At 34.6% G+C, this 144,179-nt stretch overlaps 1 long non-coding RNA gene across 1 annotated transcript; it reads left to right on the top strand.

The window, feature by feature from the left end:
* Positions 1–77,956: 77,956 nt before the first annotated feature.
* LOC126886657 (uncharacterized) lies at positions 77,957–80,340 on the top strand. Its single transcript, XR_007698736.1, has 3 exons — positions 77,957–78,430; positions 79,066–79,224; positions 80,160–80,340. It is a non-coding gene; the product is annotated as an uncharacterized LOC126886657 (long non-coding RNA).
* The last annotated feature ends 63,839 nt before the right edge of the window (positions 80,341–144,179 follow it).

Genomic DNA, 144,179 nt, shown 5'->3' on the forward strand with positions numbered 1-144,179 from the left:
CTTTCACTCTTACACCTCATTTGTCCTTCTGTCTGATCTTATGACGGAAAAGTTGTGTTTACAAAGTCTCTGGGACAGAAAAACTTGCATAATTAAAGTAGAAAATATATTATATTAATTTTTGTTAACAAATAGTGTAGGTACTAACCAAATTATTTAAAAGAAAAAGCTAATAAAAAAATAAACGTTGAAATATAATTCAACGTTTTCACATTTTTTAAAATTGGCGAAAACACTATTTTTTTACTTAAGTTTTTTTCTTTTAAATAATTTGTTTATTATATCTGTTTACAAAAAGTTAAATATATTATTTTTTCTATTTTAATATTTTCTTTTGATAATTTCCAACTTTGGCAACACTGTCTGACAAAGCCATTACCTACGACCCAAAATTTTTTGGTAACCATTCCTAGTTCCGCCACGTTCGGCCGTCCCACATCTTCTAACCCGTTTTAATGTATAATAAATACATGTCTCTTTGTTGCTCTTATTAAAGGCGCATACCATCGATAAGAATATACCGACTCTGTAGAGGGTGTTGAAATTTTTCTTACAAATTCACAATTTATTTATTGCTTTAAAACCGGTTGAGATATGCAAATAATATTTAGTGAGTTTTAAGACGTAGTTATTCCACATTTTTTGACATACAATTAAGAATTTAATATTTACCATTGGCGCGCATACGGGTAATAAGAGCCGTCATATTAGCCGTATGCGCGCCAATGGTGAATATTAAATTATTGATTGTATGTCAAAAATGTGCAATAACCACGTCTTAAAACCCACCAAATTTTATTTGCATATCTTAACCGGTTTTAAAGCAATAAATAAATCTTGAGTTTGTAAGAAAAATTTCAACATCCTCTATATCGGAAACGAAGCATTTTCAGACATACGTTTATAAAGAAAACTGTCTTTATTTTATCATGCAGAATTACCCCTTAAAGTTTGCCGTACTTATTTAAAAACACTCTGTATTGATGAAAGCATGGCTGGTTGTTAAAGTACCTAACTTTTTTAATATCCTACATAAATGAATGAATCAAAAAACGAAATGTTGAGAAAACATGATGCTATAGTTGGGTTTTAATTTCAGTATTTTACAAATGCTAGAATATTCCACAGGCTGATGTGAACTTTGAGAAAAAAACACAGTTTAATTCGTACACCCGGTATACAATGAAAATTTACCTGTTTAGCAACAATGTTATTACAGCGATATTGCTAAAGAATAATGCTATAACATACTAAAAAATCACTTAAATCGGACAACAGGTTTAGGAAATATGAGACATCAAAATTTACCCATTTTTAAGGTGGGCGGTTAATTTTGGCTCAGAGTGTATGTTTCAATATGCAATTACATCCTTCTAATTGAAAATAAAGGTTCTTTACTATTGAGCGAAATTCATATTTTTTGACATACCTCGTATACTGTTGATAAAATTTGATATCTGATGATTGAATCTTAGGTTGTAGACCACGCAGAGCACTTTATGAAGAATACCTTTTTTTCGTAAAATTGATAATAAAAAGTTTCCCATATGGTTCCAAGTTACGCAGACGCACTGTATATTATGTGTATGTATATATAAATAATGATAGGGCCGGCGTAGCTTAGGCGGTAGTATGCTTGACTCGCGTGCTGGTAGGCCGGGGTTCAAATTCCACCGCCGGCAAGAACAACTAGACATTTTTAAAATGTCTATAGGCCCCAGGTCGACACAGCCTGAATAAAATGAGTACCTTGGGTAACACCAGGGGTAATAATAGGCGGTTGAAGCGCAGCACTGGCCCTGTTACATTCCTTATATACCGTAGGCCCTAGATATATTTTTTTTTTTTTATTTATTATTTATACATATGACCTGGCCTCTAGTGACTAATCCAGGTCGTTTTTTCCTGATGGGATTACAGATATTTTTTTTTTATATTTTTACATTTTTTACTCAACTATTAAATCTATTTTTACAATAACAATTTGCCATAATCTCTTAATTACGTATAACAAACAAATTTAAATAAACAATTTAAAATATTTTTGGTACTATCAACTCCCTTCTAAGTTATAAAGACAGTCCCTCTATTTTCAGAAGAGAGTTGGTAGTTTTTTTTTTTTTTTATTTTTTTTTATTTTTATGAATTATGTATTGAATTATTATTTTTATTTATTTATTTTATATTGAATTATTATTATTATAATTGTAAATATCTATTTTTGAATTTATATTTTATTTTATTTATTTTAACTTTATCTTACTCAACTTCATCAGGGTTGGATTATTGGTTGTCTTCTTCTATTATTATAGATTTCTTGTTGTTTTTTAGATATTATTTGTGCGAGATTGTTTAATATTTCAAAATATTCTTCATTTTGTAATATATCTCTTATTTCAATTCTTTCTAATCTTCTTCTCATTTCTCTGTGTTCTTCATTTTCTATAGTATTTTCACAATGTAACACTATATGTTCTGGTGTACCTAGTTCTCCACATTCACAATATGCATCATCTTTTAAGTTAAATCTTTCCAAATATGTTGGGTACGGTCCATGTCCTGTTAAAAAGTGTATTAAACCTTGTTTTGGATTAAAATAATTTGGAATGTTTTCTAATATTGGTATAAAATTGTATAAACGTCTAGATTTTGTTGAATTTTCCCATTCATTTTGTCTTTTTCTATTTATTATTTCTTTTAATTCTCTTTTATTTCTTATATCTAATCCTATTATTTGTATTATTTTTTCATGTTTTTCGTTTTTTAGCCAATAATTACATGCTCTTTTTTGTGTTTCTAAATGCATTGGCATTACTCCAGTTAAAACTGTGAGTGCCTGTGTTGCAGTTGTTCCAAATGCTCCCGTCATTCTTACAAGAAATCCTCTCTGAGCTCTATTTAATTTTTCTGCGTTTTTTTTATTTATTAATCTATGTGCCCATACACTTGAACCGTACCCTACAATTGATGCAAGTATTGTACTTAGGTATATTCTCATCTGTCGGAACGAAATTCTATATTCCTTCTGTGCTAGACTAGCAATGCTATGCATGATCTTTGTTGCCTTTTCACAGACACAATTCATGTGTTTTGTAAATAATTTTTGTTCGTCTATTATAATACCTAAATATCTTGTTTCCATTTTTCTTTTTATTGTTTTCCCTCTAATTTTTATAATTGGATCTCTTTCTAAATTTCCTTTTATTAAACTATATGTTGTTTTTGAATCTGATATTGTTAATTTTACTTTATTCATCCAATCATTTACTCTTATTAATACTTCATTTGATTTATTTTCTAATTCTCTTCTTGAGTTTGCATCTATGATCAACAACAAATCATCTGCATATGCTATGCTTCCAAGCACTTCAGGATCTATAGTCAATTGTTCCAGCAGTTCCTCTAGCATTACATCCCAGAACATAGGTCCACAAACTGATCCTTGTGGACATCCTTTTGTGATATGTTTTGTCTTTTTTCCTGTTGGACAGCTTAGGCTTGCATATCGGTCTTGACAGTAGTTTCTGAGACTTCCGTACAGATTCTTTGGACATCTCATTCTTCGAAGTCTTTCAAAGAATGACGGCCACCAAAGATTGTCAAAAGCCCCAGACACGTCTATAAAGATCATTAAAACATACTTTTTTATGCTTTCGTTTACTATTTCAAATACTTTATTTATTGCATCTTCTGTTGATCTACCTTTCCTAAAACCATACTGACCAGGATGTAATCCAATTTCTGTTCTTATTTGATTTAATTTTTTACATAGTAATTTTTCTTGTAATTTTCCCATTGTATTCAATAAACATACCGGTCTATATGATTTCGGTAAGGCAGGATCTTTATCTTCCCCTTTATGTATTATTATAACTTCTGCTTGTTTAAAATTATTGGGAAACCTTCTTTGTCTAAGACATTCATTATATAATGATGTTAGTACTGGAATTATTTGTTCCGACAATGCTTGAAGTATTTCAACATGAATATTATCCGGTCCAGGTGCCTTCTTTCTTTTCATTTCTCTCATACTTTCATATACTTCTTCTTCTGTGAATTCCTCTATTTCTCTTTCTTCTTCTATTTGGTATTCTTGTATCATTTCTTCTCTTATATTTCTTTGTTCTACTGTTTCTCCTTCTAATTTATCTGGAGGTAATAATACATTAAGTAATGTTTCGGCCGATTCTTCCCAACTTTCTGTAAATGTTCCATCTTCTTTTTTTAAAGTAGAAAGCATTGTCGGACATCTAATTTTTTTAGAAACTATTTTATATGGTATTCCCCACATATCTAATTCTAAGTGTCTTGATACGAAGGTTTCCCAACTTTTAGCTTTTGTTATTTTTATTTCTTGTTTATATTCTTGTTTTAGTCTTCTATATTCACCTAGAAGGATTTGCCTCTCAAGATAGATACCACATCGTTGATATCGCTTTCGCGCATATCTAACTCTGCTTCTCATTCTTGTGAGGTTTTCCTTCCAGGCTGAGTTTTTTACTTTACTATTTTCTTTTATTTTTGGTATTGCTATATCCATTGCTTTTTTAATTTGTTTGGTTAATTCTTTTGTTGCAATATTTATATTAGATCCCCTTTGTACCAGACAAGGTGGTCGAAACTCAGACTTTAATAGTTCATAATTTGCTTTACCTATATTGTATCTTACCGAAGATATTTCCGTATTACGTGGATTTAGGTTATTAAGATTGAAAGTTATAAGGTTGTGATCACTTATTGTTGCATGTTCCATCACTTTCCAATCCTTAACTAGGTGTGCTACTGCAACATTTGATATTGTTATATCTATATTGCTAGCCGCACCAGCTCTGTTTTGAAAAGTTGGTGGGTTTCCTGGTTTATTGTGTACTATCAACTCTAGTTCATTAATCATAGGCCCTAGATATAGCAGACTACCCTGCTATAATCCCAGAGCCTCGTCAGCGGTATAAAACGGGAGACTATTATTATATATAAATAGTGTAGGACGCACGCGACGCGTATATCATATAGGTAAAACACTTCTTTTTGGATTGGGAAAAAGCAATAAATTCGCGACCGTCATCGCTACGGAGAGATATTAGTAATTTATATACTATAGGTTGAATTGCGTATAAGTTCGACTGGTTATAATGACAGGAGGCGGGATAGAGTGTGTACCCGAAGGAGCTTGCAAAACAAGCGCATGGGGGCCACACTATCCCTTCTACAATCATTATAACTGATTAGTATTTAAACTATTTTTGAAGTGAAAACTTCTTTAGCGACGTTGTGCACTTTCTGGATGGGGAAAAAGCATTGAATTTGCGACCGTCATCGCTACGGCAAGATATTAGTAATATATATACTACAGGTTAAATTGCGTATAAGTTCGACTGGTTACAATGGTTGGAGGAGGGATCGAGTGTGTACCAAAGGGATCTTGCGAAGCATGCGCATGAGGGATTATGTATTATGCGTATGTACATATATATGGGCCATTCCATGAACATACGCCTGTTTTGGATTACTTCGACAACGAATATTTTACTGTGCAAAATAAGAAGAACAAAAGTAAATTGCAAATTACATTGTTGTTTATTGGAATAATTATTAGCGCCATTTACTTTCGTACTTCTTATGTTGCACAGTAAAATATTCGTTGTCGAAATAATCAAAAACAGGCGTATGTTCGTGGAATGGCCCATAAATAGTATAGGACGCACCCAATCCGTATATAATATAAGTATAGCACTTCTCTTTGGATGGGGGAAAAAGCATTGATCTCGCTATCGTCATTGACATGGCGAGATATTAGTAATTTATATACGTACTATAGGTTGAATTGCGTATAAGTTCGACCGAAGTTATAATGGTTGGAGGAGAGATAGAGTGTTTACCCGAAGAAGCTTGCTTCGCAAGAAGTTTGCGTTTCTATCGGCACTCCTCAGAGTGCTTTAAATTTTTTTTAATTCTTTAGCAGAATGGAAAGCGATAGCGGAGAGGAGTTCAATACTGAACATTCTGAACATATTCAGCTCTGAGTTCTCTTTCCGACTAGAAGTACTAGCACTATATGGTATCTTCGTTGCTGTATGAAATACAAACGGGCGAGAAGGTATCGCTCCAGATAAAAATATAAACTTAACATATATAGTAGTAGTGAAAGTTAGGTACTCGGTATAGCGCAAATCGGAACACATTTTATGCGCGAAAGGGTCTCCTTCGTGATGCTTAAGTGGTTAAATCTATTTTTCTGGAAAACGGTGTATCCTACCGACTTAGAGCAAATGTGCCTTTTAGTATATATATATTCGGTTTCATAACGTCCTACGACGTTGTCCGACTCCCAAACGCCACTGTATTCCGTCTTGAGTTAGGTCTTCATTCAGATTTCGAGCGCTAATCGCTTTCCTAACTCCCAGATTCCAGCTCTGTGGTGGTCTTCCTCGTTTTTTCTTCTCTGGGGGTTGCCACATCATAGTTTTTTTAGGCAATCTTTCGTCCCCCATTCGGCTCACATGCCCATACCATATGAGCTGTTTTCTCTCAATATCCTCAACTATAGTGCCCTATAGACCCATTTGTTGTTTTATTACTTCATTTCTTATTCTTTAGGCTCTTGATATTCTCATCGATCTTCTTATGGCATCCATTTATGTGGCTTCGACCTTTTTCTTATATTTCTCGGTTATTCTCCATGTCTCGGCTCCATAAAGTAGGCTAGTTTTAACCATTGTCTCATATATGTTCCATTTTCTTTTCTTTGATATTTCTTTACTCCATAGAACTCCGTTTAGACATGCTATAGCTCTTCGTGCTTGTATGATTCGATGTTCTATTTCTCGTTCGTCTTTTCCACTACGGTCGAAGATGACGCCCAGGTATTTATATTCGTCACATGGATTTATTTTTTGATTGTCTTCGATATCGAGTTGTTCTGCTTCAGCGCCAATTGAGAGGTATTTTGTCTTTTCTAAATTGATATTTAATCCCCATTTCTGGTATTTTCAATTAGTTTTCTAAGCATATATTCCATGTCGTCTTTGTCATTTGAGATCACCACCTGATCATCTGCAAACTGTAAAGTATATGTGCAATCCTGATCGTTCAATTGTATACCCATTCCTTTGACTTTCCTTTTCCATTGTTTCAGAGCTGCAGAGATATAAATCTTAAACAGAGTCGGAGAGATACAACATCCCTGTTTGAGACCCTTAGTAACTGCAAATTTTTCAGCTAAGAGGTTTCCGAACTTCATTTGGGAGTTTGAACCGTAATATAGATCTTTGAGAGCACTAACCAATGTTTGATGTATGTTTGATGTGTCCAGGACTTCCCATAGTTTATTTAGCGGGACTGTGTCATATGCCTTCTCAAGATCTACAAAAGTCATATGTAACTCTCTATTTGTCACAACTTTCTTTTCTATGATTTGTTTAAGACAAAAGATGTTATCTGTACATGAACGACCTATTCTAAATCCTCCTTGTTCTTCGTCTTCGGACGATTGATAATCTTCCTCTATCAGGTCCCGTAGTATTCGACCATATTATAGAGTCGACTCATTGAACTTGTGACCGATATCCCTCTATAGTTTTTACAATTTCTCCTGTCACCTTTTTTATCTATTGGAGTCATATATGCTGTTTTCCATTCATCTGGTGTTGGATGGCCATTAAAACATTCGTTAATACCCCAGTGATCATTCTGTGTAATTTCTCCGAGACATTCTTTATTAGTTCCGTAGTTACTCCCTCTGGTCCGCTTGATTTCCCATTCTTCATCCCTGCTATAGCTTTTTGAACTCTGTTGATATCTATGGTAATATGCTCTCCCAGAATTTCGATTCTTGATGAATTCATATCTTCTTTAAATTCGTTTTTGTTCTCATTTAATAGATGTTAGTAATAATGTGTCCAATCCTCGGGATTTATGGGATTTAGAATCACTTTCTCGTTAGTCGGCTTCTTAACAGAGTTTATTAACTTCCACGCCTCAGTGCATTGTCGTCCTCCAATATGTATAAGATTCTATCTCTCTGTATTTTCTGTCCCATGTCTCATTTTTGGAGGTCATAATTATCTTTCTAGTTTTCTTCTTCATTTCATTATATCGGTCTTTGTCTGCATCACATTTTGTACTTAACCATTTATGGTACATTCTTTTCTTTTCTGTTACCGCATTTTCAATGTCTTCATTCCACCAAAGCTTGTTACTAATTTTATTTTGTTTGATTCCTAAAACCGCCTGTGCTGTTTGATGAATACTTGATATTATGTTCTCACATATGTATTTGGTATTTGTTAGTGTTTCGTCAAGTTTGGAGTCCATTCGAGTCTTATATAGTGTACGGGTGCTCTCATGAATTAAACTGGACAGATTGTATTGAGGAAGTTTAATTCTTTCTAAAAGCTGTTCGTCTTGGCTTGGTGAGACACTTTCGTTTAATCTATATGGAAAAACAATTTTCGCCCTGACCATGTGGTGATCTGATCCGCATACTGCTCCTCTCATAGCTCTAATATCACTAATGAGTATTTGTGAATTTTGTTTAACTATCACGTAATCTATTATAGACTTAAGATTCCTTGTAGGTTGAAACCATGTATATTTGTGTATGTTTTTGTGACAGTAATATCCATTAGTTATTTTGTGTCTATTACTTTCACACAGATTAATAAGTCTTTCTCCGTTATCATTTACGACGTCTTCTCGATAAGGTCCAATTACATTGTTGTGGCGCTTGTTTCCTGTTCTTCCATTAAAATCGCCTAATAAAAATATTTCTCGGTTATTTCCAATTCTCGTGATAGCTTCGTTTAATTTTGCAAAGAATTCGTCTTTTGTGGTTACATTCTCATCCTCTGAGGGAGCATATATTGCTAGTATTGTTGTCTTTTTATGGTGTAGGGTCATATTTACTTGCAGGATATTTTCATCTATTGCACTCCAGCTGGTTATTTTCCTTTTAAACTTTTTGTTAATAATTACGGATACCCCTCTCTTAGGATACCGCCTTTTAGTACCTACTAGAATATGTTAGCAATAAAATAACCGTTGCCCTAACCAAAACGGACGATTATGACCGGTACTAGAAATTCACAATTGGTGGGATCGATTTATCTGTGGAAGGTTAATAGGTGTACCAGTTTTCGTTTTTTTTTAACATAAGCTTTCTGGAGGTATTTAAAAAAAACTAATGATACGGCGCCATCTTCAAAGAGCTCAAGCTCCCTTAGAAAACATTTTCGGACTAGGTGAGTTAGGTTAAATTATATTAAAATTATCTAAGCATATCCAGTCTTGTTTGTCAGGAGAGCTTCTGGATACCCTATATATAATACTGAGGTTGAAAGTAAGAAATTTGATTGCAGTCGTGTTTTTCTACGAGCTTGTTATGAGCAGAAAAGCAAAATCTAATTAAATGTTCTAAATATGCATGATCTAAATGTGTCACATTGTTAACGTTTAGTAATAATCTCAAAACTATAAGATTGTATTATGCATTATGGCAAAATGTTAAGAACCAAAACTGATTTCTACATTTGCAGCGCAAATTGAATAAGCGTGTAGGCTCCCTTGAGTAGCTAAAACAAAATAATATTTTATTAACATAAAGTTCAGGTCAATACAAAACAAATCTTAAATCATATTGTTAAAATAAAAACTTGATTAAGATCAAGTTCTGGGCAGTGCCGTGGTCGAAAAATTGTTTAATCAATTTTTTTAAACAAATTCATAAAAATAATTTTTTAATTTCGAACAATTTTTTTAGATAATTTGGGTCATTCTGAGCAAAAAAGGTCTCTTGTTATTTTTCTCTAAAATTTATTGTTGTCATTGTTGTCATTTCTCTAAAATTGATTGAGTTATATGCGTTTAAAAATTTGAAAAATGCGAAAATGGCCATATTCAATGCTTAATAACTCGATTAAAAATTATTATTAGGGAATTCAAAAAGTGACCAAATCAAGTTTTAAACCGCTTCTTCAAGGTCGTGAAGAGATTTTTGTCATTATTTTATTACAAAGCTGCTATTTTTAATTATTAACAATTAGCGCTATAGTCCAACTGTATCGTCGCCCCCGTTAGCGAAACTATTTCGATTAGATTTTTTTGCACAAAATTACTCAAAAAGAGGTCCTTATAACACATCCACAGGGTGCCGGGCGCACAGTGTTTAAAATTGAAGGAAACGTGATCGTAAGTACAAAAAAAAATCTGAGAATGCCGAAATTAAGCGGATTGTTTGTACTACTCATGATGCAACTTCTCAGCAAAAATTGATTTTTTATGTTTGTTAGGGCCAGATGTATTAATGACCAAAAGTACATAATTCAATATAATTTTATACATCAAATTTAAATCCTCAGAGGCTGCCTTTTACTTTGATTATTACTTCACTTATGTGGATACCTAAAATAGCATAGTTAGCTTCACGGAAAGGTGATTTTTATTTTGATATAATCAGATGTCTCAAAACCTATACAATTTTTGATAAAATTAATGTTTGACCGCGTATTACGTTTATTGTGCCATCTTGTGCCACACTAAATCCTTCACTACATGAAAGATTATAATGTACGGAATAAAAAAATATATAAGACAAACTGCGTAAAGGTGCGCAACTGAGTACATTGCGCATAAGTTTGCATCGAGCGCCGCATGCATTTGGTCTGAATTAATAATTGCACTCGTACGTATTGTTTACATGTATGTCAAACACATGTTATTTGTTAGGGTTACGTAAAGAGATTTTAGTTTTGATGAAGTAGTGTTATTCCTCAATAGAGAATATTAATACTCTCTATGTAAATAACATAGTCCTCACTCCTAACGATAAAATCATTAGTTTTCGAGATATTTGAACTTAAACAAGTAACGGCACAAATATTTTGATTAATGCATTGTGCTGCTGAATTTTTAATTTTAAATATCTCGAAAACTTATGATTTTATCATTATGAATGAATAATATACTCTTCAGTCTTAACGATAAAATCATTGATTTTAGAGATATTTGTAGTTTAAAATTAAGCGGCACAATACATTAATCAAATATCTGTGCCGTTACATGTTTAACTTCAAATAACTCGAAAACTAATGACTTTATCGTTGCAAATGAAGTGTACTTTATTTACATAGAGAGAATTGGAGAATCGAAAAATTGCGCTAAAATGGCATTTCCGGCAGTGGCGTAGAATTTGGGAAGGGTCGACCATTCACTGTCCCCTGTCGTACGCCTCTGGTAATAGCCAGAAACGTTTGTTTAACATAATTTTATAGGGTTTACAGTACCGACACTTTGTGCAAAGTATGAAAAGGATACGTCGAAAAGCTTTAAACCACTGAGCAAAAATAGTTTTTAAATTTTTAAATAAAACACCCTGTAACTCTGTAAGCAGCCACATTTTATTTAAGTAATTTGGGTTAAATCCTAATATTTTGAGGTCTAGAATCCACAACTCAAAGATTGGACATTCTTAATGAAACACCCTGTATAACGATATTTTTTAAGTAATTCACCCCCTAATGAAGGTATGAAAACTAAAAAAACGACCCCTATTATATATATATATATATATATATATATATATATATATATATATATATATATATATATATATATATATACTCATTATGTGGTATAATACCTCAAATATTCCAAGTTTTCAGCGAGATAACTTTTACAGTTTAAACAAATTTAGTTTCGATCACGTTTTGATCAATTTTGAACATTGTGGGGCGGTGCCGTGGTCAAAAAATTGTTTAAACAATTTTATCTACTCTATGTCATATTATGTATAAGTTTTTAGTTTGTGAAAACTGTCATTATAGATAGCAGTGCGTGAAGGGTTTAAAGTGTGCGTGAAGTAACAATGTATTTTTTCTACAACCGTGTTAAAAATGCAATTTTTAGCACTCCATACGAGCGTTAAAAATGCTACTTTAAGGCACTAGTGCTTTAAAATATTTTTAAGGCACTGCAGTTCGTATTGACCGTATAGACAATTTTGATGTAATGTCAAAAAAATATAAAAATGGAAGGTCAGTCAAGTTAAAGTAAAAGTTTTTGTAGATATTGTCCTGTAATTACGTTTGTAGAAAAAATATTGTATGATATGCGTGTTAAAAAGTACATTTTTAAGGCACTCATATGAATTGCAGAACTCGCTATCGCTCATTCTGCAAACTTTCACATGCGTGCCTTAAACGTGTACTTTTAACACTTATATCATAAATAACTATTAAATGGGATTTACTTTTTCGCACTGTTTTTTGGCACACTTTCATATAATCAAATATCTTTAACTTTCGCTCTGTCATGGTGATGACATATAAGCAATAAATTACAACAAAAGTTTTGACAGTTTTGTGGTTTGAAAGAAGTTAAAATTTTTAAATGTCAAAGTTCTAAAAATTGTAGAATAGAAATGAATTCCAGTGACGAAGAGTTACAGTATTTTATTTGTTTATCGTAGATAAAATATTGTATGAAACTGTGCGTGAAGTATTTTTTGCGAACTTACGCGATTTATAGCACTCGCTCCGCTGTCCCTCGTGTTTTAAACATTTCGTGCATTCGCAAATGGCATACTTCACGAACTGTTTCATAAATAACTATTTTTTAAACAAATTCACAAAAATAATTTTTTCATTGCGAACGATTTTTTTTAGATAATTTGGGACATTCTCAGAATGTCCCAAATTATCTAAAAAAAGTTTGTTCGAAGTGAAAAATTATTTTTGTGAATTTGTTTAAAAAAATTGTTTAAACAATTTTTCGACCACTGCACCGCCCGGCACCCTGTGGATATGTTATAAGGACCTCTTTTTGAGTAAGTTTGTGCAAAAAAATAGAATCGGAATAATTTCACTAACGGGGGCGACGCACAGTGTTCAAAATTGGTCAAAACGTGATCGAAACTAAATTTGTTAAACTGTAAAAGTTATCTCGCTGAAAACTTGGAATATTTGAGGTATTATACCATATAACGAGTATATATATATATATATATATATATATATATATATATATATATATATATATATATATATATATATATATATATATATATATATATATATATATATATATAATAGGGGTCGTTTTTTAGTTTTCATCCCTTCATTAGGGGGTGAATTACTTAAAAAATATCGTTACACAGGGTGTTTCATTAAGAATGTCCAATCTTTGAGTTGTAGATTCTAGACCTCAAAATATTAGGATTTAACCCAAATCACTTAAGGCTATGGGTACATAATTCGCAAATATTTTACGTGTATCCCTACTTTTTCTGTCTTTACACGGCAAATTATGTGTAGTAAAATTCACACTGTTATGGATATGTAAACATTACTAGAATGTCATTCTACTTGAAAATGTCATCATTAATTTAAAGAGATGGGTTTTGAATGTTCTTGGATAACTGTTATTTTTATAATTGCAAATTATTAATTCAGTTAATAAATGTGATAATTTTTTCACTAACTATGTATTCAGTGATTGTAATAATTTATTTGTACAACAAAGACTAATACTCAATCAAAAAAAGAGAAAAAGTGTTAAAGTGATTTTTTAATAATATATTGTTATGGAACGCTTACAATTTTGAACATCTTTAACAACAAAATACTTGGATCACGGAATATATTATCCTGATGTATTCTCTGCTTGGATCTTCCACAAATAATACACAATAAATAACTTTTTATTAAATTCACGTCTTAAATCAATTATTTATCAAATACATTATATATCAATAATATTTAATCAATAACTCAACATATTCCCGATGCAATGTCAAATATTTAAAATTGTCACTGATTGTCAGTGTCTGACTGACAATATATGCTGACAATATTATATTCGGCTGAGTGCGTTGTAAGACAAAGATAGATTTGGAAAATATTACCACGGCATTGTGTTTATTTTTTTCGAATCCTGAAAAAACCAATAAATATTTTTGAAAAATTTAAACGCAGAATGAAAGACTAAATTATTACCGAGGGCCGAAAGTCCCTTAGAATAAATAAAAAGTTTATTTTGAATGATATATTTGAAATTAAAAATCACACTAAATTTTCTCTTAGTTTTTCACCCCTGTAACTTATTAAAATAAACATTATAGAAGTTCTCAGGGACTTTCGGCCCTCGCTAATAACGTGATCTTTCATTCTGCGTTTACATTTTTCAAAAATACTTATTAGTTTTCTCAGGATTCGAAAAAAATGAATCCCCATTTGAATAGCATTGCAGCCGAAAATACGTACCGATCCAATGTGGTTCCTTACAGAGTTACAGGGTGTTTTATTTAAAAATTTAAAAACTATTTTTGCTCAGTGGTTTAAAACTTTTCGACGTATTCTTTTCATACTTTGCACAAAGTGTAGGTACTGTAAACCCTATAAAATTATGTTAAACAAACGTTTCGGGCTATTACCAGAGGCGTACGACAGGGGACAGTGAATGGTTGACCCTTCCCAAATTCTACGCCACTGACGGAAATGTCATTTTAGTGCAATTTTTCGATTCTCCAATACTCTCTATGTAAATAACATACACTTCATTTGCAACGATAAAGTCATTAGTTTTCGAGATATTTGAAGTTAAACATGTAACGGCACAGATATTTGATTAATTTATTGTGCAGCTTAATTTTAAACTACAAATATCTCTAAAATAAATGATTTTATCGTTAATACTGAAGAGTATATTATTCATTCATAATGATAAAATCATAAGTTTTCGAGATATTTGAAATTAAAAATTCAGCAGCGCAATGCATTAATAAAAATATTTGTGCCGTTACTTGTTCAAATATCTCGAAAACTAATTATTTTATCGTTAGGGATGAGGATGATGTTATTTACATAGAGAGTATATTCTCTATTGAGGAATAACACTACTCTATCAAAACTAAAATCTCTTTTCGTAACCCTAACAAATAACATGTGTTTGACATACATGTAAACAATACGTACGAATGCAATTATTAATTATTATGTACGCAATACGTACGAGTGCAACTTATGCGCAATCTACTCAGTTGCGCACCTTTGCGCAGTTTGTCTTATATATTTGTTTATTCCTTACATTATGATCCTTCATTTAGTGGAGGATTTAATGTGGCACAAGATGGCACAATAAACGTAATACGCTGTCAAACATTAATTTTATCAAAAATTGTATAGGTTTTGAGACAACCGATTATATCAAAATCAAAATCACCTTTTTCTACGGCCGTGCTTAAACAGCCACTTTCTAGCACGCATTTCCTTTCCGAAAGTTGCACTTTCCCGCACGGCGTGCGTAAAAGTAAATTTTCCCGCACGCCGTGCGGGAAAGTAGAATACCTTCTAATATGGCATTATAATATAACATAATACGTACAATAAACTAATATTTAGATATTATTTACTAAGTTATTTCAAATGTATCTTATTGTGTTCATGTTTTAATGAAATTAACGCAATAATTCGATGAAATAAAATTATTTTGACATAATATTTAAAAGTCAAATCAGTAGACAATTACAATGGTTTTAAATCGTCGTCATGGAAACCAATATCGTGGTCGTGGTAACCCATTATATTGAAAGTTTGATTTTGACAACCTTGTCAAAGAATTAATTTGTGTATTTTCACTCCTAAATAAAAATTGATATGACTCTATTTTTTGTGACTTTTTTCCAAACGTACGGCCCTAGAAAAAATATTGTTCCTAACTCATGCGGAAAGTATCTTCCCCGCACTCGACTGCTTGCCCGAACTCCGCTATCGCGTCGTTCGGGTCAACGGCAGTCTCGTGCGTGAAAGTATCACTTTCCGCACTAGTTAGGAAAATAACTATTCCGTGAAGCTAACTATGCTATTTTAATCTTTAAAGTATGTACTTTTATCTTAAATAATTACTTTTATATAAGCTATCCACATAAATGAAGTAATAATCAAAGTAAAAGGCAGCCTCTGAGGATTTAAATTTGATGTATAAAATTATATTGAATATTGTACTTTTGATCATTAATACATCTGGCCCTAACAAACATAAAAAATCAATTTTTGCTGAGAAGTTGCATCATGAGTAGTACAAACAAACCCCTTAATTTCGGGATTCTCAGATTTATTTTTTTTTGTACTTACGATCACGTTTCCTTCAATTTCGAACACTGTGCGACGATACATCCTGGACTATAGCGCTAATTGTTAATAATTAAAAATAAGAGATTTGTAATAAAATAATGACAAAAATCTCTTCAGGACATTGAAGAAGGGATTTGAAAGTTGATTTGGTCACTTTTTGAATTTCATAATAATAATTTTTAATCGAGTTATTAAGCCTTGAAAATGGCCATTTTCGAATTTTTCAAATTTTTAATCGCATATAACTCGACAACAATCTATTTTAGAGAAAAATGACAAGAGATATTTTTTGCTCAGAGTGACCCAAATTATCTAAAAAAATTGTTCGAAATGAAAAAATTATTTGTGTGAATTTGTTTAAAAAATTGTTTAAACAATTTTTCGATCATGGCACCGCCCGGCACCCTGTGGATATGTTATAAAGACCTCTTTTTGAATAAGTTTGTGCAAAAAAATCGAATCGGAATAATTTCTCTAGCGGGGGCGACGATATAGCCCGGTCTATATGGAAAAGTGGCCCGGGTCTCTATCAAAAGTTCGGTCAATGATAGTTCTCACAAGTTTCGATGTTATACTTGTCGTATATCTGCATAACTGTTTGCTTCATCCTGTAGCTCTGACTTTACATAATCTTTTTCATAAAATTTACCTTTCTTTCGGAACCATTCTTGAATTTGATGTTTGTTCCAGGAGCTTCTTTTGCCCAGGAAATGACCAGGAGGAAATTTTGCTTGCATGAATGATATGGAGCATTATCCATTACTTACTACCACATATTTTTCTCTACGTTCGGGAGGTTTGAGATTAGTTTACTTTTAAACCAATCTTCGAAAGACCAATCATTTTGTCATAGTAGTTGCCTGAATCTTTTGCTAAAAATACACATTCTGAACTTGGTATAAAACCTCTATCAGATCCAACATTTAACAAGACAAATCTCGGACCTCTTTGTTTTGGATTTTTTAGACCTGCGGTTAAGCCTTCTAGAAATGTTACCGAATAACTGGTTATGGTTGAATATATCCATACCTCATTTACTGTATGTCCGATATTTACCCAACTTTCATCCAAAAATGGAAAATATTGCATCCTTGCGATCGGAAATTCTGTATTTTTCTAAGAAATTTATGCATCTAACTTATTATGTTAGGACGCTCCATCGTTACTGATTTCTTTCCTTTTTTTTTTTCACAAACAAAGCCTATCTCTCGCAATAGTCGATAGAGAGTACTTTTGGAAAATTTAGGCAATGTTCGTGTAAACTAAGGTATTCAGGATAGCTTTGATCATGGGAGGTAATGTTCTTAAAAAAAAATTCCACATGGACAAGTCTTCTTCCCGATTGGTTTTCTTCTTGGCCCATTTACATGAGTTTTTGGGAATTTTGGGTAAGTCTCCATTATGATCCAATTCTTTCTAATCATTTTTAAAGACTGTCCTATCGCTAGCACCCAGCGCTGTACTTGTAGAAAAAATTTGTGTCAGCGTCAGATCGAAATTTGTTTTTATTGTCCTTGTTTGAAACTTTTCACCTCTAAATACTCCATGTTTGTGACATGGAGCTATACAGTGGACCTCGACCTGTGACCAAAGAGAAGAAAAATGATATGAAAGGCCTTTTCCCTTTTATTCCACCCATTCATCATCCATATTTTGAAAATCTGTTTACTTCAGAAGATGCTAAAGACATAGGGCCACTGCAGTTAGATGTCAATATTAAAGATGATTAAAAAACTATGTAGATAAAGCGATGTTAACTACAATATTAATATATGTTAAATAAAATGGTTTCATTTTTAACTCATATTTTTATCAATAGTAATTAGAACAAACCTATCTTAATATATTTTCGGAAAAAGAAATTAAATATTATATTGCTGAATTTTTTATAACAATTCCAGTAGAACATTAGATAACTCAAAACAAGGTTAATGTGAATTACACCACTTGTGCTTTAAGGGGCTCAAATAGTACATCACTATAATATATCCACTATTGTTTTACTTATACTCTGAAGCTGGCTCTGCCACGTTAAACCGACAATGAACTCACAACAGCGCAGTGTTTTTTTTTCTATTTGATTTACATTGTCCGTAAGAGCCAACGCTGAGATCTACAAGTGAATTTGTCTTTAGTGGATGTAACTCCAGTGTACTCGGCTAAAGGATTCTAAAGAGGAACAGACCTACGACTTAAATATTTCGTGTTGGTATCATGTGACGTCATGTGCTATGATGCGGATGACGTGCAGCGGTATTTATATTGGACGGACCGTAGGTCTGAAAAACTGCTATTGTTCTGAAGCTACAGCCTTCTGAAATTATTGGACTCAGGTGCTCAGTGTACGTCAAGTACACTAACTCATATTCAAGTTAACGAAAATATTTATTATTGAAAGAACAGATGCCTTTATGCATATACAGTTTTATGTATGGAAACCGTTAATGGAAATTATCTCGGAAACGGCTTGCACGATTTTTATAGATTTTGATTTCTAAGGGTTTCTAATGCGGCCGATATTATATTAATAGGGGACCATGGGTTACAGTGAACCACTTTTATTTGGAGTGGTGTACCTCAGGAAAAAATATGCATATATGTCTGAAATTTGGATATGAATGCTATAAGGTACAAACTTCTGCTCTCATAAGTGAGACATGATAAAAACCAGATGTTTGGTACTCGTTAAAATATATTTTTTTCAAAGCGTCACTTGGTTAAGTGTGCCCCTGTCCTTGTGAACATTGAACCAAGCTATGGGTAATAATGAACCAAATGGGGGTACAGGGAATCAGCAGGTTTCTTGAAGAAAAGCAAACGCATGATATAGCAAAACATTTAATAACTCACTACTACTACAAACTAGCGTAAATCGATTTGAGTAAAATTTAATTTAAATTAATAGAATGACTGTTGTCCTTTAGTATTCCCACAGATAGTTGGTTTTGGTAATATTAATTTTACGTCTGACAGTGCAACCGGAGATACGTCTAAAACGTCTGGCAAACGGAAGGTGTTTTTCATTTTATAATTCCTCCTTAAAAAACTTACTTGTACTTCTTGTTCCTTCTTCTTCTTCTTCATGTGCCATCTCCTCTAAGAAGGTTGGCAACCATCACGGCAATTCGCACTTTCGATACCGCTGCTCTAAAGAGATCAGCAGAAGTGCAATTAAACCAAGCTCTCAAATTGTTTAACCAGGAGATGCGTCTTCTTCCGCGACTCCTTCTACCCTGTATTCTTCCTTGCATTATCAATTGTAACAAGTTATAACGCTCGCCCCTCATAATATGTCCCAGATATTGCAGTTTTCTGACTTTAATTGTATTTAAAACCTCTTTATCTTTTCCCATTCTTCTCAACACCTCGATATTCGGGACTCTATCCACCCAACTTATTCTTAATATTCTTCTGTAGGCCCATAACTTGAAGGCTTCTAATCTGTCCGAAACATCCTTCTTTAATGTCCAAGCCTCCAACCCATAGAATAATACGGAGAACACGTAGCATCTCAGAAGTCTTATCTTTAAAGAAATTGTAATGTCCCTGCTACAGAGTACTTTTTTTTAGTTTGTTGAAAGCATTTCTTGCCTGTCCTATTCTTGCTTTAATCTCTTCTTGTGTAGTCATTAGTTTCATTAATTATTGTACCCAAATATTTATATTTTTCAACCTTTTTAATTTGTTCTCCATGTATTGTTATGCTTTCTTGGCGCTGTTGAATTTTTGTGATTACCATAAATTGTGACTTTTTTGTGTTTAGGGACGGGCCGTTTTCTTGGCTGACTTCTACCACTCTGTCAACCATTTGTTGTAAATCCTCAAGACATTCGGCTAATAAAATAGTGTCGTCGGCAAACCGTATATTATTGATTGGTCGACCATTTACTTTTATTCCCGTGGTTAGGTCTTCTAGTGCTTCCTGGATTATTTCCTCTGAATACAAATTGAACAAAGTAGGAGACAGGACACAGCCCTGTCTGACGCCCCTCTCAATCCGTATTTCATTTGAAAAGGCGTTGTTCTCTTTTACCACAGCGATCTGATTAAAATAGATAGCACTAATGATCCTGATGTCCCTCATATCTAAGTTTTTCTTTTCAAGTAATTCGATAAGGCGGGTATGTCTGACCTTATCGAAGGCTTTGTTGTAATCCAAGAAACACATATATACTGGCTGATTAATATCCATGCACCTTTGCACAAGTACATTTACAGCGAACAGGGCTTCCCTCGTTCCCATTGCATTTCTTAATCCAAATTGCGTGTCGCTTATGTCCTGCTCAAGTTTGTTATGTCTCCGGTGTATAATTTTTAAAAATATTTTGAGTGTATGACTCATTAAACTTATTATCCGGTGGTCTTGGAATTCTTTTGCATTTGGTTTTTTGGCAGTGTTATGAACGTTGACAGCAGCCAATCTCTGGGAATGATTCCTGTACTGTATATTGTATTAAATAAGTCGACCAATATTCCAATTTGCTGGTCCTCTATTAACCGTATTATGTCTACAGGTATTTGGTCAGGACCTGTTGCCTTGTTGTTCTTTGTTCGCTTTATCGCCTCTAGTACCTCATCTTCTGTTATGTCTGGGCCGTTGTCGAACTTTTCCTGCTCTAGTACTATTTCAGTCCGTTCGTCTTTAAATAGCTCTTGAATATATTCCTGCCATCTTTTAAGCCTTTCACCGACGTCTATAATTATTTTGCCGTTTTTATCCAGCAGTATGTTTGATTTTTTCTTAATATTAGTGCCTGTTATTTCTCTAATTTTCTTATGAAAGTTTAAGTTATCATGTTTCTCTACCAACTGTTCAATCTCTGCGCATATGTCACTATACCATCTTTGCTTTGACCCTCTGATCTTTCTCCTTATTTCTGTGTGTATAATATTATACATGTTTTTGTCTTTGGTTTTATAAGATCGCCTTGCTTCCATGAGATCTAGAATCTCCTCGGTCATCCATTCATTTTTATTCTTAATTAGTTTAGGTGTAAGTGTTGTCTCACATGTGCGGATAAGAGCATCTTTTAACATGTGCCATTTCCTGTTCGCATCTTCAGTAGGAATAATTTCTATTTTGGTGAGCTCTTCTTTAATTTTTAGTGTGACTTGCTCTTTTGTTAATGGATCTCTCAAACGAGATACTTGTATCGTCTCTACTTTAGTTTTAACCACAGGCTTCTTTAGATTAATTCTAAACCTTCCTACAACTGGGTTGTGATCTGATCTCACATCAGCTCCAGGGTATGATTTTACTGATTTTATGGAATTTCGGTATCGTTTGCAGATGAGAAGGTAGTCAATTTGGTTTCTGATGACGTTATGTTGGTTGTCTGCTGGTGATTTCCATGTATAGAGTCTCCTGGTCGGCAGATCATAATAAGTATTCGTGACAATAAAATCGGTCTCTTGGCAGAATTGAGCCAATCCTTCTCCTCTCTCGTTACAAGTGCCCAGTCCAAAGTTTCCAATAAAATCACCTTGACTTCCTCTACCGATTTTTGCATTTATATCTCCCATTACTATTGTAACGTCTCTAGACTTGGTTACTTCTAAAGCTTGTTGTAATTCGTTATAAAACTGTTCGAGCTCTTCATCCGATTTATCTGCTGTGGGAGCATATACTTGAATTATATTGACTCTAGACTGGGCTGTTTTGAGTGTTACCATCATAACTCTATCCGAGATGGGTAAGAAGCCAGTTACAAATTTCTGGGTGGTTTTATCAACTAATATCGCTACTCCGTTCCAGTGATTTGGGTCATTGTCATTACCAGAGTAGTATATCTTTGTTTGGCCTACTAATATGTCACCTGAATTGGGCCATCTGGTCTCACTTAGTCCTAATATTTTTATGTTAAGTCTTTCCATTTCCTGAATGACATTATGGACTTTACCTGCTTGGTATATTGACTTAACATTCCACGTGCCTATCTTCATGCACTTTTTGTCGATTTTAGTCTTCTTTTTGGACGATGTGTTACTGATGGGTATTTCACAGGGATTTCGTTTGATATCGACCTGAGAGGCCCTGTGGTCTATCTGTGATTTACCTCCCCTGCCGGATCTTGGTCTCCGATATCCATGATCAGTAACAGAGTTACTTTTTTGTACAGCCATGACAATTGTACTAGTATTGTACCGTAATTTGGGGTAACTTGAGACACTTTTTAACTTAAACCTGAAGTTTATTACATACCGAGAAAAAATTAATGTTCAAAAACTATTTGAAAACATTAGTGGCATAGGTAACTATGATATGTTTATAGAATATTTCTGTTTATTTTGTCGTAAGTAGTTTTTTCAATTTTTTTTATGTCTGTCTCAAGTTACACACTACAATGGGGTAACTTGAGACAGCCGTATAAATTCAACAAGTGACTCAAATTACGCCTTGATAGAGTAACTTGGGACACCGAAAATATAATTATAAAGTGTTATGTTAAATTGAGACATTCAGAATATTTTTTTGGGTTAATAAAAAAGACAGAGAGCTCAAAACTTTTATTTAAAAACAATTAATTACAGCAATTTTAGTTCGGGTACTGAAAAAATACCTCTATTATTTAGGGCTTTAGGCGGTTTAATACCACCTACAATGTCCTGCCAGCAATAATACAGTTCATCCTTAGGTTTAGGCCATTTCCAGTTTTCCCGTGAAGTCTTTGTCATTGCACTTATTATTGCGCCTTTACTGTCAATCTTTTCAATTACCCCAGGATAAAAATTTGAGTCGTAACTAACTATGACAAAGCATCCAACTTGTTTAGTTATTGCCGTTATTGGCTGCAGAGGATGTTTTTCTTGATGAGAGTAAATATTATCCTGGTCATTAGTCTCTTCAGTAATATTGTCTTCAATAATGTCAACCTGTTTTGCTTGAAATGAATCCCAGTCATCATCTGAACTGTCGTCAAATACAACCTCATTGCAACTGTCTTCGTCACTTTCACTAGACATAATTACTTTACTTGTTTTTTGCCTTTTCTTACTGGATGATGGTTTTTCTTTATTTTTTTCCATTAATTGGCTTCTTTTCTTTTTTTCTGGCTTTGGTTTGTCTTCCAAAATTACTATATCCTCTTCACAGATTCCTCTACCAGCAGGAACATTCAATTTCTTTTTCTTTTGTTTTCTTAAACCATCTGTCTCTTTCCTTCTACATTCTTCTAAATATTCTTGAAATGTAGTTACCCAGGCAACGGTATTCTCACTTTCTTTGCCATCCTCTACTGCCTGTTTACTTGGAAGCCTCTTCAAGACCTCTCCTCGATTTAGTGGAATTAATCCTGCTCCTTTAAATCCACTTATTACGTTTTGTGAAAGATTTTTCTCTCCCATTGCCTCCAGACATTTTTTTAATAAACGAGGAAATGTATCTCTTGGCACAGTTCCACGATTTTTTGTTTTCCAAGAATCTAAAGTTTCACGCCACTTAATTTTAAGTGGGCGGAAAAATGCGACATCTAACGGCTGAGTAAGTCCAGTGCTATTTGGGGGAAGTAGGATGAAGATTATGTTGTTTTTTTTACATTCCTCTATTATATATGGGGATATATGGCTCGCCAAATTATCCCCAATCATTACTTTTTTCTCTTCTTTATCTTGCTTCGAGAAATAAGGCAAGGCAATTTTTCGAAACCAATCTTCGAATATCTCCAAAGTGAACCACCCACTCTTACTTCTATTATAAACTGTCCCCTTAGGGCCATGTTCGGTCCAGGTATTATAAAGATTCTCAGCTTTGTATGTTACATATGGAGGGAGAAGTGTCCCATCTCCGGCAGCGGCAAACATTACAGACGTACTTGACTTAGAAAAATCAATAATCCTTTCAGGATGTCGACACCCTCTTCTAACAACAACTTTTTTACGACCAGGATCGTCTGTCATATTTGTTTCATCATAATTAATGACAGAATGAGAAAGAACTCCCTCCATTGACTGATTTAACTCATCAAAGTAAATATTTATGGCGTTATGGTCGACTTTGGCTCGAGATCTCTTTATGTTTTGGCACATTTTATTACTCAAAGTGTTCTGGTGACGCTTCAAAAAAGACATGACAAAATCTCTACCTGGCATGTTGTTTTTAAATCTATGTTCATTTCTTCCAGAACGGTCGAGAAATGCTTTGACAATGAGTCTAATATCGTATAGTGTGAGAGGAAAGCCCCAGTCCCCAGCTGAACATAGACACATTACTAAAGCATTTTGGTCAACTTCATTTAAAACAAATGGTCTACCGACCTTTCCTGTGTTCTTTCCATTTATTGCTCTATTTATAGAACATCGTGGTATTCCAAATTTTTCTTCGGCTTTCCTCAAAGAAATCCCGGACCTAACAGCTTCCACTGCTTTATGAAGTTGCTCCTCCGAGAAATTTCGGTATTTTCTAGATCCCAAAATTCTTTTTTGGGTTCGAACCATACCTGAGCCTGAAACAATAATGAAAAAATGGTAAGTAGATAGGTAAGTAGGTAGGTAGGTAAGTAGGTAGGCTAGAAACTAGTTTTTACAGTATCTAATTTGTGGTGGGGTAACTTGAGACAGTTGTCTCAAGTTGACCAACCAAGGTCAGGCTGAGAATTAATATTTTATAGCAGCCATAAACTTCGCAACGTCGCAATGAAATTTACGGCACACCAATATTAATATTAGAGGTTATGTTTTCTATAACAATTGCTTGTTTTCGGATATTAGTCATAGACTTATTATATAAGTTATGTACTATATGAAATTTGGCAGTTTTAAAGTTGACGTTTATTAAAAAATTATCAACTTACCTTAGATAAGACAAAAGAATTGAATTACTAACGGTCAACAACCACACGTTTGCTACCTTTTGCTATCAAAACAACACTAACAATGTTAACCGGGATGCCAAATCGACGAAAAATAATAGTGTCTCCAAATTGTCTCAAGTAACCCCATCGTCTCAAGTTACCCCGAATTACGGTACAGCCGTATATGATCTTTAATGTAGTAGTTTCCCCTTGCCCTCTACATCCTTATGCCGTTGACCGGTTTTTTTTGTTCATCCGCCTTCGAGGCCGATTTCTCAACCCCAGGACAAAAGAGTGCCCTACCACTTATTAACTCATCCTCCCGAAGCCGTTGGTCAGAGTGGAGCCAAACCTCAGTTGGCGTGCCTAGGCATGCCGGTCGAGGGGCAAATTCATCATCAGCCCCCCTCGTCATCGATCTAGCACTCTTTCACTGGTTGGTCGCACCCGCGCTCCGAATCGCTGATCCGATCAACCAGTGACGTTCGGCTCTTTTTGCTGTGATGTCTCAGCAGAAAATATCGGCGTGTTAGTTTAATCGCTCGCACCCGTTGCGTAGCTACGCCACTCCCAAGAGAAATGCTCTGACATTAAAAATTAGCGAGGTAAAAATAATAGATAATGGACCCCTTACGAGAACCGGTCAAAAAATGGCGTGAAGCGCCGACATTCACATTAACATAAAGACATGCACATAACAATAATTAGTCTTAGTGGGTAAAGTTTAAAAATATGACCCTGACGAAACGTATATCCCCTCTTAGGAAAAGCCGGGGGGATTACTGGAAGTAAGTTTCATAAGTGCACTCATTAGGATTTCATGAAGTGACTATGAATGAACAGGCTGCCTTGAATGGTCTTAAGAATGAGATTCCTAATGTCTAGCCGTGATAGACTAAGAATTCGCTGAATCTTCGAATTCGATTGACACCAAGTACCTCTTGCCCCTATTATGAGAGGTGCCATGCAGATGATTTTCCCAGGATACCGGGCTTGCATGGTCTGAAGGAATAAAGGCTCCGTATATTTCGCCGTCTTATGTGCGGCGGCGACACTTAACGGATCTGGGCCTTCCCAGTGAACGCCAACGTCTGCAACCAGTACTCTGTCACCCAGCACAGCGACAAAGTCAGGTATTTTTAACTCGCCACTCGGCATTGTAATCCGAGGCTCAACCTCACATAACCACCCTTTCTTTTCGGTTGTCTTTCGTAGATAAGAAACGAGCTGGTCGTGTCTCTTACATCTTTGCCAATGTGCCCGAGAGCACTTTTGCAAGACGTGACTAAGAGACTCGTTTCTGTCACATCCCATTCTACATCGCCGTAGGTGTGGTGGATTTGATGGGATGCCCTTCGTTGGTAGAAGGTTTCCTCGCAGCTGTATTGCTTTAACATAATCTCGCCCCGACCAGTAGGGAGGTGGATTATGTATCCAGGCTGAGCTCTCACTGTGGCTGGACCCTTGAGCAAGACCGTTACCGCAATAGCCAGTGCCTAGTTTCTCGCTCAACTCACGTGCGATCAACGCTGAACTGCCTCCGTTGTTCTGTGTCCACTTCAAAACTTTTTCCCAGAGGTGACTAACGTAGTTTGTGGACATGATAGCGGCATTCATGCCTTGTGCTGAGATGATCAGTTTAGTCATCCTCCTTCTCATGATGGCTGGGACGTGTAAGGCCATAGCCATCACGCCCAGACCACCTTCTTTGATCGGCGTGTGAATATAAGCGTCGGCGCACGTTCGATTGAGACGACAGATCTTACGCACGGCTATACGCACAGTCCTGTCAAAACCCTTCAGAGCTTTCATTGTAATCGTCGGTGATTGGAGCATATCGATGTATCGCGGCAGCAAGTATGTTTTAACCACGGTCAATTTTTGAGCGGGTTTTAAACCTGATCGTTGAATTCGATCGAGCTGGGTCTGCAGATCTTGGAAGGCCACCTTGGTCTGACCGAGTGCGTTATATTTCCTACCTAGGTACCCAAACAACTCGCTCGGTTTCAACTGCCTAATTCTGTCGTTGCCGACAGAGAAGAGCGAACGCGTTACGCAATAAGAGTGCTTATTACCACGGTTTACGCTAACCGTAATAGCGGCACTCTTACCAGCGTTCAGCGACATTCCTCTCTTCTCAAAGAAATCGACAGCTGTCCGGAGTTGCTTGTTCCCGTCACGGGCTGATTCCGATAACAGAACCAAGTCATCAGCGTAACCCAACACTGAGACATTTGCTCTGCCATCCGCAATCGACAAACCAAGCACACCTTCTTCGAGCCTGCATATCAGCTCATCGACCACCATGTTAAATAAGTAGGGTGACAGCGGGTCGCCCTGCTTAACACCTCTACTCATTGTCATGTTATTTGTCGACTCGCTGCCGGCGGTGATATACGTACGACAGTTCGTGTACGAGTCCATCACATAACGTTTGAAAGTAGCATCGAGCCCGAACCGTGTCATTGCTCGTTCAATGGATCGTTGAGAGACCGTGTCAAATGCTTTACGTAGATCGATCGCTAATATGTTGTATGGACGAAGGGCTTTACGTCTTTCTTTGATAACCGTCTGAAGTGTCAGGTTGTTCAACAGAACGCCATCTAACTGTCTAAACCCTCTCTGGTTATCATGGTAGCCCAACACGGCAAGGCGCTTACCTAGGATCCGATGAAACACCCGGATCAAGATAGATGATATTGTGATAGGTCTCCAATTACCTACCACCAGCGGATCACCACCCTTTGGTATCAAAGTGGTCCTGCACTCCTTCAACACCTCTGGGGTAGTACCAAACTGGAGCATGGTATTATAGATGAGAACCAATTTCTGCACTGGAACCCTACGCAGCTGTTTGATCTTAAATAGGTCAGGACCGGCTGCTTGAGATTTCGTGGTTCGTAAGGCTCCAAGGATTTCCGCTTCCGTGACCGCGTAACTCACGGTCGTGGGATCCTTTTGATCAGAAATCGGTTCATCATCTTCTGGTGACCTAGCGGAGAAGATTGTGCGGTATTTTTTCTCTATCATCTTGATCTTAGGGTGAACATCTTTCTCCCAGAGCGGCTTGTCGTCAAGGACAGCATGAGCCAGAGCTGATCTATCAGTATGATATCGTCTTTGTGTCAGACGGTATTCAAGAGCACGTTTGTGACGTCTGTTCTCTATTTCTATAGCAGGGGCGTTAACAGCATTTGACTGGTTAGATCTAGTCGGACGACGCTTCCCTGCTTTTACCGATATTATTTCAGATGATATATATTCTGATAGCAGTTCCCTGACACTCTCACGTTGCCTCTCAGCATGTGCTAGCTGCGAAATTCTAAATATTTCTTTGGCGGTATTACTCCAATTGCCTTTAGAGCGAAAGTATTGATCTACATATGAGGCTATCGCCTCACGGTCTCCCACCGGAACGAGCTCCTCGGCATCGAGGTCTAGCACTTCCAACGAATGCGAAGATGACGCATCACCGTGCTGACTGGCTGAAAGCTCCGAGGTCTGCGAGAGGTGCTCCGATTCACCCTCCACTGTCGCTCTTTCAGGCGAGGAATCCGTCTCCGATGAGTAGTTTGCGAAAGTCTCGTTGTTTGAAGGTCCAGGAACTGGACTCCCTGGCGGGGTCCGCTCACTTTCCCTCCTGAGACTTTCGAGGAATTCCTGATATTCGGGTTTAGCCCGTGCACGTCGAATCTGATCCAACGTAAACTGGGGGAATTGCTCCCTCAAGTATAGTCGGATCGTGCGACCGTCGTACTTGAATTCCAACTGACCCATGCGGATCAGGTCCTCATCTTCGAGTCTCGACAGTCTACCGGGATCCTCGTACTTCCGCTCGAGATCCTCGTTGTACTGGTCTGGGTGCGCCAAGCGCATGTGCTGGCGAACCCCCATGTAAGACTTGAAGGTGCCAGCACAAAGGTTGCAGACATTGTCGTTACCTGTTTTCGGCCCTCGACATCGCAGCCTGCGCAGGTGAGTATCCAACCCGGCTTGCGTAGCGAAGTTCGTGCCACAGATGCAAACGACCATCCTATCAGTTCGATGGTTTGGGAGTAAACTGGACCTGTGGGAAACGTTCTCACAGGCCTCTGAACAAACTTTGGGGTATACGTTTACTCTAAAACCGAAGCTCCCAGGAGTCTGGGAGGGTGTATAGCCTTGAGGAGTTCGAGAAACCCGAAAGGCAAGTAGCTATACGGTGTGCGATTCAAGGTCCCAGCTAGAAAACTGATTGTTTGAAAACAAGCACACACTACCAATCGGGCACACCCTACCGCAATCAGCAATTCCTCCGCAGTAAATAAATGATCGTGCTCTGAGAAGAGCTCAGGTCCTTTATCCGCTGCAAAGGTATTCCCAGCTTCACGAACGCGGACGTTCACGGTTCGGATGATTTATGTGGTAAAGGTGAACACGTTGTCCACCCAAAAGCGTATTCAAGCCAGAGACCAAGCGTCACAGAAATTTGGGAAACTCTGTAGTCGCGAATAGGAAACCCACTATACGCCAAGTGAACAACGAGCCCGCTTCGACACCACACTTACGAAGCCACGTAAGTGGGAGATTGCTTATACCGGCAATCACTCGGTGAAATTATCGCCATATCTGGCTACCCTCACTTAGTTTAGCCTGCAGACCAATACAACCCCAGTCTTGTTCCTTGGCCTCTTGTAATACCTTAGCAACGTTATAGACTTTACCATTCTTTCCATTGAATTCAACCAACACATAGTCTCCTTCACTGGGTAATTTTTCTAATGGATTAAAAGAGTCGGGGTTATAAGATTGTCCTCATCACCGCTTTCATAATAGTCTTCTTCCTCAGAATGAACACTGAACGTATCCTCTTTATCTGTTGTATCTTCTGGTTCTTGAAACACTTTTTTCTTTACGGGTTGCGCTTTCTTCTTTCTCTGTTTTTCTGCTTCGCGCTCCTCAATTTCCATTTTTTCTGGGGTGTCCGTGGCTATCATAGATTTACCCTTTCGTTTTGGTTGTCTGTTATTTTTCCTCGGCCCAGCCTTTGGCAGCCCTCGGAATTGATCCAGAGTTACAAATTATAAAGATATTTCAGCCTCAGAGTCAGGAGTTCTACTTCTACTATGTTCGGATTCATCTGCCAGTGGATTTTCTGGATTGAAGATTTGCCCATCTGGAGTATTCCCATAATTTTCAGTAATGGGCCTGTTAGTAACTTCACTTGGCAAGAAGTCTATGTCGGTAAAAACATTTCTATCGTACGGGAAGATGCCGGTCTTCTTAAAGGCACTACAAATATTTGACGCAGTCATTGCCTTCATATGTGCATCCCCAACGCAAGCAGCTACCTCATAAATGGTTAGAGGTTTTCCTGGATTCCGCATCATCCAACTGTCTACAGCTGCATTGTAAGCAGTTTTGAAAGATTTATAAATGCAAACGTCTAAGGGTTGCATCTTTCCGGTGGAATGAGGAGGAACTGTTAATATTGTCACACCATTTTCCTTTGCCAATTCAATGGCTTTTATGCAAATATGAGCTTCAAAGTTGTCCATTATCAGTAAGCTGGTGTTTTCTTTGCTAGTGTTTGAGAATTTAATAAAGTGTTCCATCGTGTCTACAAATAGTGTGCTATTCATCCACCCAGACTGTGTCGCCAATCCTAACGTGCCGGTGGGAACCCCATTTGTTATGTGATGCTTAAAATGGACACGAGGAAAAATCATGACTGGTGGTAAAAAATTGCCGGATGCATTGATGATACAATAGGTAGTTACTAATGTTCCCTTTTCACCACTAGTGACTTTGCTGACCTGTTTTTTTCCTTTCGCTGCGAGCACCTTTTAAGATTTTTGCACGGTCAGGAAACTAGTTTCGTCAAGATTATATATCCTAGTCCCATCAGCAAATTCGGGTCTACGTAACATAACTTCTTGTAACTTATCATAAAATATGTTCAAATTATGTCGGTTAAATGACGTAGCTCGGGACAGGCTACATCCCTCAGGTGTCCTAAGGCTTAACCGGGGATGTCGCTTTCTAAAATTGTATAGCCATTCCATGCCAGCAAGCTTTCGATCATTCCATTTTTCAGGAATTTTGACGTTGTTGACTATTGCCATTTCGTAGGCCAGCTGACGATATTCCAGCAGTGTTAAACCGTAAAACATTTGGCTACATTTTACAATATAATTGGCCAGTGCTTCTTCCTGGATGGCTGTGAAAATTGTATGCACTTCATAATTAGGAGTTAGCCGTATTGGTTCATCTGTATTTTTAAATTTTTGCCAATATCTTCTAACAGTCGGATAGGGAATCCCTTTAAGTTTTGCCACACTTCTTATGCTTTGATTTTCTCTCGATATGAGGTCTAAAGCACTTCGCATCTGCTCTTCACTGTGCATGCCAATGTTTGTTTTTCTAACTCGGTTGCGTGGCATTTTGAATCTAAAAACAATAAATAAACGTAATCAGATACCAAACTATGATTAATGAAATTAAATGCATACATTCTTAGTATAACATTTGTACAGTAAACCATTATGGGTTACAGTGAACCAGGTTCAGTGTAACCCATTCGTCAATGGTTCGCTGTTACCCACCGCCACCTATTCAACTAAAAAATTTATTTAAACAAAAATAAATGACATTGATTTGAAAGACAACATAAACAGTATGTACAAAGACCTATTAAGTAGTTTGAAATTATAATTGATCTGAATTTACCGCCAGGCTTGGAACAAAACTAATAAATAGAACAATGTGAAAAAAGCATTCGACTTACCGTTCAGCAGATATCGAAATACACATCCACACACTATGTTAGCTTGATGCGAACTAAAAGTAGTAGAGTGTTGCGTAAAACCGGCAGAGATTTGAAGAATAGAGTTGGGCGATATAGTGCATAGGCAAAGAGTGGGGGGTGCTGGTTCACTGTGTAACATGGTTCACTGTGACCCAAGTTCCCCTATTGTTTTCCGGAAATCTAATAAACTTTCATATTTTAAATGGGACACCCTGTATATTTTTTACGTTTTGAAGTCCTTAAGAAGTACTGATTATTTTTCATGTTACATTCCCTATACCTAAATGCCATAATTTCGGAGTTATCGCTAAATTTATTTAAAAAAAAATTAAGCAAATTATAAAAATGAATATTTTCGGCCTGGGTAGATATTATTTTAGGTTTTTTGGATCATTGGGAACAAAAAGGCCTTTCGTAATTTTTCTCTAAAGTTAATCGTTTCCGAGTTAAAAACAATTTAAAACTTAAAAAAAACAACGAAATATGACGATTTTAAAAGTTTAAAGACAAAAGTAAAAAATATAATTTTTTAATTACAATATACCTAAATTCAAGCTCAAACCTTTTACCAGCTCCATATAATAATTTTTGGCAAGTTTTATTCTAAAGCATTATGTTTTAATTGTTAATGAAGCGAATATGAGAGGACGGGCGATCGGGCTGCATTAACAACTAAAGAACAATGTTTTAAAATAAAATAAGCCAAAATTATTTATCGGTAACTGATAAAATAAGGTTTGAACTTGAATTTAGGTACTTCGTAGTTTCAAAAATAATATTTTCTATTTATATTTTTGAACATTGAAAATCGTCATTTTTCGATTTTTTTCAGTTTTAAATTGTTTATAACTCGGAAACGATTAACTTTAGAGAAAAATTACGAAAGGCCTTTTTTGTTCCTATGCCATATAATATCTATATATATATATATATATATATATATATATATATATATATATATATATTATATATATATATATATATATAAGAGGTAAATAATTGCTTACCTTTCTTAGATTTCTTAATTCACCGAGATTCTAATAATATGCTACGAACTCAATGGTACAAGAAACCTTTTTGCAGTAATAGGTATATTCATTATCTTTCTCAACATCCCTTCAAAATGAAAATTAACTTAGTTTTAGGACTAAAGAACAGAATATGTAAACTGTCACATAGGGATTTTGTAAATAATGACCTCAACAAATTAAGAGAAATTTTATTAGAAAATGGTTATCCCAGGGGTTTATTAAATAAATTAATTTTTAGCACTAATGATAATAGAACACTTCATGAAGAAAATATTGACCAACAGGAAAGGGAATTAGAAAGTTTACCTACCATTTCTTATTGTTCTCTACCATATATACCAACTTTAACACCCAAATTGGTTAAGTTATTTAGGCAAAATCCAAAAATTAAGATTGCCACTAGAAATATTAAAACTTTAAACAGTCTTTACACCAAAACGAAGACTCCACTACAAGTTATGGAGAGTTCTAATCTTATTTACTCTATACCTTGTAACACTTGTGGTAAATGTTACGTTGGTCAAACCTCACAGAATTTATCCCTTAGATTAACTTCACACAAAAGTGATATTAAGAGAAATGTCCCATCTTGTGCCTTGGCAGAACATGTGATTAATGATGATCATGTTTTCATGTTTCAAGAAACCACAATTTTAGAAAGGGAAATTAATTTACGCAAAAGAGAATTTAAAGAAATGGTTTGGATAAAAAAATCAAATTGCATTAATAAGAGATCTGACATTGATAAATTAAGTATCATTTATAATAACATTTTGTCTTATTAAAATTTGTTGAAATATTACTAATAATTCTACCTAAAATATATTTTTTTTTATTTCTTCTATCATAAATTACAACAAATTATGTCATTAATTTCTTTCCCAACCCATCGAATTATTATAGTAGTCCAACGACATTTTTTTGAGTGATGTCGAATTGACATACTATCAAAACTTTTACGTTTACATATTACTTTTAAGAAATTTTCATGTTTTTATATAAGTTGTATAATTATTAATTTGTAACCACGAGCAGTAAGTTAAGTTTTATATTTTGAGTTTTATCTAAATTTAAACATTTTTATTTGTAGATAGTCTTGATAAAGAAAATAAAATTTTCGAAAGCTCGACTAATAAGTTCAAAGTGTTTCACTGAATAGCCCAAAAATTTATTGACTGCATTCCCCAAAAAAAAAAAAAAATTTATATATATATATATATATACATAAAATATATATATACATATATACATATATATATATATATATATATATATATATATATATATATATATATATATATATATATATATATATATTTATATATATGAGTTAGTTAGAAGCAACCTACCTTGTTCGTTTCGGTACGAAACCGATCTGTGCCTCTACTTTGAGGCCACGAGATGTCACCTGGTATTTATTGAAAAATACCTACGGCGTCAAACAAGCAGGAAATAATCGCAACTTTCTACTTTTTAAAAAGTATGAAAATAATATGTAAAATATTATACGGGAAATAAATATTCTACCTTCGTCTGTGCTGCCATCTTGGGAACGTTTTCGCTGTCTACAGCTCATCAGCCAAGCTCTCAGAACAGACGAGGATGTAGAATATTTCCTCCGTATACCCGAGGCCGTAAGACAGCCATGCAGTCCTTATGGGACTAGCGCAATCTGAGTTAGTTAGAAGCAACCTACCTTGCTCGTTTCGGTACGAAACCGATCTGTGCCTCTACTTTGAGGCCACGAGATGTCACCTGGTATTTATTGAAAAATACCTACGGCGTCAAACAAGCAGGAAATAATCGCAACTTTCTACTTTTTAAAAAGTATGAAAATAATATGTAAAATATTATACGGGAAATAAATATTCTACCTTCGTCTGTGCTGCCATCTTGGGAACGTTTTCGCTGTCTACAGCTCATCAGCCAAGCTCTCAGAACAGACGAAGATGTAGAATATTTCCTCCGTATACCCGAGGCCGTAAGACAGCCATGCAGTCCTTATGGGACTAGCGCAATCTGAGTTAGTTAGAAGCAACCTACCTTGCTCGTTTCGGTACGAAACCGATCTGTGCCTCTACTTACTTATTTCCCGTATAATATTTTACATATTATTTTCATACTTTTTAAAAAGTAGAAAGTTGCGATTATTTCCTGCTTGTTTGACGCCGTAGGTATTTTTCAATAAATACCAGGTGACATCTCGTGGCCTCAAAGTAGAGGCACAGATCGGTTTCGTACCAAAACGAGCAAGGTAGGTTGCTTCTAACTAACTCAGATTGCGCTAGTTCCATAAGGACTGCATGGCTGTCTTACGGCCTCGGGTATACGGAGGAAATATTCTACATCTTCGTCTGTTCTGAGAGCTTGGCTGATGAGCTGTAGACAGCGAAAACGTTCCCAAGATGGCAGCACAGACGAAGGTAGAATATTTATTTCCCGTATAATATTTTACATATTATTTTCATACTTTTTAAAAAGTAGAAAGTTGCGATTATTTCCTGCTTGTTTGACGCCGTAGGTATTTTTCAATAAATACCAGGTGACATCTCGTGGCCTCAAAGTAGAGGCACAGATCGGTTTCGTACCGAAACGAGCAAGGTAGGTTGCTTCTAACTAACTCAGATTGCGCTAGTCCCATAAGGACTGCATGGCTGTCTTACGGCCTCGGGTATACGGAGGAAATATTCTACATCTTCGTCTGTTCTGAGAGCTTGGCTGATGAGCTGTAGACAGCGAAAACGTTCCCAAGATGGCAGCACAGACGAAGGTAGAATATTTATTTCCCGTATAATATTTTACATATATATATATATATATATATATATATATATATATATATATATATATATATATATATATATAAAACTCACTCTGTGTTGAGTCCAGGGTTCTTTACCCGTGCGTTATCATTTAAAGCATACGAAATAAGTGAGAAATTTACTAAACGCAACAGCAAGTGACAGAAAGTGGGTACTACTCCGATCACGACTTATAGTATTAGTCGGAGAGATAGAAGATGATTTTGTGCGTGATAAGTAATATGAAAAAACTATACGGGGATATTATGTTGAATTAGTTGTATACATGACTTTCCTCAACGGACGGAAACCAGAGTGTTGTGACGCTCATGATCGAGATAGTTCACCAAAATTTGGGAATAAGCAGGCCATGACATAACTAAGTAAAATCCCCAAAGGCGGAAACCAAAGTAGGGGACGAGGGTAGTTATAAAGAGTCAAAGTCTCGGCTTTTAATATTTTTTTGTGTGCTTATGATCGAAATAGTGCACCAAAATTTGGGAATAAGTAGGCCATGAGGTAACTAAATAAAATTTTCAGGGGCGGAACGCTGCGTGGCCGACAAAATAGTGGGGGCAGGGGTGAATATAAAAATTATAAGGGGTTTTTTGTAACGTTCGTGATTGAGATATTGCACCAAAATTTGGGAATATGTAGACCATGACATAACTAAGTAAAATCTACTGAGGCGAAAACCAGAGTGGGGGACGAATGTAGTTATAAGGGGTTCAAAATCGCGGTTTTTATTATTTTTTTGTGACGCTCATGATCGAGATAATGCACCAAAATTTGGGAATAAATAGGTCATGACGTAACTAAGGAAAATCTCCAGGGGCGGAACGCTGCGTGACCGACAAAGGGGTGGGGCAGGGGTGAAAAAAAATTAGAAGGGGTTTTTTGAACGTTCGTGATTGAGATAGTGCACCAAAATTTGTGAATAAGTAGACCATGACATAACTAAATAAAATCCCCAGAGGCGGAAACCAGAGTGGGGGACGAGGATAGTTATAAAGGGTCAAAATCGCGGTTTTTATTATCTTTTTTTGGGATAGTGCTCATGGGATGCTCATGATCGAGATAGTGCACCAAAATTTGGGAATAAGTAGGCCATGCCGTAACTAAGTAAAATCTCCAGGAGCGGAACGCTGCGTGGCCGACAAAGAGGTGGGACCAGAGCTGAACATAAAAATTTGAAGGGATTTTTTGTGACGTTGGTGATTATAATAGTGAACCAAAATGTGGGAGTAAGTAGATCATGACGTAACTAGGCAAAATCTCCAGGAGCGGAAACCAGAGTCAGCGATCCGCCCCTGGATATTTTACTTAGTTACGTCATGACCTAGTTATTCCCAAATTTTGGTGAGCTATCTCGATCACGAGCGTCAAAAAAAATAATAAAAATCGAGGATTTGACCCCTTATAACTACCCTCGTCCCCCACTCTGGTTTCCACCTCTGGGGATTTTATTTAGTTATGTCATGGTCTACTTATTCACAAATTTTGGTGCACTATCTCGATCAGGAACGTCACAAAAACCCCTTATAATTTTTGTATTCACCCCTGCTCCCACCCCTTTGTCGACCGCGCAGCGTTGCGCCCCTGGATATTTTACTTAGTTACGTCATGACCTACTTATTCCCAAATTTTGGTGCACTATCTCGATCATGAGCGCCACAAAAAAATAATAAAAACCGCGACTTTGACCCCTTATAACTACCCTCGTCCCCCACTCTGGCTTCCGCCCGTTGGGGAAAGTCATGTACACAACTACACTGCACGTCATAGAAAAGGGGCACCCTAAAAAATGGGTCATTTTTTATGTCGCGTATCTCCTTAACCTGTTGTCCGATTTAAGTGATTTTTTGAGTATGTTATAGCCTTATTCTTTGTCAATATCCTTGTAATAATATTTTTGCTCAACAGGTAAATTTTCATTGTATACCGGGTGTACGAATCAAACTGTGTTTTTTTCTCAAAGTTCGCAACACCCTGTGGAATATTCTAGCCTGTATAAAATACTGAAATGAAATCCTGACTATAGCCTCAGGTTTTCTGAATATTCTCTTTTTTGATTCATTCTCTTATGTTGGATAATACAAAAGTTATGTACTTTAACAACTAGTCATGTTCTTCATCAGTATAGGTTGTTTGTAAATAAGTGCGACAAACTTTAAGGGGCAATTCTGCATGAAAAAATAATGACCGTTTGCTTTATAAACTTATGTCCGCAAATGCTTCGTTTACGAGATACGGGATGTTAAATTTGTTTTACAAACTGACGATTTATTTTATTGCCCTAAAACCGGTTGAGATATGCAAATGAAATTTGGTAGGTTTTAAGAAATAGTTATTGTGAATTTTTTGACTTGCAATCAAGAATTTTATATTCACTATTGGCGTGCATATAGGTAATATGACCGATCATATTACCCGTATGCACGCCAATGGTGAATATGACATTCTTAGTTGTAAGTCAAAAAATGTGCAATAACTACGTCTTAAAACCCACCAAATTTCATTTGCATATCTCAACCGGTTTTAAAGCAATAAATAAATCGTCAGTTTGTAAGAAAAAATTCAACATCCCGTATCTCGCAAACGAAGCATTTGAGGACATATGATTATAAAGCAAACTGTCATTATTTTTAATGCAGAATTACCCCTTAAAGTATGTCGCACTTGTTTAGAAACACCCTGTACTGAAAAAGAACATGGCTAATTGTTAAAGTACCTAACTTTTGTATTATCCAGCATAAGCGGATGAATCAAAAAGCAAAATGTTGAGAAAACCTGAGGCTATAGTTGAGTTTTAATTTCAGTATTTTATAAATGCTAGGATATTCTACAGGGTGTTGCGAGCTTTGAGAAAAAAACACAGTTTGATTGGTACACCCAGTATACAATGAAAATTTACCTGTTCAGCAAAAATATTATTACAGGGATATTGACAAAGAACAAGGCTATAAGCTATAACATATTCAAAAAATCGTTTAAATCGGACAACAGGTTAAGGAGATACGCAACCTCAAAAATTACCCATTTTTTAGGGTGCCCGTTTTCTATGACCCGCAGTTTATATTAAACATATTATATTATATGTCTGGATCCCGCGTATGAAAAAAAAGTTGAATAATAGCAAGCTGAAAATTTGTTAATAGCTTAAGGGTGTCTAGTCGGACAAACTTTGATATATGGGAACACTGGAACAGGGGAAGTTTTAATTGTGGAACAGGTTAAAAATTTGGAACGGTCAGACCACGAAAACGGCACATGTATTTTGTCCGATAGAACAGACTTAAACTGTTCGAACAGAGATTAAACTCTCATGCTAAAATCAGACTGCTATTTATCACCAAATGGGCGTTTTAATGAGTGGAACATGTAGAATATGTCAAATGACAGGAATTATGACAGGTGATAAATAGCAGTCTGATTTTTGCATCATGAGAGTTTAATCTCTGTTCGGAGAGTTTAAGTCTGTTCTGTCGGATAAAATAAATATGCCGTTTTCGTGGTGTGACCGTTCCAAATTTTTAAACTGTTCCACAATTAAAACTGCCCCTGTTCCAGTGTTCCCATATATCAAAGTTTTTCCGACTAGACACCCTTAAACTATTAACAAATTTTCAACTTGCTATTAATCAACTTTTTTTTCATACGCGGGATCCAAACCTATTATAGGTTTATATTTATTATATTTATATTTATATTTATTAGACTATATAAAATTTGACGTTATAAAAATAAATAGAATGTCAAATGTAAGTTTTGCTTTAAAATTTTGGTGCATAATTACAGCTACATTTAAAGTAGCTTAATAAATTATTTTAATATCATTGATTAATAAATAAATAAACAATTTATAAAAAAAACAATAACATATTTTCTTTTTATTTTATTCACTTTGGCGGAAGCACAACCATTCCTTAACTGTGTAATGAGGTTAGCTTTGTACGTTGTAAAAATTAGTCCCAAAATAAAATACACTTTCCATAAAATTTCAAACTCTAATATAAAATTAGTTGTGAAAACAACTGTTTGTTTACTATAAAAAATCTTCAAAATTCAAAATTCTACAAAATAATAGCAAAAAATTCAACAGACTGATAGCCACAAAAGTAAACAAAGCAAACGTCACAAATTGTACTTAAAATGTTAAAACATCTCCAATCGTCTTTTTTGTACCTATCTCTTTTCAATGTACTGATTTTAGAGCGTTCATAAAAATAACATGTATTTTTACTTAATAACAGCCGGTAGCTGGTTTGTCATTAGTTTCATGCGTGGAAGAGAATGATGCTATTAGATAAAAAGTATGTGTTTTATCTCGCCAGGTATTAATGACGCACGGGTAAAGAATCCTGGACTCAAGATAGAATTATCATGTTTTCACGAATGCTACACACTTTTCCAACACCGGCATAGCTGCAGTTTCGCCACTTCTTCAGAAAAGTAATGAACAGAGGGAAATCTATGAGAACACAGGAGAATTACTGAGTACTTTTTGCGTTTATTATGAAACATATTTAGCAGTAAAAGTAATTATATTTATTCAACTAAATTAGAACTTACCCCAACACAAATACTGCAAGACATTATTGTTAAGCCTCCAATCTCAATTCCAACCTCTTTGTGACATCTTATTAATATAATGAGTAACATTTTTTTAAATTGCTTTGATTTGTTGTACCATTTGATATTATAAAGATCATCTGCTAAATTGTAGCTCTTGAAAAATAATTACTAAGTTATTTCGATAATTAATACGAGAAAGAAGTATGGTAGCTAATAAATTCACATGTTGGGTTTCTTTTTTTACTTATAACAAATTAGTGAAATGAATGTCGACAACGAGTCAAGTAATCTGTTAACTCAGATACTTAAGTGCCAAACGGGCGACGCTAGGAAAATATTAAAACAATGCATCGCAGATTACCCATATGAAACTCTCTCATTTTGTAATCTAATAAACACAGAGTATGGTATAAAACAAAAACGAAAATAATCGGTTTCGTTTTGATTCAAATCGAGTTTCTTGCCGTCCTCTGACACCGTGTTTCGGGGTCTACCATTTATCAAAGACGATTTGCAAGAAGTTCAAGAGTCTTTCTGCAAAGTCTCTTTGATAAAGGGTAGACCCCGAAACACGGTGTCAGAGGGCGGCAAGAGACTCGATTTGAATCAAAACGAAACCGATTATTTTCATTTTTGTTATAAGAAATTATTAGCTTTAAGACAACACAAGTTACTTGAAAAGAAATAAAAAAGATCGGTAATGACGACCTATATACTGCTTTAACTGCTCATCCCATCAAATATTGTTACCATACGAGCACCCATATTTGGTGGACAACCAGCCTATATTCAATATTTATATTTAACCACTGGCATGCCAGACATGCGGTATGTCATACCTTGCCGAAAATATACTTTGTTGTAAAACGTGTTTTATAATAGATTTCTAGAACACCATCTGTGTACCTTTACGTGGTGTGTAATTGTACCTGCTCCCAACTAGTCTTTGAACTACGTTGACGTAAAGTTTTCTTGCGGTATCACCTACCGCATGTAAGTGTAAACGTTTCTATATACTTCTACAGTTAAAAGCAGTCCAGTGTATTCTTTCACTATTAGTGTGTTCATCCAGTTGTTCTACCTTCAAGTGGAAAGCCCTATTTTACTATTTTTGAGTTACCAATACTCAATTCTTTTTGTAATTCAGTTTATAAAGGATTTTGTAAGAACCTCCACCATTTTTTAAATATTACACTGGAGAACACATTTTTTGTTGAGTTAGATCTGACACTTGTTTTTCACTAATTTTTGGCGTCTGAATCTGAAAATAACCTCAGATTTTGTCTATCACGTCAACTTTTTAAACTGCAGGATATCCTCAAAAATCATGCATATAAAGGAACATAAAATAAAAAACGTGCCAATTATACAGTATACAAATCATTTAATTTAAGTTAAATCAAGTTCATACAAATAAAATTGTTTAATTAATGAACAGTACTTACTAATTAAGACAAAAATTTGCTTTTATGGCTTTTCCTGGAGTGTTCAGTTTGTGTACATTCGCGCTTGATGCTCCAACAATAGTCAGCCATCATAATACATCCCATCTACCTTGGTACCGTACTTCCATGACCTTCAAATCTTGATGGAAACGCTCACCCTGCTCATCACTAACCGCACCAAGATTGTCCGGAAAATTAGCAAGGTGGCTATGTAAAAAATTCACTTTAATGCTCATGTTGCAACCTAGCGTTTGGAAGCTCTCCAAGAGGTGCTGGACAATGTCGGCGTAATTCAGTGCTCGTGTATTTAGAAAGTTTTTAACAATATTTTTGAATGACAACCAAGCATTCTTTTCAATTTCTGACATTGTGACCACGAAATGTTCATCTGAGAGAAGCTGCCGAATCTGTGGACCATCAAAAACACCGGCCTTTATCTTTTCAAATGACAGGCTAGGAAATTTCGACACGAGATACTTGAAACAGTCTCCTTCAGTTGACAAAGCTTTAACAAATTGCTTCATGAGACCCAATTTTATATGCAGAGATGGAAATATAATATTCTTCCTGTCGATAAGTGGCTGGTTTACAATGTTTGGATCACCAGGTCTCAGGTCCGGTCTTGGCGGCCAATTGGACTGCACCCAATGTTGCGCACGAGCTCTGCTGTCCCACATACACAAAAAGCAGGGATACTTTGTGTATCCACGTTGTTGACCAAGTAGGAAGCAGACCATTTTAAGGTCAACACAAATGATCCATTGGTGCATGTGATATTGCAACAGATCAATGACTTTCTTTATGTCGTCATATTCTTCACGCAAACAAACTAAATGGCCAATTGGAACAGAACCAAATAAATTTCCATTATGGAGGAGAACACATTTCAAGCTCCGCTTTGAGCTATCTATAAACAGTCGCCAGTCAGATGCGTTATAGTTTGAAATTCCCAATTCTTCCATTAAACCACTTACATTATGGCAAAACACAAATCCACCTTCACTTTGAAAATATTGCAGAAATGCCCTTTCTCGTGTTCGAAAATAGGATACCCTGGCTCCCTTTTCAAGCAAGTTATTCTCATTGAGTCGTGATGGTAAGAGCTCTGAAACTTTTTTGGATAGTCCCAAATCTCGTACCAAATCATTTAGCTCTTGCTGCTTGAATTACTTACGTACGGAGTCATCTTCAATTTCGAAATCTTCATTGTTGGAGTCGCTTTCATCTGCACCATATCCGTATTCCCCTCTTCCAAAGAGGAAAATTCATTGAAAACTGGCACGGGGATTTCAAATGAATGCGGCACTGGGCGTATAGCTGACAGTAAACTAGGATACTCTATTTTACATTTGTTTTTTTTTGTTATATCCTGATGTTTTCACTATACAAAAGTAACAATCATGCACTTGAATGATCTTTGGGCTCACGCCAAATCATAGGTATACCAAATGGAAGTTTAGCACGTTTTCCCTTGGTCCACATCCGTAAACCCTCAACACACTGTTTACACACTTTATGAGGTGCCCATGCTTTATCTTGATCACCAAGTTTCACTTTAAAATATGCAAAATATGCTTGTCTGATAAATGTACTAATGTTTGTCCTTTGACTGGGAATGGTAAAACTGCCACATAATATAACAAAAGGAATCGGGGCTTTTTTTTTTTTTATTAATGGCTTTGACAGAGCCAATTAGCCAGACTATTTGTGTTTTTTTGTATGGTATTACAATAACAATTTTAAGTTAATATCTAAGCCTACTTATTATCTAAATTTACAGAGTGTTATACTATCTTAATGGATGCATTTTTCAATTTTGTGTGATATTTTTACAATTTTATAATTTTATTATCTAAGCCTATTTAAAATTTAAATTTACAGGACGTTACATATTCGTAAAGACATTGTAACGTCTGCTTATTTTTTGGAAAAAGAATTTCGTTTAAATTGACAGGTAAAGGACAATTTAGATCAATTAACTTTTCATACATTACTTTAATATTTTGTCTGTACAGTCCACACTCCAATATGAGGTGCTGTAGATCTCCCATTCCACCACAGGCGCAATATGGGTTATCACTGATACCTATGCTGTGTTTGTATGCTGGGGTTAGTGCGTGATTTGACCTCATTCTGTTTATTGTTTTTATAAATAGCCTATTTGATTCTTGTTTAAACCATCTCTCATTGGGAATTAGTGGCTGGCAATTTCTAAAATTTATTCCCGTTGTACTTTGGTTATATACACGTTGCCAATTTTGTTTGCAATGGTTTTTACTGATATTATCTATATCGGTTACTGGTAGAAGTATGTTGCTTATGTTTTGTTTGGTTAAAGCTGCAGATTTAGCTAATTTGTCGACTTCTTCATTTCCTAATATTCCAGAATGTCCTTTCACAACTGCCCGAGGAAGTAAAATCATAATATAGACTCTTAATTTCTATCTCAATGTGGTTTAGATTTTTTGTCGATTGGATAGAAGTGAGTTTGTCCACAATACTTCTACAATCGGTGAAAATGATATAATTGTCCATACCAACAGAGGCTATATATTTTAACGCAAGTAATAAAGCTGATAATTCGGCAGTATATATTGAAGCTTCATTAGGCAATCGGCATGATTCTTTGTATTCAGAATTCCAGTGATATATTGCACATCCGGTTTTATTTTGAATTTTGGAGCCGTCAGTAAAAATATATTGAAACATAGGCCACCTGTCTTTAATTATTTTATTGATAATATTGCCTGGAAGGTTTGAATCCATGTAGTTTGTTTGTATTACCTTGGAAAAGAGAGTTTCAGGAGGTTTAGTGTAAATTAAAGGTATTTTATTTTTGTACATTTGGTTTTCATTCATTGTCAACTTCCTGTACCTTTCAACGTATATGGGGGTTTTTTTAGTACACCAATATTTATGGCTTAAATCTAATATATTCAAGTTACGAATAGTCCTTAAGTAGCTGACGTTTTTTGAGATAGCTCTAGCTACAAACTTATCTGTACAAAACTGTCTACGTAGAGTAAGTGGTGGTTCCTTAGCTTCAATCTCAATAATAGTAATAGGAGTAGATTTTAAGTAACCGAGACAGAGTCTCAAACATTTATTCCTTTGGATTTCAACTTTATTAAGATATCCTGTTGACGCAGACCCGTATAAATGACAACTATAGTCGAAAATTGGTCGAATCATTGAGCGATAGAATTGCAATGCATTATTCGGGTCAGCTCCCCAACCGGTTCTACAAAAAGCTCTAAGGATATTCATAGAATTTTCTGATTTCTTTATAATAGAATGAATTTGATCCTTCCATAACAATTTACGATCCAAATACGTCCCAAGATATTTAACACAATTTTTTATCGGAAATTCTATTCTACCTAATTTGAAGGTGCCTTGAGGAATTTGGCGTTTTTTGGAGAAAAAACAAATTTCAGTCTTTGTGGTTGATATGGATAACCCTAGAGAATGGTAATCATTTTTTACACAATCTAATGTAAATTCAAGTTGACGTCTACAAATGTCTAGGGAAGAATGGGAGGTGTACAACACAACATCATCTGCAAATTGTAAAATATTAGAGTGTGGAGGTACTATATGTTCTAAATCTATATTGTACAATGAAAAGAGAAGTGGACTTAAAATACTACCCTGTGGTATACCTATACTCGTTAACCTTGGTGGTAAAAGGTTCTCGTTTATTTTTAAGTAAGTCCATCTATTCTTGTACAAGGATACAATGAAATTTGAAATTTTAAGTGGCATTCCAAGATCTACTAATTTTTTATAAAGAATATCTAAATTTATGTTATCAAACGCTGAAGTTACATCTATAAATGCTGCAGGTGTCGACGCCTGATTTGTAAAATTGACCTGTAAAGAAGAGACTAGGGAAGTGAGAGCATCTTGTGTAGACCTGGATTTTCGGAAGCCGTACTGAGATTTGGGAAGGATATCTTCGGACTCAAGCCAGTATTCAAGCCGATTTTTGATTAATCTCTCTAGAGTTTTTAGTATACAGGAACTTAAAGATATAGGTCTGTAAGATTCAACTTTGTTATATGGCTTTCCTGGCTTTTTTATAGGTAATACATTATAGTCCTTCCATGCTTTGGAAATTAAATTTTTGTTTTTCCATATAGTGTTAAAAATTTGTAGTAATAATATTTTATATTCTGTAGGTAGAAAATATAGCATAGAATATGATATACAGTCCATCCCTGGAGATGAACTATTATTTTGCTTGAGTCCATGATTTAATTCCCATAATTCAAATGGTTTCTCTAGATTGAAGTTTTCTCTGGGTACGGTAACTGTAGCTTCATTTATCTGACTTGGAACCCAAGGAGGTGAAATCTTGAAATGGAACTCTTCTATCCATGCAGCTTCGGTGTTTATCGGAAGTTGATTGGACTGCTTTCGGTTTTTGTAGCGATTTACTTTCTTCCAGACGTCGCTGATTGGAGTGTTGGAGTTTAAGCTTTCGCAGTAATTTATCCAACTTTGTTTTTTTCTAATTTTAAAAGTTTTCTTTGCTAAGGCATCTAATTTTTTGTATTCAATTAGATTGTGAAGATTAGGATTTGTTTTATAATGTCTATATGCTGTTTTGCGGTTATTTGCAGCTGATTCGCAGTTATTATCCCACCATGGTTTTGGTATCTTGTTTGTAGGATATTTGTTATTGTTGTATGATTTTGGAATTGAAATGGTTGCGCATCGATTTATTTCGGTAACTAATTCTTCATAAGTTTGTGGTTGTTTTCCCGAATAAAAGTTCGATGAATACAAATTCCAATCTGCTTTATGTAAATTCCATCTTTTGTGTGTATTGTCACCAGGTTGTATTGCTTGTTCCGAGTTTTCCAAGGCTATGATCAAGGGTAGATGATCAGAACCATGTGGATCTTGAATAACAGACCAAGTTAATTTAGATACAATGTCCTGGGTACATATTGTTATATCGATTGCTGATGGGCTGGAAGTTAGTGCAAGAGTTGGAGAACCATCATTTAAGTATAATAGATTACATTGTTCTATCGCCTCTAATAAAACTTTACCGTGAGTATCATTATTTTCGCAACCCCATGCCATGTTGTGAGCGTTGAAGTCCCCTCCAATGATGAATGGAGAAGGAATGTTTTGAAAAAAATTGACCCATTCTTCAACCGTTACTCTAATACCTGGTTCTTTATATACGGATATTATATGTATTGGTTTCTTGATACACGAAATTTTAACAGCCATGCAAGTATAAGTAAAATTATAATTATCCAATAAATTTATCTCTTCTGTAATTATTTTATTTTTAATTAAAATTGCTGTGCCTCCGTACCCATCAGGGCGATCAGACCTAAAGCAATTATATCCTGAGAAGTTATAAAATTTTTCTGGTTTAAACCATGTTTCTGATAACATGGCCACATATACATTTTTTTGAATCAGTAAGGCTTCTAAATTTGGTTTATTAGAAACTGCTGAGCGACAGTTCCATTGTAAAAAGTTTAAAGGGTTAGTTGTGTCTGACATGATGTTTGAGATAGTAAGTCATCTTGTGAGATCGCTGCCGTACTTAAGTATCTATTAATTTGTTGTATAATCTCTGTTTTTGATTTGTCTAAATTTTCAGTGAGTTTTAATGAACTAATTATATTAAGAACCATTCTAAAATTACATTATTTAATTGTGATGGTACTCCTTGTGTTTTCAAGTTTGTTGTATGTGTATGCTCTGTATATTTAGACGTATTATAAATACCACCTTTTTGTCTAGGAATATTTTCTTGAGAAAGTATTTCTTTTCTAGCTGATTCCAAAGTATTGGGAGAACTTGGCCGGTGTCGCTTAAAATTTATTTTTTCTGGGTTATTACTGCTGAAGAACATTTGTGAGGAGAATTTCTTTGCGGATGAAGCTGATTGATTTGGAATTACTTGATAAGATTGCTCATTCTGATTAGAATTGGTTGGCAAGGAAGAACTACTATTTCTGGCAGCAATATTGGCATATGAAACTTTCGGAATTTGTTTACATGCATCAAAGAAATTTAGATTTAATGATGACATCGTATTCTTAATTTGTTTCTGTCTAGAAAATTCAGGACATGAACTTAGGTGTGTAGTCAAATGATTACCTTGACAGCTGAAACAAGTTGGAGTATATTCATTTACTGTACAATCTTTTGTATTATGGAAATCATGACATTTGTTGCACCTGGGACGTGCTTTACAATTAAATCCAAGGTGTCCAAAACGAAGACAAGAGAAACATAATAGAACTTTTTGAACATAGGGTTCAACGTCTTTGATCACTTTATTAATTGTGATATATTTAGGAAGAGTTTGTGCTTTAAAATTAACAATACATGATTTTGTTGGAACTTTGTCTATTATTGTTTTATCTTCGATATGTTTCTCTACCTTTCTATTTATTCTTCTAACCGAAACTACTTCGAACTTACAGTGCATATCGTATTGTTTAATTTTATTTTTGATATATTCTTCTGAAAATTCTATATCTATGTCCCTAATTATACCCTGTCTATGGAGTATAAACTTCGGAACGTAAACATCTAAATTGTTGTTTGTAAACAATGAGCAAGTTTTTTGATTGATTAAAAAATTGGCTGATTGATAATCTTTAAATTTAATTCTAATTCTATTCTTGCCTATTGAATCAATACTAGTAATTTTGTTATCTAAATTCGAAAAATTAGAGAGTATAATGTCGCCAATTTTGATAGCATTAATCTGACCTTTAAAGTTCGGAGTATTATTTTCTATATATATATATACATGATAAGGTCCTACGTCACTGCTCTGATATAGGAAATGTTCTCTTATATTGTCTGTAGAATTATCAGATTTATTACTTACAGTTTCTCCTTTATTTTTTGATTTACCGTCCCATGTGTTATTTATATTGATATTACTTTTCTCTATATTATCATCTTGATCCATCCTGTTAATATCTGGAGGTTTATCTGGAGGTCTCCCTGCATAGTCCATATTAAATTTTAAAGTTTTTAATAACTGAACACTTTATCACTTCCAATTATTGACGTCTCCAAACGGAAACCCCAAATGGGGTAAAATAAATTCAAATACAATTAACTTCTAGGTTTTTCTTGGTCACGGGGAATAAAAAACTATTAAGGATGTAATAGATCGAGTTTTACAAGCCCAAAATATATTATTTCACTATTTAAATAGTAATTTTCAGGAGCTGTTTTTAATATGACTGTAATTGACGTCTATAAAAGTCAAAGTGGGAATCGGGGCTGTTTTCGCACTTACGACGTATAGGAGCAGAGGTAGCTTTGAGGAAATGTTTCAATTCAAACACACTAAGCAGTTCTATACACTTCAGTAACGAAATACTAAATACTGCTAACCGACACACAACGTTTCACCACACTATAATAGACATAACTGAATTTAACAGGCAAGGCAAATCTAGACAAGTTGCAGTTATCAGAGCGTCATTACCCCCACCAGGCGCCCCATCCACATAGAAAACGAGCGTGACGTGATAGAAAAAAACTAAAAACAGTTTTGAAATCAGCATGCCTAATGCTATAGAAAACAGCTAAAAAATCTAACTCAACAGAAATTAAGTGTCAAATTGTTACCCAGTGTTACACATGCGCTCATAAGTTGTCTTGAAAAAATAAAGTTTATTTTATTTGTAACAGTGTTTTATTTTACACAATTTTAAAGAGTCGTTCCGTAGTTGATGTAAACAACAAATGCAGTGATTTAAGACAAATTCATATTGAAAACAAAGGAGAATAGGCAACGGTATGACATACCGCGTGTCAAAGTCTACAAAGGTTTAAAATGGCAGTCTTTTAATTTTGGTCCGATTATTTGTTGCTTTGTAAGTTGCAAAATAAGCTACAATTTTGAAAATTAGTAACTTTTTCAAAAATATACTTATGCCTTTAATATTGCACAAAGTTGATTCAAGTAGTCCTTATAATGCACAAAAAATTTCAAGATGATTCCTTAAGTAGTTTAGATTTTATTTAATTTTTATCCCACAAAGCTTTTTTTGCAATATTATTGCTCAGAAAATAATAATGGTAGAGCGATTCTGAGGAAACCACGCGAAAGAAGAATACTTATGTGTTCAAGGTGTTTTTAAAAAAAATATATAAAAAGTCATTTTTACTATTCCAAAAACATTTTACTACAGTAGAACCTTTTTTGGCTTACCTATAAATAATTTGAATAACTTTGTTAATATTGACTGTGGACTAAATTGGTAGTTAAAATGCTGGTATTTTACACGAATTTTCAAAAAAAAAATTCGCCTTGTTTAATTAGGGTGTAAGTTGCCACTTTTTTTAGTTAAGATCGCAAGATTTCTGACCAATTAATTTTAACTGCATTCATTTTTTTCGAATCCTGAGAAAACTAATAAATATCTTTGAAAAATTTAAACGCCTAATGAAAGATTACATTATTACCGAGGGTCGAAAGTCTCTTAGAATAATCAAAAAGTATCTTTTGAATGACATATTTCAAATTAAAAATCACGCTAAATTTTCTCATTTTTTAACCCTGTAACTTATTATACAGGGTGTCCAAAAGTAGCGCAACACGTGTTCAATAATTTTCCAAAATCTATCGAATGACATCAAAAACGACTCCCCACTCCACCTCCTCGAGGTGGAGGTGAAGGTGGTGGGGGTAACTTTCAAATCTTAAACGCAAACTCCCCGTTTTTATTGCAGATGTTGATTCCTTACATGAAAGTAAGTAACTTTTATTCGAGATATTTTTTCGAATTGTGGATAGATGGCGTTATAATCGGAAAAAACCATTTATCGTGATACCATAGGTAAATTATAGAAATTGTATAATATCTCGAGAAATAAATATACTACCGAATGAAAACCCAAAAAAACTTTTTAATATTTTTCAAAAGCCTATCTAATAACATCAAACTTTACTTTCTACCCTACTCCCTACATGTGGGGTGGGCGGTAACTTTAAAATCTTAAATAGGAATCCCAATTTTTATTTTCTAATTCCTCATGAATTTCTCATGGATTCCTCATGAAAAAATAAGTAACATTTTTATTCGAAACATTTTTTAGCTGGCGTTATAATCGGAAAATACGATTTACTAGCGCCATCTATCAACATTATCGCCAGTCTAAAAAATGTTTCAAATAAATGATATACTTATTCTTTCATGGGGAATCCAAAACTGCAATAAAAAAAGGGGCTTCCTATTTAACATTTTAGAGTTACCCCCACCCCACCTCTAGGGTGTGGAGTGGAGGGTCGTGTTCACGGGCGCCCATATAAAAATTTTTAGGGGGGCAGACGTGAAGAGGTTGCACAGTTCATTTTGTATGCTTTGGATATCAATATATAGTTTAAAGCACCTGAAAAGCTGGGGGGCCCGCCCCCTTGCCCATGGGTATGGGTTCCCATGGTCGTGTTTGGTGTCATTCGTTAAGTTTTTGAAAAATATTAAACATATGTTTTTTGGATTTTCATTTAGAAGTGTATTTCTCGAGATATTAGACCGTCTCTATAATTTACCTATGGTATCACGATAGATTGTTTTTTCCAATTATAGAGCCATTTATCAACAATTCGAAAAATTCTCTTGAAAAAAAGTTGCTTACGTTTACGTAAGGAATCCAAATCTGCAATAATAACTAGGGGTTTCCATTTAAGATTTTATTGTCACCCCACCTCACCTCCAGGGGTGCAGTGGGGGGTTCGTGTTTGATGTCATTCGATGGATTTTTGAAAATTATTTCAAAATTAAATATTCAAAATAAAACACGTATTTTCAGTTATTCGATCCGATGTTCATTTCACGAATTATTCGGCTGTTACGCTACTTTTGGGACACCCTATATGTAAAATAAAAATTATAGAAGTTTTCAGGGACTTTCGGCCCTCGGTAATAATGTAATCTTTCTCAGGACTTTAAAAAATTAATGCATTTAAAAAGCATTGGCTCAAAATTTTGCGTCTAAGCTCTTAATGCACAGCTACTTCAGTAATATACAGGGTGTCCAGAAACTCTACCGACAAACGAAGGCAGGAGATTCCTCAGATAATTTTAAGATAATTTAACCCAATTCACCTAATCCGAAAATGCTTTCTAAGGGAGCTAGAGCTCTTTGAAGATGGCGTCATGTACTTAGTTTTTCTTAAATATCTCCACAATTCTTCTATTTAGAAAAACAAAAATTGATATACATATTTAATTTCCAGAAATGAATCGATTTCATCCATTGCGAATTTATAGTACCGGTCATAGGCGTCCGTTTTAGGTAGAACAACGAATATTTTATCGCATAACTTTTTTGCCTTTAACTTTTAAGCATTTTTGATACTGGATTATTAAATTGTGAGGTATTTTACCGTTTTCCAGAAAAATCGATTTGAAAGTTTGTTGTTCTTGGAATTTCAAAAAAAAATTTAAAAAAATTAAAAAAAAAACTATGTATTTTATCAACTTAAAGCAAGAGTAACTTTTAGTACTCGAATACCTCATAATTTAATAATCTAGTGTCACAAATGCTTAAAAATAAAGACAAAAAAGTTATGCTATAAAATAACTGTTGACCTATCCAAAACGGACGCCTATGACCGATACTGGAAATTCGCAATTAATGAAATCGATTCATCTCTGGAATATAAATAAATGTACCACATTTCGTCTATCTAAATACTTTTTTTTTGAAATTTTTTTTTTTAAATTCAAGAAACGACAAATTTTCAAATCGATTGTTCTAGAAAACGATGTATCCTATCGACTTAAAGCAAGAGTACCTTTTAGTACTAGAATACCTCACAATTTAATAATTCAGAGTCAAAAATGCTTAAAAATTAAAGACAAAAAAGTTAGGCGATAAAATAACCGTTTCCCTACCCAAAACGGACGCCTATGATCGGTACTAAAAATTCGCACTGGATAGAATAGAGTTATCTCTGGAATATAAATACGCGCACCTATTTTTGTTTTTCTAAATAGAAGCGTTCTGGAGGTATATAAGAAAGACTAATTACAAGACGCCATCTTCAAAGAGCTCTAGCTCCCTTAGGAAGCATTTTCGGACTAAGCGAATTGGGTTAAAATGTCTTAAAATTATCTGAAGAATCTTCTGTCTACGTTTGTCGGTAGAGTTTCTGGACACCCTGTATAAAATTCTTCTGTCGCAGTGTTAGTTACCATACTCCTCCGTAACGGCTTGGCCGATTTTTATGAAATGTTACACGTATATTCTGTAGGACTGAGAATATTTTGTCATCTATTTTTCATACGTAGAAATGATAAGGTAATGATTATGTTGTAATAAACAGAGATATACATCCATCAAAAATAATCGACGTAAGATGCCTTAACTCAGCAGATGTAGGACGCGACCATAGTCTAGTATTATGTAAAATAGGAATCGTTATGAAATACTTCACACCCAAGAGGGCAGCACCAGTACAAACAAAAATCAAAGTCGAAGGACTAAATACGGAATCCACGTAATGCTTCAGGAATACAGAAAAAGAATATCAGAGAAGATTGCTGAGAATGGAATATTAGAAAACGATAACATCGAGGAAAGCAGGCGAAAACTCAAAAATAACATAATCAACGCTGCAACAGAATCACTTGGAGAGAGAAAAGTAACGAATACTAACATATTAAAAAAGAAAATTCCGTGGTGCAGAGAGGAAGTGAAGATAAAATGTAAAGAAAAGAAGAAAGTCTTTTTATAATACAGAACAAAACAAACACAATAGGCACACAACCACTACAAACGAATCAGAAATGAAACGAATATTTTAGTGAGACAAATAAAAAGAGAACACTGGCAGACTTTCTCAAAACAGATGGAACACGACTTCTACGGAACACAAAAAGAAGTATGTAGAATGATCAGAGGACAAAGAAAAAAGATGAACGAATTAATAAAAACGAGACGCATTCAGAAGGAAACATGGGCAGACTACTTCCGATCTCTACTTGCTAAAGCCGACGAAAACGAACCACCAACACCTGAAGTTACGACAAACGAAGAAATAAACATCGAGGAAGGAGAGGTAAAGGAAGCATTAACAAAATTTAAAAAATAGAAAATCTCCAGGAGAGGACAGAATTTCGAACGAACTCCTAAAGTAAGGAGGACAAAATCTGACTAAACAACTATTAAATCTAATACAAAAAATAATTGAACAAAATAGAATACCACAGGAATGAAAATTAAGCATCCTAATACCTCTCTTCAAAAAAGGAGACAAATCTGACCCGGAAAATTACAGAGGAAATAACTTATTAAACACAACATTAAAATTAACAACCAAAGTGATAACAAACAAACAGAATAAAATTATTACATTAGCAGAAGAACAACAAGGTTTTAGGTCGGGAAGATCATGCACTGAAGCTATATTTATAATGAGCCAAGGTCAAGAGAAATCGTTAGAATACAACAAACCGGCATATTTATGTTTCGTAGACGTTAAGAAACATTTAACAGGGTCAAATTAAAGGACGTTATCCATTTGTTATACTCAAGAGAGATACATCTATAAATAATTAAAACGATCGAAAACATCTACCAGAACAACACAATAAAAGTAAAAGTAGAAGATAAACTAACTGACCCAATTGAAGCCGGCAATAGAGTAAGACTGGGTGATTCCTTGAGTCCTTTATTGTTCAAATCTAAACGGGAATCTAAACGGGAATCTAAATTGTTCAACCTGATCATTGAGGAAATAATAAAAAAAGTAAGAACTAAAAAAGGATACCAAATGACAAATGGGAGAAAAACAACTTAAAATAATCTGCTATGCAGACGATGCAATACTAATTTCTCAAAGTGAAGATGATTTACAACGTATGCTGCACCAATTTAACATATCCGCCAGAAAATTTAACATGTTAATTACCCCAAAAAAGACAAAATGCATGGTTATAACAGCAAATCTAATAAGATGTAAATTGGAGCTGGAGGGTCAAATAATAGAACAAGTGACGGAGTTTAAATATCTAGACATCACGCTATCTAGCTACGGAAGGCTCGAAACAGAAGTGGAAGATCAAGTGAATAGAGCAAACAGAGCCGCAGGTTGCCTGAATGACACAATATGGAGAAATAAAAATATCGGAAAAGAAATGAAAGGCAGAATTTACAAAAAAAGTCATAAAACCAATAATTACATACGCGGCAGAAACACGAACTGACATAGAGAGGACAAAAAGACTCTATGGGACAGAGCTGGAAGTATAGATTATACGACGGAGATGCAAGGTGGACAACATTAATAACTGGGTAAGAAACAGAAGAATAGAATGGAATCACCACATAAGCCGAATGCAAACAAATAGATTCGTAAGGACGGCGAGAGACGGTTCTCCAATAGGAAGACGATTAGTGGGAAGACCCTCCCGATAGGGGCTTCACGACCTTGACGTTGGTACGGGGGCTTAAGCTGACTGTTCAGATAGGGCTGTAGTCTGGCACAGGAAGTGGATCAAGTATGTGTGTACGAATGCATGGGATCTCCCTAATGAGGAGCTCTCCGATGAAAGAAGGCACCCCCTATAAACGGGCTAGGCCTGGTGCATGGTAAGTATGAAAGGATGTGAAACAACCTCGCTAGACCGGTTCCTGTCACGACTTAGCTTTCTGGAGTATCTGGGAATCTTTTCCAGGTACTCGAGAGACTAGGAATGTATGAACTGCTTCAGCGACCAAGAAGTAGCCCGCCCTAAGTTAACCCACCCATGTCTGGTTGCACCACTACCCTGGCGTAAATTTAAGTAGAAGACTCTCTGGTCTTCACTGCCACATCTCCATTCTACGGCACTGTTCACATCGCCAATATATAGTCAACCGACCCGATATTATCTACCAGTTGTATCTATCCTACACTCCAAGTACAACCAGAAAATGCTATCCCTCCTTCATCCTTTTTCCCACTAAACCTACACCCCCCAACACACAAGGTTAAGGTGTAATTGTACCGTGCCCAGGCCTGCATGGCAGTTGTGTGTCTAAATTGAACTGTCTCAAACGGTCGATTGGGGGAACCAGGCTACACCCCCTTTCATTTAAGGCCTTGTACCGGCACAGGGAGCGCTGCTGGTATGGACAGTTTATTTCTCCCATACTCGTGGGATCAATATGGAACCATGCAAAAATTTAAAAGATTTAACCCTAGGGGTCTCACAGGAGGACCCAACAAACAATCAAACTTCCACTGAGACTGTTCGGCAGAATCTGGAAGAAAATAAACCCACCACATCGGGTAATAAAAATACTGAGGACGCAATGCGGACTCCTTTAAAAGATGCTGAGGATGAGGTTTCTCGGCCAAAGATATCTGGGGCACAGAGAAGGAAGCTTCGGAAAATGAGAGAACAGGGTATTGACACTTCTAAGTTCAAATTACCTCCTAGACCTCAAAATAAGACTCCTGGGAATGCCGAAATCACACAAGCTGTTAAGCGGACTGTATCTGATAGAAGCACTCCTGAGGATAAATTAACAAAAAAGAGCAGAATTGCTGCTGCCTCTTTCAAAGAGCTCAGCAACAACTACAAAGCTGCTCTTACGGGAATAAAAACGGAAATAGAAAAATAAAATAATCGTTTTCGTTTTGATTCAATTCGAGTCTCTTGCCATCCTCTGACACAGTGTTTCTGGGTCTCTACCCTTTGTCGAAGAGGCTATTGCAAGTAGACTGAATTGAATCAACTCGAGACGAAGAAGAACTGCATCTATTAAAATATCTGCAGTATATTGTGGTTAGACTGTCCTCTAACGGGGAATGATAAAATAAATAAAATAAATTTCGACCAAAAGTCAGGATTCTGTTAACCGAGATACCATAGTATCAAGCGGCGCCGCTAGGAGGAGCTTCTCCAACAATGCGTCTCAGAATACCTTAAGAACACTTGGTCATTTTGTACTCTAAACCGAGTAAAGCATGAAAAAGAAAAATAAAATAATCGTTTTCGTTTTGATTCAATTCGAGTCTCTTGCCATCCTCTGACACAGTGTTTCTGGGTCTCTACCCTTTGTCGAAGAGGCTATTGCAAGTAGACTGAATTGAATCAACTCGAGACGAAGAAGAACTGCACCTATTAAAATATCTGCAGTATATTGTGGTTAGACTGTCCTCTAACGGGGAATGACAAAATAAATAAAATAAATTTCGACCAAGAGTCAGGATTCTGTTAACCGAGATACCATAGTATCAAGCGGCGCCGCTAGGAGGAGCTTCTCCAACAATGCGTCTCAGAATACCTTAAGAACACTTGGTCATTTTGTATTCTAAACCGAGTAAAGCATGAAAAAGAAAAATAAAATAATCGTTTTCGTTTTGATTCAATTCGAGTCTCTTGCCATCCTCTGACACAGTGTTTCTGGGTCTCTACCCTTTGTCGAAGAGGCTATTGCAAGTAGACTGAATTGAATCAACTCGAGACGAAGAAGAACTGCATCTATTAAAATATCTGCAGTATATTGTGGTTAGACTGTCCTCTAACGGGGAATGACAAAATAAATAAAATAAATTTCGACCAAGAGTCAGGATTCTGTTAACCGAGATACCATAGTATCAAGCGGCGCCGCTAGGAGGAGCTTCTCCAACAATGCGTCTCAGAATACCTTAAGAACACTTGGTCATTTTGTACTCTAAACCGAGTAAAGCATGAAAAAAAAAATAAAATAATCGTTTTCGTTTTGATTCAATTCGAGTCTCTTGCCATCCTCTGACACAGTGTTTCTGGGTCTCTACCCTTTGTCGAAGAGGCTATTGCAAGTAGACTGAATTGAATCAACTCGAGACGAAGAAGAACTGCACCTATTAAAATATCTGCAGTATATTGTGGTTAGACTGTCCTCTAACGGGGAATGACAAAATAAATAAAATAAATTTCGACCAAGAGTCAGGATTCTGTTAACCGAGATACCATAGTATCAAGCGGCGCCGCTAGGAGGAGCTTCTCCAACAATGCGTCTCAGAATACCTTAAGAACACTTGGTCATTTTGTTCTCTAAACCGAGTAAAGCATGAAAAAGAAAAATAAAATAATCGTTTTCGTTTTGATTCAGTTCGAGTCTCTTGCCATCCTCTGACACAGTGTTTCTGGGTCTCTACCCTTTGTCGAAGAGGCTATTGCAAGTAGACTGAATTGAATCAACTCGAGACGAAGAAGAACTGCATCTATTAAAATATCTGCAGTATATTGTGGTTAGACTGTCCTCTAACGGGGAATGACAAAATAAATAAAATAAATTTCGACCAAGAGTCAGGATTCTGTTAACCGAGATACCATAGTATCAAGCGGCGCCGCTAGGAGGAGCTTCTCCAACAATGCGTCTCAGAATACCTTAAGAACACTTGGTCATTTTGTACTCTAAACCGAGTAAAGCATGAAAAAGAAAAATAAAATAATCGTTTTCGTTTTGATTCAATTCGAGTCTCTTGCCATCCTCTGACACAGTGTTTCTGGGTCTCTACCCTTTGTCGAAGAGGCTATTGCAAGTAGACTGAATTGAATCAACTCGAGACGAAGAAGAACTGCATCTATTAAAATATCTGCAGTATATTGTGGTTAGACTGTCCTCTAACGGGGAATGACAAAATAAATAAAATAAATTTCGACCAAGAGTCAGGATTCTGTTAACCGAGATACCATAGTATCAAGCGGCGCCGCTAGGAGGAGCTTCTCCAACAATGCGTCTCAGAATACCTTAAGAACACTTGGTCATTTTGTACTCTAAACCGAGTAAAGCATGAAAAAAAAAATAAAATAATCGTTTTCGTTTTGATTCAATTCGAGTCTCTTGCCATCCTCTGACACAGTGTTTCTGGGTCTCTACCCTTTGTCGAAGAGGCTATTGCAAGTAGACTGAATTGAATCAACTCGAGACGAAGAAGAACTTCGTCTCGAGTTGATTCGAGTTGATTCAAATCTTCGTCTCGAGTTGATTCAATTCAGTCTACTTGCAATAGCCTCTTCGACAAAGGGTAGAGACCCAGAAACACTGTGTCAGAGGATGGCAAGAGACTCGAATTGAATCAAAACGAAAACGATTATTTTATTTTTCTTTTTCATGCTTTACTCGGTTTAGAGTACAAAATGACCAAGTGTTCTTAAGGTATTCTGAGACGCATTGTTGGAGAAGCTCCTCCTAGCGGCGCCGCTTGATACTATGGTATCTCGGTTAACAGAATCCTGACTCTTGGTCGAAATTTATTTTATTTATTTTGTCATTTCCCGTGAGAGGACAGTCTAACCACAATATACTGCAGATATTTTAATAGATGCAGTTCTTCTTCGTCTCGAGTTGATTCAATTCAGTCTACTTGCAATAGCCTCTTTGACAAAGGGTAGAGACCCAGAAACACTGTGTCAGAGGATGGCAAGAGACTCGAATTGAATCAAAACGAAAACGATTATTTTATTTTTCTTTTTCATGCTTTACTCGGTTTAGCGTACAAAATGACCAAGTGTTCTTAAGGTATTCTGAGACGCATTGTTGGAGAAGCTCCTCCTAGCGGCGCCGCTTGATACTATGGTATCTCGGTTAACAGAATCCTGACTCTTGGTCGAAATTTATGTTATTTAAAAACGGAAATAATTCCCAAAGAATACCCAGACATATCTGTAACGGAAAAAGCCGTTGGGGCAATAAAAGAGGCCCTAATTAAACTTATCGATTAGGTTTCTTACGCACCTCGTTACGAAGGTAATCGGCTCATGGATGGATACTACGGGTTGATATGTGCTGACGAGGAGTCCTTTAAGGTCACAAAGGATTTCTTGGTCATTAGGGTCATTAAGGCTGAGGAACTCCCAAAATCGAAGCATGTAATGATGTACCTTCCAGAGACTAAAAATGAGGATCTGAAAGTGCCACTGGCACGAATTGGAAAACAAAATCCTGAACTAAGGACCAGTCGTTAGGCAATTCTGAGTTCCAAACCAGTAGCTGACGAAGGACTGCGTGTGAGTCTCCAAATTGATACGGAGTCAGAGGCACAGCTCAAAAGGCTTCAATGGAAGCCTTATTACTTTCTACAGCGAGCAAGTATTAGACCGTTGGAATAGGGTAAAGCAAGACAGGTAAGGAACATTGGGAACCAAAACCTGCAACGATTACTCCCGAACTGCAGGAGGCTGAAGGGGAATCTATGCAGGTGGAATAAATTACAAGAGGGCCTGTTAGAGACCCCAAAAATGAATAAACTGCAAAATTAAGATCACACAGATCAATTTGCAGCACAAAAAAACAGATTCGGCACTTTTGTGTCAGGAAGTAGCTGAGAAGAACATTGATATGGTGCTTATTCAAGAACCGTGGATAAATGAAGGTAAGATACGGGGATTAAATGTTAAGGGATGGGAACCAATTTTGGGAGTACCTGACAATAAAATCAGAACTTGTATCTTTTGTAGATCTGACCTTAACCTGGTACCAGTTATGGAGCTCTGTAGGGGAGACATCACAGCTGCCAGAATTAAACTGAATTGCAATGGGTTGGTTACAGAGTTGAGTTGATTGTTGCGTCTCTTTACCTTCCTATTGACACTAAAGAACAACTTCCAGGGACTAACCTAGAGAAACTTCTATAATACACCAATGATAAGCCTACAGAACTTATCATTGGAGTCGACTCCAACGCTCACCACATCATTTGGGGGAGCAGAGATACAAACAATAGAGGTAAGTTACTTTTTGAGTACTTTGCACTACTGAACTTGATCTGAACAGGGGTAATAAGCCTACCTTCAGGACATCAAGAGCAGAATCACCAATCGACCTAAGCCTACGCTCTATGGGGATTGGGAACATAATATCTGACTGGCATGTGTCGGATGCGTTATCCTTATCGGATCATGCATACATATGCTTTGAGATAAACTCAGTCAAACCGGAACCAAGGTTCTATAAAGACCCTAAGGTGACCGATTGGGAATCCTTTAAGAGGGATCTTGGAACAAGAGTACGGAATTATCCTAAAAGGCCAAAAAACAACGTTGAGGTTGAGATGGCAGTAGACTGGTTGCAGAATGCAATAGTCGTCTCGTCTGAGGAAAACTGCCCGTTAAAAGAAAGTCGCCCTCCCAGGCAAGTAACTTGGTGGAATAAGGAGCTGTCTGATCTCAAAAGAGAAACAAGACGGCTTTCCAATAGGGCGAAGAAAGCAGGTGATTGGGAAGCATATAAGGCTAAACTGAAAACCTATAAGAATATCCAATCCGCTAAGGAAAGATCCTGGAGAGAATTCTGTGAAAACATTGAAAGTGTACCTGAAAGCGCCAGGGTTAACAGAATCATCAAAAAAGATAACATTAACAAACCCAAGTTAATGAAATTGCCCAATGGGAAGTATACGGACACAGAGAAGGAGGCTGTACAGCATCTTTTAAGTGTTCACTTTCCAGAATCGACGCAATTGACTGGTAATAACAATCATCAAGCAAACAATACCCAACCAAAAGGGACTGGCTGACCTCTGACGAGATCTTTGGTTCTCACAAAGTCATATGGGCTATTGAAACTTTTGAACCTTATAAAACTGCGGGATCGGATGGTATATTTCCTACCCAGCAAACAGGCTTGAGCCCAGTTACGTGATGATTACGTTAAATTTACGGCAAATTTCAACGAATATGTAACTCGGTGATTTATGACGGGAAAAAAACGTATTTCAGTGCCAAATCATTCATCTATATATTAGTGCTTCCTTTATACATGTTTGACATTAGAATAATATAAAATCATAATGACGAATATAGTACATGTTTTTTATAATAGTTGTGAATGTCGGTTACATCGCAAAGGTACCTTTATTTCACGTAATAATCACGAAACAGAAATAACTTCCTTTGATTAAATTTTGAGAAATATTTTGGAAAACAAAATTTTACAACGGTGTTGGTTAAATACGTATCGCTTGAATTTTACTCACTGTATTTTATGGACGTCGAAAAATTAGATGTTTTTCACGTAAAAGTAATGTAAATAACACCAATATTTAAAAAAAAGTTTATAATTTCGCTTTTAAAATCACTTAGCATAACTATTTCAATCCAACCTTGATTTGAAGCTATTTTTGCTATTTTTTTCTTTAAAAATATCACAGTAGCTAAAATGATGTTGAGTCTAATTTTCAAATCGCGCGCGGTGATGACGTACTACCAAGCCTTTCTGCTCCTTTAAATACTATCACGTGACCACGGTACATGATTAACATAGTTGGTTCGAAGACTAAATTAATCGATTTATCGAATAATAGATACGTTTCGATAGGATTATTTTTTTATATTTTTCTGGTATTGAAATAGATTTTTAGTAAGACCAATTAGTTAATAGTAGAAATGTAGGTAATGTTAAAAACAAAAATAAAATACGTAATACTAATTTAAAGTAAGTAGAATAGTTTAACTGTATCGATTTTTATAATAGATCATCATAACCTCTAATATCAACTTCTCACATTTCTCAGAACAAAAAGTGAAAGTGAAACGTGAAGAGCTTTATTTCCCTCGTTTTATTTTAGGCGGGTTTATTTATAATAATGTCTTTCGTATTAACGTTTACCTCACTGCTCGAGGGTTGAAGTGCCGATGATGCAATTAGAAAAAACAAGAAAATGTCCTCCTCGAAATAAAAAGTGACCTGTGTTGTGTTTTGTGTTGGCAAATTTTTTAATGTGTATTTAGGTCGGTACCATTTTTGGTTCATAATCTTGTATAATAATTATACAAGACAAATGTTTTAAAGTCTCTAAATTCTACTAAATAAATACATTGTTAATACTTTATATGCTTGTTTTATTTATGTCATATTATGAGGATAATAATTACGTGATTCATAAGTTAATTAAGGTCGAATTATTTACGTGAACCGAGGACGTACCTTTCACGTGAATACTAAATATATACATTCCCTAAAAGATACGTTAATCAACACGTATTTGCAACGTGAATTTCCCGAAACATTTTATTGCTATTTAAGGTAAATAACACGTCTATTAAAGACGAGTTATTCACGTAATTTAAAGACGTATTTTCAATGTGGCATTCCAACCAAATTTTCACGTGAAATTCACGTAAGCAATTTACGTATATTGGTGACAAATGTACCCAAAATTCACGTAATTAACACGTCGGTCTGTTTGCTGGGTAAGCTTATCCAGGAGGATCAGGAAATAGTCATGGGTCCCCTGATCACAATATTTAGAGCTAGCCATGCTCTGGGATACATTCCCAAAGCTTGGAGAAGGGCAAGGGTGGCGTTTATTCCCAAACCAGGAAAAACAGATTACACCTTCGCAAAATCCTACAGGCCTATAAGTCTGACCTCATTCATGTTAAAAACCATGGTAAAAATCTTGAATGAACACATAAAAAAAACAATTTAAATGAAAATCTACTGCACCAACGGCACTGGGCGTATCAGGCAGGGAAATCAGGTGAAGCCGCCCTGCACAATCTAGTGTCGGAACTCGAAAGGAGTCTGCATCAGAAAGAAGTCGCCCTTGCTGCATTTTTAGATATAGAAGGTGCATTTGATAATACCTCAATCGAGTCTATACAAAGCGCACTGGTGAGGAAGAAAATCAACAACACAACATGCAAGTGGATTATTCAGATGCTTCAAAACAGAATAATATCCACAGATACGCATGAAGATACCATAAATCTGAGGGCAACCAAGGGATGCCCTCAAGGCGGTGTATTGTCACCGTCATTATGGAACATAGTTGTCGATGATCTGATTCATGGGCTAAGCGCCCAAGGAATCTGGGTCCAGGGTTTCGCAGATGATATCGTAATAGTAACTAGGGGAAAATTTCCCAGCACTGTTGCGTATCAGATGCGATATGCCCTTCACTACATAGAGAACTGGTGTCTGAAAGAGAACCTCCCCGTGAACCCTTCTAAAACTAAACTGGTAGCCTTTACAAATAAGAGGAAGCTTACTGGACCGAGTGAGCTTAAATTATTTGGAGAGGTACTGGAAAGAACCAATGAGGTTAAGTATCTAGGGGTAACCCTGGATTCGAAACTCAATTGGAATACTCATATTACCAATATAACCAATAGGGCTAAGCGACTCTTCTGGAACTGCAGACGAGTTGTAGGTAAAACCTGGGGATTGAAACCAAAGGTGATATGTTGGTTGTACACATAAGTGATACGACCGACAGTCACTTATGGGTCAGTACTCTGGTGGAGAAAGACGGCTTTGCAATCTTGTGTGACCACTCTCACAACCCTACAAAGACAAGCGCTTCTACATATAACAGGAGCCTTGAATAGTACAGGAACGGCTTCATTAGATGCTATCACAGGTCTCCCTCCGCTGGAATTATATATTTCGGCGGTAGCCTTTATGACCATCCTGAGACTCAAAGCAAACAATACTTGGAGGCCAAATTATGTATTGAATAGCCACACAAACATTACTGGGACTATACTTGAGGAATCCATCTTTATCATGAACTCAGATATGATGACACCAGAACTAATCTTCACTGAGAAGATTAACACATTTTATTTATTTAGCGTATGGCTTAAGTATATCACAGAATATATTTAGATTTATGCATTATACAATGCATCACAAACAGATGTCCAATTTTTTTATATATTCGATTGACCCTTCGGTTGCCATTACAAAGTCTATAGGGTCGCCTGTGTATGCTCTGCGTGGGCAGTCCTGAACAATGTGACTGATCGTCTGTCTTGCAGCGCCGCAGTCACAAGAAGGCGAGGGGAGTTTACCCCATCTGTGGAGGGAGTCGGCGCATCTTCCACAGTTTGTTCGAATTCGATTAAGGGCTGCCCAAATCTTACGGGGACGTTCAAATTCGCCAGGTTTCCCTATGATGTCCGGTAGACTATGGTAATGCGGATCTGTCCTACTTTCCCAATCTTCTCTCCATCGGGTATTTAAGTCAAAGTTGGATTGCTGCAGCGCTTGAGCAGATTGTAGAGGGGGTAACCTGGATCGGAGACGGTTTCCAAGAATATCGGGGATGTCGTTGTGGACTAGAAGCTGGCGACTGTCCATTATTTTGTTATATTCTTTAACCAATGTATGTTCGCGGCGTAGGTTGGGTGGTGCTATATTACTAAGGGTAGGTAGCCACATTGTAGGGGTGGGCTTAATTGTGCCTGTTATCATACGCATAGTACGGTTTAGTTGGGTGTCGACCAGGTGGGTATGCCTGCTATTTAGCCACACTGGAGCACAGTATTCTGCCACCGGATATATCAGGCCAAGAGCAGAGGATCTTAATGTTGATGCTGTGGACCCCCATGTAGTGCCGCAGAGTTTCTGTATTATATTGTTGCGTGTTTTCAATTTTGCTGCTGTTTTCGTCAGGTGTTCTCTGAATGTGAGCGTTCTGTCTAGAGTAACCCCAAGGTATTTCGGGTATTTATTGTGTTTTAACAGCTTGTTATTAAAATACACTCGCAATTCTCTGTTTGCCAACTTGTTGTTTAGATGAAAAGCTGATACTTCAGTTTTTGTAGTACTTGGCTGTAGTCTCCATTTCTTAAGGTATTCGCTGAGGATGGATAAGTCATTCGTGAGAGTGATTTCTGTAGTTTCTAAAGATTGGTGGCTTGTTGCAAGGGTCCAGTCGTCAGCATATCCAAACTTCCGAAATTCGGTTTCAGGCATGTCAGCAATATAGAGGCTGAAAAGTAAAGGGGCAAGGACAGAACCCTGTGGAAGACCATTGTTAAGTTTCATCTGTCTACTCGTCTCCTTTCCCATTATAACCTGGAAGGCTCTGTTGGTCAGCATGTTGTCAATGAGGTTAATTATCTTTCTGCAGGGGATAATGCGGGCCAGTTTATATATTAATCCCTGTCTCCAAACAGTATCATATGCTGCTGTTAGATCTATAAATACTGTTGCTGTCTTTTGTTTCTTTTGAAAACTAGCTTCTATAAAAGTTGTTAATGACAGCACTTGGTCCGTACAGCTTCGATGAGGGCGGAAGCCAGCTTGTTCAATGGGGACATTTTCTAGTATCCTGTGACTAATTCTGTTGAGGAGAAGCTTTTCTAATAGTTTATATACCATGCTGAGTAGAGCTATGGGGCGGTAGTTTTCTGGCTTATCGTTTGATTTGCCCGGTTTCGGAATTGCAATTATCTTTGTTCGCTTAAGTGAGAAAGGAATGTTACCTGACTGAAGTATATCATTAAAGAACATTGCAAGCCACTGTTTCGTGTATGCACCACTGTGTATCAAGAACTCTGGATGGATACCATCAAAGCCAGGTGCTTTACCTGATTTCATTTCTTTCAGCGCATGTGTGATTTCAGAAATAAGTATTCTTGCTGAATATTCGGAGTTCGTTCTGTTCATTTGTTTTAATGCCCTTAAGTCTCTTTTCACGTTGGTAGTATGTGTTCGATCTCGTGGAGCTCTGGATAGAGATACTATATGGGAGGCAACCTTGTTAGGAGACATTTTAGACTCTCTGGATTCCAGCTGGTTAGCTCCTCCAATTTTCCGCAACAAGGACCATGCCTGCCGGCTTGATTTTTTGAAGTCAAGGTTTTCGACAGTCTTTATCCATTTTTGGCGTCTAGCTGTATCGATGTTGTGTAAAAGCTCATCGGCTATTTCTCGGTCACCACTTTCGAGAAACTTCGTGTATAAGTCTTCACATGTTTCAGTCCATCCAGGCACATATTCTTTGCGATACCCCCTAGGGATGGTTTTCTTGGCAGTGCTTATTACTGCGCCCACAAACCTCTCATAATGTTTGCTGGTTGGAGGGACCCAGCTCAAGGTCCGGTCTAGTTGTTCAGAGAACTTCTTCCAGTTTGCTTTTCTAAGATTCCACCTGGGTCGAGGATATGATCTAATTATTGGAATTGATATTCCGATGGTGATAAGCACCGGACGATGTTGAGTATGTGGGAAGTCTGCAAGGACACTTCTCGCAGTTGTTAGTGGTCTGTCATTGGTATCTTTTGAGACAAAACATAGGTCTGGGTTATATTCTTTTCTCCATGCAGCTGATTTAAATGTTCCTCTGTCTTTGGCATCAAAAACTAGGTATGTGTTTTGCTCTTCGGACCATTCTACTAGTGCCTCCCCATTTTCATCATTCGTGGTGTACTTCCACATTTCGTGGTGGCTGTTGAAGTCGCCGATGTATATAGTAGGATGTGGATGAGTCTTTAGCACTTCTGGGTTCCATGTAGTGGCTGGAGGTTTGTATATGTTAACTACGGTAATATCTCCAATCTTGGTGACTGCTTCATGTATATTATTTTCATTGGAAGCAGAAAGTAGGAAACCATTTTCTATATTGCAGCGAATGTAGGTTGCGACGCCGTAATGTTTATCATAGGTGGCTCCCAGTAAATCGTAGCTAGGTATCTTTCCCCTTAAATCAAGCTGGACTTTGTCTTCAGTATGGGTCTCTTGTATGGCAACCAGGTCAATGTCGTTATCGTGTAGGATTTTTTGCAACACTTGGCATTTTGCCTGGCTTATGCCCTCGATGTTAAGGTGACAGACTCGGATACACGGTCCGAGATCTCTAGTCAGTTGGTTCTGAGAAGAACCTTTATTTGTTCCCATCGTATGTTTACGTGTAGATAAGATTTCTGTTTGATAAGATTAACACAAGATATATAGATATAGATAAGATTAACACAATTACACCATCTAGAGAACAAAAAGTCCCAAATATTAATGGGGACTTAATATGGTTCACTGATGGATCTAAAACTGCCCATGGTACTGGATCAGGAGTCTGTGGGCAAACATGCAACTATAATAAATCTTACGGCCTAGGTCAACATACAACGGTGTTCCAGGCTTAAGTTTTTGCTTTGGTGGCCTGCATTGATAAAATCATTGATGAAGACCCTAATGCTAAGAGAATCAACATTTACACAGATAGCCAATCGGCTATTCTGGCTGTAAAGAACCCTCTCACCAAATCAAAACTGGTGAGAAATTGCAAAGATCTCCTCAATAACCTGACAAAAGACAATAAAGTGACTTTAATATAAGTGCCGGGTCATGAAGGGGTGCATGGGAACGAACGAGCAGATATGTTAGCGAAACAAGGCTCGAGAGAAACTTTTGAAGGCCCAGAACCTTTCTGTGGGATCACTAAAGATGCTATGAAAAACGAGGTTCAGAAATGGCTGATAAAGAATTATCAAAATAAATGGAGAACCACTCAAGGACAAATCCAGACTAAAAAAATAATCAAGAATATTGATAAAAAACTCTAGAACAGTTTGTTGAACCTCAATAAACGAGAGATCAAAACGGTCACTGAAATGGTGACTGGACATTGCCGTTTAAGAAATCTTATATACAAACTAGGTAAGGTGAATGAACCATGGTGCAGAAAGTGCGAAATGGAAGAAGAAACTGCCATACACATACCATGCCATTGCAGTGTGCTAGGTGACTGTTGGCCTTCGTTGAGGCCACAGACTTATTAAAGTTTAAGGAGAAGAACAGGGTTTGGTACAAAGCTCTTATGACCAAGTGCCAGAGACTAACGAGTCTCGCCTGAGTTAAGAAGAAGAAGTGGGAAGACCACGAAAACGATGGAATGACAACTTACTAGAGGCACATTGAAGGAACAGACAGAGTCATGTCTATACAAAAGAAGAAGAAGAAGATAAATGATAAGGGGGTTGCCCCTCTGACATTTTTAAATTTTTTTTAATGACTGGAATTTTAATTTTTAATAACTGGAAATAGTTACCGTATATGATTATCTTAGAAATATAATTACCAATGATGGGAAAATAGACCTCAAAATAACTAACAGAACTAAAAAATCAAACAAACTGTACTACGTACTAGCGCCAGTTCTGAGGAAAAAAGAATTGGCCCACGAAACAAAAATTTAAATATATAATACGATTGTGATACCGACGATACTGAAAAAGCATAATAGTAGGGTAAATGCAATTGAGATGAGACATCTACGAGCTATAGCCGGAAAGACCAAATGGGATAGAAATGAGGCAATAAGAGGGATAACTAAACAGGAACCAATAATGAATAAAATAATAAAGAGATAATTAAACTGGTATGGACATCTGATGAGAATGAAACCTAGTAGACTAACAAGGAAAATTCACGAAACAAGTAATATTACAAAAAAGAAAAAAGGCAGACCGAGGAAAAAATGGATACAGCAAATAGTAGATGCGGGAAAAATTAAACAGAAAACGGTTGAAGAAATGAAACTCATAGAACAAAACAGAAAAGAATGGAAGGGATGGGTGAATATGTAGCTAAACTACACCCAAATCCGACACCTGAAAGAGTATAAGGAAGGGGAGAAAGAAAGAAAGACGACCCATAAGCCAGCTATAGGACTTGGTAGGTACAAAACGGCATATTTTTGGGGGTATATATCTTTGGTTCAAGAAGAGAAAGGAGAAACGAATATACACCAAATCAATAGTGTTGAGTTAAGCTTTCAAACGGTGTCTAAGCCGTCAGGATCAGATATACACACCGTTCAGTATAGCCGAAAAACTGAAAAACTAGACTTTGAAAATTTTGGTTTTTCGACAATTACACAAAATTTCAACCTACGCATTGCGCCAATAACTGAGCGTTTGTAGAAGGGCTCTAGGTGCATCTAACAATGTATACCGCAGATCCGGAAAAATTCGAATTATTAAGTTATAGGCTACATAAATATGACCAAATCTATTTCCTATGGGAAAAACAGTTTTTCAAGCTCAATAATTCCTGTAATACCTTCAGTAATCATACTTGACCTTAGATGCATCAGATACTACTTGTCAATACGTTTCAAACTCATGTTTAGTGATTAAAATCAGTTAAGCCGTTTAGAAGTTATTAAGCTACAAAAGTATAATCCAATTATCCATTATCCCCGAAATGGTTTATGTCGTTGTAGTGGTTACAACGCTAAATTTGATCGGGCAACGGGCAATCCGAGTTCATTTAGGTACCTGCCATCCCAATATTTTTTTTTTCAATATATTTCGAATATAAAAAAAATCTAGTGTACATTCGATGTACACTAGATCATTTTTGGGAGATAATGCGACAAAGGCGACCATTTATAAAGCTTAACTTGTAATCGAGAAACATTACGTTCAACTTTATACATTTAATTTATAAATAACTTTGAAAAACTCCTGATACAAGAATAAAAACCGCTAAACGCCGTAAAAATGAGTGGCGCATACAATATTCCAGCTACAAAAGATCTGATATTAGTCCAGAAAGCCACTGCGCATCCGCTAGGAAAAATATTCTAATTCGGATTTTTTGCACAATCTTACTCAAAAAGGACTCCTTTTAACAAATTTGCATGTTGCCAGGACCAAAAGGTGGTCAAAAATTTTTTAAACGTTTTTTTTTTTTGTTTTTTTCCTAAAATTATTTTTTTGCATGGAAAAAAGTTTATTTAGGTTTTGTGGATCATTCCAAACAGAAAAGGTCTTTAGTGACTTTTCTCTAAAAATGATGGTTTTTGACATTAAGCGATTACAAATTGAAAAATTGCGAAATCGGCCATTTTTAACCCTCCAAAACTATGTGAAAAACTGAAAATTTGAATGTTGCCAAGGTAGGTAGATATTCTTTAAACATCGATTGATGACATCCCGAAGAGTTTTTTGCAATATAATATTCAAAACTCCTTTGTTTTTTAATTGCTAATCAAACGTGCGCGACACTATTTTCCACCGACAGTATGGTGCAAATGAAAGGAATAAATTCGATATTTCGTAAGCCGGCGACTTTAAGGAAAAATCCCGAAACGGGTCGATTTTTATTTTTAAGTTATGATATTGTAGCATATATGGTATACTAGTGACGTCATCCGTCTGGACGTGATGACGTAATCGATGATTTTTTTAAATGAGAATAGGGGTCGTGTGCTAGCTCATTTGCAAGGCTCTTCAATTCTATATTCAGTAATGTAAACATTTACATAATTATTTATACAGGGTGTCCAAAAATTTTTATTAAATTAAATTATTTGACAAAAAAAAGAAGTATAAGGACACCCTGTATAAATAATTATGTAAATGTTTACATTACTGAATAGAGAATTGAAGAACCTTGCAAATGAGCTACCACACGACCCCTATTCTTATTTAAAAAAAATCATCGATTACGTCATCACGTCCAGACGGATGACGTCACTAGTATACCATATATGCCACAATATCATAACTTAAAAATAAAAATCGACCTGTTTCGGGATTTTTCCTTAAAGTCGCCGGCTTACGAAATATCGAATTTATTCCTTTCATTTGCACCATACTGTCGGTGGAAAATACTGTCGCGCACGTTTGATTAGCAATTAAAAAACAAAGGAGTTTTGAATATTATATTGCAAAAAATTCTTCGGGATTTCATCAATCGATGTTTAAAGAATATCTACCTACCTTGGCAACATTCAAATTGTCAGTTTTTCACATAGTTTTGGAGGGTTAAAAATGGCCGATTTCGCAATTTTTCAATTTGTAATCGCTTATATGTCAAAAACCATAAGTCACTAAAGACCTTTTCTGTTTGGAATGATCCAAAAAACCTAAATAAACTTTTTTCCATGCAAAAAAATAATTTTAGGAAAAAAACAAAAAAAAAAACGTTTAAAAAATTTTTGACCACTTTTTGGTCCTGGCAACATGCAAATTTGTTAAAAGGAGTCCTTTTTGAGTAAGATTATGCAAAAAATCCGAATTAGAATATTTTTCCTAGCGGATGCGCAGTGGCTTTCTGGACTATAAGAATATTACGTGGCGCGAAAATTTATTAAATATTTTCTCATAATATTTGATAAATTTAAAGTAAACACGCCACAAAAGAGCTTGAAAATTCAAACTGTATTAAAGTTACTCTTTTGTATTCAAATTTAGCAAATATTATGAAAAAATCTTTTAAAATAAAACTAGAATTTTATTTTGCATCAAAATGAAAATACATTTTCGCGCCACGTAATATTCATATCAGATCTTTTGTAGCTAATATTCATATCAGATCTTTTGTAGCTAGAATATTGTATGCGCCACTCATTTTTATGGCTTTTAGCGCTTTTTTATTCTTGTATGTATATTAGGTAGGTCTGAGGATCGGCCGTAATCTATTTTCATATCTGGGAATGATAAGGGGTGTTTGCCCCTAATGTTTTGTAATGTTAGGTTGGAATATATGTACGTAATATACAAGAACATACAAATTTAAAAAATAATGATCAAAATCCATCAACAAGTTTTGGAGATATTAATAGCGGCATGTGTTTGAATAAATCGATTTAATTTTTTGAGTGCACGGATTTTATATTTTCCCTCCACAGCCGATTTCGTTAGGACTTTATTTTTAAAAATGGGACATTTTTGATGTCTCGAATTTCCAAAACCTGTTGTTCGATTTAAGTGATTTTTTAATATGTTATATCCTTATCCTTTAACAATATCGATATAATAATATTGTTGCCAGACATGTAAATTGTCATTGTATACCGAGTGTACCAATCATACTGTGTTTTCTCTTAAAGTTCGAACACCGTGTGGAATATTTTAGCATTTATAAAATACTGAAATTAAAACCCCTCTATAGTGTTTTTAGTAGAGGGAATATTTTTAACAGGTAAATCTTCGGACTTTTAATTGGCCACCGCATAGTCCAGATCTTAACTCGATCAAATATTTGTGAGACATAATTGGTAGAAGATTACGTCAGCGTTTGTCACCTCCTAAAACCTTACAACAGGTGGAAACAGTAGCTCTCAAGATTTGGAATAATATTGATCAAGACCAAATAGCAAACCTCATTTCGAGTATGTCTCGTCGATGTGAATCATTAAAAGTAGAGGCGGAAACACGCGCTACTGACGCGTATTGTACTGATTTATTTTTGTCACTTTAATGATATTATATCCGGTATAGTCCTGTCGCCAGGGGGGTTACAACGGCCTCCTTAATTCAGATGGACTTACCCAAGTTTTTTTTATGTATTTTGACCCGTAGAACACGAATTTTTTGGGTAACAGTTGATCCGGATGTCGATAAGTTTGTTATAAACAAAGAACTTGAGGAATTACATAACAGCGATTTTTCGCAAAACAAAACATTTTTTTTTGTGTTTTTGGGTGATTCTCAGCAAAAAATGGTCCTACAAGTTTTTTCGTAGGATGCATAGTTTTAGAGATAAACGCGGTTGAACTTTCAAAAAATCGAAAAAGTGCAATTTTTGAACCCGAATAACTTTTGATTAAAAAATAAAATAGCAATTCTGCTTACTGCATTTGAAAGTTCAAGTTAAACTCTATCGGTTTTGATTATTTGCATTGCTAAAAATTAAGTTTTTATTTGTTAAACAAAGACAAAACACATAGTATTTCCCGTGCCCAATGCATGCGTTTTAATGTACGTAATCTACGTAGAAATTGTCTGTATGAGCTTTACTCGTTCGATTTCAAATGGGAAATGCATTGAAAACATCATTCAATCACTATGTGTTTATAGCTTTGTTTAACAATAAAAAAATTAATTTTTAGCAATGAAAATAATCAAATCTGATAGAATTTGACTTGAACTTTCAAATGCGGTAAGCAGAATTGCTATTTTATTTTTCAATCAAAAGGTATTCGGGTTCAAAAATTGCAATTTTTCGATTATTTGAAAGTTCAACCGCGTTTATGTCGAAAACTATGCATCCTACGAAAAAAGTTCTAAAAATCTTTTTTGCTTAGAATAACCAAAAAATACAAAACAATGTTTTGTTTCGCGAAAAATCGCTGTGATCTGATTCCTCAAGTTCTTTGTTTATAACAATCTTATCGACATCCGGATCGACTGTTACCCAAAAAATTCGTGTTCTACAGGTCAAAATACATAAAAAAACTTGGGTAAGTCCATCTGAATTAAGGAGGCCGTTGTACCCCCACTGGCGACAGGACTAGTACTTATGCTAACAAAAACGTTTTCTATAATAAAAGTACTTATCTATTTTATTATCGAACTTAAATGAATTAACCAAAAAGCAAAATGTTAAGAAAGCCTAATATAAGGCTACAATCGAGATTTAATTTCAATATTTTATAAATACTAGAACATTCCACAGGATGTTTCGAACTTTGAGAAAAAACACAGTATGATTTTTACATCTGGTATACATAGTGTGACCAACTCCTATTTAGTCAAATTCGGGACACGGCTGGAAAAAATACTTGAAATCCGGGACTTTTCAATAAAAATCGGGCCATTTTTTAATATAGGACTTTCATAATATCATCATTTTATTTATTAAACATTTTTATGTTGACAATGATATTTTTAATGGGGTTAAGCCACAATAATTGGTTGTAATGATAATGACGATAATTTAAATACAGAAACGAAAAAAAAGTTCACAGTTTGAGTTTTTGTAGAACTATAATACCAAATACCACGATATGCAGCGTTTTGGATGTGGTATTTAAACATAGCAACTTTAAACATAGGCCTCCCCCAATAGTCCATTCTTTCACGGTTTTGGCTCTAAATTTTAAAGAACCGCTTGGATTGACATGAAATTTGGCATACGTATAGCTTACATGTCAAAGAAAAAAAGTGATATTGTGCCGATGTGTACTTTTGCCCTGGGGGTGACTTTCACCCCCTCTTGGGGGTGAAAAAATATATGTCCAAAGTAAGTCCGGAAATGGGTAAACTGACTAATTTTAAGTAACTTTTGTTCTATAGAGCTTTTTGTCCAAGTCAACACTTTTCGAGTTATTTGCGAGTGAATATGTTCATTTTTCAACAAAATAACCACATTTTTAGACGCTTTTTCGCAAATAACTCAAAAAGTAAGTATTTTGTCGAAAAAACGTTCTTAGCAAAAATATAGCTTATAAAAAAGTCAAAAAAATGGTGTACGCGTTAGGTCTCTGGATCTCGTAGAACCGGAGTTATAGCCAATGAAAAATAGATTCATATTCACCAAATTTCAAATAGAATATTTCGACGTGAAATATCCAAAAAATTAAACACTTTTTGGGGAAAATCCATTATAACTTTTTTATAGTGTTTAAAAAAAGCTTTATTTTTGTTTTTACAAAAACTTTCTAGCATTAAAGTTAAGCAAGTTACGCTCAAAATAATGTTGGTCCCTTTTGTTTTTTCAAAAAAAAATCGGAAAGACCACCCTCTAATTAGCAACTTAAATGAAATTAATCGTTACCGCTCCACAAATTATTTTACTTATGTTGTGTTTATATGATCTGTAAGTTTCATCGATTCAAAGTGCTTATTTTTGAAAAAATTTGGTTTCAAAATAAAATTTTGAAAAATTTAAATTTTGAAAAATATACTTTTTTTCAAAATAACTTAAAAATTGTTAGAGATACCAAAAATCTCGAAAAACAAAAAAAAGTCAGATTTGCTTTTCTGAATATCCTGTAGTTTTTTGTTTTTCTGTTAGACAAAAATTGATTAAGATTTGGTGTTTCTAAATTTGCATAAATTCGTGATCAGTGACTCGTTCAACCCCTTTTAACTACAGCCCTTTCAATAATAAGGACTTTGAACCCATGAAATTTACAGATCATATAAACAATATATACAGGAGTCAAGAAACTTGTGAACTCGTAACGATTAAGTTCATTTAAGATACTAATTAGGGGGTGATTTTCTCGATTTTTTTACCAAAACCAAAAGGGACTAACTTTATTTTGAGCGTAACTTGTTTAATTTTGATGCTAGAAATTTTTTTTGTAAAACAAAAATAAAGCTTTTTTTAAACACTTTAAATAAGTTGTAATGAGTTTTCCCCGAAATATGCTTCATTTTTGGTTATTTCACGTTAAAGTATTCCATTTGGAATTTGACGAATATGAACCTATTTTTATTAGCTATAACTCTGCTTCTACTAGGTGTAGAGACGTGATATATACACCATTTTTTAAAAAAATTTACAGGCTATATTTTTACTAAGAATGTTTTTTTCGACAAAATACTTAGTATTTGAGATATTTGCGAAAAACCGTCTAAAAGCGTGGTTATTTTGTTGAAAAAATGAACATATTCACTGCCAAATAACTCGAAAAGTATTGACTTAGTGAAAAAACTCTATAGAACAAAAGTTACTTAAAATTATCCAGTTTATCCATTTCCTAACTTTCTTTGGACGAATATTTTTTCACCTCCAAGAGGGGGTGAAAACCACCCCCAGGGCAAAAGCACATATCGGCACAATATCACTTTTTTTCTTTGACTTGTTAGCTGTGTATGCCAAATTTCATGTCAATCCAAGCGGTTCTTTAAAATTTAGAGCTTTTGCAATATTTTACCGTTAAAGAACGGACTACAATTCAATCCAGTGTTGTCTATTTTGCGCCACATGTTTCCAGTTGTGTCCTCCAAAGTTCTTTATGTCATCAGCCCATCTCATTTGTGGCATTCCTTTGCTTCTTCTTCCTAACCACGGTCTCCATTGTTGTATTTCATGATTCCATCTTTTATCCTTCAGTCGGTCATTGTGTCCTGTGAAGCTCTATTTAAATTTGGAAGCATGTTCTCCTGCGCCTTTTACTTTGGTTTTGTTTCTAATCCATTTTATTTGTTTTTTATCTATAAGCCTCACCCCGAGCATTAATCTTAATATTAATCTTAAATTATAATCTTAAATTCGAGACATAAAAAATGTACCAATTTTAAGGTGGTGCGTTAATTTTGCTACTCAGTGTATTAAGACACAATTTAAAATTAAAAAAATATCATCACCCCATAAATTGAAATTTACAATAAGTTAATTGGTTGAAATAGTAACAGATTATAGCAGAAGGCTTCCGAAAAGAAAGGCTCCAGAGGTGTAACCAGGATGATCCTAAGGGGGGGGTTACAACTACTTGATGGTCTGGGAGGTATGGAATAATAATGGTGTTAAACGTATAGAGCTCAAAGTACATCCCAAGGGGTGGGGGTTATAACCTCCAAAACCCCCCTGGTTACGCCTATGAAAGGCTCAAATTATTTTATATCCTAACTAATTAGGTATTTATCTTACCTCTGCCGTTACTTCGCTACCATACCAGTAAAAGGTAGTCAGAATTGCAGCCCACGTTACTATAAAGCTACTAATTATAGCCGAAGTTGCATAATCGTTTTCCTGAAAACAGTTCGTTATTTAAATAATACTACCAAGAATATTTATTATTACTATTGAAAAAACCAGAGAAATCATGCTTAAACTTCTTAAACAATACATATTCTCATTCAACTCAATACACATTCTCATCAAAATAAGACATGGCGTCATTGTGGATGTGAAGAGAGCTAACCCACATTTTCTCAAAAATGAGACTGTAGCATCGCAATCAGAAAAAAAGGTTTCATGTTTTGGAAATGTTCCATTTTGAATGAAACAACATATTTACTTAGCTCTCTTCACTACAACATGGAACTTCCGATTGCGATGCTGCAGTTACCTCATTTTTAAGAAAATGTGGGTTAGCTCTCTTCACATCCACGACGACGATGGGTGTACGTACTTTAATCCCATCAGATGCTGTCGAATTAGTTTTGTTTATACAGGGTGTTTCTAAATAAGTATGAAAAATTTTAAGAGGTAATTCTATATGAAAAAATAATGACAGTTTGTTCAATAAATATATGTCTGCAAATGCTTCGTTTCCGAGATACGGGGTGTTGAAATTTTTCTTTCGAACTGCGAAATTTTTTATTCGTCATTGGCGCGCATACGGGTAATGGCCTGAATTTTTTTAAAGAAAAAAATAGTGCGCCGTTGAGATATTTCAGACTAAAAGTTATTTTTGAATTCATCGTTTAATTTATAATAAAAAATATCTCTTGTTTTATTTTCATTTCTTTAATACATTAGGTATCAAAAACTATCTATAAATACTAATCTAGAACAATAATAGAAAATAACACTAATAAGATTTAAACTAGGCTCAAAGCTACAATAAATGTTCAAAATGACCTCTTTGAGAGGTGACAGAAGAATTTTATATTCGTCATTAATGCGCGTACGGGTAATGGTCTGAATTTTTTAAATGAAAATAATAGCCCTAACAACACACAACATTCCAGGAATGTACTACCAAAGTTCTATCAATATTTGAATGTCCTGGACATTTAGGGAACATTCGGTGAACATCTGATTAAATTATTCCTGGAATGTTACCATAAGACATTCTGTGAACATACTACCAATGTTCCTATATTTTAAGTTGCGAAATAATACATACGTGTAAGAGATACAACATTACTTATAACATACCAGACAAACTAAGTGACATTTTAGGCCTACAGTGCAATAATATGTCAAATTTAAAGAGTTTCCCAAGTTCAATGAATTATAAACATACAAATGTAATAAAAATTATTGTTCGCGAATATTCAATTTGGAATGCGATTTTGTTAATAAAAAAAATACTTATAACTTATGCAAAACCCAAGCGAGGCATTTATATTTATTTCTTTTGCGTTCATTTTCAAATTCGCCGTGCATATATTTTTGTGCATGGCGCTTGAGAGGGCATCACGTGACTAAAAACGACCAACCAACGACCTCGCTTCGGCCATCTTGGCATCTTCATCTTGGCGACCTTGCCGTTGCCCGGCCTTGCCTTGCCGTGGATTGTTGTTTGTATTTTGTATTATTTGTGCTTTTTAAGAATATTTTTTTAATTCGGATACTTTTATAATAGCTTTAATAGTATTATTAACATAGTGCATAAAATGGTGTCCTGTTTTTAACGCAGTTGGAGTAGCAGAAACAAATGTAGATAAAAAAATCTGCAGGAATAACGTTTCAATTATGACAGAAGCTCAAAACAAATGACTGTGAATGAAAAGCCCTATTAAAAGGTTAGTATGCAAATATGTAAACGAAAGCATGCCCTGTATTTCAGAAAATAAATTAATACTATTAATACCCTAATAATACTATTCATAAAAAATCTTTTAAGTAACGTAGATATAACAAAGTGAATAAAAGGCATAAATCAGAAGAATTATTATTTTATTTTATAAGTTAATAATTGGTCATATCCATTTATTATTTTAATAATAATTGTGAATAAGCCACAAACTTCGCTTATTCCTAACTAAAATAGTAAATAGAGATAGGTAATAACAAAAGGATTTGTAAAACTAAAATAATTCTTTTTGCGTTTTTGCTAGTGTATGCGTTTATAAATAGGATGGTAGACCACACACTATAATATGCAGTACCAACTAATGAATACACAGAATATTATAGACGATTTGCTAAACTCAGTCTCAGTACTAATTACTGTAATTTTGGCAAAATTGGCCAAAAACAAAAAAAATTACCTACTAAAATCACTAGCCAGTTGTGTCTGAGTTTGGGGAACCGACTATACTAATAAACAATTTCTAAGCTGTTTTATAATAATTTTGTGAGTTCATTAATCATATTTTTTATTTAAAACTAAAATTTGTTAATAATGCTTAGTAATGCATATATTTTGTATTTTTAGCTTTCCAGAAGATCCTGCGAAGAAGACAAGAAAGTATAGATTAGATTTGTTAATAGAGGAGTATGTTCAAAACACTTTTTAGAAAAAGATATTGACAGAACTTCACTTTCATCTGTTCGTTTGAGAGACTGTGCTGTTCCAATAGCTTATGTCACACAGGTATATGCATAACCTAATTAATAATACAGTCCGTACAATATAGATACTGTTGTAATTCATTATCTACATCGGAGATCTAAGTTGACATTGTTGCCCAACTACAAAAAATTTTTGAATTCATTTTAAGTCAAATATATCACATAATTATTGCGAAGTAGATTATACAACAAAACAGATTAATATTCAATGTAAATAAATAAAAACATCAGAAATCGAAAACAAGAATTAAGGTATAATCTTATGTTACAGTTATTAAGATACCAAGGGTATTATAGGGATATACGTTGACCGAAAGCGTTATTATTATAATACCTGTGGTGCCTTCAACGTTTAATGTCCGACTAAATTATTCTTTATATGCGAAAAATTTGAATGAATTTTGAATTGATTAGTTTTTAAATAAGTACATTTACCAGTAACAGTAGTAACGTAATTGTGGTAACCATAGTTTTAGTTAGGTTGATATTTGTCAACTTGACAGTATCTAAGTCGTTATTTAAATTTAATGCCCAAGGGCGTTATATCGTACTTAACAGACTTCAAAATGTCATTATTTGTCAAATAATGTACCAGTAGGACATTAAAGTAAATAATAAAAACAATAAATATAATGAATACTAAATACTTATTTGTTTGTGAAAAATCTATTTCTTTGTGGCTTTTTTGTAATTAATTATTCTAATGGGGAAATAAGCCACAATTTACTTGAAAAAATAATTTTATTAAAGTTTCTACTTCCACATCGGATGTCGTTGTCAAAATACAAAATGTTCATTATTATTATTTTATTTATTAAATATTATTTATTTAAATATTATTTAGTATTTATTTTTTTATTATTATTATTTATGCATATTATTACCTGTAAATAATATTTCTTCTGATTGTTAATTGTAAAGGATAGAAAAATTACCTTTTATTTTATTTTCTTTTAGAATCAGCTGAGAGAAGTGGTCTACAAAAAACCAGAAAGGAAACGGAATATGTGGCTACGAAAAGCAAAAGAAAGGTTTACAAAGCAAATGTGACACATTTTTTTATAATATTTAGGAATGTCAGCAAATTACATTAAAAAATGTATGTAAAGATTTTTTGCAATAAAAATGTTTATATTTATCAAGGATGTATTATTTGGTATGGCCATATATCGTCAGTGATGTGACAGTACCTCCTATCTGTTTTTTTCAAGAGATTTGTAAGATAGACTAAAAACTTGTTTCGGCCACCTCCTGTTTTCATATATTTTTTGACTTGTTTTGCAGTAAATTCAACTATCTATTTACTACAAAAAAAGTCAGAATACGTACGAAACCAGAAAGTGACCTTAAAAAATGTTTTTCGTCTCCTGCAAACCTCATGAAAAAACATATAGGAGGTATTGTCACATTACTGACGATATATTTCAGTGAATGTCTAAAAAATATACTGTGAATGTTCAAAGAACGTTCGTAGACATTCATGGAATGTTCTAACAAGACATTCAGTCTAAAAATATACTGTGAATGTCCAAAGAACATTCATGGAATGTTCCAACAAGACATTCAGTCTAAAAAATAGACTGTGAATGTCCAAAGAACATTCGTAGACATTCATGGAATGTTCCAACAGAACATTCTAAGAATATTTAAAATGCTGACACAGCACTTTCCTGGTACTTTCCAGGGACATTCGTGTGCATTTGGGGACATTCCAGGAATGTTTTCAATGTCCTGTGTGTACATTCCAGGAACATTCATGGAATGTTTTGTGTTATTAGGGAGTACGCCACTGAGATATTTCAAACTAAAAATCATTTTTGAATTCCTCGTTCAATTTACGACAAATATCTTTCTTTTCTTTTTTTATATGATGCGCCGTTTTTATGCAAAAAAAATGAAACATCTTAACGTTTACAAAGTATTTGAAATAAGTTTCTATGCACAATGGATACTACCTCGAATACTTTGTAAGCATTTAGATGTTCTATTTTTTGTACAAAAACGGCGTCTCATATGAAAAAAAGGCAAGATTTTTGTCACAAATTATACAAGCAACTCAAAAATGATTTTTAATTTGACATATCTCAGTGGCGTACTATTTTTTTCTTAAAAAAATTCAGACCATTACCCGTACGCGCACCAATGATGAATATAAAATTCTTCTGCCACCAGTGAAGCAGGTCATTTTGAACATTTGTTCTAGCTTTGGGCCTAGTTGAAATCTTATTAGTGTAATTTTCTGTTATTGTTATTAATAATTGTTTATATAAGTTTAGTAATATTGTATGAGATAGTTCTTGATTATGTATTAATGAAATGAAAAATACGCGCTAAGATAAAACATATGCATAAAAACGGTGCATCATATGAAAATAAGGCAAGAAAGATTTTTTATCATAAATTAACAGTGAAATTTAAAAATAATTTTGAATTTGAAATATCTCAGTGGCGTACTAGTTTTTCTCTTTTAAAAAATTCAGACCATTACTCGTATGCGCGTCAATGATGAATACAAAATTCTTCGCAGGATGCTAACAAAGAATGGTTCCGATAAGGAAGGTTTTAGATTTAACTTAGTGTATATTATTTTTAATAATGTATTCTGTATCTGACACCTTCTACTTTCTATTTTCTTTAATAGATGTCGCTGTTTGCGTCCTCAGTGGGGATTTCAATTTATCTTTGGAATTTCCCTTAAATAGGCAATTTTGTTTTGTATTCATTCAGAGACGGGAGCATATGTACTAATGAAGGTTATACCAGAAATAGCGGCTGTATGCAGATTATGCCTTGCCTCTGAATCGAAATAAAACATAAATTGCCTTTAATTCACTTCTATCTTTACTTAGATTGTGGATAGTGGGAGCCATTTCTTGTACCTTTTCCTAGATGGAGGAAAACTTAATGTGATTGCATATTGTAGAATCCTTTTTATTATCTATATTTTTTGTCATCTTTATGCCTTCTAAATGGTAGAAGGATGCTAACAAAAAATGTTTCCGATGAAAAATGCTATAATGTTTTGTTTTAAACCCGTCTTATAAACAATTATATCTTGTATTTTGTGTTGGTAATATCATTCATTTAAATTTTTGTTCTAAAATCCATTTTTCGTGAAGTCAGTTATATTCTTCTATTCTGTTTCTAAATATTACAAATTATTTCACAACATTAAGAAACCTTGTGAAATAAATTTTATGTTCATATGTGTAAGCATTTATTTACTACGTAAATAATTCGCTGAAGTCCTTGAAAATGCTACGCATAAAATTGTTTTGTTAAATTTCATATTTTCTTTGGTCTATTGGAGTAGGTTTTGAAAGATCCCTTGAGTGTCTCAATCGGATTGGATGATGAGGTGATCGGAATAGTTCGGGAGAGATGTGCCGAGGAGACGCTTGCGGCGCTAAAGAGAAGGAAAGTCCAGTTCGAAATTAACATCTGAACTGCGAGCATCTTGCGCAGGTCAAACTCACTGAAGATGGCGGCGCCTCAAGTTGAAATAATTCCAGAAACCCACAACCAGTGTTAAAAGGATTTAGTCTTCTATGATGTGAAATCCTTTCTTTGACCCTCCGTTAGTCGCTATCGGTGTCACACACCGACGACAGAATTATTCATTCGCGATTTACAAAATAACTGGTTTTTTCCATCGCCACTTTCTCTATCTCTTCCTATCAACTAACCTCGTGTTAGTATACATTCTTACCTACTTGGGTACAGTTGTGCGAGTTTTATAGCTATTTTCGGTGCAAGACTCCGTAGCGACTACCGGTGTGGTTATTACTTTATTGGCATAACTTGCAATTCAGGTAAAGATTTTTGGTCAAATCTTATTTATAGATGTCCTTTGAAGCCGAACAAAAACGTTTGTTGGAATTATGGGAAATAGTTCCTAGCGAATATTTTTATATTACAAATAAAATATGTATATTGTTATACGTGGGTTTTTCATTTTATATCTGTTGTTTTTCAATAAAATATTTTCAAAAATATTTTTCAGTCATTCCTATACACAATATAAAATATTTGTATGAATTTTATAGCAATAACTATTTTTTTTAAATTGTCGGTCTCTGACACCGTAGCGACTCTTGATGCTCCGTTTATCCTAGCGACTAACGGAGGGTTAAATGGTGTAGTACTTGAATCATACACCTTTTAACAAGTATTTCAGCCCAGAACTCGTGGAGGCTTTGTTTGGGAGTGACACACTCTACTGCGCGTTAGAATTTTGAACCCCTGTGTGGTCAAATATGGTCCAGTTTTTAATAATATGGTTGTTGGTGAATCTTGCCAATCGTTTCTTTTCGCTCTATGCAGGTTTTTGTTGAAGATGGATTATTGTTCCTGTTTCCAAGTTTTGCTTCCTAAGCCATAGTGCTTTGTTTTTTATGTGAAGGAGAATACTTTAAAATGAGGTACTGTACAATTTTGTTTATAAAAGTGATTTACTTTCAAGTAAATATTAAGAATTGCAGTTGGTAAAATTTTTTAATATTTTTTATAGAGATTACTGTTTTCAATATGGTAAACTTTGTAAAGAGAGTAATGATTCTAAAAAGGGAATATATAAATTTTTTGTAGTAGATATCCTGCTAGCTGTCTAAATATTTGCTTAAAAATAAAGCTCTCATAGTATGTAAAATTAAATAAAATGAAGTGACAATTGACAGTTAGATGATTTTGAAGTTTCGTTTTGAAACATATACACTATAAACTGCTCAATAAATTTCGAATATTTTCTGTATTACCAAGAGTATTACGAATATTATTTGTATTTTTTGTATTAACAAGAGAAGTACTTCTTCACTTCTCTTGTTTTGACAATTCACTATTACTCCCAATATTTAAATTATTGGACTCTTTCAAAAGTGTAGTTTTCTATTTTGATTTCTCTCGTCCTGTTATCTTCTCTTCTATAGCAGAGTAGATATTTTGTTTTTATTTCTTTAATTTCTAGACCTCTTTTCCGAGCTTCTTTTGCCAGGATTGTTACTGCTTCTTTTAATCTTTCCTTGTCACTTCCCATAAGAACTAAATCATCTGCATATGCAACTATTTGTGTTGAGGAGTGGGCTATAGTTCCTTTAATTTTGCTGGCCTTGACTGTTCCTTCTACTACTATGTTAAATAATGTGGTTGACAGGGAATTGCCTTGTCGCACTCCTGTTTCTATTGCAATTGATTTTGTGCTACTTTCTTCTGTTCTTACTTTAGCTCGAGATCCATCCATGGTCATTTTTTTTAATCTGATTAATTTTGCTGGTATGTCTTGATTTTAGTGAATATTTTTTTTAATAACGTATTCTCTATCTGAGACCTTCCCACTTTCTACTTTTCACAAAATTTTTATTTGCATGTCAAAAAATGCGCAATAACTACCTCTTAAAACCTACCAAATTTAATTTTCATCGCTCTACATACCTGTGTTAGAGTAATTACATTGGCAGCTTGAAAAAAATTTAACACCCCGTATCTCGTAAACGAAGCATTTGCGGACATATGTTTATAGAACAAACTGTGATTATGTTTTATGTGGGGTTACCCCTTAAAGTTTGTCATACTTATTTAGAAATACCCTGTATATTGTAGAGATTCGAAAATGCGATAAGTGTTTAAATGCATGAGATTAGAATTTACGGAAAAACCAAAAAATTGTTTACTGTTTGTATGGGAAATAAGTCGTTAGTTTTTACAATGAAATTTAGAAAATAAGTTATTCGGAGAAACACTGACCATTCGAAGCGTTTAATGAGATGTGTTGTGTCGGTCAAGTGAAAGTTTAGAATGCCGGTATTTTTTGTTTACAACATAGGACAAGAAAGTCCTTCGAAAGGAGATGAAAACCCTTCGAAAAATCGATTGTAAGACGCTATGGGACAGAGCTAAAAGTACAGATACACGACGGAGATGCAAGGTGGACAACATTATTAACTGGGTAAGAAACAGAAGAATAGAATGGAATGACCACATAAGCCGAATGACAACAAATAGAGTAGTAAGGTCAGCGAGAGATGGCTCCCCAGTAGGAAGACGATCAGTGGGAAGACCCCAAAAACGATGGAACGACAACTCACTAGAGGCACATTGAAAAAACAGACAGAATTATGCCTATACAAAAAGAAGAAGAAGAACATAGGACAAAACAATAAAGTAGTTCGGTTAAATAGATACTTATAAGATTAGATAATTACGGTTTGTAGATAAGTAGCAAAGTTAGTTTTGTAAATAGAATTTAAATATTGATTTACATGGAAATAAGGTGAATTTGGTTTCTGTTGTGTCCTTAATTCTTCTTTGAATATTCTAATCTTGTTCGAAGGTACATGTTAAGAAGCCGTTTTTTCTGAACTCTATTTTCACATTATGCATTTCTTAATTTTGATATTTTTTGTGTGTCAGTTTTTCGTATCTTGTAATCAAGGTTTTGATAACTGAATGTAATTGTTCATTATGGTGATGTTATGGTTTTGGATAGTCCTATCAGGGAAATTGAATCAATCCGTGCCTTCTGCAGATTCCAGGTGTTTCCTGATCCGGGAAACTAGTACCTGCTAAGGGTCCCCTGTCCAGGGTCACGGATGAAGCCCACAACGGCATCCAGGGCGGAGAAGAAGGTCTTCACAACGATCTGGAGGACGGAGGCGGCAGCCCCCTGGTTTTAGGGCTTGTATAAAATTGAACCTGGAAATCGGCAGCTGGTTTTTCAGTATATGTATTGAGCGGAAGTCATATAGGACAGAACGATCCATACAGAATAGTACTCGGTGCGGTGGCAACCACTTAAACAGCGTGTACACAGCGGTGTAGAAAGCCAAGGGAATGACTACTACACTATTTTTCCCAGGTTAATCAATATGGCTGAGGAAATAAACGATGGCCCCGAGTACGGGCGCCTCTTAAATGGGCCAGGGGTGCGAAGAATCTCCCGCTTGGCTAAATTTGATATACAGAGAAGTTGTAGAATAGGCACATGGAATGTGCGGAGTTTATATGAACCAGGAAAAACACACATGCCATAAAAGAGATGAAAAGGCTGCAAATATCAATTCTGGGTATCAGTGAAATGCGACGGCCCGGATCTGGCCAATACCATGTAGATGATCATGAAGTATATTATGCAGGAGGAGAGAGTAATTATCATCGTCATGGTGTAGGATTCATAGTCTCAAAGGAGGTTAGCAAATGTGTTAGCGCGGTATGCCGGGTATATGAACGTGTCATAATGATTCAGTTGAACGCGAAACCCAGAAACATAAATTTAATACAAGTGTATGCACCGACAGCGGAAAGTGAACTGGAAGAACTTGACAAGTTCTACGCCGATGTAAAAACTGTTACCGACCAACTCAAGACTAGAGATCTCACCATTCTGATGGGTGACCTTAATGCTAAGATAGGAAAAGGCAGACAAAGTAACATTATTGGATGTTATGGACTGGGCGATCGAAATGAAAGGGAACTATACTATTTCGCAGATTTTTGCAAAGAACATAATCTATGTATAATGAATACCTTTTTCAAATTACCTAAACGGAGATTATATACGTGGAAATCTCCAGCAGATACCCCCCATAATATCGTAAGAAACCAAATTGACTACATAACCATCAGTGAGCGTTACAGAAATGCAGTAAAGTCTGTAAAAACCTATCCTGGTGCCGATGTGCCATCTGATCACAATCTATTGTTAGCCGAAATCAAATTAAAACTTAAACGGATAAAACAACAACGATCCTCTAACAAACTGGATACCGATTTTATTAGAAACAACAGTCAGGGGATTGCAAACAATTTAGAGAGCAATTTTGAGAATAGCGAACAACAAGAATCCATCGAGGATCATTGGAACCAAATCAAAACGACTATAAACAACTCAACTCCAAACTTCAAAGAGAAAAATCAAAAGAAGCAACAGTGGATGAACGATGAAATTTTGAATTTGATGGAAAAAATGACGCAAATTTAAGAACCAAAACATCGAAATGTATAAACGTATTAATAAAGAGATAAGGACTAAAATACGAACGGCAAAAGAAACATACTTTGAAAACAAATGTTTAGAAATTGAAAAGTTGCAGAGAAAACATGATTCAATTTAATATGTATAAAAAAATAAAAGAACTCACCGGTCAGAACAAAAAACATGCAAATAACATCGTTAATAAAGACGGAAAACTGATTATCACTGATTTGGATAAAATAGACAGATGGAAAGACTACCTTAAGGAACTGTTTAATGATGAAAGGCCGGAGCTTGAAATTAACGAAGTAGTTACAGGACCTGACATAACTGGACGAAATTGAACAAGCAATAAGATTAGCAAAGACCAGAAAAGCGACGGGACCAGACGAAATACCGAGTGAAATAATAAAGCTCTTCGAAAGTTCAGGTAAAAGATCTCTCCTTCATCTTTTTAATAAAGTTTATTAAACTGGCTATATATCAACGGATTGGCTGCTGTCGATTTTTGTGACGATACCTAAAAAAGCAAACGCGAAAAGATGTAGTGACTACCGAACCATTAGCTTGATGAGTCATGTTTTAAAGATATTTCTACGAACGTTGCACTCTAGGATGTACCAAAAAATAGAAGAACAGCTTGGTGATACACTGTTTGGATTTCGCAATAACCTTGGGACCAGAGAAGCACTGTTTAGTATTCAGGTTATGATACAGAGATGCAGAGATGTCGGACATCCGGTTTATATGTGTTTCATTGACTTTGAGAAGGCTTTTGATGCGGTAAAATATACTGAAATGATTGCTATTCTTCAGAAGGTGGGTATTGATGATAAAGACCTACGCATTATCAAAAATCTTTATTGGCATCAACGTGCAAACATCAGGATTGGCCGAGACACGTCTGAAGAACTTCAAATACGAAGAGGAGTAAGTCAGGGCTGCATTTTGTCCCCACTAATATTTAACATCTATTCTGAGTTTGTTTTCAATAAAGCAGTGGATAATGCTCAATGTGGTATCAAAATTAATGGCGTCAATTGAGATACGCGGATGACACGGTGTTAATTGCGAGCAATTATGAACAACTTCAATATCTGATTAATAGGATTACCACAACGTGTGATGAATATGGACTCAAGCTAAACACCGCAAAGACCAAGGTGATGGTTGTCAGTAAGACGCCAATAAAACCAGAAGTAGTAACAGCTTATGGTGAACAATTAGAGAGAACTAACAGTATCACCTACCTTGGTTATAATCTGAATGAGAACTGGGACATGAGCAAAGAAATTAGAATACGTATAGAGAAGGCCAGAGCTGCATTCTTTAAGATAAAAAAACTTTAATGTGGAAACAACATTACTTTGAATCTTAAAATTAGATTAGTGAGATGTTATGTGTTCTCTACTCTTTTGTACGGTGTCGAAGGTTGGACTTTAACAGATACTCTTCTCAAGAAATTGGAAGCCTTTGAAATCTGGGTATACCGAAGAATCCTACGAATAAGTTGGGTGGATAGAGTTCGTAACGAAGTTGTTTTGTACCGGATGGGAAAAGTCACGGAAGTCGTCAGAACAGTTAAAAATCGAAAACTTGAATATTTTGGCCATGTTATGCGACACCCAGAGAGATATAATATACTCCATTTAATAATACAAGGCAAGGTAGACGGAAGAAGCGGGCCAGGTCGAAGAAGAACGTCATGGCTTAAAAACCTGAGAGAATGGTATAACAGATCCTTTGCATCCCTTCTCCGAGCTACCGTTAACAAAATTGCTATAGCCAATTTGATAGCCAACGTTCGATAATCGAACACGGCACTTGAAGAAGAAGGTGATGTTAAGCAGCAAATACATATCTGTCGGTATGTGTCGATTTTCGATACACTGTAGGTATACATGGTATTTGATTATTTTCTTCCAGTTCTATAGTAAACTGAATTTTATGGTGGATAATGTTGATGTGTTCTAAAAATGCCTACAGTTTTCTTCTCTGTAGGTCCAGATGATAAAAGTGTCATCCACTTATCTAAGCCAAAGTTTGGGATTGTGTTCAGCTGTTTCAGTTTGTATTGACCGCTGTTCTGTTTCTTGCATAAACAAGTTTCTTATTACTGGTGACAGTGGGAAACCCATCGAAACTTGTTTATATGTTGGGCGAGAAGGACACCAAAATACTATGGAAAGGAAAGAAAAAACGTCGACTGTTACATTTCATGCCGCCAATACAGGACATACAATAAGCCTGAACCAAACGATGATGCTGGCTAAAATAAAGATCAAAAGAAAATGTGAAATTATAGAATCGACAGAAATAGAAAAAAATCTCAACGGTCTAAACCAAAGAGATGATGCTCAAAGTCTTCCAACAACATAGAAAACAGTACTGAAGAAAAAGACCAAAATAAATCAGGGAACTACATAGACGAGTATTATTACACCTCCTGTCCCACCAACCTACACAGGGCCAATAAGAACCAGGAACCGTTCGGGAGAAGCGCGTCAAGATGGCAATTGAGATTGACAATGGCAAGTGAGACCTTACCGAAACGTCGTCAAAATAATGATTTATTTAAAACCAAGATTCTTCAACGTGGAGTCAAACCCGGGAAACCACAGAAAGCACATAGAGCCCTCGCGAAAATTTCAAGTGTATCATATACATAGAGTGTGTCGCATTTAAGATGAAGACATCCCTATATTTCGGCTATCAAAATAAATACAGATTTAAAGTTTGGCACAGTCATATAGGTTCAAGTTTCACATTTTTTAAGATACTCAACTAAAATTTAAATATCAAACGCGGCCTACTGCGAATCCACAAACAGGGTAAATCTATGTATTGCTTCGCGTTAGAGATGTTGGAAAAAGGTATGTGAAAGAAAAAGTTGTTCCAAATGTTATTCTAACCCCACATACCTACTAAATTTCATGACAAAATTCGCAATTTTAGTTTCTTCATTATCTATTTGTTAGTCAGGACAATAAATTTTGTGTCCCGAGATACAAGTCCCGATATGATTGATAATGATATACAGTAAAACCTGTCAGTAACGGCCACTAAGAATGAAAAAGCTAATGGCCGATATAGAAAGGTGGTCGGTATTGCCAGTTTTTGTAGTCCAGATATAATTGGTTTGGGGAATTTTTTAACTGGCCGTTAGTACATGTGGGCGATTTTGGCAGGTGGCCGGAAACACAGGTTTTACTGTATTTCTATATATAATTTAATGATAATGATTAATTAGGTACCTACTTCGAGGTATAAATCAAATTCTCTACACTAAAAACTGACATTACCGGAAACAAACACTTTCGATTTTTAGGTTAAGTACAATCCGACATGCGAGATCCGGCGCGTGACCTTGTCGTATTGTGTATTTCTCGTCGTGTACTTTCGCGCAAGGTCAGCCGCCAGGTCTCGCTTGTCGGATTGTATGTTGTTTTAAGTTGCAATGCTGAATATGTCCTATTTGTCATTTCGGGGGTACTTGATTTTGCGTAGCATAACATAGAATAGAATAGAAATATGCTTTATTGCCATGAAAAATTTTACAATTTTATCGACAAAGCTTATAAATAGTCAAAAAAACAAAACAGTAACAATCCAGTTTACTAAAATTACATAAATCGTCAATATATTTAAATAATAATAATAATAATGAAGTTAAAACAGAAATAATAAATTGCAAAAATTTAAATAAATTGCAAATGCATAGTGTACCTAATAATTAATAAAAAAAGGTTTAAAAGTTAAAAAGTTAAAAAGTTAAGCTGCTGCAAATGACACCCAAATATAGATAAAAAATAATAAAAATATTATTTGTGCAAAGGGTACTGTAATTTCTTAGTTATTGACTAAAAAAATCTTCTACTGAATAATATGGTCTTTCAGACAGGTAGGCTTTTGTCAATTTACGGAATTTGTGGAAAGATGGTGCCGATTTTAGTTGTAGGGGGAGATGGTTATACATTTTTTTTGCGGAATATAATATCGATTTCTTTACTAACTCCGAGGACGGGGTCGGCAAATAGACGTTAAACGTAGAATTTCTCGTGAAGTAGTCATGATTAGGTCTTGGTGGAAAGACATGTAGATGTTTACGAATTAAGCAAACAGTTTCTAAAATATACAAAGATGAAAGGGTTAAAATTCCGTGATCTTTGAAGTAACTTCTGCAATGTGTTGTTCTTCTGAGGCCAAACAGATATCTTATTGCTCTTTTTTGTAATTTGAAAATAACATCGAATTGGGCAGCTGTACCAGAACCCCAAAAAGGAAGACCATAACGAAGATGTGACTCGAACAAAGAAAAATATGTTATTTTGGAAGATGCTAAATTGAGTTCATTCGAAACAGATCTTATAGCATAGCAAGCTGAAGAGAGTTTCTTCCGTAACAAATCGATATGGAGGGACCATTTAAGGTTGCTGTCTAAAAAAATACCAAGAAATTTTACAGAATCAACGGTACTGATCTGGCTGTTATTAAGAGGTAAGGGTTAAAGAGCTCCTTTATAAGACAATGCTACTGTTTTATCTACGTTAAACGAGAGTAAATTTGAGTCAGACCAGGTTTTTATTGTAAGTAGATCAGAAGTTATAGTAGCATGAAGAGTTGCAATATTTGAGTTGATCCAAGTGATACTGGTATCATCAGCAAAAAGAACATAATATTGCAGTACTGACTGTCCTATCTGTTACAATAGGATATTAGGTATAGCAGGTATGTAAAGGTCAGATAGGTCGTAATGCTTAGTAATCAGGTTTTAGTTTGAACTACAAGTATCACTTCAGAACAGCTATTTAATGATAGATAGAACAGCTCAGATTTAAAAGGAAGATCAAGAATTCTGTTCGCTTCCATCCAGTACCGTTATGACCAAAGCTGCGATTTTGTCAGTTAGGATCTTTCAGCTTATAGTCCAGAGAAATAAGGTTTTTGTCGGGACACTTGAGCAGCCAGGTTGCAAATGGGCTTTTTGGGTACTATATACCCAATACATTATAAATACAAAAATGCCCGTCACAGTTCGGATGAGAACAAAAAGTCATTTTTATCATTCCGAAAACATTTCAGTAAAGTAGAGTCATTTTTGGCTTGTAAACAATTTGAATAGCTTTGTTTATAAATCTACTTTTTGATTTCAAAGGCTGGTATTTTTACACGAATTTTCAAGAAAAAAAAAACTTTTCCCCTAGAATAATTACGGTCACTTTTATTATTTAATTCACAGTTACTTCAATATTCATAAAATTCTCCTGTAACAGTGTTAGTTACCATACTCCTCCGAAACGGCTTAACCAATTTTTATGAAATTTTACACGTATATCCTATAGGACTGAGAATATATTGTAACCTATTTTTCATACCCATAAATTATAAAGGGGTTGCCCACCCCCGGCATTTTTTAAACTTTTTTAGACAAAATTGTCTAGCTTAATTTTATATAATGTAGAATTAAAAATACATACAAACCTTAATTTTAACTTTTCTATCACAAATCCCTATTTTTTAATATTTACATTTATAAAATTCTCCTGTTACAGTGTTAGTTGCCATACTCCTGCGAGCCCCTTTGACTGATTTTTATGAAAATAAGATATAAATATGTATATCCGGTAGATCTTAGAATCGGTCGTAATCTATTTTTGATATCCCTGAGTGATAAGAGGGGTTTCCCTTAACATTCTGTAATATTAGGTGGGGATATGTGTACATAACGTACTCTACAAGACTACGAGTACATACAAATTAAAAAAATCATGTTCAAAATCCATCAACAAGCTCCGGAGATATTAATCGCAGCATATGTTTGAAGAATCAATTTCATTTTTTGAGTGCACGGATTTAAATAATTTCCTTCCACCGACCACGAATCGATTTCTTTATGACATCATTTTTAAAGCTTTATTAACCACTCTGTTGAAGTTATGGCGCTAGTTAAGTTGCTTAATTGTTATAACCAAAGTAGCTGTAAATTAAATTAAAAAAAAAAGTGGCTAACGTTGACCTTAATTAACCTAGGCGAAGAGTTTTTTTGAAAATCCGTCTAAAAATACTAGCTTCACAAATTCCAAAGTAGTTTAGTCTATAGTAAGTATTAACAAAATTATTCAAATTGTTTATAAGCCAAAAATCACTCTACTATAGTAAAATGTTTAGGGAATCATAATAGTGACTTTTTAATTATTTTTTTAAACACTTTGAAAACATAACTATTCTTCTTTCACGTGGTTTTCACCGAATCGCTATATAATTATTATTTTCTGAACAATAACGTTGCAAAAAAGCTCTTTGGGATAAACAAATTGAATAAAATTTAAACCAATTGACGAATCGTCTTGAAATTTTTTGTACATTATAGGGACTGTTGGACTCAACTTTTCATGCAATATGAAAATCTTAAGGTAATTTTCGCAAAAGTTATAGCCAATTTTCTAAATTTTATTTTTATTTTGCAATTTCCGAAGCAACAAATGATCGGACCAAAATTCAAAAACTGCCATTTTAAACCTTTGCTCATCTACTAAAAGGAGAATACTATAATAGTTATTTTCCTAACAAGTGCATAAAGTCATTCTTTTCCGCACGCGACGGCAGTTTGCCGAACGACGCGAAGCGGGAGTTCGGCAAGCAGTCGAGTGCGGAAAAGAGACTTTCTGCAAGAGTTAGGAACAATATTTTTTCTAAGAGTCTTGAAAAAATTACCAAATCTTAATCAATTAATTTAATTAATATGAAAATACATACACAAATTAATTCTTTGACAAGGTTGTCAAAACCAAACTTTCAATATAATTAGTTAGCATGACGACGATCTTGGTTTCCATGACGATGATTCAAAACGACTGTTATTGTCTACCGATTTGACTTTCGAATATTATGTCAAAATAATTTTATTTCATCGAATTGTCGCGTTAATTTCATTAAAACAGGAACACAATAAGATATATTTGAAATAAATTAGTAAATAATATCTAAATATTAGTTTATTGCATGTATTATAATTACTTTAAGGCCATATTAACATATCTAAATTAACACGCGTGCGGAAAAGTAAAAACCGCGTGCGGAAAAGTAAAAACCGCGTGAGGAAAAGTAACACGCGTGCGGAAAAGTGAAACTTTCTAAACTAAAATGCGTGCGCGAAAGTAGACATTTTTGCACGCTCGTAGAAAAATAAGATATTTAATTACCATATTTTTAACTGTAGCGATTTAAACGAAAGAACTGCCATTTTTGACACTTATTTGTTAATAACTAAAATTCTCGTCCGAACTGTGACGGGCATTTTTGTATTTATGAATCGGGCTCAAGTGTCCCTAACATGGTATATTTTTGCCTTATTTCCCTGGCGTATTATGCAGGGCAGTATTATATCGGTAAGCGTAGTGCATACAAAAAATATATGATCTTTATATTGAAAAGAATGGCATTTAATTGCATGTTTAATATTAATATGTTCATTTCCCTTATAGGCGAGCGGCACACCCCTAATTTGAGGCTTAGAAATCGAAAAAGCGACCGTGATAGGTGAATGGCAAATTTTCGTCATTCTTTATATTTTCGATGTCGCTGAATCCGAATATGAAGTTTATTTTTATCTAGAATTATTGGAACATGTCCAAAAATCAATTTTTATGCAAAGATGCGAAAAATCAATTTGGATGATTTTTCAGATTTACCTCGCTATATCTTTGGTCCCTGTAAATATTTCCTTTTGAAAATTTTACTGTGTCATCTTTGAAGTATTTAGATAACAATAAGATTTATCTAAAATGTTTAAACAAATTAAAAGATTTCGAAAACAGATTTCGTCAGTTTTATGTTTACTTAAAAAAGTTTAGTGACAAACTTTTTATTTTATAATTTTAATCGACACAACATTAAAACATAAGTCATGAATAAGTTTTCTGGAAAATTTCAAGTCAAAATATGCAATAGGAAAAAGTTATGTGACTTTATAGATGACTGGCACTCTCCAAAAAAACGCTTATTTCTCGAGATATTGACCACAGTGTGGTGAATAGCTAATTTTGACCATACTTTATGTTTTTGATGGTGCTGAAAACGAAAATAAAGTTTATTTTGATTTTTAGGTGGGGGAACATTGTTAAAATCGCAATATTACCCTAAAAATAAAAAAATCTGAAATCACGTTTTTTTTTATAAAACAGTTTGTTCTTTGTACTCTGTTAACATAAATATGATTAAAAAGCTAAATTTCAAATTTTGTCACTCAACTATTGCGATTAAACTTTGCAATTCAGGAATCTGCACCTTTTACTTTAAACAATTCATAACTTTTATTATAATAAGACAGAAAGATTGAAACAGATCCCATGGTCTGCGGAAAAGTAAGAAATATATACTATAAAAATTAAAAAAAAAAAAAATATTAAAATGTAACAGAGTTGTAGTCAGTTAAACGCAAAAAACGTGATATCATTTTTTTTATTTTTAAGGTAAAATTGCGATTTTGACAACGTTCCCCCACGTAAAATTCAAAATGAACCTAATTTTCGTTTTCAGCACCATCAAAAACATAAAGTATGATGAAAATTAGCCATTCACCACACCATGGTCATTATCTCGAGAAATAAGCGTTTTTGGGGGTCCCGCTCGTCTATTAAGTCACATAACTTTTTCCCTATTACATATTTTGACTTAAATTTTCCAGAAAACTTCTTCGTGAACTGTATTTTATTGCTACGTTGGTTAAAATTATAAACTAAAAAGTTTGTCACTCAACTTTTTTAAGTAAACATGAAACTAACGAAATCTGACGACAAAAGATTTAAAAATTAACAACTCCTCTTTTAATTCGTTTAGACATTTGAGACAAATCTTATTGTTATCTAAATACTTCAAAGATGACAGTAAAATTTTCAAAAGGAAATATTTACAGCGACCAAAGATACTTTTTTTTGAAGTGAAAACTTCTTTAGGGACGTTGTGCGATTTTTGGATAGGGGAAAAATCATTGAATTCGCGACCGTCATCGCAACCGTCATCGCGCCGTCATTCCGACCGGCATCGCTTATGCTAGATATTATTTGTATATATATAAATTGTATAGAAGTATTTAAATTTAAAATAAATGTAAAACCTATTTGTGGATGAGGAAAAAGGATTTATTTCGCGACCGTCATCTCTTCGGCGAAATAAATTTTGTACGTATATGTATTGAAGTGAAAACTTCTTTAGGGACGTTGTGCACTTTTTGGATGGGAAAAAGTATTAAATTGGCGACCGTCATCGCTTCGAAGAAATAATTTTTTGAAGTGAAAACTTCTTGGGGGTCGTTGTGTACTTTTTAGATGGGGAAAAAGTATTGAATTAGCGACCGTCATCGCGACCGTCATCCCTTCGGCGAAATAAATAAAACTGCTTTGGGAACGTTGTGCACTTTTTAGATGGGGAAAAATATTGAAGTAGCGACCGTCATCGCTTCGACGAAATAAATTTTTGAAGTGAAAACTTCTTTAGGGACGTTGTGCACTTTTTGGATGGGGAAAAATTATTAAATTAGAGACCGTCATCACTTCGACGAAATAAATTTTTGAAGTAAAAACCTTTTTAGGGACGTTGTGCACTTTTTGGATGGGAAAAAGTAATAAATTAGCGACCGTAATCGCTTCGACGAAATAAACATTTAAAGTGAAAAGTTCTTTAGGAACGTTGCGCTCTTTTTGGATGGAAAAAAGTAGTAAATTAGCGACCGTCATCGCTTCGATGAAATTAATTTTTGAAGTGAAAACTTCTTGAGGGACGTTGTGCACTTTTTGGATGGAGAAAAATGATTAAATTAGCGACCGTTATCGCTTCGACGAAATAAATTTTTGAAGTGAAAACTTCTTTGGGGACGTTGTGCACTTTTTTTCGATGGAAAAAAAGTAATAAATTAGCGACCGTCATCGGTCCGGTGAAATAATTTTTGAAGTGAAAATTTCTTTAGGGACGTTGTGCACTTTTTTGATGGGGGAAAAGTATTGAATTAGGGACCGTCATCGTGACCCTCATCGCTTCGACGAAATAAATTTTTGAAGTGAAAACTTCTTTAGGCACGTTGTGCAATTTTTGGATGCGAAAAAGTATTAAATTGGCGACCGCCATCGCTTCGATGAAATAAATATTTGAAGTGAACACTTCTTGAGGGACGTTGTGCACTTTTTGGATGGGTAAAAATTATTAAATTAGCGACCGACATCGCTTCGACGAAATAAATTTTTGAAGTGAAAATTTCTTTAGAGACCTTGTGCACTTTTTGGATGGGGGAAAAGTATTGAATTAGGGACCGTCATCGTGACCGTCATCGCTTCGACGAAATAAATTTTTGAAGTGAAAACTTCTTTAGGCACGTTGTGCACTTTTTGGATGCGAAAAAGTATTAAATTGGCGACCGCCATCGCTTCGATGAAATAAATATTTGAAGTGAACACTTCTTGAGGGACGTTGTGCACTTTTTGGATGGGGAAAATATTAAATTAGCGACCGTCATCGCTTCGACGAAATAAATTTTTGAAGTGAAAATTTCTTTAGGGACGTTGTGCACTTTTTGGATGAAGGAAAAGTATTGAATTAGTGACCGTCATCGCGACCATCATCGCTTCGACGAAATAAATATTTGAAGTGAAAACTTCTTGAATGACGTTGTGCACTTCTTGGATGGGGAAAAAGTATTAAATTAGCGACCGTCATCGCTTCGACGAAATAAATTTTTGAATTCAAAATTTCTTTAGGGACGTTGTGCACTTCTTGGATGGGAAAAATTTGCGACCTTCATCACTTCTCCGAAATAAATTTTGTACATATATAAATTATGTGTATGTATACATAAATAGCATAGGGCATACGCATCGCGTATATGATATAGGTATAGCACTTCTTTTCTTTCTGGATGGGTAAAAAGCATTGAGCTCGTAATTTATAGACTATAAGAAGTTTTCACTTCTGTCGGCACTCCCACGAGTGCCTTCAATTTTTTTTTTGTTTTATGGCATAGACTTGGGTGTCAATTAGCCAGTCACAACTTTTTTGTTTTCTATTTATACATAAAGAAGGCAATGAGGTCCTTAGAGTTCCATAGCAAACTCTTCTACAACTCTCTACTCAGTTCAAAAGCTGCAGCTGGCCGCTATGGACTATCCAAGTTGCTCACCACATTTTTCCATTATACATCTTCTTCTTCTTCTTTCTTCATATGTACATAATATATCGAATTATCAGGATTAATACATTTAGAGGTTAATTGTAGTTTCACAGATAAATTTCATTAAACATTCATATATATTTTTGCTGTTCAGAGATAATAGATAGGATATATTGAAAGGTGGAAAAACATTACATTTTATTAAATCTTCGATTAAATTATAGGTGTATGGAATGTATTTTGTGCACTCAAAGAAAGTGTGATTCAAATCACCCACCTTCTGACATTCAGTACAAAGATTTGAATCAAAAACTTTAATTCTTGCTAGATGTAGAGGGAAACATGCATGTCCAAACTTCATTCTGATTAATGTTGTTATATATCTTCGAGAAACTACATAATTTTTAAACCAATATATATTTGGAACAGAAGGTTGAATCAGTGAATACTGAGATTTGGATTGTTTACAAAGATCTCGCCATGATTGACTCCACTGATTTTTAACTCAATGCTTAATAGTGTTAACTAAATCAGATATGCAAAACTTACGATTATTTGAAGTACCATACTCAATAGCTTTTTTAGCCAAACTATCAACATATTCATTATGCGTTAGTCCTATATGAGCATTAACCCATAAAAAGTTCACTCTTCTTTCAAAGACCAAAGATACAGCGAGGTAAATTTGAAAAACCATCAAAATTGATGTTTTGCATTTTTGCATTTAATTTAATTTTTGAACATGTTCCACCAATTCTAGATAAAAATAAACTTAATATTAGGATTCAGCGACCTCGAAAACGTAAAGAATGACCAAAATTTGTCATTCACCTTAAAGTTGATTTTCGTGGTCGGTATAACGTAATTTTAGGGGTTACTGCCGCTCGCCTACTACTTCTACTAGTGAGGACACACACATTAAGGTAATTTAATTTAATGTTTCGTACCAGTTCACATAACATAAATACAGCGAATACTCCGAACTGTAAGGAGCTTTGAAGAAAATCAATCAACATCATGCTTCTCATCTGCTGATTAAAATCATTGATAAAACTAAAATGAAAAAAGTTTATTTCAATATACAGTGCTTTTCAGATAAAACTATCCACCTTAAATAACTTTTGAACCACTTATTTTTAGAAAAAACGCAAAAACACGTCAAATACTACTTGAAAGGGGAGACACTATGCCATATTTATTTAAGCTTGCTGGGAAAGGCACCCATCACCTCTGTATCATCAGAGAACAATAACCACAGAGAAGCGACACGACCGTACTTAAAACGTGTAGTGTTTTTGTAGACGCATGCGCGAACCTGGTTGCTTTAAGTGTTCCCAACACATGCTAATTCCAGCTAATTCTGTCGCTCTGGTTGTTTTACGATAGTCCGTAGGCGTGTATGGTGAATACTCGACTTAACAAGTTTGTTTGAGAATTTATATAATAATTTTAATAGTTGAAATGTCTGGTTACTCGTGTGTGGTTCGCGGATGTTCCTCTGCGACAGGAAGAGGAATAAGTTTATTTAGATTTCCTAAGAATAATAACAGGTAATTGTTATTGCTTTGTAATTTATACATATTAGTTATTAGGTTTGTAATAGTCTTAATTTGACTTGATTAAATATTATTGATAATAAATCATGACGAAAGTGATTCATTTTCTTGTATACATTACCACTAAGTAATGCATAAAAAAACTAAACTTCGTTCTGCCAAGCAACGGATATTTCAAAAAATAATAAATTTGGTGTCAGTGTTTGTATTTCATAACAGACGCAAGTCTGCAAAGGGCCAACCAGGTCAAAACAGATGTTGTCCGGGTGTCGTCGCATTCCAAGATATCCTATTTTTACGAAATAAAAATATATAAAGAGTTCTATATACACGACAATTTCTGATCTGATTTAAAGGACGCAAAAAAATACTATTCAAACTAAAAATTGTTGGAGACATAATTGGGGCGATAATTTTGAAAAACTTAAAAGTATAGCAGAACAAGACTTCAAAATTGCAAAAACACGGTTGCAAATTAACAAACTTACATTAAATTATGAAAAAATTAAATACTTATCTACCTTCTGCAGTGCAGTATACAAAAATATTGCTAACTTTTAATTCGTTAAATATAACAAAGATTAAATATATCGATCGGAGTATACATCTAAATCGTATTGTATATGATTTGTTAACATTTTGTTTTTTGAATGTACCTGATATCTTTAGAAACAAAGAAAATAGACGATTTTGTAGTTTAACATGTCTTTTGTGGATGCAAAGGTACAAAGGTATACATCGATATTATATTGTAGTCTTGTGTTTTATATTTCACAACGTATTATATTTTCCGTTTTTTGCGTTATTTTTTCGGGTATTAGCGCACTTATCACCGAATATTATAGTACAGGTCCCCGTGCGTGACAAGCTTTAGGTTCTTGACGTTCGGCAATATTTGTACTGCTTAGAGCTATTTAATATATTAAAACTATTATTATTACTATTATTTAAAATACAGAGATAAAATTCAACTTCAAGAAAAATTGTCAAATTATGAAACATGGAGAGAATTAAATGTAAAATGTCTTCATACTTTTGCTCCAAAGATATCAGAGAACAACGAATCAATATAAAGTCCATATCCAAATATATAGTCCATGAAATTTAAAAATATCGTTCTATCTAAAAATCTATAAATTCTTTGTTTAACATTTGTAGTGCCCAAGCATGGATAAAAGCTTGTAACAGACAAGATTTGCTATTTAAAATGGATTCACTATATAATAGTTATAGGATTTGTGAACTGCACTTTGAAGACAAGCTTATTTTAAAAGGAAATACAAGAAAAACATTAGTCCCTGACGCAGTACCTACAATATTTCCATGCAATATAAGCAATATAATTGACCACGGTGAAGATATTCAAGAACCACCAAAAAAGATTATCGTTTTAGGTTTGTGTACATTTCAGTTCAAAATAGTATATTGTACAACAAGTGAGAAAAAACACATATTTCTCACGAGCGCAGAAGTTTGTTGGCACGAGCCGATGGGGAGTGCCGCAAAAAAAGCGAGGGAGAAATAAACTTGCGTGCATAGAAATCCGCCCATTGAAAAATTTGGTCATTTTTGATATCTCGTATTTCCTAAACCTGTTGGCCAATTTAAGTGATTTCTCAATATGTTGTAGCTTGATTCTTAAACAATACCGCTGTAATCATATTATTGCTAAACAGGTAAATTTTCATTGTATACCGGCTGTACGAATCAAACTCTGTTTTTTTTTCTCAAAGTCGCATCACCCTGTGGAATATTCTAGCATATATAAAATACTAAAATTAACACCAAACTACAGCCTCAGGTTTTCTTAACATTCTGTTTTTTTATTCACTCGCTTATGTTGGATAATAAAAAAGTTAGGTACTTCAACAAGTAGACATGTTCTTCATCAATACAACTTTAAGGGGTAATTCTGCATGAAAAAATAATGACAGTTTGCTTTATAAACATATGTCCGCAAATGTTTCATTTCGGAGATAGAGGGTGTTGATTTTTTTTACAAACTGACGATTTATTTATTGTTTTAAAACCTGTTGAGATATGCAAATGAAATTTGGTTGGTTTTAAAAGGTACTTATTGCACATTTTTTGACATACAATTAAGAATTTAATATTCACCATTGGCGCGCATACATATTGTATGCACGCATATCTCGACCGGTCTTCAAACAATAAATAAATCGTTAGTTCGTAAAAAAATGCAACACCCCCTATCTCGGAATCGAAACATTTGCGGACATACCTACTTTTATAAAGCAAACTGTCATTATTTTTTCATGCAGAATTTTTCCTTAGAGTTTATCGGACTTATTTAGAAACACTCTGTATTGATGAAGAACATGTATAGTTGTTAAAGTACCTAACTTTTTTATTATCCAACATAAGCGAATTATTAAAAAGCAGAATGTTAAGAAAAACTGAGGCTATAGTTGGGTTTTAATTTCAGTGTTTTATAAATGCTAGAATATTCCACAGGGTGATGCGAAATTTGAGAAAAAAAAGATCAAAAATGATCAAATATTTAGGTGGGCGGATTTCTATGCACGCAAATTTATGTCATTTTCTCACGTGTTGTACACTGTATTTTTTCTATGGATGCGTTGTTATCAAGAGTTCAAACTTCAAAATAATTTAGGTGCTTTTAGGTATATTATATGCCTAAATTGAAATAAAATACATATACATATATCATCATCATTCTCTTTGCCTTATCCCTATGCGGGGCCGGCTTCCCTAATTGCATTTCTCCACACAATTCTATCTTGGGTCATATCAATGTTAATCCCCTTTACCAACATGTCCTGCCTTATCGTCTCCCCCCAGGTCTTCTTTGGTCTTCCTCTCCTACTCCTTCCAGGAATCTGCACTTCAGCTATTCTTCGTATTTGGTGATTAACGTCTCAACGTTGAACATGACCAAACCATCCTAACCTATGCTCTCTCATTTTGGCATCAATTGGTGCCACACCTAGACTTCCCCTAATATACTCATTTCTAATTTTATCAGAAGACGAAAGACTAAGTTTTCACTCTAATGGCATATAGCATATCCCACCAGAATGAAAACAATGGGAACCTTCTCTGGTTACACCTCCGAGGCTTCTACAATTTGCAAGCCATACGGATGCTGAGACTAAGGAAGATGAGGGAATTCTACAATTTACAATTCACGTCCCATCTGCTCAGCGCGGTAAAGTTCCAACGAGACTGGTTCCCTTCATACTCCACACAGAGTAAATGTAAATCAAAAATGAATAACCATTTTCAATTTCGTTGCAAAACGAAAATACAGCCGAACCATATTCCAGTCCAATCAGAGAGTGCTGCAAGCACCTCTACCGGTTTTGCAACGAAATTGAAAATGGTTTTGATTTACATTTACTCTGTGTGGAGTATGAATGGAACCAGTCTCGTTGGAACTTTACCGCGCTGAGCAGATGGGACGTGAATTGTAAATTGTAGAATTCCCTCATCTTCCTTAGTCTCAGCATCCGTATGGCTTGCAAATTGTAGAAGCCTCGGAGGTGTAACCAGAGAAGGTTCCCATTGTTTTCATTCTGGTGGGATATGCTATATGCCATTAGAGTGAAAACTTAGTCTTTTGCTAGCAGTTGCCGCTAGGGCATCTATGCCATTTCGTTCGTTGCAATTCGGGACTGCACGCTGGGGTTTGTTTTGGTTGGATCGGGGAGAGCAGCATATGTGCCTCCTGATGAGAGACTAATAAGTTTCGAAACCGGTAGAGGTGCTTGCAGCACTCTCTGATTGGACTGGAATATGGTTCGGCTGTATTTTCGTTTTGCAACGAAATTGAAAATGGTTATTCATTTTTCTAATTTTATCCTTCTTTGTCACTCCACTCATCCATCTAAGCTTTCTCATTTCCGCCACATGCATTTATTGTTCCTCTTTCTTTTTCACTGCCCAACATTCAGTTCCGTGCATCATAACCGGTCTTATGGCTGTTTTATAGAATTTTCCCTTCAACTTCATTGGAATTTTTCTGTCACACAACACACCACTCGCTTCTTTCCACTTCATCCATCCAGCCCTAATTCTAATGCATGCATCTCCATCTATTTCTCCATTACTCTGTAATAACGATCCTAGGTACTTAAAACTATTGCTTTTCACAATCATTTCACCATCCAAAGATACTATTTTATTTGTAGTAACTCCATCTTTAAATGAACATTCCAAATACTCTGTTTTTGTCCTACTAAGTTTTAAACCTTTTTCCTCCAGAGCTTGTCTCCACTGTTCCAGTTTTTGTTCTAACTCTCTTTCACTATTTCCTATTAACACTACATCATCAGCATACATTAGGCACCATGGAATACTACCCTGTAGTTTCGATGTTATCTGGTAGGTACTGAGAGGAGTTGCACATTATATGGTATCCATAGAAAAATCATATTTTTCTAAAGCAATATTTTATGATATATTTTTCATGCTAAGGTTTTTTTAGAGAATATTATTGTTTCCCGATCCACCGCAGAATTGAAAGAAAGAGATAAGTTTATTTCAAATGCTGAATGTTCACCTGCTATTATTCAAGGTAACTATATAATTTGACATAGGTGAAGTTGAAGTTAGATTGAATTCAACTTAGTTACAAGAGGTTGTAATACCAGACAATAATTTATTAATTAATCTAGACATAGTAAAAATTATTACAATATTTTACAATTATTTTTTGGCAATAACCTCTCAACTGTAATGGATTCAATAATGCGTACATTTCACAAACGATAAAAAATAGACCGTCGTTAAATCAACGTATGTTTTAGGCCCAAGTTCGAGTACATATGGTGATACATTATTGTTACCTACAGCTGCCACACAGACAGACAAAAATTTAAGCAATAGATCACCGCGAAAAGAAAAACTGAGACTGAAGATAAGACGTTTGCAAAGAAACAGAACCAAGTTGTTTGTGAAGCAAACACATAATAATTCCCGTAGAGATTTTTTTAAAATGTGTGACAAATTTTTGGATAAACCATTAGCAGAAATTGTAAAATCACATGTAACTCAAAAAGGAAAAAAACCAACGTCTCGGAGATACAGTCAAGACATGAAGCAGTTTGCCTTGGGATTGTATTTTTTAAGTCCAAGAGCCTATAAATACATTAGCAGTTTATTAACCCTTCCAACAAAAAGAAGCCTACAAAGAATTACGCAAAACATCCCGTGTAAGCCAGGTTTAGATAATGATAAAATTTTTAAAGCTCTTCAACTAAAGACCAAAACCATGCTAGATCAGGATAAGCATTGCCTACTCTGCATCGATGAGATGGCTATAAAGTCAAATCTTTATTTTGACCTAGGTTATGATGAAATAGTCGGATATGAAGACACTGGGGATGCAAAAGAGTATTCTTTATGTAAAAATGTTTTAGTAATCATGATCAAAGGTATTTATTCATCCTGGAAACAACCTGTTGCATTTTTTTTTGTTGGAACGCAGTTAAAAGCAAATAGTTTAGTACCTATTATTGAAAAATGTTTGTTAAAATTAAGTGATGTAGGTTTGTATGTTGACGGCATTGCAAGTGACATGGGTTCAAACTTCGTACAATTAACAAACATATTAGGAGTTTCTCCTGACAATCCAGAATTTGAATTGAATGGAAAACCGCTTGTTTACATTTTTGACCCATGTCACTTGATTAAAGCGACTAGAAATAATTTTCTTAAACACACTTTTAATTTTAAAGGTAAACAAACATCTTGGATGTTCGTTAGAGGCTTTTATCACCAAGATAAAAAACAATTCTATAGGTGTGCACCTAAACTAACAGATTCACATGTCAATCCCACAAGTTTCCAAAAAATGAAGGTGGCTTTAGCTACACAAATTTTTAGTCAAACAGTAGCTTGTGGAATGAATACATACATGTCACTGAATGCACTTCCAGCAGACGCTATAGGTACGATAGAGGCGATACAATTCTTTGATAAACTTTTTGATTTATTAAATTCATCTTCACTGAGGCATCAAAATAAATTTAAGAATGTGTTTGATGGATCTCAATTTCAAATAGATTTTCTCGAGGAAGCGCTTGCATTGTTGAAAGATATTAAAGTATTTAAAACAGACGGTAAAGAGATAACAAATAGATTAAAATTTATTAAATGTTGGAGAATAACTATTAACAGTTTGTTAAAATTATGGGGAAATCTTACAAAACAAAATTTCAAATATTTGAAAACTCGACGTCTTAATACCGACTGTATTGAAAATTTTTTTGGCAGTGTTAGACAGCAGAGTGGAAATAATGTAAACCCGACTGCCATTGAATTTAAAAGAGCATTTCGTAAGCTGTTCTGTCAAAATTTTTTCCATTCAGAAGCAATGAATTGTAAGGATGATTTAAGTGAATTGTTGCTAAATATAAAATCTACAGACATAACTAAATTCATACACAAAGAAGACAAAGGTGTCAAGTGTCAAAAAGCACTAGTGCTTCCTGACAATGACTACAGAAAAGAAAATTTGTGTGTTGTGAATGCATTCAGTTATGTTTGTGGATATTTATTGAAGAAATGCCTTGAAATTCACTACTGCAATACTTGCAAAAAATTTGCAATAGCAAGTCAAGAATTGGATACCAGTAATTTATTTATTCATTTCAAGGCATTCCACAAGGAAGAAAATATTATTGGTCATTTATACTCACCACCAAAAAATTTTATTGAATTTGTTTATATGCTAGAATGTCATTTTAATGCTAAATTCGAAACTATTTCCCGAGACCAGGGTGTATCAAATAAAATATTTTCTTCAATGCAGGAAATAAACTTTGATCATCCTTGTAAAAAATTTCCGAATTTGTACTTAAAAAAATTATTTATAAGATTGAAAATTTTTTATAAAGTTAAATACATTAACAATGAACTTAAAAGTAAAAATAAAAAAGAAAAAGTAGACAGAAAGAGAAAAATATTAGAACATGTATAATTAAAATTTGTAAGTTCATATTCACCAATACATATTTGTACCTGACTTTAAGCTCTTCCATTGTATCTTTGCACATGCATGAAATTATTCACGCATTACTTTTTATAGTAGGTCTATTTTTTACTCAATCCATACTTCATGAATGTAAATATGTTTGACAGTACAAAGCCCTTGAAAATTGAATGGGTGTTGGGTTTTGGCTTGACACAATTACCGACCTGTTGCCTGATACATCCAAAAAACTTTTCTAAACAATCTTTATTTATGCATGTTGTTTTTAAATACATTAAGTCCAGCTTTGAAAACTTTTCCCAGAGCTTTATATCACTACTTAATTTTTATTTTTATATTTATAACTTTTTTCTGAAAGCTTTATAACACTCCTTAATATTTATAATAATTTTTATTTTCAAACATTTATGAAATTTAATTTTTTTGAGATATCTTGATTATCCGAATTAATTATTTTAAGTTCACTCAAGAACTGCAAACTATCATTTTAAAAATTAATTTGAAATTTTTATCCATAAAAAACAATTTTTGTATTTATTGAGGTTTCGTAAAGAATTTGAATTTAAAATATCAAACAAATTGTCGAACCTTTCTATGACCTCAATAATTATTATACCAAATGCATCTGCAGGAACAGCGCCTAAAGTCATGTATATGTTCATTCAACAAGCTACGCTGTGTCTAAAAAGTTAAGCAGCCAACTTAAATCTCATCTTCTCAAAATTGGAAGGGTGTAAATGAGCATCTGTCAAGTTAGGGGAGCATCTAGAAAATTAAGTTTTGTCTTGTGCATAAAAATACTTTTTAATGTCATCTTCCCATCTCATCTGGGGTCGTCCTCTTGCTCTCTTTCCTGTCCATGGCCTCCATTGTTGTATCGTGATATTCCATATAATGTACGTTTGTCTGGCGTTATGACCTATGAAACTCCATTATAGCCTGGCTATGTGTTGTCCTGCGTCTTTGACTTTTGTGGTATTTCTTATCCAATTTTTTGTTTTTTAATTTTACTCCTAACATTTCTCTCTCCATGGCTCTTTTTGTCTTCTCATTATTGTATCCATGTTTGCTTTGGTCAAGGTCCATGTTTGGAATGCATATCTGAGAATTGGGAGTAAACTACATAATTTAGCTAATTCTAAAATGTTTGATCCCATATCACTTGAAATTGCTTCAACATTCAAGTTAATGCTTGATAATTTGATAACACAATCTTCAATAATAGGTTTAAGATCTCTTGATTGCACTTGCGATAAAACAGAAAAAAGCCAAAGGCTGCTTTCATAGAAAATATAAGCCTTTGGACATAATGACCAAAGCATTTGGACATATTGATGGATTTGGGACATGAGAGATGGAAAAAAATCATTTCATCACTATTTCATCGTTACCTATCTGTCATAAAATAGGTTAGATTTGAGGGACATTATTTCATCGATACATAAAATAAACCTGGCATACATAACAGATTTTCTCTTTGAAGACTTATTTTTTTAAGAAGTGTCAGTAGTTTGCACAGGTAATTATAGGCTCAAGGGCTAAAAAATATAGTGTTAAAGTAAATTGTTTTATTTCTGCTGAATACCTATGTGAAATACGATTTTTTCTCTTTAAGTTTACATGTGATTTAATTAGTTCATTTAATTAATAGATTGTTAAGAAACATATCACACATTTTTAAACGCTTTTATTTACTTCAATAGTTTGCATCAAATCTTTAGACGTTAATTTGACTGACTTTTCTTCAATGCAAATGAATGAAAATTTGCAGACATATGCATTCGCGGGAACAATACACGAATAGTCAATAAAATTTTTTTTATGTTTATTAATTGTTTAAATAAAAAAAAACGATTTTAATGGAAAATGCTTAAATTCTCTTGTTTTTTACAATGTAGAAACTTCAAACTTTTACGGATTGTACCTAATGATATATGAACTACATAATTTTACTTTTTACGTTAATTGTTTACGTTATGCTTCATAAATAAACAATAGAGATTAAATTTTTTTGCCGATTCCGACTAATTTTCATGTTTGTTAATCATATGTTTTATACATATTTTGAAAATGTTTGAAATGTGTAAGACTATGTGTGTTTTATAATGTTTGAAAAGTGTAAGACTAAAAAGTAAAAAATAAAAAAATATGCAAAAAATATAGCACTACAATTCTAAAGCCTCAAGAAGGTGACATAGATCATTTTTATTCACAGTCTAAGACTCGACACCATACAGTAAGACCGAGAACACGTAGCAGCGAAGTAGCCGGATTCGCAATGCTAATTTTAGATCTCTTGCCAATGATTCTTAAAACCTCGATCAATATAAAATATTTACCACGATCAAATGCCTTTTAGAAGTCAATAAAAATAAAAAAAAACAGTAGATATGGGTATAACAGTATGCCAACGAAAATATGTAATCCGCTATTCTGTTGGCAGCTATTTTGGATTTTCTATAATGAACTCTTTATTAGTAGTCAGGCCCTTTCATTTGATACCCATATTGAAGTAGTTGTGAAATTAAATAATATGTAATCCACCATTTTTTTGGCGGCCCTTTTGGATTTTCTATAACGAACTCTTTATTAATAGTCAATCCCTTTCATTTGATACCCATATTGAAGTAGTTGTGAAAAAATATGTAATCCGCCATTTTATAGCGGTGGACATCTTGGATTTACAATGACACTGAATGTATGTAGTGTATGTAATGTTACAAATCGGTGTAATTGTAACGATTCATATAAGACTTTTTTGATTATTGTTTAGATTGTCGCATATTTATATTTATAGAAATATACTCTTACAGTACTTCTTGGGTTTTTATTCGTTTTCTCCGATATTCGACTTAAAAGGAAAAATGTACTTTTGATAGGTTTCCAAGACAAGAACAATATTGACATTCAATTTCAACATAAAGTTTCTTGTTATCGATCACGAACATTTGTCACCCAAAGAGAATTGGAACTTTCAGAGTTTGTGACATTTCCGTGACCGTTACAATGGCTGTGTTTTTTTTTTCGATAACCTATATTAAAAAATATAATTTATTAGGAAATACCTCGACGAACAAATTATATCTTGTATCAGCCCAAGCCAAAAACAAGCAGTGAATGTCACACTTACCGTAATAAATAGATATATTTTATTATTGGTCTTTCAATGCCAAAATCAGGATAAACAAAAAGGTATTTTCATTTATGGTTCCAATCCATATGATTTTCAGTAGTAATTGCACAAGAGCTCTGAAATTATTGAATTTTTCCCGAGTGACACTTTGACAGTTTTAATTTAAATTATGTCAAAAGTGTCACGAGAGCAAAAATTCTATATTAATTTCAGAGTTCGAGTGCAATTTGTTGCGATTATTTCATGAATAAAACTGTTTAAAACCAAAATTTTATTGCAATTTATTTATGTAAGTACAAATTAGTACCATTAAACACACAGTTTTTATAAATATTTGACGATTGAAAGTCATCACTTTTATAATTTTTAAAACATTAATTGTCATTAATGTCACTGAATGTATTTTTTTGTAGCAACGAAGGGCATCTGACGTAATATACTTAACGACGGGATATTATCAAAAATTATCACCTTAATTTGCATTTCTGTAGCTTTCTATTGGTCAGAATCTCCTATGAATGAAATAATCACCATTATTTTGCATTGTGCGATATATTTGCAACCTTTTGTAAATCAAAAATAATTCCATTATTATAAAGAATGCCAACAAAAGCCGGCCCTGTACGCAACTTTTTCTTGGTGAGATATTTTATATTTATTGAAAGTCAACATAAATGTTTAATTTTATTTACGAATTTATATTATGTGATATGCCCACTGACTATTGCTTCGATGGCCGCTCTGGTTGCTTTCTGGTTGTTGTCGGCTTAGCCACGAAAGATCAAAGGCGTGTCGTTTCTCTGTGGTTATTGTTCTCTGGTATCATCCCTTAATTGTTTTTAAATTACTTCCACCTTTTTTTATTTTACATTTGGATTATCCTCTTTATACTGATTTAAAAAATGTATAACACATAATGCTTAGTGATTAGTTTATAAAAAAAAATAAATAGAAAAGCAAGAAAACTGAATAGAAAAAAAATATTTTTTAAAAAATTTTATTACATACAAACATTTAGAAAGAACATTTCACTACCAAAAATTTTAACAATAATTATTCAAAATGACTTGAAATTTTGAATAATTATTGTTAAAATTTTGAATAATTATTGTTAAAATTTTTGGTAGTGAAATGTTCATTCTAAATGTTTTAACATTGTTAAAAAATAATTTTGTCTCTGGATGATATACCTGAGGCTCCAGACACTACACAAGTAGTGAGTCTAGTCTCTGGAGCCTCAGGAAACTGAGACCCCGGAAGCCCTGAAGATGACGTCAGAGAGGACATCGAAAGCTCGGCCTAGAAACCAACGACGCGGTTCAATCCGGAAGCCTGGTGAGTTTAATTTTAATATTAATTATTTTATTGACATTCATTTAAGCGTTAAGTTTCATATATATTTTTGGAAAGGGGATGAAAAATGGGGTTGAACGCAGTACGTGTCGTGCGCATCGGAGTGTGCCAAAAGGGAACTAAGTCATATCTTCTTTTCTGTTGGTCCGATCGTGGCGTAAGAGGACCCGTTGGAACGGGGAGGGGGTAACGAATACGTTGAGACAAAAAACAAAGTTGGCGTCGTTTCCAAAACGGCATTACAGAATATTTTCGTTGATATTGGTCTGATTTTGACGTATGGGGTGTCAAATGAGAGCGGTGGCGACACAAAAGCCAACTGTCAATTCCTCGTCTGTCAACGTCCAATATTAACTGTCAATCCTTTTTCTTTTTTCATCCGTCAAATCTTACGTCAACGACTATGTGGAAAAGTCAACTGTCACTTGTTCTTCTGGAAACGTTCAATGTGAGCTGTCAATTCTTCTTTTTCTTTTCCGTATAGAGCTCAACAGAATGTGACATTTGACGTATGACGTGACATTTATGTGTAACGTGGCACATGACGTGACAAAGCGCTGACATGACGCTGACTCGATACAGAACGTGACAGTTATGTGACATTTAACGTAGATATGTGACAATGTTCAGTTTTCCGTCTGACATTTGACGCAGAACGTGGCATTGGGGAGTGTTATTCGGCATGTTAAGGTTTGGATGGCAATTGTGGCAAAGTTTAAAATAATTTAGAAACAATAATTATTGATGATAGAAAAGTAACTTATTGTTAAATATCTTACACTAAAAAAACATTTTTTTCGTACATGAAGTTTTTTTTTAATTTTTTAAAAAATTTAACAAACAACCGAATGAGCCCCATGGGGAGCAGTTTCGGCTATCAAGTAGGGATCATTCGGCTACCTATTTAATTTAGAAATAAAAGCTAGAAATTGCACTAATTCTTCCAAAAACTTTAATGTGACCAAGTATAAAAAACAAAGAAACTCTTAGCTAATAAAAACTAAAAATACTGATGATTATTCAGTGTACATTTAATTCAGCAAACTTAACGTTAAATTTATAAACATTTGCAACCCTTGACGTGCCTTACAAAGAGGCAAAAGGCAAAATGGCCAAGGTTGAAATAAGATTTGACGGGTGAAAAAAGAAGAAGAATTGAGAGTTAATATTGGACATTGACAGAAGAGGAATTGACAGTTGGCTTTGGTGCCGCCACCGCTTTCATTTGACACCCCATACGTCAAAATCAGACCAATAGCAACGAAGATACTCTGTAATGCCGTTTTGGCGATGCCGCCATCTTTGTTTTTGCCTCAACGTATTCGTTACCCCCTCCCTGTTCCAACGGGTCCTCTTACGCCACGATCGGACCAATAGAAACGAAGATACGACGTAATGTCCTTTTAGCATACTTCAATGCACACGCCACATACTGCATTCAACCCCATTTTTCATCCGTTTTCCAACGACACCTCACAAGTCATCGTACGTTAAGCTGTTTGACATTTACGACCGGGGGTTGCGATTTAAGGGTTGCGATTTAGAGGTTGCGCTCAAAGCAGCCTTGCCTATCTACTCATAAACCTTACCGCATGATCCGCTGGTGTTCAACAATAAAAAGCTGCAACGTAACAATATCTGCAGTGTTAGATGTGCACAATATTTGAACCTCTATATTTTTCGTATATTTCTCAAAATGGTTAAGCAAAAGCCTCAGAATTCTCAATTGTTCCAGGATATAAGTTAGAGTACTGAAAAAGAAAATATCCATTGCAAAAGTCATATTCGCAACTAAAATAAGAGTTAACGCCTCCACAAAAAATGCTGTTTTGTAGTACACTATGCCATCAAAAGGAAGCCAACATTGTGTTGGTAAGGGTCTTTGGTAATAAGTTACGTTTGTAACTGGGTGAATTACAGTCTCTATTGGAAAAATAAAAGGTGCTGCTATGGCCAGGTAGACAAGCGACACTGCAACAAGAAAGAAAAATTTTATTACTGTTATTGTGTAGCATTTCGGTTCATCAGAAAAAGATCATTAACTTACTTACAAAATCATAACAGTTATGTCAAATTTTAAAATATCTTACATTTTAGTTCACTAGATTCAAAATTCTGTAGTTGCTAAAATTGTAAAAATTGAGTTTCAGCTAACAGTTATTTGTACCAAATGTCATAGCTATCTGCTGATGTGAAAATTCAGCTGCAAAGTAAGGTATTTGCTAAGAAATAGGCATTAGAAATCTTAAGGCAGATGCAAAATTCTGTATTTGTGAGCCTATGCCCGTTGCATAACTGTGTAATTGCAATTGGCCAATCGGTTACATTGTTTAAGTTACATGACACGTCATATTTGCACATGTCAATTACGCCATCATACGCCACTATGAAGGTTTAAGTGCTAAAAACACCAAGTTTATTGCAAATAATTGACATTATAGATCTTCGTGTGCATATTAGACCTTGTGAAAAAGAAAAAGGGAAAAGGAAAAAGTAATATAAATATATACACATAATTTGTAAAACCTTTTGTACTTTGGATAAAAATAAACGGTTCACTAAAAGTTTACTTCCATATGCTTTCTTCCTTATTTGTAACACACTAGGTTTGGAAAACAGACTAATTCAAGAACCACTAATATCGTTAATGGTTGACTATTATTATGTATTTGCAAATGTTAGTTGCATAAATCTGTATTTACGTAGTTCAGTTGAAAGATTCGGTGTTTTCAAACTTTTCTTCCTTTCCTAGCAAACACCCGTAACACAATAACTTTCTTAGAAAAAAATCATTATACTTTACCTAATAAAGCATCTATCTGTCACAGAAAAAGTGTGTCATTTATTAAATCTAAGGTTTTTTGGAAAATTTATCAGTTTTTTGCAAATAACTCAGCTTGACTTATACGGTAAATACAAAGTTTTGTATTTAGCAGATGCCGCCACGGCATCCATGTCATCATGCTATTTCGTCTGTGAACCGAGGCCGGCGCGGCGACCCGAATTTTAGTGGTTCAGAAAGAATCAAATATGCGCTCTCTGAAGAAACCCTAAGAAGGATTGAAGCTAGTTAAGAGTGCTTTTGGCGCTCTCTGAACTAACTAAAATAAGACGGCTTTTGTTTCGGTTCACAACGAAATGATTATTTATTACAAAGTTTTGTATCTGGCGGACTCATTTATTATGTTTATGCTTTTTTGTTGAAAATAAGTTAGTATATACCAACCGTGCTACAGCCAATTTGCTTATTGTACATTGATATTAGTGTAGGAAACAAAGGTTGAACCTTGCAAAATGGACACAAGTCCGGTTTAATTTTTTTTCTGGTATATCAAGGGGTGCTTATTATAAGAATAACTTTTTCTGAAAAAAATTCACCCCGGAACCTCCCTTTTCACCCCTTTAAAGGGGGTAATTTGTGGTTTTTGCGGAACGTAGCTCTTTCTGTAACTTTTACAAAAAATTTCTTTTATAGAAATATGAAGAGGACTATATTTTCTACGATTTATTTCCAACATCATCTCTCTATCATTCACCGTTTAGCGGGGGTGGCGCCCTAAAGTTGACAAGTTTTTAAAAAAGATGTTTTAAAAAAAATATATTTTTCCCTAACTGTAACGGAAATTAAGAAGAAATCCTACGAAAATTATTCACAAATAATTGACTGATTTTTTGGTATAGGTTTTACTTAAGGGTAATTGCCCTTTTTTTAATTACAGGGTGTTACATTTTAAAAAACCTCTTTTTATACCATCTGAACCGTTTATGCTAGAGTAAAAAGACTTTCAACAATTACCCATGTACTGGTGCTATTTACAAATTTGTATAATGCACCCCAATTTTTTCCCCGGAACCACCCCAAAAAAAAGAAGAATTAATAAATAAATTGATTTTCTTGGAATCCTTCACACACAATGCCCTTTATTAATATGCTTCATACATCATTTTGTGGACGTTATTATTACCCATGCATGGACATCAAAAGCAATTTCCTAGTGCAACCCCTGAAGCAAAAAAACAAGAATGTGTGTGTACTTTGTACGCACGTAAGAAGTTATACTTCTACTACATATTATGTGATTTTTAAAACAGTACCAAAAATTTAAAAAAATAAAAGAATAAAACGCACACAAACACATTGAAAAATGCCACAAAGAAAAAATGATTTCTGAACGATAATAATTGTTGGCAAAAATTTTAAATACGAATTTTCTGAAAAAAAAAATTATATAACAAATATACTTACAATCATAACATGCATAAAAAAATAAAAAAGTAAAACTTGCATCGGGAATTGAACCCTTGAATTTCGTGCCGCTTTGACTCGTAATCGAAGCGTAGACTCACTCGTCCAATCCCACATTATTTATCATGTGGAAAAATACGGTAACTGAACGTTTTACTGTTTGACAGTTGTTTTGAAAATTAAATTATGTAGGTTAAATTTTGTGGAAGAAAATATAAAAATATAACAAAACAGTAAGAAAACAATATATTAGATGAAGATTGGTAGAACTTTTGTTGGGAATCAAATTAAGTATGTAAATCAAAGCATTACATACCTACTAGATAAATAAATCTACGCCAAAAAATCGTAATTTAAAAATAAAAATCGAACCTAATTTGGGATTTCTCTCTAAAATCCGCATTCTTGAGAAAATAAATGTATGTATTTCAACCTAATACAAATGTATAATTACAATATGATTATAATAAAAACTACTTACCAAATTAGAATGAGTTTTCCTTGTCCAAAATAGTCCAAAAGTCTAAAAATATAGGTATATGAAAACTATTTAAAAAGGCAGTATAACTATTAACTAACTTTTCTTTGTTGTTTCTTTTCACACAAATTTTAAAAAGGCAACAACCATAAATAATCTAACTACAGCTGTGCCACAGCCGCCATATTGAATAATTTTTGACATGTCATTTGAACATCCAATCAGAACAAAGTTATAATGCGCATGCGCCCGGTCGCTAGGTTTTCCCATATAAAAATTTACCCTCTATCGCCGGTTAAGAAGTATAACTTCAAAAAAATAAAATAGGGGGTTGAAAATTTTTTTTTGTTTTTTGCCTTTTGATCCATATGGGCATATGCTTCATCAATAGTGCTTTTCAAAAATATATATGGTTATTGCAACATCTCTGCAAAAACCACCCCTATCCTTGAAAATATACTGCAGAAACTACCCCTATCCCTTGGCGAGCATGTTTTTACGATTTTCTCATTACCTATGTATTCTTTTTAAACAAAACTTATACAAGGTTAAAGACCACTATTTACTCTAAAAATTATGTCACATTAATTTTTTCCTATAAGCAACCGTTACGGCACAGTGGCGCCGTAAACCTCATATATGCTTTGGCGGGCTCCAGTTTTTGTTTTTTTTTTTTTCGTGATCTGTTCGTTTTATTGATAAAGTACTTATGCAAAATAAAACAACACAGTGTAACCTACAAATTATGACTTATGCACATTTTACATTCTTTGCTCCCCAAAGCCACAGTGGTCGCCCAAAATAAATTTTTGCATATTTTCGCCACCTACATGCATTTTATTGCATTAATGCTACCTTAACAGCACAATATTTACCCTTAGGTGGTCGCTACGCAGTGGCGGATCCAGGGAGGGGTGATGGGGGTGATCACCTCCCCCCCCTCTCAAACCAAGTGATATTATATTCAAAGATTATAAAAATATTCATTTATTTTATAGAAATTTAACCAATTGGCACCCCTCTTAACGATGCTGGATCCGCCACTGTCGCTAAAGCATAAAAAGTCATTCTTATAAAAATAATATTAATATAATATAAGTATTTCTATAAAAATAAATGAATATTTTTATAATCTTCAAATATAATATCACTTGGTTTGAGAGGGGTGGGGGTGATCGCCCCCATCACCCCTCCCTGGATCCGCCACTGCTTAGCGACCACTTAGGGGTGAATATTGTGCTATTAAGGTAGCATTAAAGCAATAAAATGCGTGTAGGTGGCGAAAATATGAAAAAATTTATTTTGGGCCACCACTGTAGCTTTGGGGAGCAAAGAATGTAAAATGTGCATAGGTCATGATTTGTAGGTTACACTGTGTTGTTTTATTTTACATAAGTACTTTATTAATAAAACAAACAGATGACGAAAAAATAAACAAAAACTGGAGCCCGTCAAAGCATATATGAGGTTTACGGCGCCACTGTGCCGTAACGGTTGCTTAAACGAAAAAAATGAATAGGACCTAATTTTTAGAGTAAATAGTGGTCTTTAACCTTGTATAAGTTTTGTTTAAAAAAAATGAATAGGTAATGAGAAAATCGTAAAAAGATGCTGGATAAGGTATAGGGGTAGTTTCTGCGGTATATTTTCAAGGATAGGGGTGGTTTGCGCAGGGATGTTGCAATAACCATATATATTTTCGAAAAGCACTATTGATGAAGCATATGCCCATAAGGATCAAAAAGCAAAAAACAAAAAAAAAAATTTCAACCCCCCATTTTATTTATTGTTTTTGGCTACAGGGGTTGCACTAGGAAATCGCTTTTAGTGTCCATGCATGGGCAATAATAACTTGCACAAAATGATATATGAAGCATATTAATGAAGGTCATTGTGTGTGAAGGATTCCAAGAAAATCACTTTATTTATTAATTCTTCTTTTTTTTGGGTGGTTTCGGGGAAAAATGGGGGTGCATTATACAAATTTGTAAATAACACCAATACATGGGTAATCGCTGAAAGTCTTTTTACTCTAGCATAAACGGTTCAGATGGTATAAAAAGGGGTTTTTTAAAATGTAACACCCTGTAATTAAAAAAAGGGCAATTACCCTTAAGTGAAGCCTATACCAAAAAATCAATCATCTATTTGTGAATAATCTCCGCAGCATTTCTTTTTAATTTCCGTTACAGTTAGGGAAAAATATATTTTTTTTAAAAACATCTTTTTTAAAAACTTGTCAACTTTGGGGCGCCACCCTTGCTAAACGGTGGATGATAGAGAGATGCTGTCGGAAATAGATCGTAGAAAATATAGTCCTCTTCATATTTCTATAAAAGAAATTTTTTGTAAAAGGTACAGGAAGGGCTACGTTCTGCAAAAACCATAAATTACCCCCTTTAAAGGGGTGAAAAGGGGGGTTCCGGGGCGAAATTTTTTCAGAAAAAGTTAGTCTTATAATAAGCACCCCTTGATATGCCAGAAAAAAAATAAAACCGGACTTGTGTCCATTTTGCAAGGTTCAACCTCTGTTTCCTACACTATATGTTTAATAAATATAATTAATTTTATTGTGTCTCATTTAATGACACTGACAATCAACCACTAAACTAACCTAAGTACATAGTATAAATCTAAGGCCCGGTTGTTCGAACGCTAATCAACGTTGATCCATCGTTGATCACTATCAAATATTTAATTACTGTCACAACTGTCAATGTCAACTTTGGTTGGGTTGCTGAAAACATAGTTAATTATAATTATAAGATTAGTTAGTCAATTAACATAACAATTATTAACACGTTCGCGGACACCTAGTTTTTATAGGGGGTCGCAAAAAACACACTTGTAAAAATCTTAAAATTTGTTATTTTTCTGTCATAAAAAAAGTAGTTTCATAATATTTTAGAATGTTTAGATTGTTTTTTATAAAAAAAAACAAGGTGCGGTAAATGCCGCTATGTCCATATATGTCACAAAAGTTGTGCAACTGGACAAAGCGGTACATGCCGCTCTCGATTAGTAAATGCAACTAAATCTTTATTTCTGTAAAAAATAATAAAGAAATATCCTTATAACGAAAATATAATACAGAGATACGCTTATATTAAAAAATTTAATTTTTGTGGTACAGTTCAAAACACGGTACAATGCAAAGTGCTGGTTTATCGGCACACGTTTTACACAAGTATCTGGTTTCCTTGCGTTTTTTGTTTCGTAAACACCATTTGCACCTCACATGGTGAGTTTTGCGGGGGCCTGTAGGGTGTGGAATTATATCTGGAAAGTGTTGTTCATTGTTAGGGTTGACAACTATATTCGCTTCCATTCGAGGTCGTTTTCCACCGTGCAAAGCTCCCTTATGCATCAGTTTTCTCCCATCATTCATATCTTCTGGAATGTTCAATAATTCTCTTATCAAATTTTCTCTGTATTCCAAAAGGGTCAGTTTTACATTTTTGTGCTTCTTCATTGCATAGTAGGAATTCCATATAGCTACATCCAGTAAGTGAAACATCACTTTTTTGTACCACCTGATAGTTTTCCGTGGAGAAGAATAATAACTCACCATTTGATCGCTCCTATATATTCCTGACATGTACTCATTGTACCTGGCAACTTCTTCAGGTTTTATTACTGTCTTTCCAAACCTGTTCTGTACATTTATAAGTTTTGGGTGATATTTGGTAGTTATGCAGAGTACTTCCCTTTTATCCTTCCACTTTGAAATATAGATGCTACCGTCTCTTCGCCATTTGTGTTCTCCTTTCTTTAGATTGGTGTTTACAAGAGCTTTTGGAATTCCTTTGCTGTTTCGTCTAAGAGTTCCTGTAGAATGAGTTTTTCTTTCCAAAAGGGATTTTGACAGCAAAATGCTGTTGTAGAAGTTATCAAGGAATAAATGATGGCCTTTATCCAAATAAGGTTCCATAAGTTGCAGTACTAACGACTCAATTTTAGATATCCTTCTACATCTTCGGATTTTCCTTTATAAATTTTTATATTCAATACGTATCCGTCTGCTGTACATAGCTCGTAGAACTTAATGCCATATTTCGCTTTTTTTCCTTTGATATACACCCGAAAACTCAGACGACCACGAAAGAGAAGCAATGATTAATCTAGTGACATTTCTTCTGCAGGGTAATAAGCTTTTTGAAAATTGAGTAATAGTTTATCGAGCAGAGTGTAGCGATCACGCTACTAATTAAATTAATTTAATTAAAATTGGATTAAAATATACCCCTCTACAAAATCCTTGGGTGACGCCCGCGAAGATCCAACAACGATTTTTTCGGTGCACAGGCGCGCCAATAGAAAGAAAATCGATGATTGTCGATTTCTAGTTTAGTTGGTCACGAACTCACAAAGAGGCAACACATCGTCATTACTTAGGTGACGGAGTTTGGGCAAAATTGGGAAAATATATAACTAAAAGACCTCGAACATCAGCCAATAACCCATACTAATAATAATCAAGCAGTAGTTATATCTGGAGACTTATTTACAAGAAAGGAAAAAGGTTATAATACCGCCGATGTGTTGCTTTGCTCAAGTGAGTATATTGATATAGTTCTCTTTATTTCTTCATTATAAAATCAAATTCACCATCCTAGATATCTCGTTCGTTATCTGTAGATATTAATTTCAGTTAAGAAATAATTTAAATGTCACATTATAAGTTATATTACGGTAAGGATATTCGTTTCCATTTGCAAAGGAACAGTCAAGGCCATATGTTTTAGTGCTAAAGTTAAATTCCAATTTCTCATTAGACTTTTTGCTCTAGGTTTTTTTGAGGTAATAATATAAAAAAGTTTTAACGAATATCAGACATGTCATGCGCATGTCCCTGCCATGTCTGATTTGATGATTTGAATTAGTTTCAGTTTGACATGACATATGTATACCTAACCTGAGTTTTTTTGTTTTGGTTTCCAGTGCAGTGACTCTGTGCTGTCTACACATAGTGTTATAAATAATGTAATTAAATTGATAAAATTTATTTTAGATTCCGTCCCGTAGCTACTTGTCACATAGACACTTAGCCTAGTCAATTTATATAGATTGTATCATCATTTAATGTGCCATCATATAAATATGTGCCAGTTATTGTAAGCAGCTAGGATATGGGTTACCCCTAGAGTTACTTTTGATTGGATTGGATAGTACCTATTTCACAACATCCAGGATTGGATTTATCACCACAGCAGCCCACTAGTTTTGGCCGTGCCAAGAGGAAATTCATTCCTATCTGGACCTTTTTAAATAGGACTTGTGGTTAAGATAAGTTGTTTAATCTTATTATTTACATATTTTGGGTACTCTATAGTTGCTTGCACTGTAAACTTCTTGTATGCATACAATTGAGGTAAACTAGGTACATATTTCTTGATAGATAGGGTTTTAGGTCGTTGGTTTTTTTTGATTTAATATAAGTAGTAGTTTCCAATAAATAAAATTAGGTCTTGTTCAATAATCATTATAAATAATAATTGTAGCTTAAAAATTTGATAGGGAAGGGGTCGTTAAAGGTTTGTCGCGGATATACATTGTATATAAAGAGTAACTGACCAACTCATTTATACAACTCATTTATATCACTCATTTATAGAACTCATTTATATAACTCATTTATACAACTCATTTATATAACTCATTATATATTTACTTATTAGTGTTTTTGCTAGGTGAGATCTTTATTATTTTTGGTAACCGTAGCGTTCTTGTCGTGGATCTCACTCTAGCGTAGTTCAATTTAGGAAATAATTACTAACTTTTTAGTTGTAAGGACTTAGTGCTATTCTGACGGACTTTTGATTTGGATTTTGATTTTAATACTTTTGCTTGGCCAGTGATAGTGGATAATTGCTTGTTGAGTGGCCTTTGCGGTCCTATTTTATCTTTTCCCCATCCACTATCACTGTTATTACGTTGCGTTATATGTAAAGTGTTAACATTTAATATTTATTATTAATATATTTGTATGTATTAAGGTTGGTGTTTTATTTCAGTCTGTATTACCAGTATATAACATAGCAAGACAAGCTCAGTATTTAGTATTTTGTATTTCAGGTAGTTGTAACCAGTGTCATAGAGTTCCTGTTGTTCGTTACTTCAAAATCTCGAACCTGTCCAACTTCTTGGTTCTGAGAGCCGAGTTGTTCGTTCGAGTTGGCGCCCTTTTTCTTCTTCTTTCTTTGTTGTAACTCGATATTATTTTATCTCTAGCATTCTTATCTATTTTCCTTCCATTTTTGTATTAATAGTCTCATTTTCTTCCTAGTTACTATCATTTCATTACCAAATTTTCTTCTTATATCTCTAAAGCCAATATTCGGTGTATGGAAGCTAGCCCGAATACTCATACTTGAGATTTAGTGTCTCTCTGCCCTTTTGATTTTTTTTTCCTTCTGAGCTAAGCTCCTCTTCTTTTCGTCTTAAATCTCTTCGCTCCTATTTTCCCCCATATTTCGTCAGTTCTTTTCTTCAAAATCTCTATACCCAGAGTATAGAGGTTTCAATTGGCGCCCAACGTGGGACCTTAATACATACAAATATATTAATAATAAATATTAAATGTTAACACTTTACATATAACGCAACGTAATAACAGTGATAGTGGATGGGGAAAAGATAAAATAGGACCGCAAAGGCCACTCAACAAGCAATTATCCACTATCACTGGCCAAGCAAAAGTATTAAAATCAAAATCCAAATCAAAAGTCCGTCAGAATAGCACTAAGTCCTTACAACTAAAAAGTTAGTAATTATTTCCTAAATTGAACTACGCTAGAGTGAGATCCACGACAAGAACGCTACGGTTACCAAAAATAATAAAGATCTCACCTAGCAAAAACACTAATAAGTAAATATATAATGAGTTATATAAATGAGTTGTATAAATGAGTTATATAAATGAGTTCTATAAATGAGTGATATAAATGAGTTGTATAAATGAGTTGGTCAGTTACTCTTTATATACAATGTATATCCGCGACAAACCTTTAACGACCCCTTCCCTATCAAATTTTTAAGCTACAATTATTATTTATAATGATTATTGAACAAGACCTAATTTTATTTATTGGAAACTACTACTTATATTAAATCAAAAAAAACCAACGACCTAAAACCCTATCTATCAAGAAATATGTACCTAGTTTACCTCAATTGTATGCATACAAGAAGTTTACAGTGCAAGCAACTATAGAGTACCCAAAATATGTAAATAATAAGATTAAACAACTTATCTTAACCACAAGTCCTATTTAAAAAGGTCCAGATAGGAATGAATTTCCTCTTGGCACGGCCAAAACTAGTGGGCTGCTGTGGTGATAAATCCAATCCTGGATGTTGTGAAATAGGTACTATCCAATCCAATCAAAAGTAACTCTAGGGGTAACCCATATCCTAGCTGCTTACAATAACTGGCACATATTTATATGATGGCACATTAAATGATGATACAATCTATATAAATTGACTAGGCTAAGTGTCTATGTGACAAGTAGCTACGGGACGGAATCTAAAATAAATTTTATCAATTTAATTACATTATTTATAACACTATGTGTAGACAGCACAGAGTCACTGCACTGGAAACCAAAACAAAAAAACTCAGGTTAGGTATACATATGTCATGTCAAACTGAAACTAATTCAAATCATCAAATCAGACATGGCAGGGACATGCGCATGACATGTCTGATATTCGTTAAAACTTTTTTATATTATTACCTCAAAAAAACCTAGAGCAAAAAGTCTAATGAGAAATTGGAATTTAACTTTAGCACTAAAACATATGGCCTTGACTGTTCCTTTGCAAATGGAAACGAATATCCTTACCGTAATATAACTTATAATGTGACATTTAAATTATTTCTTAACTGAAATTAATATCTACAGATAACGAACGAGATATCTAGGATGGTGAATTTGATTTTATAATGAAGAAATAAAGAGAACTATATCAATATACTCACTTGAGCAAAGCAACACATCGGCGGTATTATAACCTTTTTCCTTTCTTGTAAATAAGTCTCCAGATATAACTACTGCTTGATTATTATTAGTATGGGTTATTGGCTGATGTTCGAGGTCTTTTAGTTATATATTTTCCCAATTTTGCCCAAACTCCGTCACCTAAGTAATGACGATGTGTTGCCTCTTTGTGAGTTCGTGACCAACTAAACTAGAAATCGACAATCATCGATTTTCTTTCTATTGGCGCGCCTGTGCACCGAAAAAATCGTTGTTGGATCTTCGCGGGCGTCACCCAAGGATTTTGTAGAGGGGTATATTTTAATCCAATTTTAATTAAATTAATTTAATTAGTAGCGTGATCGCTACATTCTCCCTCTTCTCCAGCAAAAAAAGGAAAACTCTACAAGTTTCCTTTTTTTTTTATTTTCCAGAACTAACTGACGCTAGGCGAACCTGAGGATGGACACGGTAAAGGAGAAACGTTGTGGTATGAAACCATAATTATGGTAGGCTCAACAGCCATACTATTTGCTGAGGAGACAGAACAAAAATCAGGACGAAGTCATACAGACAGTATAGAGGCCACGCGAGATATCTTTAATGGTATTTGCAGAAAGTATAGAACATAGAAGGGATGTGTAGCTAACCGACATACGTAACTGACTGACATAAGTTATTCAACAAGATAATTTACTTTAATTTAGTAAAACCAAAGATAGAGAAAAACAAATAATTACGCGTTAATCACTAACATTCTAAATATAATTATACAACCTTATAGAGTAAGTTAACTCTTAACACTACTTACTATCTACATTCTCAAGTGTTAGTAAACCCATGATTAAAACTAAATTACAGGTGTGTATTAACAACCCTTAACACAATATAACTAAGAACCATAAACAACAATTAACCTAAACGCATCCTATTAACTTTACCCAACATTGACACTAGAGCGAACAAATTCTATTAATCACCCCAGAATTCAATGAGGGACTAATTCATTAGGACCAGTTAAAACTACATTACTACAAACCTAAACATATATGATATGGTTCCGAATATCAACATCTAAAACTCAAGCTAAAAGATAATTCATAACGTCTACTTGCTTTCGTAGCGATAGGAAGACACAATCTAGGTAAAGATACTAGCAAGCGCACTATACGCATAGTATAGGGTATGCTAAAAGGTAAAGATACTGGCAAGCCCGCATCTACTCGTGGTAGAGGGTATGCACAAAAGGTAAAAGGTAATAAAAATCCTAAGTGTAATACCTAAACTGTACTATTGACGTGGTCCAATTCTTTACTCACGACAAGCACAGAGAAGGACAAATTCTTAGGACTTTATAATAATCAAGATAAAGATAAGATATACATTCAATCAAGATATAGATAAGAGATAAACTCATCAAGGTAAAAGTACGAGATAAACTCAAGGTAAAGATAAACTCACTTCAGGTAAAGGTAAAGATAAACTCACATCTACCTTTTCATATTTAAGGTAGAAGAACATCTACTCACATAATGCTCAGTAGGGAGACAAATAAGGTAACTCACATACTCACATCCACTAATCCAAGCAAGTGGTAGAGACAAGTAACCAAACTTACGGTAATAAGATATGTTAAAACTCAAATCATTTAAAAGATAACAGCATAGGAGATGACAACCAAGTTAAACAGACTGACTTACTGCTGAATATCAGAACGATCCAATTCTACATGACACATTCTAATTTCAACCTAAGAGATACTCTAGGAACAACTTATAGATATTAATATATTTTTGAGCCAAGTGAAGTGCCCAAGTCCAGGGTGATCAGTCCTGAACCCACGCTAAACCCTGACACAGTAAGTAAGTGAATGCATAAGCTTTATGGCCATGGTCCACGAGCTCATGCAACCGTCAATCAAAGAAAATATTATAGAAACGGTTTCCTAACTATCCCTATAAATATCTATCTAACCCAGAATTCAAGATGGGGAAAATTCCCATTATCCATCCTGCACTCCTATGATATATAGTTTGGACTTTCAAGAGACAACCAACAGCAAAATGAACAAGTCCATAAACTAAGATATTAACCAACATTAAGATAAGATAATATAAGATAAAATAAGATAAAAGGCATAACAACAGATGTTAACCAGGTAAACAGAATAGATAAACAGATCATAAATAACAAACTGGCCCTCACAATTTAATCTTCATCTGAAGATGAACCATCTGAATTGTCAGACAAGTTATGTGGACCTACAGTCTTATCCTCAAGTAAATCTTTGACATGAAACCTTCCTAGTTTCCTGCCGGTGGACGTTTCCTTCAACTCATAAATCAAAGGGGAGATAACCTTAATAACAGTGCAAGGTATGTATTTTTGACACAACTTGGCAGATTGGAAATTCACTTTATCTGACTTGACAAAATTTTTCTTCAGAACGGAATCTCCGACTCTGAACGATAAGGCTCGCTTTCTCAGGTCATAACGGCACTTATTTCTGTCATAAGATGCTTTCAAACGTTTGCGAACATCCACATATATGTCAGGAAGATGCTGAATATCTTCTAAGCGGTGTAACTTATCTGATATTGCAGGAAAATTAGTGGCATTTTCTGAGATTTTACCAAAATAATCACCAGAAAGAGAAACATGACGACCAAACATTAAGTATGATGGAGGACATTTGGTTATTTCGTGAGAAGAAGTCCTGATAGCTTGTACTATAGAGTGGATATGAGTATCCCAAGCTCTCTGATCAGGAAATGAATATGATCTTAAAGCAGTAACGATAGATTTGTTTACTCTTTCAGTATGATTAATTTGAGGATGATAGTTCGCATTGTACCAGATCTTTTGTACATTATATTTAGACATGAGATCACGAAAAGCCTTGGCTGTGAACTGGGGTCCATTATCGCAAGACACGATCTGTGGAACACCATAAATTAGGAAAACTTCATTCTCTAGATACTTGATAATGGCTGAAGTAGTTGCTTTAGACATAGTATGCACCAAAGGAAATTTTGTAAAGTAATCAACAACTACTAAGGCATATTGAGCACCTTTATACGACCTAGGATAAGGACCAATAAGATCTAAAGATATAAGTTGGAATGGAAAATCAATCCGTCGATAATTACCCATTAAACCTGGTTGGGGAAGATTCGTCGACTTACACGTAGCACAAATTTTGCATCGAGCGAGATAACTACGAATAGTCTGACGCATCTTCGGCCAGTAATACAGTTCAGATATACGACAGAAAGTTTTGTAGAAGCCAAAATGAGCTGCAGTAGGATGGTCATGAAAAGTGGCCAAAACCTCTGCCCTATTTGCTGTTGGAACGACTATCTTCCATTCCGACATTCCAGTAAGGGCATCCATAGAACTTAACACATGTTTATACAACACACCATGCTCAACTTTAAAATCAGGAAATTTACCTGGAACATTCTGGACATCATACAACATTTTTCGATACCAGTCATCTGGTTGTAAAGTAGATAAATCTAACAAGTTAATATCAAAAGTTCTAGATAGTGCATCAGCGACTACTACACCTGCAGCTTTACGATGAACAATTTTATAATCATATTGTGCCAATTTTAAAATCCACCTAGCCAAACGAGGAGATGGGTTCTTCATACTCTGTAACCACACCAAACTACTATGGTCAGTTATGACCGTAAACGAACGACCTTCCAGAAAATATCTGAAATGTTCAATGCCCGTAATTATAGCTAACAACTCTTTTTCGGTTGTAGTATAATTTTTCTGGGCTTTGTTTAATTTCCTGCTTGTATAGGCTATAGGGTGTTCCTCTCCATCGACAATTTGATAGAGTACACCACCAGATGCTGTGTTTGAACAATCAGTCATCAAATAGAAAGGCTTAGTGAAATCTGGGGCTACCATAACTGGGGAGTTGGTGAGAGCCTCCTTGATTTTAATGAAAGCTCCATTAGCTTCAGGAGTCCACACAATATTTTGTCCCTTTTTCCTATTTTGAAGTAAGTCAGTAATAGGGGACAACAAGGTAGAATAAGACTTAACAAACTTTTTATAGTAACCCACCATTCCTAACAATCGACGAACCTGGGTGGTATTTTTAGGCACAGGAAAATCACGAATAGCTGACACCTTGTCAGGGTCAGTATGTAGGCCGTGAGAATCAACAACATATCCTAAAAACTTAATAGAATCACGACAAAAGCTGCTTTTATCTAAGTTAATAGTCAAATTTGCATCTTTGAGACGCTGAAACAACTGTTGCAATACAGAGATATGAGTGTCGAAATCAGGAGTAATGACTAGAATATCATCAAGATAATATTGACAATAGGGATCTAAAGCAGGACCTATTACCAAATCCATTAATCTACACATAGTCTGGGGAGCAGACACCAGACCAAAAGGCATTGTAGTAAACTGGTACAATCCTTTGCCACTTACTGCAAAAGCCGTAAGTTTCTTACTCTCTTCGCTTAATGGGATCTGTAGAAATGCCTTCTTTAAGTCGATGGATGAAATGTATTTAGCATTTTGTAGCTTGGTGAGGATGATATCTATACGAGGTATAGGATAGGCATCCCTATTCATCGTAATGCTGTTAAGTTTACGTCCGTCAAAACAGACACGAAAAGTCCCATCCTTCTTCTTTGTCATCCATAAGGGACTACAAAAGCTAGACGAGCTCTGCTCGATAATACCAAGCTTAAGCATTTCATCCACCTCCTTAACTAAGCTCTCATGCCAGGCTTGAGGCAATGGATACTGGTATTGTCTGAAGGGCTTAGACGAACCCACATCAATGTGATGTTCGATGAGATGAGTTCTGCCTAACTGATTCTTCGAAGAGATAGAAGAGAAGGATCTGATGACATTATTCAACTGCTCTAACTCCTGAGCATTAAGTCTACTCATATCTTTACCTGCATCAACGCAAGAGATATTAAAAGAAGAGACAGATAACGAAAATTCAGAAAAATTCAATTCACTATTAAAAGTTTTCAGAAAATCCATCCCTAGGATAACTGAATTCTTAACAGAAGGTATAACAAAAAATGTAATCATCCTTTTACATGAACTAACAGAAATCTCAGTTGTAAACTGACCTAAAATTGGTTGGACCTGACCATCAGCTGTAGTCACTTGCAAACTCTCATCCATTCCTATCTTAACATTAGAATTCTGGAGAAATTCCAGACCTAAAGAACCTAAAATAGAGATATTGGACCCTGTGTCCAGTAAAGCTAAACAAGAATGTCCTAAGATAGATATTTCAAGGTATGGACGATTTTCCTTGTTTTTTCTAACTAATAATGAATTAATGTCAATATCAATGAGGGAAGATAAGGGATTACTTGGAGAAACTACAGAAGAATCACAAAGGACATGGTCAACTAACGTCCTCTTTTCGGTTGGTATCTGCCGTTCCGTGGTCTTTTGTCTTTCGGTGGAGGTTGGGATGTTTGGGTGGTTGAGGCATGGACCTCCTGACTCGAGAAACTGATTTCTAGGTCTTGAGGATTTTCTAGAGTGTTCCCTGTATTTTGATGAGGAGTGGGAGTCACCCCTTCTGTCATTTCTTGAACAGAATTCACATTCACTCTTACGTACACCTTGACATCCACACCCATAACAAAACAGACCTCTAGGTTCAGAACATTCAGAATACCGATGTTTGGACCGAAGACAATTCCAACAGGTAATCTTCGAATTAAAAGTAGAGATATTACCAGACCGAGAATAATTTTGCCTATCAGTAAAGGTTGATTCCTGATTTCTGAAATTTGACTGACTTGGGACACTAGATATAGGTCCAGAAGACCATGACAAAACTTCTTCTAACCTCTTACATTTTTCTGTAAGGTCAGCAATCGAGAGAATGTCAGTGAGTGCCAGACTAGGATGATAAGACGGCAACAAATTTTTCTTAATGATTCTCACTATATGGGACTCAGAAAGAGGGACTTCCAAACGTTTACACAAACTGACAACTTCATTGATGAAGATGGTGACTTTCTCCTGGGGAGCTTGTTTCCGGGATTTAATTTCGTCTAATAAGTTGTCTTCATAGTTGTAAGGAAGAAAATCAGACTTAAGTTTGGCAACTAACTCTTGCCATGAAGTAAAACTACCTCGATTATTGAGGTACCAAGTAAAGGCTGAATCCTTAAAAAGATCACCTGCTGATGAAAAGCACTCATCTTCACTGTTCCCACGCGCTAGACGCAGACATTCTATTTTCTCTAAGAAACTAACAACATTTTCATTCGAACCACCAGAAAAATGTACACCCCATTTATGAATTGGAGCTGACTTAAAGAAAGGAAATGAATTAACCGAAACACTAGGGTTATGAGGAGTGGAGTGAGCCTGTGGAGTTACTTTAAACTCAAGTTCTCCTTCCAGATTAAGTATCTTGAAGTTAAGAGACTTCTTGATGGCATCCTCTTCCTCGGTTACTGACTCTAACAAATGAACCCTACCTGAAACATGACCTAAACGGGAAGTCACGCGACCATATAAAACATCACTATGGGAGCCAACAAAAGAGCTAATTTGGGTCTTCAAATCTGCAAGGGTAGCTTCTATTTCACGGACCTCATCACTAAAATTTAGTTGGAAAGCTGACAGAACAGCATGACTCCGATTTGCTGAAGCTTGCTTTAACGCACCTGTCAAAACGATCACTTTAGCCCTATCAGTAGTTAGCGATGGATCAGCTAACTGACGAATTTTCAACTCGTAATCCAATTCAGGGGTTGACAGATGTTCTGCCTTAAAAGATGCCATTACACACCACTGGGAAGTAAACACGAGAATGAGATAAAATGTAAGTAGGTAAAGTTCAACTTACTCTCTGTCCTCAAGTTAATGTTCTGAGTCGATACCTATACCAGCAATGTTTATTTGTCTGGTCCAGTCGTGAAATCCGATGAAATGTACTGCTACACTCCCGATAAACCTAAAATTGAATAATACTTTTAATTCAAGGTAGTGATTCACTATTAATGCTACTCCGGACTTGTAAACATCGATGAGATTGTTAAATTCAAGATATTTAAATTTTTAATTTTAATTTAATTTTAATTAAATTAATTTAATTAGTAGCGTGATCGCTACATTCTCCCTCTTCTCCAGCAAAAGTATTAAAATCAAAATCCAAATCAAAAGTCCGTCAGAATAGCACTAAGTCCTTACAACTAAAAAGTTAGTAATTATTTCCTAAATTGAACTACGCTAGAGTGAGATCCACGACAAGAACGCTACGGTTACCAAAAATAATAAAGATCTCACCTAGCAAAAACACTAATAAGTAAATATATAATGAGTTATATAAATGAGTTGTATAAATGAGTTATATAAATGAGTTCTATAAATGAGTGATATAAATGAGTTGTATAAATGAGTTGGTCAGTTACTCTTTATATACAATGTATATCCGCGACAAACCTTTAACGACCCCTTCCCTATCAAATTTTTAAGCTACAATTATTATTTATAATGATTATTGAACAAGACCTAATTTTATTTATTGGAAACTACTACTTATATTAAATCAAAAAAAACCAACGACCTAAAACCCTATCTATCAAGAAATATGTACCTAGTTTACCTCAATTGTATGCATACAAGAAGTTTACAGTGCAAGCAACTATAGAGTACCCAAAATATGTAAATAATAAGATTAAACAACTTATCTTAACCACAAGTCCTATTTAAAAAGGTCCAGATAGGAATGAATTTCCTCTTGGCACGGCCAAAACTAGTGGGCTGCTGTGGTGATAAATCCAATCCTGGATGTTGTGAAATAGGTACTATCCAATCCAATCAAAAGTAACTCTAGGGGTAACCCATATCCTAGCTGCTTAAAATAACTGGCACATATTTATATGATGGCACATTAAATGATGATACAATCTATATAAATTGACTAGGCTAAGTGTCTATGTGACAAGTAGCTACGGGACGGAATCTAAAATAAATTTTATCAATTTAATTACATTATTTATAACACTATGTGTAGACAGCATAGAGTCACTGCACTGGAAACCAAAACAAAAAAACTCAGGTTAGGTATACATATGTCATGTCAAACTGAAACTAATTCAAATCATCAAATCAGACATGGCAGGGACATGCGCATGACATGTCTGATATTCGTTAAAACTTTTTTATATTATTACCTCAAAAAAACCTAGAGCAAAAAGTCTAATGAGAAATTGGAATTTAACTTTAGCACTAAAACATATGGCCTTGACTGTTCCTTTGCAAATGGAAACGAATATCCTTACCGTAATATAACTTATAATGTGACATTTAAATTATTTCTTAACTGAAATTAATATCTACAGATAACGAACGAGATATCTAGGATGGTGAATTTGATTTTATAATGAAGAAATAAAGAGAACTATATCAGACGACTAAGTTTTCACTCTAATGGCATATAGCATATCCCACCAGAATGAAAACAATGGGAACCTTCTCTGGTTCATTCTGGTGGGATATGCTATATGCCATTAGAGTGAAAACTTAGTCTTTTGCTAGCAGTTGCCGCTAGGGCATCTATGCCATTTCGTTCGTTGCAATTCGGGACTGCACGCTGGGGTTTGTTTTGGTTGGATCAGGGAGAGCAGCATATGTGCCTCCTGATGAGAGACTAATAAGTTTCGAAACCGGTAGAGGTGCTTGCAGCACTCTCTGATTGGACTGGAATATGGTTCGGCTGTATTTTCGTTTTGCAACGAAATTGAAAATGGTTATTCATTTTTTTTTTTTTTTTTTTTTTTTAGAACTATATCAGTATACTCACTTGAGCAAAGCAACACATCGGCGGTATTATAACCTTTTTCCTTTCTTGTAAATAAGTCTCCAGATATAACTACTGCTTGATTATTATTAGTATGGGTTATTGGCTGATGTTCGAGGTCTTTTAGTTATATATTTTCCCAATTTTGCCCAAACTCCGTCACCTAAGTAATGACGATGTGTTGCCTCTTTGTGAGTTCGTGACCAACTAAACTAGAAATCGACAATCATCGATTTTCTTTCTATTGGCGCGCCTGTGCACCGAAAAAATCGTTGTTGGATCTTCGCGGGCGTCACCCAAGGATTTTGTAGAGGGGTATATTTTAATCCAATTTTAATTAAATTAATTTAATTAGTAGCGTGATCGCTACATTCTCCCCCCGTATAGAGGTTTCAAGAGGATTGACTTTTTTCAGTGGATCAGTTCCTGTTGTTTCCTCTTTACAAGCACAGCTAAAACACCGCAGCATTTCTTCAAATCTTCTACCAGATAGGGTGTAATGAAAAACTGGTGCATAATAAAGTGGATTCATTGAAAACAACTTCCTTAAGAGGGGTATTTTATTTGACCCTGTAATATGCATATAGCTAAAAATGATTGAAGTTCCTCCATAGTAAATGGCCTAATGGATGCTTGTCTGCTGTATTTTTGCTTGGGCCTATTTACATTAGTCAATATTTCAATGTATTTGTTCATTGAATCAAGAATTAGCTGCATAATTTCTTGATCCCAAAATTTAAAAAAATAGTCTGTAGCTTTAGGAGTATCTGTGTCAAAATTAAGATGAAGGCCACTTTGGGAATCGTCAAACAAAAAATCTGGAATATCTGCGGCAATATCATCCCACTGTTATCAGTTCCAGTATCGCCCACCTCTAGCCAATTTTGTATATCATTACCTGTTTCGTCATTTTCTGGCTCAACTCTGTCTTCGTGATTTTCGTTTGAAAACAGATTCTCGTTTGCCAACGAATCTTCACCACTAATGGGTTGATATGATGGATCTTGTAAATCATCATCAGAGCTATAAGGTTCTGATTCAGAACTTTCAAATTCATCTGTGCTCACTTCATCCATAAGTCCAAGAAGCCTTGCTTCTTCTCTAGAATCCATTTTCTGTAAAAACAAAAAATAGTATATTTATCGAAAATATAACCTCAACATTTTATTACTGTCTCTACTACTGATAAGCAGCATACAAATTACTAAATAACACAATCGTAATAAAACGATTACTTACTTTTATTATTCTCCAACAAATCTAGTCAAAATAAACAAAACACCAACAAAAACAACAAAAATGAAGTGATATAGTACCACGTGCTCGCCGCCTAACACACGTCTAATATTTCAAAGCTAAACTGACCGACACGGACAGTTCACAATATTTTATGATATTTGCTGGGACACCTAAGGTGCTTGAATAGTATTTCATGTACAAAAGTGTGCGTGGTAAGCCGCTTTGCGTTTTGGCCGTTCTCAACATTAGACAGGATATCGCGCTTTGTCCCAGAAAGTAGAGCGGCATATGCCGCTTTGTCCGCGAACGTGTTAACATAATTGATTAACTAATTTCATAATTGTCATCAATAATTATGTTTTCGGCAACCCAACCAAAGTTGACATTGACAGTTGTGACAGTAATTAAGTATTTGATAGTGATCAATGTTGATTAGCGTTCGAACAACCGGCCCTTAGTGTATATTAACTATAACTATAATATTCCTACACCTCCCTCCTTAGTGTTTTATTATCAGAAACACTTTTTAATAAATCTTCTGTCTCTTATAAGAAGTCTAGCACTTGGCGTTTTTATAATGTATTTTCTGTTCTCTTCTATTTCGACTATTTCACCTATTTTGTTCCATAGTGTATTTATCTTATCTTGAATCCTTACTTTAGTACCTATTTTAATTGTATCTAACTGTTTAACATGTTTGTTATAATACACAACTGCTTTTTCTTTTTCCATTTCTCGGTGTTCCATATCTTTAACTTTCGTGTGCCACTTCTTTGAAACAGCTTTATAATGAATGGGCACTAAGGATCTTATTGGATGTCCATATAAAATCTCGGCTGGTGAGCGGCCATCAAATTTTGGGGTATTACGCCATTCAAATAAACCAGAACACAATTTATGTTCGTCAAGGTTGCCACTTACCATGCATTTTAATTTCAAATGCTTCATAGCTTTTACTCCAGCTTCTGCATGACCATTACTCTGGGGATAGTGTGGACTAGACGTGCAATGTAGAACATTCCATTTCTTAAGGAAAGTATTCAATTCGAAAGAATTAAATTGTGGTCCATTGTCCGAGCATAAACGTAGGGGTATACCGGTGCCTTCAAAGATTTTTCTTAAGTCTTTAATTATTCCCGCACTGGTTTGATCTCGGTTTCCATAATGGCATACTATTGGCCACCCAGGTAATCTATCTAAGTATACTAAATATTTTTTCCAGAACAAGAAAAAATCTTCTGAGACATCTTGAAATGGCAGTGATGGTAGAGGATCGCTCAAATAAGTTTCTTTGGGTAACGAAGGCCTAATAATCTGACATGCTTCACACATCTCTATTGTATTTTTTATGTCATTATTCATATTCGGCCAGTAAACTGTTTGTCGGGCTCGTCGTTTTGTACGTTCTATCCCTTGATGAGAGTCATGTAGCCTGTCTAGGATCATTTTTCTAGTAGATAGGGGAATAACAATTTGGCATCCTTTTAAAACTAGTTCATCATCACAACTAAGCCCGATTCTAATGTTCCAGTAAGGTGTCAGTGAAGGATAAATTTCTTTTTTTACCCCAGAAAGCAATTTTTGATTGCGTCTTTTAGCATTTGGTATACTTCATCATTTTCTGATACCTTAATTAGTTCAATTAATAACGAATGTTGCAGATGTAAGTTTTGTATTTGTTTTTCAGTACCATCAACTAGAGCAATTTGTTGAATAATGAAGGATATTAGCTGTGTAGCTGCTTCTTCTCCCTCTAACTTGTCTTCACATGGAACATCTATTGGTGCTCTTGAGAGTGCGTCTTTGCCATTCGATGGTCTTTGCCTTTCGTCCTCAGCTACAAAATTAAACCCTATTAATTTTTCTTTTAGACGTTGTAGCCTTGGATTTTCAATCATATCCATAGTTTAACTATTTAATATCGGTAAGAGCGGTTTGAGATCTGTTACAATCTTAAATTCACTCAAACCTAGCAAATATAGCCTACACTTCTTGACTTCCCATACTATAGAAAGAAGTTCTATCTCGATCATAGCATATCTGGTGTCTGCATCTGACAGAATGAGCATATATCTGTAAGTTGGAACAATTTGACTTATTCTCTATAAAAAGAATATTGCCTTATTCTCTCCTTGCTCTTGCTTTTTGTTCATGAAGTGACTTCGTCACAAGCGACCATTCCCCTTCTGTTTAAAATATTCTTCCAATTTATTTAGTAGATTTATTTAATTTGAGCAACTTATTTTATCAAAGTTTATTAGTAACCGGACCATATCTGATATAATATCTTGATTAAAATATGATTAATATGATTCGAGAAGAGCTAATAATTGTTTATTGGGAGCGTCTTCTACGTTTTGAAAGGATAGATAGTTCTCACATTTTCGTCTCCAGTCCTTGAACTGTAAGTAAGTCAAGCTTTCTACCAATTTTTCAGGACCAGCCACAGCATTTGATAAATCGATGCCTCAAAAGCCAATCGGTGTAAGCCAATAAATCTTTAAAATGAGATACTAAGATGTTTCTGAAGGAACATGTAGGTACAGGCTTTTTCCGGCTTGTACATGTAGGTACAGGTCTAAATAGCAAATGGTTACCCTATGTTTTTGGAGTCACTTGTAAATCTTCAAAAAATATTTGCTACCTGCGATCTAGTTCCTCGTAATCAAGGTGACTCTCTGATACAGCCCCTTCTTATGCCCCTTTAATGGCAGATAACAACTTAGAAATAATGTTATTAGTCCAATCAACAGCTATTTTCTCGTGGAATTTTGAGAATCAAGGTCGATTTCCTTGAAAATTTGGATTTAGGTAGTAATTATATCTTTTGTCAAAATCTACCTTACGCTGAACCGTGCTTTTGCCCTGCGGGTGAAAACAATCCATCTAGTGGACGAAAATTTTTTCAATTAAAGTAACTATGAAAGTCGATAAACTGACCAATTCTGCGTAAATTTTATTCTATATATTTTTTTGTAAAGCTGATACTTTCCAAGTTATTAGCGATTGAATTTATGCATTTTAATTTAATTTTGTAGAAAAAATAATTAAAAACAAAATTGTAGCTAAAAAAACAAAGAGGTTCGCGTTAGAAAAACCTATATAAACCCAATAACGACTGAGTTATATTATTGCTCTTTCAAGGATGGTTATTTTCGAAGAACATCGAAATGGAGAACTTTCAGTCTAATAACTCGAATGTGGTGCAATTTTTGGGAGAACTTAACAGACTTTTTTTAAAGTTCATTAATAATGCCCGGTTGCACCAACAGATCTTAAGTTTAAGTCGAGAATATCATAAGAATTAATATAATATAATTATAATATATTACAATAAGAATACCATAATATCATAATAGATATAATTGATAATAAGATAAGAATCTAAAATTATGGTGCAACGTAAGGGATACTCAAGGAGGCCCTATTTATAAGTAGAGCTTAGCTAATCTAGAGCTTTAGATCTGTTGGTGCAACCAGGCATTAAAACCTTTTAAATAAGCTTTGACAAAAGTTTTTTTGCATAAGAACTGACTGCCTTATGACGAAAATAAAATTGCTCTCTGCTTTTTTCTTTTTGAAATGTAAAAAATAAACCCTTGTCATTACAATCCTAATAGAAATAAATAGCTTCCCACTTGAAATTAACTTTATTTAGGTATAGTTGATATGATCCATGCGATTTGACCGGTGTGGAATGCTTATTTCAGAAAAAATAGTTGATTAAATCGAAAATGACATTTTTATAATTTTTAAAAAAAGTGCATTTTTTTAAATAAATCTAAAAGTGTTCATGATATGAAAAAATGTTTCAAATATTAATTGTAGAATTTCTTTACTAAAAATTTTGATTTTTTTTGTTTTTGTATCATGAATACTTTTAGGTTTATTTAAAAAATGCACTTTTTTTAATTATAACAATGTCATTTTCGATTTAATCAACTATTTTTTCTAAAATAAGCATTACAAATCGGTCAAATCACATAGATCGTATCAATTATATGTAAATAAAATTAATTTTAAGTGGGAAGCTATTCATTTCTATTAGGATTGTATTGACGACGGTTTAATTGTTACATTTCAAAAAGAAAAAAGTAGAGAGCGACTTTATTTTCGTCATAAGTCAGTCAGTTCTTATGCAAAAAACTTTTGTCAGAAAGGCTTATTTGAAACGTTTTTTAATGAGCTTTAAAATATGTCTTTCAGGTTTTCCCAAAAAATTGCGCCACATTCGAGTTATTTGAGATTGGAGGTTCTCCATTTCGATGGTCTTCGAAAATAACCATCCTTTAAAGAGCAATAACTCAGTCGTTATTAGGTTTATGTAGGTTTTTCCGAAGCTAATCTATTTGTTTGTTTATTAGCCACAATGTTGTTTTTAATGATTTTTTCAATAAAATTAATATTTTTTAGGTTATTCATGAAAAACTGTTATAAAATATGAGTTTTTTTAATGAAAAATGCATATTAGAAAAAAAATTACTCAGAATTTGTCACTCTATCGATTTCCATAGTTATTTTGATTGAAAAAATTTTCATCCCTAGATGGTGTTGTGTTCGTGTTCGCCCCCAGGGCAAAAGCCCGTTTCGGCATAGGATAGATTTTGAAGAAGGGGATTAACAGAGCTTAAACCCAAATTTTCATTAAAATCGGTGTTGATTCTCAAAATTCCACGGTTTTACAGTTTTTTTCCGCTAATAAGTGGTCTATAAAATGACCTGATTTCCGTTTATTCTCCATAGTAATTTAGCGACTAATATGTAGATATTTGATTTGTACTAATTTGTAAGAAACTATAGTTAAATTAGTGTCAATGAGTGTATAATTTCGCTGTCAGTAATTTCTGAAAGAACATTGATGTGTTTTGGAATTGATTATTTCTTACATTTTGTCTTAAACTGCATCAGCCATTATCAACTGCAGTGCGAGACCGGAGATAGACTGACTGAACTATTTGAGACCATTATATGTAGGTCTTCTTCTGCAATGTCTTTTTTTCTGCAACACACGTTGTATACGAAACTTATAATTTCGGGAAAATAATTTCCCAAAACACCAATAAATCCTGATAAAAATGTACCTTTACCATTTATGGCCATCTGAATGGTGTTAAAGTGGGCTTGTAACTTATTTAGATGCTTCGAAGAGACATGTGTGGGACGAGAGGTTAACGGTATCATCAGCAAATATTGCTAAGGACCATTGATCAGATAATAGGTACAAGAATAGACCAATCACAATCACACTATCTTAAGGTACGAACACGCCGTAATTTATAGGTCTTAGTGCCGCTTGCTGCAAGCAGCAGTGCGACGCGGAACTACCTTACTTGACAATGGCAAGGGTGATCTTGCCGAAACGTCGTCAAAATAATGTTTTTTCTGAAAACCAAAATTATTCAACGCGGAGTCAAACCCGGAAAACCACAGAAAGCACATAATATAATTTAGTATTTATTGGGTTTAGGTTCAGTCAATAATGTTAAAATTAGAATTAGATTTTATTTTTCCATTTGAATCAACGCTTGGCAGATATCTCTTGCCTATAAATATATTTATACAGTGCTAGTCAAAAGTCCGTTTCCCCCTCGTATCTTTTGAACGGTTATAGCTATAATAGTGAAATTTGGAGGGAGGAAATAAACGGACGTAGGCTTCTCAGTGGGCTTCTCAACTCACGGTTATTAGACTTTATTACGGTTGTCTTGTCCGACGGTGGTGGGGAGACTTATATTTTTGACTTTACGTCACAAGAGTTTACATTCCCATATTTTTAAATGATTTTCGATCATTGAATGTGTGTTATTGTGTATATATGTGTATTATTTGTGTTATTATGAAATAATAAGACAAATAGTACACATTTTATCTTATACCGGGTGGTGAATCGTAAAAAGGGCCATAGGAAACTCAATGTAAAATTCTAAATTGTTGAATTCCTGCTTCCCTAATTATTTTACATCAAAAGTCATGAGAGAATACTTGTAGAGAATTAAAATCTGTATTAAAATCAAAAGTTAAAATTGTTCTACGATTTAAATGCATTCCAAAATTTTGAAAAATACCTATGATACATTTGCCACAATAGGTATGCGTGTAAAAGTAAGGCCACACGTTACTATTTAACTGACAGTGCTCACACCATTGACTGAATAAAAAATCTTTATTATTAATCCTTTCTCCGCAACTGAGGGTATTTTATCAACTGTATTGTTTTTAAACAATAGATGATAAAATAAAAATATTGACAGTTCAAAAATGTGAACATTATTGCATTGTGTGTGGCCTAAGTTTGGGCTGAAAACTAAAATGTATTACATTTTTACAAAATTTTGGAATATGTTTAATTACGTAGACCAATTTTAACAGTTATTTCCAATACAGATTTCAATCCTCTACAAATAGTTTCTAATGTCTTTTGATGTAAAATAATTATTAGGGAAGCTGGAATTCAACAGTTCAGAATTTTACATTGAGTTAATGCAAAATTTTGACGCATGTCAAAATTCTCAATGTGTTTTAATTGTATTCATTTTTTTCGAATCCTGAGAAAACTAATAAATATTTTTGAAAAATTTAAACTCAGAATGAAAGACTACGTTATTACCGAGGGCTGAAAGACCCTGAAAACTTCTATAATGTTTATTTTAATAAGTTACAGGGCTGAAGATAAAAGAGAAGTGTGATATTTAATTTCAAATATTTCATTCAATAGAATCTGCTTGTTTATTCTAAGGGGCTTTCCGCCCTCCGTAATAATGTAATCTTGCATCCTGCGTTTAAATTTTTCTAAAATACTTGGTTTTCTCAGGATTCGAAAAAAATCATATTACGATTCAAATGACAGTAAACTCTCGTGACGTAATCTCACCCTTAATGTTCATTGGTTAGTCGATTTAGGCAACCGTAGTAATGTCTAAGAACCGTGTTCTCAACTAGACATAACAGGTGACGTAATAGTGACAGATGACGTTACACAGCCACTGTAACCGATAATTTTAAATGGGACCTTATGGCAAGTGATACCTCGTTTGAAAGGTATTCAACACATATATTCGGTCATACTAATTTTTTGCATTTAAATTGATTTTAATTTTGGTGAATAAATTAAATAAATATCACATTGTAGTTTCGCATTTAATTAAATAAAAATTCAAATGTCCGCCTATGGTTTTTTGTCAAAAAAATTGACGTTTTTCAGTTCTCTGGTAGTTTTTACGTCAATGTCAATCTTTTTGACAAGTAACCATAGGCGGAAGTTTGAATTTTTATTAAGTAAATGGGAAACCACAATTTTATATTTATTTCATTTATTCATCAAAATGAGACAAAACTGAAACATAATTAGTATGACTGAATAGGTATTTTCAATACCTATCAAACAAGTTATTACTTTTCATAAGGTCCCATTTAAAATTATCTGTCACAGTGGCGTTGTAAAGTCATCTGTCACTATTACATCACCTGTTATGAGTAATAAAGAAGCTTACGTCCATTTATTTCCTCCCTCCAAATTTCACTATTATGAGTACATATAACCGTTCAAAAGATACGAGGGGGGAACGGACTTTTGACTAGCACTGTATATGTCTATACAGGGTGCGGTATTATGGGGACGAATCCAACTACTCGTTTGTTGTAAGATATGCGAAAAAAATTCACTTAGGTTAAAGTTCAGGCATAGATAGGACGGTAATTATACAGTGCTACACCTATTGACAGGGTGACCCAAACTTATATAGGATTTTTTAAATGGAACATTCTGTATATTTTTACATTTTTGAATTTTTCTCGATGTGATCCTTTTTAAAATATTAGGTTTTGTAATGTTGTAATCATCATTATTATACTGGCTCGACAACCCTTTCTGGGTATTGGCCTGTTCCAGGATTCTTCTCCATTCTGATCTGTTTCGTGCTTTTTTTCTCCAGCTTTTTTATTTTTAAGGTTATTATATCATTTTCTATTTGTTCTAATTATCTCAGCTTCGGTCTTCCTCTTGTTCCTTTTCCTACTGGCATCTGTTTGAATATTTTGTTTGGTATTTCGCCTTCTTCCATTCTTTTTACATGTCCCATCCAACACAGCCGTCCTATTTTAATGAATGTTATGATATCCGGATCCTGGTATATTTTGTTTAGTTCAAAGTTGTACCTTCTTGGCCAAATTCCGTTTTCTTTTTTCCCCTTTTATATGTGTCGCAAGATTTTTCTTTCAAAGGTGGCTAGCACTGTTTCCTCTCTTTTAGTGAGTGTCCAGGTTTCTGAGCCGTATGTGAGTACCGGTCTTATTAAGGTTTTGTATATTTGGCATTTTGTTTTTCTTGCGACGTTATCTGATCTTAGTTGCCGAATTAAGCCATGGTAACTTTTATTGGCAATAAATATTCGCCTATTCACTTCCTCCGCAACGTTATTATCAGACGTGACTAGGGATCCCAAGTATGTAAAGTTTCTTACCCCCTCAATGTTGTATTCTCCTATTGTTATATTTTGTGGCTGCCTTATTTCTGCGTTTTTACTTGCCTGCATATATTTTGTTTTGTTCTGGTTGATTTTAAGGCCACTATTTTGTGCAGCTCGTTCTATTTGATTGAATGCCTCTATCATTTCTCTTCTTGATCTTGCGATTATGTCAACATCATCTGCAAACGCTAGTGCACGCTTTTATTAATGATTGTTCCTCGAGTATTGACTGTTGTGTCCCTCAATATTTTCTCGAGTACGATGTTGAACAAGATGCATGATGGAGAGTCTCCCTGGCGTAGTCCCTTGTTCACATCTATTGTTTCCGTTAGTTCGTTTTGTATTTGGATTTTACTTTCTACTTTTAGAGATTCTTTTATCAGTTCTATTAGTTGTGTTGGTATATTAAATTCTTTCATGGCTTTTATTAAGAATTCTTGGATTATATTGTCATATGCGCTTTCGAAGTCTATGAAGAGATGATGTGTGTCGATGTTACGTTCACTTGTTTTTTCGAGGATCTGTCGCAGAACAAATATCTGGTCTATTGTTGACTTCTGTCTACAGAAGCCACTTTGGTATTTGCCAACTATTATTTTAGCGTGTGGTCTAAGTCTTTCATAAATGACGTTGGACATTATTTTGTATGCTGCATTCAGCAGCGTGATTCCACGGTCGTTTCCACATTCTAACTGATTTCCTTTTTTATGTAATGGTACAATAATACCGCTATTCCGCTCCGCTGGTAGCTGTCTATTTGACCATATCTTTGCTATCAATTCATGTATTGTTTTCTGTAGTGCGTCTCCTCCTTCCTTCAGTAATTTCGATGCTACTTGATCCGATCCCGGTGATTTATTGTTCTTTAATTTGTCTACTGCTGTTCTAATCTCGGCTATTGTTGGTGGACTCTTTTCTCTGATGTCTGCTTGGTCTATTGGTATATCAGGGTTCGTCTCACTCACATCTCCTTCAAGCTTTTCCGTAAAATGTTATGTCCATCTTTTTAGTATCTCTTGCTGTTCTGTCAATATATTACCTTCCTTATCTCTAAACATCGTTGTTCTCGGTTTAAAGTCTTTTCTGCTTTTGTTCAGTTTCTGATAAAAGTTTCTTGTCTCTGTTGATCTACTTAGTTCTTGCAGTTCTTAAAATTCTTTGTTCATATATTCTCTCTTTTTTCTTCGGTGAGTTTTCTTTTCTTCTTTTCGTAGTTGTTTATATTCTTCCTCTGCTTGTCGGGTTCTGTGCCCCTGTTGCATCAGTAAATATGCTCTGTTTTTTCTGTCTGTTATAATCTGACATTCTTCGTCAAACCAGTCATTCGTTCTGTTCTTGTTCTTCTTTCTTTACCTTCTATGCCTAATACTTCTTTAGCTGTCTCTTTTATGATTTCTCTGCACTCTTCCCACTGCTTATTTGGGTTTTCATGTTTTAGTCTGTTTTCAAGTTTGATGCTTATCTTTTCTTTATACTCTTTATTTTTGTTTATTTCTTTGAGTCCTTCTACCTTGTATCGTTCCTGTTTAGAGCCTCTTTCCTTTTTGATGTTTGAAATTCTAGCCCTTACTCTACTTTCGACCAGGTAGTGATCAGAA

The sequence above is a fragment of the Diabrotica virgifera genome, chromosome 6 (assembly GCF_917563875.1).
Source record: "Diabrotica virgifera virgifera chromosome 6, PGI_DIABVI_V3a".
Lineage (NCBI taxonomy): Eukaryota > Metazoa > Arthropoda > Insecta > Coleoptera > Chrysomelidae > Diabrotica > Diabrotica virgifera.